Source organism: Desmodus rotundus, chromosome 7 (assembly GCF_022682495.2).
Source record: "Desmodus rotundus isolate HL8 chromosome 7, HLdesRot8A.1, whole genome shotgun sequence".
Classification (NCBI taxonomy): Eukaryota; Metazoa; Chordata; class Mammalia; order Chiroptera; family Phyllostomidae; genus Desmodus; species Desmodus rotundus.
Window position 1 is genome coordinate 11298637 of NC_071393.1, and position 140122 is coordinate 11438758.

General features: G+C 55.7%; 2 protein-coding genes and 2 long non-coding RNA genes across 6 annotated transcripts; 3 read left to right on the forward strand and 1 right to left on the reverse strand.

Moving 5' to 3' along the window:
- The first annotated feature begins 561 nt into the window (after nucleotides 1–561).
- Nucleotides 562–34441, forward strand: TRPV4 (transient receptor potential cation channel subfamily V member 4). The gene is made up of 16 exons (XM_024566782.3): nucleotides 562–630; nucleotides 14575–14988; nucleotides 16586–16758; nucleotides 20814–20966; nucleotides 21682–21822; nucleotides 22388–22686; nucleotides 24042–24221; nucleotides 25538–25696; nucleotides 25867–25959; nucleotides 26264–26337; nucleotides 27054–27219; nucleotides 27468–27534; nucleotides 30060–30376; nucleotides 31719–31846; nucleotides 33176–33297; nucleotides 33750–34441. The coding sequence occupies exons 2-16, from the start codon at nucleotides 14606–14608 to the stop codon at nucleotides 33905–33907; spliced, it is 2613 nt and encodes an 870-aa protein (XP_024422550.1). The 5' UTR covers nucleotides 562–630; nucleotides 14575–14605; the 3' UTR covers nucleotides 33908–34441.
- A 9273-nt stretch (nucleotides 34442–43714) lies between these two features.
- FAM222A (family with sequence similarity 222 member A) lies at nucleotides 43715–91102 on the reverse strand. Its single transcript, XM_053928780.2, has 3 exons — nucleotides 90073–91102; nucleotides 61273–61400; nucleotides 43715–46178 (listed from the first exon to the last, which is right to left on the reverse strand). The coding sequence occupies exons 2-3, from the start codon at nucleotides 61352–61354 to the stop codon at nucleotides 44905–44907; spliced, it is 1356 nt and encodes a 451-aa protein (XP_053784755.1). The 5' UTR covers nucleotides 61355–61400; nucleotides 90073–91102; the 3' UTR covers nucleotides 43715–44904.
- LOC123480413 (uncharacterized) lies at nucleotides 53026–62877 on the forward strand. Of its 3 annotated transcripts, none has more exons than XR_008427383.1 (4): nucleotides 53026–53099; nucleotides 54037–54127; nucleotides 54684–58141; nucleotides 61769–62877. It is a non-coding gene; the product is annotated as an uncharacterized lncRNA (long non-coding RNA). The 3 variants fall into 3 exon arrangements; XR_008427384.1 differs by lacking the exon at nucleotides 61769–62877 and having other exon boundaries at nucleotides 54684–54895; nucleotides 57965–60890; XR_008427382.1 differs by lacking the exon at nucleotides 61769–62877 and having other exon boundaries at nucleotides 54684–60890.
- Nucleotides 86266–88799, forward strand: LOC128781404 (uncharacterized). The gene is made up of 3 exons (XR_008427381.1): nucleotides 86266–86372; nucleotides 87916–88110; nucleotides 88527–88799. It is a non-coding gene; the product is annotated as an uncharacterized lncRNA (long non-coding RNA).
- Nucleotides 91103–140122: the final 49020 nt, after the last annotated feature.

A 140122-nucleotide genomic window follows, 5' to 3' on the forward strand; every position in this document is an offset into this window, starting at 1 on the left:
TGGGGGGAGTGAGCTGCCAGATCTAGGGAGGTAATCGAGTGGCGGGGGGAGAAGGTGAGTGCGTGGCGGGCTCACCTTCACCATGCGATAAAAACGCACGCACTGAGCTCCTACAGGCTCCGTGCTACGCGCTTGTAAAGAGGTGAAGGAAAGGAGCTCCCGTTTATTGAGCCCCAGACCAATCCACGCAGACCTGTGTCTGAATTGTCTGCTGAGTAAATGAATGAACGAACGGATTCGGGGGTCGGTCCATTCACAGAAGAGCGAGCAGTGCCAAGGCGGCCGAGAGAGCAGCCCGAAACCTCGGGATTCCAGCCAGAGCCCTCTCCAACAAGCGCCTGCCCCTCCTCCCAGGGATCCGGAGGCCCGTTTTCTGGGTGAGGAAATTGAGGCTCCCGGTCCGACCCTTCCCCGCCCCAGAGGCGGCGGATCGGACAGCGGGCGGGTGGGTGCAGGGGCCGCTGCGTGGGCCCGGGAGCCGCGGGTGGGCGGGGTGCAGGCCCGGGGGTGGCGCGCGGCCGGTAACCTGAGCCGGGGGAGGAGAGACGCTGCTGCGGGCGGGCGCGGGGAGGGCCGCGGGGACTCAGGAAGCACCGCGCTCCCGGCCGCCGGCGCCGCGCGGTCCCGGAGGTGAGTGTCGCCTGAGCCCTCGGGGCCGGGACAGTCAAGGTCGTCTCCTGCTCCTGGGGACGTCTCGGAGGCGCCAAAGGCTCTCCGGGGGCGCGGGAAGCGTGGGGCTCCGTTGGGTTCCCTTGGGCCGGGCTTCCCGGGGTTCAGTTTTATCACCTGTGAAATGGGGCGCTGCCATGGGCCCTGGAGGTTCCAGGTCTGGGAGAGGCAGGGCCGGGTCCTCAAGGAAGCCCCGACGCCCACCTGGGCGGGCATCGCCGTTTGGGGGGCTGGGAAGAGGGGGTGGGTGGGGGTGCGCTCAGTCGGCCCTCTGAGCGAGCTGGAGGGAACTTCAGCGGGCACTTTCGGTTGCTGAGTCCCAGAGAGATGGCTCTTCCCCGGGGAGGCAGGAAAACCTTTAACCTCCAGCTGTGCGGCGGAGACTGCGGGGAGGTCCAGGGGTCCAGGTTGGGAGGACTGGGGGGAGACCTCCCGGCCCCCACTTGCCTGAATACCAACCGCGGACAGTTGGTTGAGCTACTCCCACCACCCATGTAGATGAGGAAACTGGGGTCAGGTCAGGGTGTAGCCAAGTGGCATTTAGATCCAGGGCTGCCCAGCTCCAGAGCCCTCCCACCTGGCACCCAGAGGTGCCCTGGAAGGGGTGGGGATGGGGGTGGGCCCATGGCTACTCTGGCTCAGCTTCTAAAACCAGAGCCTTGGGTCGGTATGGGGGTGGGGGCACTAACCCCTGAAATCCTAAGTAGATGGGCTTTGTCCTGGGATGCTAAGAACCACTGAGCTCTGGGGCACGGACGGGGAGTCTAACTCAGTGACTGCTTCCGGAGGAAGGTGAGGAGGTGGCCTTAGAGAGGTCAGGTGGAGCGGGCAGGTGGAGCGGGCAGGCCCCGTCATCTGCGAGGTTAAAAGTGGTGCCTGCGTAGAACCCGTGTGGACCAGCTCTCCTCTCTGCCACCCACTTCTGTGGCTTCAAGCTAGGCCCTTAGCTGTCTTCTGTAAAATGGGGGTAGCACGGGGTGAGCCCCATACCCCGGGCTGTCACGAGGACCAGTGACCTAAGAGGAGCCCCGCGCAGTGCCTGGCACCCACTCAGCACTGGCCGTCGTTGTTTGTGCCGGTGGTTGCTGCCCAAACACCTTCTCAACAGAAAGGGGCGAAAGAAGGTGATGGACCACGTCTACATTTCTCCGCTTCATTCTGTTTGAATCACAGTGGGGACCAGGAAGGCCAGGGATCCCTCTTTTCCACCTTTTTTAGCAAATCAGGGGTGGGGGGCTTCCCAAACAGGTGGCAAATGGCACTCGTGGGCCGGTCGGATTCAGGTTTGTAAAACCACGTGGGGTCGTTTGGAAATGGAATAAGCAGGCGAGTAAACCTTGGGCTTGCAGAGCCGAAAAATCGTTCCGTGTGTCTGGAGCGCGATGTGAACAGGGAGGGAAGGGCTCAGACAGGCAGGGGCGAGGTCGGGCCCAGAAGCCCTAAGAGTCCAGGCTGGGAGGACACGCCACATGTGTGGTGTGGAAAGGTCCCCCCGGCTACCGAGTGCGGGCCAGGCAGGGAGGCTGGTCCCTAGGCTGGGGAAGATGTTCAGGTGGAGAGATGTGAGGCCACGGGTGGGGACTGGAGAGGGGCCACTGGAAGGAGATGTAAGAGGGATAGAGATGCACAAGGTTGACCTCACTGTGCCTGGCACATAGTAGGTGCTCAGTAAACCCTTATGGCCCAGCTAAGTGACTGAACACATCTTTGTGAGAGAGGGGGGTCCGTTGAGCTCTTTTGTGTGTTCCTGGAGAGGGGGGTCCCACATGGAATGGGCATCTCTTCCCCTCACAGGCCCCTGACCTGCTGCCTGCCTCAGTTTCCCCCGTGTGACTCTGGGAAAGGCACTCCAGGTTCTTCTCCAAGTCCTAGGGACCCAGGGAACAGTGCTGTGTCCTGCCACACACACAGGGTCAGGGGAGCCAGGAGAACGCTTCATGCCGGCTGGCCCTCTGGAATGCGCTGCATTGCTAATTTGGAGAGGAATTCACCTGTTAAAGATTAATTCAGATGTCTTGAGATACCTATGGTCCTGCGCCCCATAGTTGCCGCTCTGAACTCTGGGTACAAGGTTCTGCCTGGCTTTCACCAAGTGGGGCTGCATTAGTGGTCATGACGACGGCAGCAAGCATTTATTTACTGGGGACTTACTATGTGCCAGACACTGAGCCAAACACCCTTAGCATGTTTGGATACAAAACTATGATCGTACCCATTTTTGAGAGGGAGGAACTGAGGTCTGAGCAGTGAAGTCGCTTGCCCAGGGTCTCTTAGCTGGGACCGGAGCTCCCTTTCAAAATCCATGCCCTTTGCGTCCGAGGTGACCTGTCCCCGTTTGTCTTGGTCCACAGTCAAGTGGAAGATGCTCTGTGGTACAGAGATAAGAACCTGAGCTGTTCAGACATGGGCTCAACCCCTCGGCCCACTCTGCCCTCACCAGGGGAGCTCAGGCAAGTCACCCGGCCTCTCGGAGCCTCGGTTTTCTCAATCTGTCGCACGGGCTCTCAGTTCCTGCTTTGCAAGGACAGCCAAGGCACATGGATGGGGCTCCAGAGCACCCTCTTCTTCCTCATCCCGTCCACTGACCTGTTGCAGGGTGTGCCTTCCTCCAGCTCATCCCTAGGGTGTCCCCTGAGAGCCCCTCCATGGCAGGCAGGTGTGCAGAAGGTAGCGGGGGAAAAGCTGGGCTTGTGTTCGGAAAAAGGCCGATGCCTTTTCAGCCATCAGCGTTTCCTACTTTCCTGATTTAATGCTGAAGAACTAAAGCTGGGGCCTGGCTCCCCACCAATTCCCTCTGTCCCGGGACCTCGGTTTCCTCATCTGCAAAACCGGGACGATGATGGTGCCTGCCTCGTGGGGTGGTTGCAGAGTGTCTTCAGCACACTTGACTATTTGAATTATAACCAATGCCCAGTGCCGATGTTCACTTCGATGGGGCTGTAGTCACATCTCCCCTGGAGGTGGGCAGCAGCAGGAAGGTGGACTCCCGTTTACATCTGAGAAAACAGACTCAGAGAGAAGCAGCTTGCCCAGGCATGCTTATGGCAGAGCTGGACTGGAAGCCAGATCCGAGTGGCTCTGGCCCCCTCGGGTCCCTGAAAAGCCCAGTGAATGGCTTAGCATCCTTCCTGGAAAGCCACCTTGGACACATACCTCTTAGAATCTGTCCCACCTCAGTTCACATCTCAGTTCTGCCATTCACTGCTGTGTGACCTCAGGAAGTGGTTTAACCTCTCTGTTTCTGTGACTGCCACCCAGGGTTTGCTGGAAGTCGGAGCTTTGCCAGAGTGAGGGGGATTCAGGGTATTCCAGCTGCCACTCCTGCCCTGGCCGGGGTACCCCTTGCCTTGAGTACCCTCGGGTCCCACGAGCTGACACCCTGCCTGGCAGGAATGGCGAAGGGAGGCCAGGCCCTTACTTTCATTGTGACTTCGGCTTCCTTCCTGCCCAGTGTAGCCCTTTCCTGACTGACCATTGGCTTCTCCTTTCTGCCCCAAGCCTGGGTCACTGCGGGCCATGTGATCCCAAGGAGCAGATTTCCTTATCGGTGAGGATGGGTCACAAAGACCATGCCAGGGGCATAGGAGGCCCCCCCATAAATGCTCCTACGGCTGCTCCAGATGAGGTCAGCAGATAGGAAAGGCCACAGAAGGAGGTGGGGCAGGAGGGCGGTGATGACAGGCGGGCCGTCGACCAAATGGGAACACTCTCCTTTTTCTTCGGGGGTGAGTAACGGCTGCCCTGCCCACCCCCCACCCTGCCAGCCCCCACACAAAGGGCTGCTCAGTCTCACCAGGCGTCTGCTTTTCCTGAGGGTGGAGTGGCCTGGGTTACACCCGGCTGACCAGGAGGACTGGCCACCTTCTGGGAAGCTCCTCGTGTGCATGTGTGTGCGTGGAGGGGGAACTTCCAGCGTACATGCCAGATGGGGCCCACGGACTCAGAGGAGACCCCAGCGGGCGAGGGGCCAACTGACCTCAGGCAGGACCTGTTGGCCTAGCTTATGTGTCTTCCCTTGGCATGGAGGAGAGGCTGGGAAACACATAGACACGGTGGAGGAAGGGAGGGAGGGAGGGAGGGAGGGAGGGAGGGAGGAAGAAGGGAGGGAGGGAGGGAGGAAGGAAGGGAGGGAGGGAGGGAAGGGATGGTTGAACAGACAGATCACCAGGCAGGGGTATCAGAAAGACGCCTGCTCGTATTCAGGCCCTGGTTCCAAGACAATGAACTTGGGCAAGTGTCCTGACTTCTCTGAGCCTCAGTTTTCTCATCTGCAAAAATGGACTCATGATAGCTGTTGTTCTCTCTGCGGGGCATGGGGGCGGGGTGTTGGCTTTCATAGTAGGTGCCCGATAAATCACCTGGGAGAGGGTGGGAGAGGGTGGGAGTTAGCCAGTTAGTTGGGTAGAGATTGGGCTTTGGAGGTCTGTCTGCCCTGGTGACAGTGACTAAGCTTGTCTTTGATTCGCTTCATTTGTATCCAGGAGTTCCTTTGCTCATTCATCCAGTCACTGATTTGGTCATTCGGCAAGTATGTCTTGAGTAGCGACTATGTGCCAGGCCCTGTTCTAGGTACTGGGGACTCGGGTGACTAGAGGAGCTCCCATCCAGGTTCCTGTCATTCCGCACACAGTCCTCTGGGGCTGACACCCATAGCGACCAAGCAACCCAGAGGTGGGTACTTCAGTTCACTCCCTTTGAGAAACAAGGAAACAGCCTCAGAGAGGTGAAGCGATCTTCCTGGGGTCGCACAGCTACTAAGTGACAAAGCTAAGATTCGAACTCCAAGCCTGTCTGCCTGTGGCATCTCAGCCCCTCCCCACGGTGCCAGCTGTCCTGTGAGCTCCGAGGGGTGTGGCATTTAGCAGGGTGGCCCCAGAGAGAGAGGGCTTCATTAGTCCCCGAAGGGATGAACTCAAATGGGTTTAAAAGCAGGGGATTGGAATCCTGGCCGCTCTCCTTTCCTGCTGAGGTGTGACCTCAGCTGAGTCTCTTGGTCCCTTTGAGCCTCAGTTTGCTCATCCGTGAATTGGGGTAACAGTAACGCCTACCTCAGGTGGGAGGTGAATGTGAAATTACTCGCAGCATGGTAGGTGTTGGGTAAATGTCAGCCCCAACCTCCCCTCCTCTGGGACTTGGTTCATTCATCTGGGAATGAAACAGTACTAACCTCTGGAGTCATTATTGGATTAAAACAGGTAGAAGGTGTGGGGCTAGCCGGCTCTGCTGGTGGTGGGATTTTAGGCACTGGCCCCAGCCCTGTTGGAGGCAGTTAACCAGCCTGCTGTTGGCACAGGCTGGCGGTGAGGTGCTGGGGCAGAGGGAGGACCTCACACCGCCTTTCTGTTGCCTCAGGCTCCCTTCCCCGGCTCGAGCCCAACCCATTCATTCCGCCTGTCTGCTCTTTCCTCTGGGGTTTTTTCAGATGTGAATGAGGTGGAGGGGTGTGTATATGGACAGGTGGGTGTCCTATCCCCCCTGGACTCAGTCTCCCAGGTGGGAAACGGGCCAGTGCCAGTCCTGATTGCTTCCTAGAGGTGGTGAGAAACAGAAGTGAGAATTGGAGAAAACCCCTTCTCCCAGCCGAGTCACAAGCCGGCCCTGGAGCCAGAAAGTCTGGGTCCCAGCACCCGCTCTGCCCTCCCCTCTCTGGGCCTCATCTCCCCAGCTGTAAATTGAGGGAATGTTAACAACATAAAAAAGCAGCTGCCATTTGTCGAGCGCTTACTACATACTAGGCACTGTCCTAAACTCTTGATTTATCACGTTGAATCCTCACAGCATCCTTTCGGGGTAGGTCTGAGCTATGGTTTTATTGTTTAATTTAAAGCACGTCTGTGCAGTCCAACAAGCAGTTACAAAGCAAACACTGCTTAGCCCTCCTGGGTGGCAGGATTCCCCCACTTTACAGATAAGGAAACCGAGGCCCAGACTTGCTCGAGGCCACCCAGCCTGTGAGTGGCAGGTGGGGAACAGAACAGGTTGTCACGCGGTTCCCAGGGCTAACAGCCCTCTCTGGGGGGTCTCTGTGACTGTGGCTGTCCTCCAGGAGAGGGGCCGGGCCAGGGAGAAGGGGCTCCGAAGGGCCGGAGACCGCCCTCAGTCTGGGCTGGAGTTGATAGCATCGTGCAATGAGTGGGACCGAGCCTGAGAGGGCAGGCTCCTGGGGCTGCGTGCTGACCACAGGGGGCCAAGGCGGGGAGGGGGTGGGCCCCTACTGAGGAAGGGACAGCATATCCTTAAGCCCCTGCTGTGTGCCAGGCCCCCCGTGTGTCCCTGAGGAAACTGAGGCTCAGGGAGGGGAAGCCACTTGTCCAGGAGTCTGGGCCGAGAAGGGTTATTGGGGTGTAATTCACATGCATACAACTCATTCTTTGGAAGTGTACAATTCACTGGTTTTTTAACGGATTGAGAGTTGTGTAGACATCCCCACTATTAGTTCTAGAACTTTTCATCGCCCCCGAAAGGAACCCTGTACCCATTAGCAGTGACTGTCCCCTGCCCCGCCCAGCCCCTGGCAACCATAACTCTGCTTTCTGTCTCTATGGATTTGCCTCTGCTGGACATTCCATGTAAATGGAGCCCTATCATATATGGACTGGGTGTCCCATGGTACATGTCCTTGAAATGGAGCCACACTGCCTCCCAGCGGCCCCCACCCCAGGCTGGGGACCCTTGGATGTGCATGGGTGTCCATGAGAGCTGGGGGGAGGGGTGGTATTTGTGCACACTGTTGGAATCCCCCCAGCCAGGGGTCTGCAGAATGACCAAGTCTTTGCCGTGGCCACACTGACCTTGCCCTCTGTGGGTCCAATGAGTCACCCCAGCCCTGCCCTGCCTGGGTGGTGTGAGCCTGAGGGGGGCACCCTCCTGGGTGGGGGGGGGGCTGCCAGGACACTGGGGCTCTGTCTACCCTGGACAGGCGGCCACTGTGCAGCAAACAGGAAGCGGGCTGGGCCCCGCTAGGTAAATACAGGCGGGCTGGGGAAGGTGCCCAGCGTGGCGTGATGCCCCCTGCCGCTGCTACTGGCCAGGGAGCCTGGCAGGCAGGAGGTTTCATTTGGCCCGGGGGCAAGGTCCCAGTGGCGGCTGCTGTGAGGTGGCTGCTGGATCCCGGGCTCTGGGCCCAACCACTCTGCCCTGCCTGGCAGTCACACGTTCCCGGTCCTCAGTCGGATTGTCCATCCGCCCTCTAATAATATTTATTATAGTGACCCCGATGGTACCAACAGCCCATCCTTTACCGAGTGTGTGTGCCCTGCCAGGCACTGGGCTCAGTGTTTTACACACTTGCATGTAAGCCTCCCAGCAGCCCACTGGGTTGGGTACTGGGATCACCACCATTTATGGGTGACGAAACCAAGGCACAGGAAGGCCAGGTGACCTGCCCAGGGTCACACAGCTGGTGAGTCAGCAGGCAGCCTGCCTCCCGGCTGTGGTCCCCACCACCCACCCTGCACCACTTCCTCTGCCCCCTCCTTCCACTCACGCTTCCCTTCTCCAGTCCCCTGTCCTTGTAAAGTATCCATGGAAGGCACAGGTCCTGGGGCCGCATCGGTTTTAATCCTGCTTACCCCACTCAGGAGCTGGGCCACCGCAGACGAGTGACTGCACCTCTCTGAGCCTCTGTTTCTTTACCTGGAAGTTGGGGTTTGGACCAGGCTGGTGTCTCCTCCCTGGCACCAGCCAACCTTAGGGTCCTGTCCTCCTAGTCCCTTCCCCATTCTCACCTCTCTCCAAGATGATCCAGAGTGACAGGCACTCCCAGTGCTGTTTGTGCCGGGGTACTGCAGAAGGTGGGGGCCCCAGAGGTTGGGCAGGAGCCCCAGGCTGGGGCAGGAGGAAGTGCCCTGGGTCTGTCTAGGAGCCCCACACCTTCCCCTGGTGTGCCTGCTTCCTACCCACCCACCCACTCAGCTTCCTTCTGACGTTTCACCTCTCAGTGCCCCAGGCTGCACCATTCCTCCACCCTTGACCTTGCTGTCTCCTCCGCCCTTTTGTTCCTCTCACTTCCACCCTGTCAAGCCCCAGTCCAAAGACCCCTCCTCCTCGCAGCCTCTCCCTGTCCCCATCACCCTCTTCCCCTGCCTGTACCCACCCCGAAAATCAGGGGCCCCTTGTCTTATAAGAAAGCAAACGTTTATGAATGTCTCAACCTGCCTGGGGCGGGGGAGGGCAGCAGAGACAAAATAGTCCCTACCTTGCGGAAGGAAAGCTAGAGGAGAAGACAGGAGGTGAATAAAAGGATAATATATGTGCACGTAAAAGTTTAATCATGAGAAGTGCTATAAAGGGAGTGTATGACGCTCGAGAGCAAGGCTTTGCAGAGACCTGGAGAGAGGGAGGCAGCCAGCCAGCCAGCCCGGGAGCCGCTGGGCACAGGGAGCAGCCTGGCAGAGGCCTGCAGCCAGGAGCGCCACCCGCCTTCCCTCCGAGGTTCTTTTATGAGGTTCCACTCTTAGGTGCTTCCCCCACCAGGTGCCCTGCAAGCGGTGGCACTTAAAATATGCCTTTTGGACTGAACTGATCCCAGAGGGCGGGAACCAGGAAGAACCGGCTCCCTGAATCCCCCTCACCCCCTGGAGCCACCCCACATGCCCAAACTTGCCTCCAGATTTAATCAGCTTTCCTTGATCACGTAATCAGAAGGATGGGATTTGACAAATATTTGCCAGGGTTTCCATGAGGTCAGGCAAAGCCATGGGGGATGGGTGAGGTGAGGATGGCCCCCCTCCTCCACCCTCTGCATGTTCAGGGTGAGGGGAAGGGGGTGATGGAGCAGGAGACCTCTCCAAGCCCCATGTTGAACCCAGGACCCTCAGAGAGGGCAGTTAGCTCTCTATTGAGGGCTTTCTCTGGGCCAGGGGCTGGACTCCATTCCTGTAATTCTCAAAGGGACCCAGTGAAGACCCCATGGGCAGGTGAGGACAGTGAGGCTCAGGGAGGCCCAGGGACTTGCTCAGCTCGCCCAGCTGACGAGAGGTGCCTGTGAGCCAACCCCCATCTGTCTGACGTCAGAATGCATGCTCTTCCCAGGCCCCAGGGCTCCCACTGGGTGAGGGGTGGGTTTGGTTTCCCCAAGTGAGTCCTCAGGGGCCATCAGAGCAGAGAGGACAGTGTGGGGACCCTGGCTCAGCGTCCTCGCCCTGCCCAGGACCCCTGCACCCCTCTGAACTTGGCCAGGCCCGAGCTCTCCTGGTCTACACAGTGCTTGGCACCACCAGGCATGACTCTGCTTTCTGCTTTGTCCGGCCGATTCCCGTTTCCCTCAGGAGGTTGTCAGCCAAGAGGGCAGGGATTTCTCTTGGTCTTGCTCAGGTCTGTGTCCCCAGGACCTGGCACACAGTAGGTGCTCATTAAATATTTGTTGACTGACCCTGGCCAGGTGTCTCAGTTGGTTGGAGCGTCGTCCCATACACCAAAAAGTTGCGGGTTCAGTTCCTGGTCAGGGCATGTACAAGAGGCAACTGATTGATGTCTCTCTCTCCCTCTCTCCCTTCCTCTCTCTGTAAAATCAACTAAACACATCCTCAGGGAAGGATAAAAAAATAAAATACACATTTGTTGAATGGATGAATAGGTAAATGGCTTCTAACCCTGTTCCGTGGGCCCTGAGCTTCCGACCCCACCCCATCCATCCTGGTATGACTGTCATCCGTGTGTTGACAACAGTCCAGTGTCTATATACAAACAAAGCACTTGGGTGTTTGAAACGGAAACATTTGAAATCTGCGGCTTTCCGTGAACGCGGTGGGAACCTGTGTGGGGATGTCCGCGCTCCTGCGCCAGGGTCCTCGGCGGAGCCGCTGACGCTCACCTGGTGCCAAGAGTAAGCACACAGGCCGCTCACACGCACACGCGGACTCGCAGCCTCTGCCCGCCGCCTGCGCCCCTCCTCCCCTCCTAAGTCTGGAACGGGGCTGGAATGTGTAATTACAGCCCACGGGGGCAAATTAGAACAGGGAGTGAACTCCTTCCCGGCCGCAGAGAACCGGGGAGTGTTTGGGGAGGGAACTGCCACAGAGCAGCAGAGCGGCCGTGTGCCTGTGTGTGCCTGTGTGTGTATACGTGTGCACTGGTGTGCACACGGGCCTGGGCGGTGTGATGTGGAAGGAATCCAGGGTTAGGATCCAGAGGCATCCACGCCCTGGGTGTCCTCCCAGGGCCTCAGCTTCCTCAGCTCTGAAATGGGAGTAGTAGCCCAGCTTTGCTTGCCAGGCTCTGGGGGCCTGACCCAGGGTGCGGCCCGGAGGGTCTTGGTGGATTTTCACAAGAGCTGTGAGTGCCACTCTGCACCTGTGTGTGCCTGGGACGGCGTGAGGACAGGTCAGCTGGGACTGTAGCGCAGTGGTGATGATGATGGTGATTAAAGCGTTTTCCAGATGCTTCGTAGGTGCCCGAGAGACACCCGACCTCCCTGCTGTCACAGCAGCCCTATGGGATAGACACTGTTATTGTTTGTTTTATTTTATCCTCCCCCAAGGACATGTTTATTGATCTTGGAGAGAGAGGGAGGGAGGAAGAAAGAGAGGGAGAGAAACATCGATCAGTTGCCTCTCCTACACGCCATGATCAGGGACCGAACCTGCTACCCAGGCACGTACCCTGACCGAGAATCGAACCTGCGACCTCTCGGTTTATGGGACGCCCCAACCAACTGGGCCACGCTGGCCCGGGTGGATAGAGGGTGGATAGATGCCGTGACTGCAATTCTCAGTGGACAGGTGGGGAACTGAGGCCCAGAGAGATTAGTCTCAGCTGGTAGCAACAGTCCCTCCCTCCCAGGGCTACTCCGCAGCTTGAAAAGGTACAGTAAGGCTCAGTGTGGCGCCCGGCTCCCACGCTGGGCCGTCAGCTGAGGGCTCAGGGCAGCCCAGGCGCTGCAGCCACCGCCCAGCTTGGAATCCTGACTCTGTTGCCTGTGGCTCTGGGGCCTCGGGCAGTCAAGCTCTCCGAGCCTCAGTTTCCCCTCAGTAAAATGGGGATTTCAGCAGTGCCTGCCTGCTGGGCATGCTTCTGCAGCTGTAGTGCTCGTGGCGGGGACTGTCCTTGCTTGGTAAGACGTTTACCAATGTCCCTGGCCTTGACCCACTAGGTGCCCGTAGCCCCTCTCCTCCCTGCACATTTTGACAGTCCCCAGGCTTTGCCATGTGTCGTTGGGGGGGCAGCACGGCCCCCACCAGGAGTCGCTGATCTGGGAGTGAATGAGGGTCTGGTGAGTGTGCACGTAGGCCGCTGCCTGGCGCAGAGGGAAAGCCACAGCATCCCGACAATGATGGAGGTTTATCTCACGATTACGATTTCATCATAATTAAAATGCTAATAATGATCACTGTGTGCTCTGCCCAAGGCTACGAGCAGCCAGTGAGTGGCTGGGAGGGGATTTGAACTCGGGACTGGCCAACTTCAGGCCTGCAGTTGTGCAGCCCCCAGAAACTCTGGATACTGTCTGGGTTGTGGTTACTTAGGGGACAGGGTGCAGGTGTGATGGGGGTCTGGAGGGACCCTCCTGGCCTCCTCTGGCGTTGGAGCTCCCTGAGGCGGGGGCATCTGTGAGGCCCTGCCCCAGTGGGGGAAGGGGTGCCTTGGGAAGGGGGAGGGTGTTGACAGCGAAGGCATGTGCCCAATGCCTCAACCCCCCTGACCTTGGGGTCCCCAGCAAGGCGGATGGGGCTGTTACTGGGGAAGTCTATTTCCCCCTCGATGCCCTTACCCCCAACTGATACCCTTTCCTGCCTCAACATGCCCCTGCATTCCTGCAGGACAAAGCCCAGAGTTACGGGGCTGCTGTTAGGGGACAAGGATCCAGGTCTCCATCTCCCACCTGGCTGGTGGACAGGAACTGCTGTCTCCTGAGGTCCTACTAGGTGCCAGCACTGAGTGGGTGCTTCAAATCCCTGAGGTCGCTAGCATCTCCCAGGAACTCTAGGAGGAGGCATGGTTGCCAGTTTTATAGGTGGGGAAAACCGAGGCCTAGAGAGAGGAAGTGGTTTGCCCAAGATCACCCCGCTGCTCATTAGCAGGGCCAGGACCTGTGCTCCTATCTCTTTCTTCTTCCTTTGATTATAATCATCGACAGCCCCCAGTTTAATCCCAGGGTAGGTGCTGGGTGTGCGTGGTGTCATTTCATTCTTCCTGAAAACCTATGAAAAGCAACTGCCGTCCTGTCCTGAATGACTCCAAAACCTGGGCTGTCCTTCCACACTGCTGCCCAAGGGGGCTGGTCCCCAACAGGAGCTCTGACATCTGTGTGCCCCCCTGCGTCCTCCAGGAGGGAGAGGCCTCTTGCACTCCCCCCACCTCTCCAGCCCAGGCCTTCCCTCCTTGCAGCCGCAGAGCAAACAAAGTGGGAACCCGGCTTTATGCGCTCCTCTGCTAATGTGATGGGCAGGAGGGGAGACAGAAAGAGGACTTTTCACACATCCCCCTGCTGCCTGGGTGGGATGGTGAGGGTTCCAGGAAACTAGCCCTGCCTGCCGGCAGGCTGCAGAGGGCATGCTGCAGCAGGCAGGGGCTGCCAGCCCGCAGGGCCTGGAGCCAGAGAGACCTGGGTTCAAGTCCAGCTCATCTCCTCCAAGCTGTGACTGCCTCTCTTTTATTTATTTATTTAGTTATTCATTTATTTATTTTTATTTTTCAAATAATTTTAGTTACAGTTGACGGACGATATATTGGTTTCGGGTGTAGAACCCAGGGATCAGACATTTACAGCACTGGCCAGGTGACCACCCCGACAGAACCAGAGCCCGTGGACGCGGAGTTGTGAACATCCAGTCATTTGTGTTGTGTTGTCATGTGACCACGGCACCGTAGGGAAGGCCGACTGTGCTCCCTGGGCCGCACCTCACACCCGTGACTGTTCTCTAAGCACCAACTCCGCTTCCCCATCCCTTTACTTTTCCACCCACCCCCAACCCCCCAGCCTCTGGCGTCCCTGAATGCTGTGTCTGTGAGTGTGACTGCCCCTCTTGAAGCGCCACTTCCCTCCTCTGAGAAATGGGAACGGGTAATGCCTTTGTCAGTCACCAGGTCATTTGTCCGTGTGGCACTCTCCTAGATGTCAGGGATGCAGGAGTGAGCCAGACAGGTGCAGCCTGGGAATTCACTGGTCCCATAAACAAATGGTCAGGGAGGGCTTCCCAGAGGAAGGGACAGTTGAACTGGAAACACAGACGGGTGGGAGGTAACCAGGCAAAGAGGGCAGTGTGGGGGACAGCCTTGGGCACTGGGGGTGGTGTTTGTGGGGGGGACGGGAATGTGGGGGGAGTCAACTACAGCCTTGGAAACTTGCTTTCCTGTGCTGGAAAATGGGGCTCAGAGTGATGGTGCTGGGTGGGGAAACTGAGGACTCCTGGGTCACTGCTGAGGGCACAGTGGGTTTACACGTGTTTCCCGAGCATCTACTGTGCCCGAGCTTGGGGCTGTGCGTTGTAGGTGCTGCCGTGTGTCAGGCACGGTGCTTGAACCCCTGTTTACAGGTGGAAAGGCCAAGGTTGCGTGCGAAACGTTGACTTGCCCACTGTCACACTGCTGCTAACCATGGGGCCCGGCTCTGCGCCCTGTGCTGTGGGGCTCCGAAGCTGGTTGGGCTGGTCAGGAGTCAGCTTCAGCTCCAGCTGTGGGGTCTGAGGCTGACTCCGACCCTTCCTCCTCCAGCTCACGCCCAGAGTAGCTGGACCCGAGGCCGACCGGCATTTCCAGGCCCCTGAAAGAGGCTCCTGTTGCCGCTCCTGCCCAGGGCTGGCGCCAACCACATCTGGGAGTGGCCACCCTGCTCCCCTGTCATTACAACGGTGGCTTTGAAGCAGCTGGCAGCAGGGCTGTTTGCCCACGTGGGAGGGGGCTTCCTGGAGCACCCCCCCCCCCACCAGCCTGGCTCCGCCTGACTCTCCTCCTGTTCCCTTGCAGGCCCAGCAGTGCAGACAGGTCTGGGGTCAGCATGGCGGAGCCCAGCGAGAGCCCCCGAGCGGGACCTGCAGAGGTGGCTGAGCCCCCCGGGGATGAGAGTGGCACCTCTGGTGGGGAGGCCTTCCCCCTCTCTTCACTGGCCAACCTGTTCGAGGGGGAGGATGGCTCCCCTGTGCCCTCGCTGGATGCTGGCCGCCCCACTGGTGCGAGTGACGGGCGTCCGAACCTGCGCATGAAGTTCCAGGGTGCCTTCCGCAAGGGGGTGCCCAACCCCATCGACCTGCTGGAGTCCACCCTGTATGAGTCCTCCGTGGTGCCCGGGCCCAAGAAGGCACCCATGGACTCTCTCTTTGACTATGGCACCTATCGTCACCACCCCAGCGACAACAAGCGGTGGAGGCGGAAGGTCATGGAGTGAGTACTGCTGGGCACCCGGTCAGTGGTTTCCTCCTCTCTACTGAGTCCATCTGCCCATCCGTCCACCCGCCCACCCTCCCACCTGTCCATTCATCCGTCTGTCCATTCACTTATTCATCCATCCATCTGCCCACCTGCCCACCTGTCCATTCATCCGTCTGTCCATTCACTTATTCATCCATCCATCCACCCACCGACCTGCCCATCCTTCTGTATACTTGTCTGTTCATCCATCAATCCATCCATTCATCCATGTACTCATCCATTCATCCAGCTACCTGTCTTTCTACCTGTCCATCCACTTGTCCAGTCCATCTGTCTGTCTGTCACCATTCGAATACCTATTTACTTATCTATTTATCTGTCATCTATTTACTCATCCAGCCCTTCCGTTTCCCCACCACCCATTCACCCACCCTTCTGTCCTCTCATCTGCTCACTGTTCCTGTTCCTCCAACCAGTCACTTATCTGTCAAACTATTCATCCTCCATTCATTCATTCATTCATTCATTCATTCATTTCTAATATTTTTCTAATTTCTCTCTCTCTCCCTCTCCCTCTTCCCTCCCTCCTTCCTTTTTTCTTTCCCTTTCTCTCCTTCCTTCCTTCCTTCCACCCATTCATTCACCCAGCTATTTGTCCATCCATTTGTTCATTCACTCATTCACTTGCTCAATCACTGACTCACTCATATTTTCATTAATTTCCATCCACCCATCCATCTATCCGTCCGCCTTCTCCTGCTGGCACACACCCCAGCAGGTAGCTGGGGACGAGGGTGTTCTTTCCATTTCATACTTTGGCTCAAAGGTCAAAGGTCAGGAGCAGATAAGATGGGGCTGCTCAGGTGCCTTGAGGGGCCACACCAGTCTCTGTCCCCATCGTCAGGACAGCGCCTCTTTTCCCTTCCCGGGACCCCGCCACTGGAGGGGGATCTCTGGTGAGGGCTCTTCTGCCCCTATGACCTCTCCCTCTGCCCCCCAGTCTGCCCTGACCTCAGTCTCCCCCTCCACTTATCCCCCCCATCTTCCTCCTCTCTCTGCTCCCCTCCCCTCTTTTCTTCTCCCTCCAAGTCTGCCTGTCATTCTTACTGCCCCTCTGTCTGCACCAGGCACAGAGTAGGCGCCAGATAGTGCTGTCAGCTAACATTTACTGTGGGGGGGCCTCGAACAAGACACCTGTGTGCATGGCCCCATTTTTGTCAAGTGCTTGTTGAATGAATAAGTTAGTGAGTAAATGAATGGTTGAATAAACGAGCAAGCTGCTCTACCTTTCAGTCTGGTGTTCCCCTTTATTTTCCCAGTGTCTTTGTCTCCTTCAGTCTCTCTCTGCCTTAGCAAGTGTTCAACAAATGACAAACGGAAGGGCGGATGGATGGATGGATGGATAGGTAGGCTTGTATGTTTCTGTCTGTCTGTCTCCACCCAAAACACGTCCGTACTAGGTAGAGTGTGTTGGATAAAACATCCTTTTGTGTCTCTCTTCTCAGTCTGTCCCTAAGGCTCTGGCTTCACCACCCCATCCCCTGGCTCCAAGGGATGGTGGGGTGGGCAGGGGACAAGCCCTCCCATCACCTTGCCCTCCCCACTCCAGGAAGCAGCCGCAGAGCCCCAAAGCTCCTGCGCCCCAGCCACCCCCCATCCTCAAAGTCTTCAACCGGCCCATCCTCTTCGACATCGTGTCCCGGGGCTCCACCGCCGACCTGGATGGGCTGCTCCCCTACTTGCTAACCCACAAGAAGCGCCTGACTGATGAGGAGTTCCGGGGTGAGCCACCCAGGTGGGGAGAGAGGACAGGGCAGCCGGTGATGAGAGGGGGCCTCATATCGGGGGACCTCTTTTCCCTTAGCATCTTCCCCTGGGTCAGTGGGCTGCACTGGCCAGAAAGAGCACTGGACAGGGAGTCTGGTCCTGTGTGTCTTCACTATATTACTTAACCTCTCTGGGCCTTTGCTGTCTTTATTCATTTATTTATTCGGCCTTTATTTAAGAACATGTCAGTGTAGTAGGTAAGCAGAGTTCACCCACTGGGGTTCATATCCACCACTTAAGGGGTGTGTGGCTTCTCCGAGCCTCAGTTTCCTCATCTGTAACCTGGGGAATGATAATAGCACAGTTGCACCTCCAAGCAGGGGGAATTCCATAGTGCTGAACACAAGGCAGCTGGGGTTCTGGGGAGCCCCTGCTCCCTCTCAGGGGAGCTCGGGGTAGGGTGGGCCATCTGGCCCAATTCCGCTTCTGTTCCCAGGCTCAGCCCCATCCCCACCCAGCTTTCTGGCTTCCCTCCCTGGGCTGAAGGCTTAGTTACCACTACCCAGGACCCCCTATCCCAGAGTGCCCACCCTCCGGCCTTGCCCAGGGTGCAGACACCTCAGGGCGCCAGCTTCCTCCACCGCCCAGGCCTTCCCTGTAAATCCCAGAAGGTGGCCTGTGAGCTCCTCCACCCGTCAGCCACCTGCTCTGGGCCTGACACCAGGTGAGCCCTAACGCCCTGGCCAGGGGATCCCACAAATCATCATAAAATGCCAGGAGTTGTGTTACCTGCTACAGAGGAGCATCTGTCCCAGGAAGGCGGGCCCGGGCCTACAGCGTGGGGCCATCGAAGCGTCAGGGAGGTCAGCAGAGGCCGTTTTGAGACTTCAGGTGCTTTAAGTAGACTAAGTGCCGAAGCGGGGCGGCCAATCTGTGGCCTATTGTTTTCCTTTATCACCCCGATTCTCTGAACACCAAACCAATCAGTGCAGTGTCCTTGTGGTGGTCAGAAATGGAAACATTTAAGATTTGTAAGTTACCATATCTATAAGAAACTCATTCCCGGTGCAGGCCAGGTGGTGTTGCCTCGTTTGGGGCACACACTCAGCGCTGTGGGAGAATGGGGGTCTCGTCTGCCCTCGGAGGGTCTCATCGACAGAGTGCAAATCATCTCACTGGAGGTGACCCACACAGAAGCTCTGGCCAAATGGCCCCCTGCCTTCCCAAGTTCGTTAGGCAGAAGCGAGGAGCCTTGGGGCACAGCGAACCCCTATGACACGGGCACCGAGGGGCCGATGCCTTTAGCAGCACCACGGAGAGCTTACCAAGGCTTCTTGCTGGCTTCTCCTGAGTGGGGGGCCCTTAGCCCAGGCTGGGAACCCCTAGGCCAGGGTGTCTGTGCTTGAGCATGGGTGGGGGACTCTAAGGAGGCTGGGGGGCACCTGAAGTTGTAGAGGATAGTGTGTGTATAGAGGGGACTGACTGTGAGAATTGTTAATGAAGCCGCAGGGCCCCTCCCTTGCTCTGGACCCTTCCAAGGCTCTGTACCGAATTTTGAGCTCTTGCTTGGGTGTTTGTTTTCATAAACAAGACCTCCACGTTGTGTAAGTCTCGGGCCCCACAACACCTGGATCTGCCCCTGCATGTATTTCCAGCCAGAGGCTCCTGAGCTCATCTTTGCGCTGCCCCCCTCCCCATGGTTGTTTGACAACCTCCTCCAACATCGGGCCCTGCTCCAGCAGCCCCACCCTTCCCTGTGGGCAGAGCCACTTCGCCACCTGGTGGTCACGTCCTGGAACTGCATGTCCCCATTTCTGGGAAGGCACTGTGTTTGGCATCTCATCCCAGGCTCCTGGCTGGCAGCCCCCAAACCCCACTATAGCTTAGGTCTGGGGGTGTGGAAGCCCAAACCCAGGGTCTAGTTCTGTGCCCTGTACTCTGGGCTACCTGTGGTTTGGAATTACCTGTGATGCCCAGCTCACCTGTCATTGAATGTGTGTTAACTTATTGGTCTCCTACCGTGTGTTAAGTGCTGTGTTCAGCATAGGGTAAACAATGGTGAGTGAAGCAGACGTGACCTTGTCCTCAAGTTGTACACAGTCTTGCTAAGTGAGACCAGCATTGATGAAGCAAATAAATGCACAGAAATACATGCACAGTTACAAACAGTAACGTGTGTCAACAAGAGACTGTATTAGAGGATTTGACCTAGTTGGGAAAATCTAGGAGAGCTTCCTGGAGGAGGGGATGCTCGAGCTGAGTATGAACAAGTTGCAGTTAACCAGGTGAAAACAGAAAGGACTAGGTGGGGGTTGAAGGGATAGCATGTGCAAAGGCCCTGTGGCCCACTGTGATCAAAATTATCCTTGGCACGACCACTCCCCCTGCTAGGTGGACCGTGGGCTGAAGGACGTCAGAGGGTCTTGTAGAGACCAGGCAGGTGCCTTGGGTAGCGAGAAAGATGGTGCTTGGGCCTGGGTGGCGGCAGCAGAGATGGAGAGCGCTGGAGGGACTAGAGACACAGGTAAAGTCAGGAAGACATCCTGGGAGTGGATGTAGGGGAGAAGGGAGGACAAGGACAAGAGAGATGCAAAGGTTTTTGACTGGCTGGGGACACCGTCCTCTGAGGAGGGGTCGCATGCAGCCTGGGAGTCTGAGAGGGGCTTTGGGGAGGGCGAGGTGATGAGGTCAGCCTGGAGAGTCCTGAACTGCCAGACAAAGAGGACACAAGTAGAGAACACACGGTGGCCTCCTGGAGGTTAGAACGAGTGTGGGTGTGTCTGGACAGAGTTCCCAGGGGCCTCGCCTACACTGGGGCAGCCCCCTTCCCGCTTAGGCAGACAGGGAACTGGAGTCCCTTACTCATTCAAGACACTGTCACCTGGGGTTGACTCTGGGCTGGGTGCCAGGGTACAGCAGGAGGCTCCAGGAGACTCTCCCTGGGTCAGTGGGCTCCAATAGCCTCACTCCTGGGGTCACTGGAACTGCACCGAGGCCTCTGCGAGTCATCCACACTCTGCCCACCGATCCCGGCATCCCGGGTGTGGCTCCTGAGGCGCCTCCGTGGAATGGTAACTGCAACAGCAGTATTTATGGAGGACTTCTACCTGCCTGGTGCTGGGCTCACCCACAGACCTCTGTAGCTCATCGATCTCCCTGTGTGGCCTCAATTGAGCTAGGAAGGAAACTGAGGGAGCAAAGCCAGGTGTGAACCCCAAGGCGCCTGGCTCCACACCTGCACCTCCCATCCCCGAACCCATTCCTGTGTGCGCTGGTCCCAAGCCCAGGCTGTGTTGCCACGTGCCTGATCCACCGGGGAGTTCTCTTCTCCTTGGCTCATTCTTCTAAGGTATAAATCAACTCATAACCATAAAAGTTAATACAGGGGAAAGAAAATTGCAAAGGGACATTAGCAAGTGTTAGTGGCGGGTGTTACGGACCCATTAGTACCAGAGACTGACTTCATGAGAGAGATTGGACAGCGGGATGAGACGTTGCTTACGGCGTTATTACTGCTGCATCTGCGGAACCCCCAGAGTCCCCTCCCTTCCCTCCTAAGTGTCCGCCATGGCAAGCAGTCCTTGCTTTGGGGAACCCTGCACCTCCTCTTCTCCCCTCTAGGGGCGCTGGTGTAAATGCTTCATGTAAACGAAGAGGGTCTATATTCACAGAGGTGGGCCAAGGCCCTGCAGTGTCTGGCCTTTAGAGGTTCACCGCCCTCATTGGCGTATTAAAGGCTGGGAGAAGCCCCTGTGGGGAAGAAAAATGGTTGGCTTCGTTTCATCCAGCATTTCCCCCATCTACTTGAGTTTTAAAGTCCCCTCCGAATCTGCTTTGGTACATACCAACCTCTCTACAGGCAGCAGCTTCCCACGTTTTAAAGAGCTTCAGCCCCTGAGTTTATTTGACCCCCTCAGCTCCATGCGGGGCAGATAGGGGACAGTTTCAGAGCGGAGGCATGACAGAGTCAGGACTCTGGTCCCCTGGCAAGTGCCCTGCCCCCTGCTGCCCAGGAGTTCCGGGCCACAGGCCCAGCACCCCTCATCCTGCACGTCTGTCTGTCTCCCCAGAGCCGTCCACGGGGAAGACCTGCCTGCCCAAGGCCCTGCTGAACTTGAGCAATGGGCGGAACGACACCATCCCGTTGCTCCTGGATATCGCGGAGCGCACCGGCAACACCCGCGAGTTCATCAACTTGCCCTTTCGGGACATCTACTACCGAGGTGGGGCCCTGGGCGGGGTGGCAGGGATGCGAGGGTGGCGGGGGGCGGGGCGCACCATCCTCACTTGTCTGACCTCTGAGCTTCAGACTGGGCCCCAAATGCCAGCATGTACCTAGAAACCGATTGTTGAATGAATGAATGAATGAACGAACTCTGATATTCTGCACTCAGAATCAAAAGTGCCAAGATTCTGAGATGCACTGAGTCTAGTGGTCCTTGAACTTGGAATTCCGGACCTAAGATGCTCTGGGTCCGGACGCACTAGGGCCCTGTGATTATAGTTCTGTGGGCCAACGGGGCTAAGAAGCAAAGGTATCATGAGTCCCAGCTCCTGGGTCTAAATTCTGAGATTTTGTGGATCAGGCCTGACCTTTCAGAATCCCGGATGTGAAGATTCAAATTCCATGAATTTTATAAACCAAGCCCACAGTCCTGTGAGACCACAAGACTGTTGTTTTCTCTAAAGCCTCTCATGAGTCTGAAAGTTTCCCCCATCTGGGATCCCACAAGCCGGAGCCCCTCTGAGCCTGAACTGCTGCTCGCATGCTCTAGGGGGTTTAGAGCCTTGTGTGGCGGAGAAGCCGCATCCGGGACTGTCTGAAAGTCCTTTGCTGTCCTTGGATGCAGCCAGCGAAGGCTCTGGCCTGTGGCCCCCACCCCTCAAGACAGGCCTGGGCACTGGGAGCCTGGGTGACTGTCCCCACCCCCTCTCCAGGTCAGACCGCCCTGCACATCGCCATCGAGCGCCGCTGCAAACACTACGTGGAGCTCCTGGTGGCCCAGGGAGCCGACGTCCACGCTCAGGCCCGGGGCCGCTTCTTCCAGCCCAAGGACGAGGGGGGCTACTTCTACTTTGGTGAGGAGGCCTGGTGGGGGCTGGGAGGTACATGGTGGTCTCCGTAGCCCTGACCCCTCCCCAGATATCCAGGGCTCAGAGGGCACCTTGTACACAGGCCACGTGTTGGTCTTGGTCATTGAGGTCTTGCCTTTGAGAGGTAGAGCGCCACCTCACTTTGCTGGGCCTCAGCTTCCCCGTCTGTACAATGGGGTCATCGGGGGGTGTCAGCACCCTGCTCCTTTTTCACGTGCATCCTTTAGTCCAGTGCATGCTGGGACCAAGGGTCAGAGAGCAGGGCCCGAACGTCATCAGCACCATGTCCCAGTGGACCAAGGAAAGATTCTGAATGTCACCCCTGCTTAAAGGCATGTGTTATGTGGGGTTCAGGGACAAAGTCTCTCACAGCCTCCATGCCCCCCAAACTGCCACACCCCGTCTTCCCAGCATCACCCACAGAAATGCGAGGTTGCCACGGGACACGGTCCCATTGACCGCTGGTGTCTGTCCCCTGAAAATCTGCAGGCAAAGTTCCACCCTGGGCCCCCTTCACTGACCGCGCCCCCTCACCCTCCTCGGTCCGCAGGTGAGCTGCCCCTGTCTCTGGCCGCCTGCACCAACCAGCCGCACATCGTCAACTACCTGACGGAGAACCCGCACAAGAAGGCGGACATGCGGCGGCAGGACTCCCGCGGCAACACCGTGCTGCACGCGCTGGTGGCCATCGCGGACAACACCCGCGAGAACACCAAGTTCGTCACCAAGATGTATGACCTGCTGCTGCTCAAGTGCGCCCGCCTCTTCCCCGACAGCAACCTGGAGGCCGTGCTCAACAACGACGGCCTCTCGCCCCTCATGATGGCTGCCAAGGCAGGCAAGATCGGGGTGAGTGAGGGGCGGGGGGCGCAGCTGGCCCGCTCACTCGTGTTGCTCACGCAGACATACTCACACAGAGGAGGGGGTGCTGCCGGCATGCGTTGCTATGAAGATGTGCAGCCCCTGTCATCAGGCCAGCCCCAGTGTGCAGGTGTTCCGGCTCCAGAGCCTGCTCCCTATTGTTCGGCCAAACTACTCAACTCCATCCCAGAGCCCCTCTCCTTATCCCACCCCGCTGGAGGCTCGCTGCCCCACTCCCACCTGCTGGGACGAGCCACTGGTAGAAACCTGAGTCCCAGGCCTGCAGGGCCCCACGGCTGGGCCACTGGGTGGCCAGTTCCTTCCCCTCTCTGGGCCTCACAGCACAGAGCCCCGAGCAGGGGGTCTCAGCCTCGGCACTACTGACCTCTGGGGCTGTCTGGGGAGTGTTGTGGGATGTTGAGCAGCATCCCTGGCCTCACTAGATGCCAGTAGCAGCCCCTCCACCACTGTGACAACCAGAAATATCTCTGGAGGTTGCCAAACTGCGCTGGGGGCCATGATTGCCCTGGCCGAGGACCAAACCTGGAGTGCGGTAGTCAGGAGTCCCCGGGTTCAAGGCTTCCCAGCCTGCGACCTCAGGCATCTCACCTCTCTCTGTGCCTTGGTTTCCTCATCTGTAAAATGGGGCACTAACAGAGCCTTGAGGTGTAGTGTTGTTCTGTGCACTAGATGAGGTGTCTGGCTTATAGCTCTTAGTGCAGAGCCCGGGATGAGTAGTAAGTGCTCAATAAAAGGTAGGGGTCCATATCATTCTATTAAAAACGTAGCAAAAGTTACTACTATTGAGATGTATACCCGTCTTGAGGCGGTGGAGAAGGCCAGGTTTAAATTCTGGCTCTGTCCTACCAAACCGCATGGCCTGGGCACCCCCACCCCTCCCTGTTCCTCAGCGTCCCTGTGTGTAGGCCCACGAGAGTAGGAATGGTGGCAGGCAGGGCTGGTGTGGGGGTTGCTGTTGGAATTAGTGTCGTAGCAAGTGTGATTGATTGCAGTTTCAGTTACATAAAGACGAAACGCATTACAAGTCACATTTGTAAGGCTGGCCTGGGTTCAGTCTGGCCTCGGCTGTGCGTGTGTGGCCCCAGGGGACACCCTTCTTTTCTCTGAGCCTTCGTTCGCTCGTAAAGCCAGACAGTGAGGGTGAGCATCAACCAAGATGATGTGAGGAAGGGGTCTGGCCCACAGCACACGCTCAGTAAATATTTTCCTTCCCCTTCTGCTGCTCTCTGGGGATGTAGCGTTTGATGGGCCTTGTCCAGCCCCCTGGGTCTTCCCCATAATGCCCCTCCCCAGGACCCCCGCCTCTCCTTCCCCCTGTGCAGGTCTTTCAGCACATCATCCGTCGGGAGGTGACGGATGAGGACACCAGGCACCTGTCCCGCAAGTTCAAGGACTGGGCCTACGGCCCCGTGTATTCCTCCCTCTATGACCTGTCCTCCCTGGACACGTGTGGGGAAGAGGCCTCTGTGCTGGAAATCCTGGTCTACAACAGCAAGATCGAGGTGGGCGCCAGGGCAGGGCCCCGGGCCCAGGGCAGGGGGGTGTGGCTGAGGGCAGGGGAGGTGACCCTGGGACCCTATCTGTGGGTCTGTGGGCTGAGTGCGAAAGAGGATGCCAACAGAATGCTCGGAGAGACGTGAGGCCTTGGGCAGGAAATGAGAGGAATCCAGGGCGGGTCTTCAGGGTCGGGTGGACTGGGGCAGAGTTCTGGCTCTGCAGCTCGCATGCTGTGTGACTCAGGGCAAGTGGCTCAGCCTCTCTGAGGTTGAGGGTCAGGGTAGTACATGTCCCACAGAGCTGCTGGGAGGACCAAATGAGTTAACTTTGGAACAGCCCGGCAGAGTAAATGCTGGGTGTCAGCTGTTATCATTCGTAGTTGTTACATGAAGTTTCGAAAGCGCTTTTTCTTTTCCCACTGAGCAGTGTTTTGTGAACGACGTTCCACACTATTAAATATTCTGGACTCTCCTTGCTGTGTGCACATGCACCACATTCTAACGAACCGCTCCTCTCTCCTTGGTCGTTTGGGTTGTTTCTGCCTCAAACCGTCAGGAATAATATGCGACCCGTCTTTGTGGCTGTGTGGTTGCACAGCTGCATGGTTGTGAAGAAACTCAAGTCATTGGCGGGACAAGGTGCTGCACGATTGGGCAGGGAGTGCGGGGCCTGGGTGCAGACGGTGCCCCCCAGCCCTGGCTCTGCCTGGCTCGGACAGAAGCCTCTTCTTGTTGGAGCTCCTTCCCTCACTGGGAAGTCAGTGACGGACTTGACATCCAGCAAGGGTGGTGGGAGGGTGAGTGTTTCCAGTGCAAGCAGACCGATTGGCAGTTTCTGCCCAGGGCACTGTGTAGAGAACTATTGTGCAGGACTCAATTGTTGATGTCTGCCCTGGTTCGCAAGTGGAAAATTGTGGTTAGTTAAGTATTTCTCATCCTTGGGCTACATTTCCCAGTCTTGCTTCCTGAGTTGGACTCTCTGAGGTTGAAGCCCAGGGATTTTTACCCTTGGCAAGCTCCATGGGTGGTTTTGCTGCCAGCAGCTTGGTACCGCCCCCAGATTGGAGTTTGGGGGCCATGAGAATACGTCCCAGCTCTGGGGTCTATGGATCTAGAACAGGCTGGAAAGGTAGGTTGGGGCAGAACTGGGCAGAGCCTCGATTGCCGAGCCCAGGAGGTGGGGGCTGATTCTGGTGCCCTCTCCATCCCCCCGGGAATCCTTGAGTACGGCAGAAGAGTGGGTTAGGAGGAGGAAATGTTCTCGAGGCAGAGGCTGCAGTCAGCCTGTGGAGGTTGGCCCCTGACCGCCCTGGCCCCCCTAGAACCGCCACGAGATGCTGGCCGTGGAGCCCATCAACGAACTGCTGCGTGACAAGTGGCGTAAGTTCGGGGCTGTCTCCTTCTACATCAACGTGGTCTCCTACCTGTGTGCCATGGTCATCTTTACCCTGACCGCCTACCACCAGCCACTGGAGGGCGCTGTGAGTGACTGTGAGCCCCCCAGGGGCTGGGGCACCCAGTGGGGAGAGAAGGAGGGAGGAGGCTCCTGGGACCCAGAAATGGGGGATGTGGGGGATGTTGGGGGAACATCTGGATCTGGGGCCAGAAGTTTGAGGCGCTGGGTGAGGACCTGCGTGTTCCCGCCCCCTAGCCGCCCTACCCTTACCACACCACAGTGGACTACCTGAGGCTGGCCGGGGAGATCATCACACTCTTCACCGGGGTCCTGTTCTTTTTCACCAACGTGAGTGTTTGGCCCCCAAACCGACCTGCACATCTCCTCCCCTTCCTCTATGTCTCCTAGCTCTGCTCTCCTCCTCTCTCTTCCTTCTCCTCCCCTTCCTCCTTTCATTTCCCCTTCTCTTCTTTTGCCTCCTTCTCCAACCCTATACACTCCTCTGCTCTTTCCTCCTCTCCCAACAGAAAGGAGTCCATCGGCTTTTCTCTGTACCACAGTCCGCCTCGCTACTCTCTCCCTTCTTCCCCACCCCAACCCCCCTGCACTCCTGTGGCTCCACCCCGTTCACCTGCCACCTCCCCGCCTCCAGATCAAAGACTTGTTCATGAAGAAATGCCCTGGAGTGAACTCTCTCTTCATCGATGGCTCCTTCCAGCTACTCTAGTGAGTAGAGGCCACGGGCTGGCAGCTCCGGGTGAGAGGAAGATGGGGTTGGGCTGGGACATCATCCAGATGGGGGTGTGGGGGTGTGACCCTATTAGGAGTGAGTTTACACAGCTGGACATCTGGAGCCCAAAGTCAGGACGAGGCCAATCAATGTTAAACAAGAGGGTCTTCTGATTAAAGCAAGATTCTGGTTGCTAGAGAGTTACCACATACACTGGATAGAAATTACTTAACCTCTGATGGTGGTGGTTGATTGCTAATGTCTGCCTGGAGTGCCACGTTGAGAAGAATCTTGAGGCCAAGCCTGTGCTTAGTGGGGAAGAGTGCCGTGGTTGATGAATGATGCCTGCCCAGGGCCCAGGAGCAGTTATCACATATGCGCTAGTCTTTTCCCTTTCCCTTAGAGTTAGGGAGCAGTGCAGTTCCCTTAGCCACCAAAGCTGCCCTGAGCACCACTGAATCTTTCTCTGGCAGCTCCAAAGGGCATCACTGCGGGATCTGGCGGGGCCTCGGGGTCATTGCACACAGCCATTGTCAAGTAATCTGGTTAACAGAATGCTGGGGAGCCCAGGGAACCCACTCTGTCTGTCTTCTGGGTTTCTGGAGGGAATCGGGATGTCTTGGTACCCGAGGGCTCTGGGCATGTCTCCCCCTTCAGGGCCTCATTGTCCCTTCTCTCCTCTGGCCCTTCTTGCGGCCTCTGCTGCCTGTAGCTTCATCTACTCCGTGCTGGTGATTGTCGCGGCCGCCCTCTACCTGGCCGGGGTGGAGGCTTACCTGGCCGTCATGGTCTTTGCCTTGGTCCTGGGCTGGATGAATGCACTTTACTTCACACGTGGGCTGAAGCTAACAGGGACTTACAGCATCATGATCCAGAAGGTAGGGAGTGGGAGCCTGGCAGACTGTGGGCCTGGGAGGGGGCCGCACACGCCTCGCACACGTCTCACGGGTGCAGACCGCGCTGTGGGCCCGAGGACGTGGGGCATCTGAGGGCAGCAGGCAGGGCCTGGGCATCGGGGGTGGGGGAGACCAGGGTGCAGTTGGAAAGAGGGTTTGGAGGGGAAGCACTGGGAAAGGGAGAGGCCACCTGTCCCATCTTTGCCTCCATCACCCTGCTGGGTCTTTAGATCCTCTTCAAGGACCTGTTCCGCTTCCTGCTGGTCTACTTGCTCTTCATGATCGGCTATGCCTCCGGTGAGCTCTGGGTGCCTGGGGAGGGGGTGGGCTGGTGGGGGCAGGGCAAGGACTAGAACCGAAGCCACGCTGTGTGGAGGGAAATCCCCAGTGTTTGCTGAGCTCTCACTGCGTGCCGGGCACTGAACGAAGTCCTTTCCCATCCCCAACGCATTTAATTTTCCCAATGAGTCTGTAAGGTGAGTGCCTTTATTATGTCCTTTCACAGGTAGGGAAACTGAGGCTTAACTATCTAACCCAAGTTCAAGAGCTAGGAAATGCTAGAACTGCCATTATTAGCTATTGTTGCAAAAGAAGCCACCTGAACCTAGTGGATTAAAACAACCACCGTTCATTTACTGCTCACAAGTCCACGGTCATTGGGTGGTGTGCTGTCCCGGAGCAGGTCTGGCCGACCTTGGCAGGTGCCCATGTCTGTGTTCGGGGGGGTGGGTTGGCTGCCAGCTTACTGGCCTTGGTAGGATGGCCGCAGCTGGGAGGACTTCTCACTCTTCCCCGTGGTCCCTTGTCCTCCAGCCGGCTAGTTCAGGCTTGGTCACATGGTGGTCTGAGGGGTCTGAGAATGTGAATGGAGGTGTTCGAGGTCACTTCCTGGCATGACATCACTTCTGCATCACTCTACTGGCCAGAGCAAGTCTCAAGGCCAGCCTTGTTCAGAGGGTGGGGAAGTAGACTAGACATTTAAAAATTTATTTATTTATTTTATTTTTAAAGAGGGGAAGGGAGGGAGAAAGGGAGAGAGACATCAATGTGTGGTTGCCTCTTGCGCACCCCCTACTTGGGAACATGGCCCTCAGCTCAGGGATGTGTCCTGATTGGGAATCAAACAGGCGACCCTTTGGTTCACAGGCTGGCACTCAATCCACTGAGCCACGCCAGCCAGGGCTAGACTAGACTTCTTGATAGAAGGAGCTGCAAAGGCACATTGAAGGGGTGCAGATACAGGGGAGGGTGCGTTTTAATAATTCATGTATCAGCCCAGGTCTTTTTTAAAAGCTGGATACTGGCTCCCTCCAATATGCTTTCTCTGTGGTGTCACGCGGACCTCAGTGTCACAGGCTATGGGGAAGGACCAGGGATGGGGAAACTGCCCAAGCCATTGGGCTGGTCCCTGGAGGGTGGGTGATCTGCCATTCAGTACCCAGCATCCAAAAGGGAGTGGCCAACTCGGGCTCCCCTGGCCACATTCGCATCTGAGGAGGTCAGTCTGGGGACCAGCGCTGAAGCAGGGGTCTGTTGGGAGCGAGATTTTAGCCCAGATGGGGCCGAGCTCTGCCTGGGTTATTCTGGGGAACCAGAACTGTCGCCTTAGCTGGGGCAGAGAGGGATAGGGCACAGCTGCCCCCTCCCAGTGACAGGACTTGGAAAACCTAGACAGCATGTCAGGGGCGCCACATGGTGTGGGATTCAGGTCCAGTCCAGCCCTGCTGCAGTCCTGGTTCCAGAAACTGAGGCAGAGGCTTGGGGGCTAAAGCAGCACCTTCGCGGGCAGCTTGGTCCCAGGCCTTCTCCTGCTGTGGGACACTAGGTCCCTAGTCTGAGACTGACCTAACACAAACACGACTCGCACTCTGATTCTACATGTTTTGTGCCCATGGCAGACATCGCTAATGGATCACAGAACTGTCCTTCTGATGAGTCCAGACAAGGTCTCAGAATCCTTTTCAAGACACATTTCAGCAGCCACTGCACAACTGAGTAGCGTTAGCATATGAGTAGAAACCTAATTGCTGCAACCCCAGGTTGAAGGCGCTCTGGCCTTCTGTGCCACACTGACCGAAGGGGCTGGGTCTCCTCTTGCTCTCTGCCCTGGATGGTGTAGGGGCAGGTGCTGCCCCTAAACTGTGTTGAAAAGGACTCCAAAGCTCCATCTGGGGTCAGTGGGGAGGGACGAGCACCACAATCAGTGGAGATGTCTGGAGGGGGTAAGGGCCTGAGTGCGCACGGTCTCTTGCCAGTCGGGACTGGGCCCTGGTTTCCACTCTTCCTCTGTTTGCTGCTGTGGGCCAGGAAGCAGCACCTTGAGAGGGAGTCCGCCCCAGGAAGTCTGGAGTTCCAGGCTCCCAAGACCTCCAGGAACGATAGCGAGCTCAGGGCTTCTCAGCCTCGGCACTGTGCACGGGGTGGGGGTGGGGGGGCTGCCCTGTGTGTGGTGGGATATGCAGCAGCATCAGCCAGTAGCTGCCAGTAGAGCCCCCTCCAGCTGTGACAACCAAACGTGTCTCACGACATTGCCAGATGTCCCCCGGGGGATAAAGTGGCCCAGACTGAGAACCACCTGACTAGCTCCTGGGAAGCTTTTCCTTCTTAGCAAAGGTTTGTGGGGAGAGCAATGCCTTGGATTCAGAAAGACCCAGGTTCGACCTTTGGCTTGGCTTACGTGCTGGGTAACCTGGGGCCGGTGCGGTGCTCTCCTGGCCCCGAGCCTCAGCTCCCCCCTCCTGAATCAAATGGGGATGATTCTCCCCACCTCTCAGCCTGCATCTCACACTCAGCGAATGCCCCCCTGCCCCCCACCCCCACAGCCCTGGTGTCCCTACTGAACCCGTGCGCCAACATGAAGGTGTGCAGTGAGGACCACACCAACTGCACGGTGCCCACGTACCCCTCCTGCCGCGACAGCGACACCTTCAGCACCTTCCTGCTGGACCTCTTCAAGCTGACCATCGGCATGGGCGACCTGGAGATGCTGAGCAGCACCAAGTACCCCGTGGTGTTCATCATCCTGCTGGTCACCTACATCATCCTCACCTTTGTGCTGCTCCTCAACATGCTCATCGCCCTGATGGGGGAGACGGTGGGCCAGGTCTCCAAGGAGAGCAAGCACATCTGGAAGCTGCAGGTGAGGCCCGGGACACCCATCCTCACCCCGCCAGCCACTCTGCTCCGTCCACGACAGGGAGCTCTGACCCACCACACCTCCTCAGCCTTCTGCCCTGCGTGAGCCACACCATCTCCTGCCTCCACTTCCCTGCCCGTAAAATGGGCATCCAAGGCGGCTGCCTGCTTCCCGGAGCCACCTACTGCGTTTCCAGTGGCTTCTTGCCTGCCCACCAGCAGTGGTCTCAGATCTGCCTGTGGCCCAGTTTGGAGGACATAGTTGGCCTCCTCCGGCACCACGGAGTGACCTCTGTCGTCACAGGGAATGCGCAGAGGGTGTCAGTGTGCCAGCAGGGGTCCATGCTGAGCCCCGGGTGCGCCGGGTCATACAAAAGGCAACGTGGATGCAGCCACATTGGCATGGGAGTTGGGGGTTAGGGGGCGCTGCTGCTCAGCTGCCCAGAGGTTTCTGTGCAATCCTAGGGAGCAGAGGCCCTGGTGGGCCTCGCACAGTTCAGGAAGCTGGGTTTCCACCATAAAGAGGGACTTTCCAAGGCCCAGGTATGCGGCGCCCACTTTTACCTCGAGTTGGTGCGTTTCAAGGAAATGGCGTAGCGAGAGAAAGAAACCCCAAGGCCACCCTCCCCAATCTGGCCTCTGGGAAGCATGCAGACCTGCTCCGGAACCCCGTCCATTCCGCTCACTTCCCGGCCTCAGCTCCCCCGCAGCGTGTGACTCCTAAGGTGTGCAGGGCATCTGCGGGCTGGATTTGACTCGCAGAGATTTCTGTTTTTCCTATTTGACCAGCAAAGAGTTATTTTTTTTCCCCGTATCACTGTATTTTTAAAAATTTAATGCAACATTTTAAAATTAAGCGAGTTCCTATAAAAATCCAGGTTTCTGGCCTTTCTTGAAAAGTTGGATGGTGGGGGGGGGGATGGAAAAAAAGAAAAAAGAGAGAAAAACAAAAAAGAAAAGTTGGAAGCCTGGTGAGGTGGGCCCACACTCCGGCCTGGCCCCGCTCAGTGGGTGGGTGGCAGTGGCTGCCTCCTGCACAGGGGCGGTGCTCCCTGGTTGGCCCCAGTCCCCGCCCCTCCCTGGTGTCGGACACTGAGCGTGGCTGCTGTGCAGAGTCATGGGGCTTGGGCTCGGGCTGAGGCCTTTAACACTGATCCTGCTGCACTTGCTTATCCTGTGGGGCCCCTGGGTGGGTATTGGCGTTTGTAACTGTTTCCTGGGTAGGAGCTAGGAAGCCTATTTCTCTGCCCGTCCTGGCCTGTCGCGTCCTTTCTGCCACTAGGGCAGCAAGCGCGGGCGGGGAGGTGGCTCACCCTAGGCTTGCCCCTCTCCCCACCCCCCTGCAGTGGGCCACCACCATCCTGGACATCGAGCGCTCCTTCCCTGTGTTCCTGAGGAAGGCCTTCCGCTCTGGCGAAATGGTGACCGTGGGCAAGAGCTCCGACGGCACCCCGGACCGCAGGTGGTGCTTCAGGTGAGGGGGGCGGGCGGGGCGGAACATTCCTGCCAGATGGGGCCTCCTTACGTTTTCTGCCCATGGCAGCTTCTCTAGTCGCTGGGGCCCTAGGGTCCTGACCGAGGCTTAGTCGTGCAGGTTGTCCGCTTCTCAGCCTCAGCTTCTTCCCTGTGAGAGGGGGCCGTGATCCCATGCCCCCCGGATCGCACCCCCAGGCCCGCTGTGTGGATTGGGTGGGCTAGGGCTTGAGACAGCACCCAGTGCACGTCAGCGGGACACGCACACGGTGGCGGGTGTGACCGCTCCTCTGTCCCTTGCTGCAGAAGCAGGGACTGGGAGGCAGGTTCATCTCAGGGCATCACGCTCTACTGATAAAACAATGGGGCCGGCTGCTTGCACAGTTGAACCCGGGCCAGTCTTTTCTTGCAAGCCAAACCGTTCTTTGCAAAGTGTTGGCCAGCACAGCGCTCAGTGGTGCCTGGAGTCAGGCAAACGCAGTTCCCTCACCTGCGAAGTGGGGGCGATAGTAGCACGCAGCTCACAGGCTGGCTGGTTAATCCTGGTCACCTGGAACCCTCAATTTAAATCCCGGCTAACTGACCAGCTCTGGGACCTTGGGCAGTTTAACAAGCCTCCATTCCCTCACCTGTCAGCTGGGAACAGCGAAGGTGTCTTCCTCACTGAGTCCAGACACGTAGCAATTGCTCGAGAAAGGGAGGCTGAATGAAAATAGCAAACATCATTTTAAAAAGGAAAAATGACATTGAGCCAGTTTGGGCTTAAGGGGCTGTAACCTGACTTTCTGAGGGTGTCCCAAAAATAAGAGGTAAGAGGGTGCAGATGAGTGGGTAAGCCTACACCGGGATACCCGTACAACGGGATGTTGCTCAGCCGTGGAAAGGAAGGACGTTTGGCACTCGCTGCGACATGGATCGACCTCAGAGTCATCTGCTAAGTGAACGCAGCCAGCCCCGAACGGCCACACACTCTGTGATCCGCTTATGTGAAATGTCCAGAACAGGGGACTTCATAGAGACGAAAGTAGGATAGAGGTAACCGGGGGCTGGCAGAGGGCGCAGCTGGCTACATAATTTCCGTTTGGGGTGATAAAGAAGTTTTAGAGTTAGAGAGCGGTGATGGTTGCACAACCTTGGGAATCTATTTAAGGCACTGGATCGCACACTTGAAAATGGTTAAAATGGCAACTGTTATGCATATTTGGCCAGAATGAAAATAAGGATGTGGGTGTGCTGAGGAGGAGGGTGTGCAGGGAGGCTGCCTGGGGCTGCGGCAGGGGCGCTGCCTTGGCAGGGTCCCCTGAACTTCCTCTGCTGTGGCCCCTGCCAGGGTGGATGAGGTGAACTGGTCTCACTGGAACCAGAACTTGGGCATCATCAATGAGGACCCGGGCAAGAACGAGAGCTACCAGTATTACGGCTTCTCGCACACCATGGGCCGCCTCCGCAGGGGTGAGTGAAAGGACAGGGGGCGTTAGGGGGCGGACTCAAGGGCACAGAGCGGGACCCCTGGGCCCTTCTCATTTCAGATTGGCTCTGAGCGGCCCTGTGCCCTGCCTGAGACTCAGTGTTCCCATCTGTGGAATGGGGGGTCAGATGAACTGCCCGCTGAGTGTCCCTTGTGAATGCCAGGGCACCTCACTTCCACTGCACTGAGGGCCGGAGATGTGGCAGGCAGGACACTCGGGCACTGGGACCTGGTTCGACTTCTGATCGTCCCATTTACTCCTGTGTGCTCCGGGGCAAGCACCTTGACCTCTCCGAGCCCCAGTTTCCACCTCCATAAAATGGGGATGATAAGACCTCCCCCCTTAGGTCACTGTGGAGCGCCTGGTACACAGGAGGCGCCTCCCATACGCACGTGCCCTCTCTGCCACCCCTCACTTCGGCCATGCTCTGTACAGATCGCTGGTCCTCCGTGGTGCCACGCGTGGTGGAACTGAACAAAACCTCGAACCCAGATGAGGTGGTGGTGCCTCTGGACAACATGGGGAACCCCAGCTGTGACGGCCGCAAGCAGAGCTACCCCCCCAAATGGAGGACTGATGACGCCCCCCTCTAGGGGCTGCAGGCAGGGGCACAGTCTCCTGCCTGCAGCCCAGCCCCCTCCCCTCCCCCCACCCATTTCTGGTCCACCTGCATTTCAGCCTCACCGTCCGGTCCGCTCCGTGGACCCCCAGAGGTGAGGGCCAGGAGGAGATGCCGGGCTGGCCCTAGGACCCTCTGGTTGCCAGGCTCCCGCCCCCAGCTCTGCCTCCCCACCTGGCACGGGGCTCCTGGCCGCCTGTCTCACTCCCATGGAGTCACAGAAGCCAAAGCCAGGGACTTTCTGCCCACAGGGGCTCCCGCTGCCTCTCCATTATTTATTTGCTCTGCTCAGGAAAGCAACATGGCCCCTGCCCCCGGCTGGAACCCGGCAGTGGGCTCAGGACCCTGGTCCAGGTGCAGCGCCAGCCAAGCCCCCAGCCCCAGCCTGTGCCCAGCACCATGTGCTGCCGCTGGGTGGCCTTGTGAGGGCCAGGACCTCGGGGTGGGCTGCCCCTTTTGTGCATTCTGTAGAGGGTCTGGGGTTTGTTGGTGCTCAATAAATGTTCATTCACTGATGGTGGCGACGGTGCGGATGGTGGTGGGGGGAGTGGTACCAGGCACAGGATGACAGCAGGGAGGGGGAAGAGCTCAGAAATGCCTATGAGGGGGATGAGGGAGGTTGTAGTGACCCAGGTGGTGGTTAAGGGGGTGGCTGGGGGCTGCACAGGAGGTGGTGGTGGCCTGAGAGATGGGGGTGACTGGAGTGGTGATGGGAGAGGTGGAGGTGCAGGGAACTGGAGGAGAGTCATGCCGGAGGAGGGGAGTTAGGTTGATGGGGGTAATAATGCTGCTTGGGAAGTAATAATTACTGAGTAATGCTGGGGGGGAGCAACACTGGGGGGAGAGCAATGCTGGTGGAGATAGCCGTGATGCTCGCTGAGGGATAAGGATGCTGGTGGGGGGAGCGTGATGCTCACTGGGGTACCGTGATGCTGGCTGGGGGGTAAGACAGCTGCTGGTAGGGGCAGAGCAGGGGCAGAGGTGACAGCTGTGGAGATGGGTGAGCCAGCCATCAGGTGTCAGCAGCGGGGTGATGGCGAGGACCTAGTGGCTATAGGACGGTGCCGGCTCCTGGAGAGGTGAAAGTGCTTGGGGCGTCTGGGGTAGGGATGCCGCCCCCGCTTCTCTGGGCCTCTGTGTCCCCATCCATCAGAAGGAGGAGAATCAATGACAGGAGGGACATGAGTCTCTTTGAGAAGAAAGGGGGGCTAACTGTGTCACCACCAAGAGTGGTGAGGGGACTCCTGCTTTCCAAGCGCCCATTCTCTCTGTCTCCCTCTGCGTTGCCTCCCAGCGGCTGATGGGTTCTTCTCGCGGTCCATGGATGGCCCCACTTTTCACGAGCCTGCATGCTTCCTCATTCCAGTCCAACACACGGAGAGGGGTCCTCATCCAGCATTCTCAAGGGGGTGGGGGTTGTCCTAACAGCCTTTCCCATTTGATGGACTTGGGCCACATCCTGTGCAAACCAATCCCATGGCCAGGGAATGGGATGCCCTTCCTGGCTGGGCCACGCCTTCCGGGGAGCTGTGGGTAGGTCATAAACTGTGAGCCTCTGTTTCCTCCTCTGTAAAACAGGCACAGCCTTTGTGAAAATCTAGTGATTCCCCGCACTTTTCAAAGAAGAGAGGATTGTGGTGTGGTTTGTATACAGTTACATGTTTGGGGAAGCAAGTAACAGAAAATTTACACTGGCTTCAAGGGAAAGGAGTGTTTATTGTCTCAGCAGGAAGTCTCGAGCAAGGGAGGGTATTCAGTCTCTGGGACCCAGGACGGGTTATGCTTCTCATTTACTCCATCAGTCAGGCACTGTGGTAGGCCCCACCCACCCAGGTGTGCTGATGGTTTCTCCCTTCAAGGATGCAGGATGTCACCGCTGTTCCAGGCATCAGACCCAGATTCAGCCACTTCAGAGGAAGGAAGAAGGACATATGATTCTGTGTCTCTCTTTGTGAGGGTGGAAACTTTTCCCCAGTCCCCCAGCTGGCCCCCCTATTGTGACATTAGCCAGGTCTGGGTCATGTGTCCCACGCTCCAATCAGCAGGCAGGGTGGCCTAAAGAAGCAGAGGGCACTATGGGGGAAGGTGGTTTCCCAGCCAGGCCTGGGGTTCTGTGGGGAAGGAGAATGGAGGGGTCACTTATCATCTGGGCAACCAGTAGCATCTGCTACAGTTGCCCCTCCCCCCATGCCATCTTCTCAGTGGGGAGTGGACACTATGGTCACCGAGAATGGCTGTGGTTCATTCTGGGGCCATGACAAGGTCACTTCTCTAGGGGGTTATGGGATGGGCCTGCCGGCAAAATCAAGGCACCCTCTTAACTCAAAGGGACTCCATAACTTACCAAGGTATATACTTCATTCACACATTTTTAAAAAGTAATTAAATAATTGTTGGCTACGAATTTTCCTGAGTACATTTTTACCTAAGCATGTAGTAACTTTTTCCGCTGTGCTTTGTAAATATTTGGTGGTTTGGGTTTTGATTCTTTATCACTCAAAAGCTGATTGGGGGGCCACTGGCAGTGTTTTCACGTCGCTGAGATTTCCTGTTTGGTCCAGGAAGGTCTTAACGATGACATTTCCCAGTGTCCTTGGGAGCATGGGACACACACTGGTGGCGTGCTGCGGCATTTTCAGGGGGCACATTGGGTAGAGACACTTAGAGGGAAACATACTCCCTTTTCAGTTCTGTCCCCTCCTGGTTCTGACGAAGTCTCAGTTGGATGCTTCTGTGTTGTTAATGCCGTCCCCACACCTGATACTCTCTCTCTGTAATAGAGGAGAGCCCGAGGCTCAGCACCCCTGAAAGGCAGAGTTAGAGCCAGGGATGGTGTTAGCTTCCTGGAGACCCCAGGGTCTGGGGGCGGGGAGAGTCGGCATGTTGGTACCTGGGCCAGAGGCCCCTGTTCCTGACTCTTCCCTTCGTCCATGCCTCTGCCGCATCACTTGGTGGTGTCCTCCCACTGTGGGCAAAGCAGAATTGCCCATCCCTAGGCTTGGCCGTATGACTTTTTTTTTTTAAAGATTTTATTTTTTTTGTAGAGAGGGGAAGGGAAGGAGAAAGAGAAGGAAAGAAACATCACTGTGTGGTTGCCTCTCACGTGCCCCCTACTGGACATTTGGCCCACAACCCAGGTATGTGCCCTGACTGGGAATCAAACCAATGACCCTTTGGTCTGCAGCCTGCACTCAGTCCACAGAACTACACCAGCCAGGGCCATACGACTTATTTTTAACCAATGGGATGTTAGCAGACATGCCTAGCCCCGCCCCACAAAGGAGGATGTGAGACTCTTGGAGCAGAGCTCTGTCTCCCGGGCAGGCCTAGCTGAGATCAGAGGCAGCCCACAGATGCATGAGAAAGAACTGGTTTAGTATGCCACTGAGTTTCTGTGATTTTTTAAAATAAGTGCAGGCATCAATTTTGTGGCAATAATGGATACATGCTCTAGAAGAAACAGTAAATAGAACTTGGGCAGGCCAAAAATAGAATGTCCGCTGTACTCCATTTTGGGGACCAAGAGACTGAGGCTCAGAGAAGCGGAATTTCTTAACTCTGGACACCTGGCTGATAAGTGGTGGAGGTGGGATTTGAACCCAGGCATTCTGTCCTCAGAGTCCATCCTGGAAAGAGAACTCTGACTCCTGAGGGGTGAGAAGGGATGAGGCCAGGTCACTTGTGCGATACGGACCTGGGCTGCCGCCGGCCACTTTTGCTAAGCCTGAGACTGTGAGCCCCCATTTCAAACCTGCTCCATTTGGGACATGCCCCTAACTTGATTCCAGCAAGCATTTCTTGTTATGTGAGTACATGTGTGCTTCATAGTGATAAAGCACTTGTATGTCATATTTGACAAGAGGACTTTTTTCATCCCAAGTTTAAAGCACTACCGGGAAATAATTAGCACGACTGGCGTCAAAAACAATGGGGCCCCATCAGAAAAGACAGCCTTAGAAGCTCTCGGATCTTAATTGAACAATTACCTCGCATGCCTGTGAATAGTTCATTATTACATGCCCTGTTGTTATTGTTTTCGATGAATGCTGGGGATTTTTTAAAATCAAGAGCCATTTTCCTACCACACTGTTCACCTCCCCCAGATGCACGCTTCTGACCTTTCCCAGATGTCGTAGTGGGCGGTGGGTCCCCGCACCTCGCCCAGGGTATGCTGGTTACTGCAGTTGTCTGGACGGGGCGGTTACCTATTCCAGGCCTCCGTTCGTAGTTACTAATCGTTGACTCCTCGGTAAAAACATTTGATGAGATTCAAGTACCCCCTCCCTTTTATTTTTTAGGGTTCCAAAGTCTTTGGGGACAACAGGGAGATCTTTGTTGGTCCCAAGCGTGGAGACCAAACCAAAAGGGGCTGGTGGTGACAGAAGCAGAGGACAGGAGAGAGGGGGCTCTGGGCAGTGGAGACCCAAGCCCCCCCCCGGGAAGGGGGCTCAGGCAGCTGGGTCAGGAGAGGCCAGGCTGGGAGTCTTGTGTGCTTGGAGGAACCACAAAAAGGAGGAAGCAGACGAACGTGGATAAGGCACCTACCAGGTGTCAGGCATTCCTATCTCAGGGGCCATGTGCAGAGCTTATGGGCTGGTGCTGATGCCTCCCCAGAAATCAAGTCCCCTCTTCCTGATTCGCAGCACCTGGTTTTATGTAGCGTTCTCCACTCTGGCGCCCACTGGGACTATTGCCTTTACTGGGTACTGGTAGAGCAATAACCATGTGAACCAGTTCTGACCAGTGAGACAAGGGGGGAAGGAGGAAGGAGGGGGAAGTCTGGCGGGACCTGTGGGAAGATGCCGTCTTCTCCTTTGGTGGGCACTCTCAGGCCTGGATGTGACAGCCGGAACTGCAGTAGCCATTTTGTGCCCAGGAGGGGGCTTGGAGGAACAGGAAAGTGAAGAGGGCATGGGTCCTGGATGACACCATCGAGCAGCTGAACTAACCAACCTTGGTCTTCTTATGATTGTTTCAGATAATTTTTCTTTTTTAAAGGTCAGGGTTTCCTCTTACTCTGCTCAATTCATGCAGAACAAGAACCAATTTTTATCCCCACTTTACAGATAAAGAAAGTGAGGCCCAGTGAGGTAAACACACTTGCCTAAGGACACACAGGCGGGACACGGTGGAGCCAGGATTTGAACACTCCGTCTTAGGAGGAAAGACTTTCTGGAGGGTGGTAGAAATTTTTTTAAAATGAGTCCTTTCCAAAGCATACACAGCAACAGGGTGTAGCGGCTTCTAACAGGTGAGGACAGGAGAGTTTGGTGGAGATGGGACTCAGACCCAGCTCCCCCAATCCCGGCTCAGGGTCTTCTCAGCTCCTCAACATACTCAGTGACATCAGAGAGTCCCACTTGCTCTCGGTCACCCCACCTTTGGGATGCACCTGCTGGATCCTACAGATTTGCCTTTGGCCTCAGCAGGGTGGGGCAGCTGATCCTGAGGTTGGCCACCAGGGGTCGCTGTAGTCACACCCAGGGCCTCTTTGGAGGAGGCCTGAGGGAAGCTTGAAACTGGAGAACGTGGTGGGGAAGAGCCCCCCTAGCTGGGGTCCCCTTTATGTGTGCCCTGGGGCTGTAAGACTCGGGAAATGCCCCCCATCCCGGTCAACAAGGAGAGAAGCTGCTTAGATCTGCCTCTGGAGGGTCTAGGACCTATTGCTGTGGGGCAGTAGGCCACTTGCCTCCCCTCTCTGAACCTCACTTTTCTTTTTCCAAATAGGGGTTCTCGCCCCCACTTCACCAGTGAGGGCTCCCTCTCTCTCCGCGGGGCTGTTTCCCTTCATTTGGGTCTAGTCTGACGGTGGATAAAGACCACTGAGGACGTGGTGGCCCCAGAACTGAGGCCCAGCTCCAGGCCGGGGTTGGATTCCACCCCTGGCTCTGCTGCCAGCTCATTAAGAGTCTTTTCATTGCAGCTGGCAGAACCGGGGAGGCCCAAACAGGAGAGGGGACTTACTCGACCCGCAGGACTCAGGAGTCCCTGAAGTCCGGTTTGTTCCTCGGGAAGTTGACAGACACAAAAGCTTAGGTGACGGAAGAGTTGGAAGGGTATCCCTGCTGCGGGACTTCTCAGAGCCTTTAATAGGCTATGGCGATTTGTGCTACTCCAGGAGGGAGGGAGGGAGAGAGGGAGGATCCGAGTCTGTTTCTCAAGCTCATTTGACCCGGAAACCCACTTTCCAAGGTAAAAATCAGCTGAGCCGAGTGATGACAGAAATAACACACCTGACTTTAGGGGCATCTTTGACGGGACAGGCCCGTGCTGCCCGGGGATGGGACCGCCCATCTCCTGGGCTCCACCCACGTCAGCTTGGCCTCGCCTTACCGTTGAGAAGCAGGCAGCTCACAGAGGGCGCTCGCGTGCCAAAGGCTCTGAGCCAGTGAGGGTCAGTAATGACTGGGACCAGTAGGTCCCCTGCCCTGAGGGAGGTGGCCCCTCTGTCTCAGGACTCATTTGCCTGGTCATCCTGATTACATATCCCCCGGTGCCATTCCCTTTTCCAGTGCCACCACCCCCTTTGCAAGTCAAGAATTGAGGCTCAGTGAGGCCACCCAAACTGCCCAGGGTTACAGGGGACTCTATGGGATAGGAGGCTACTTTTTTGTGGGTTTTTTGTTGTTGTTTGTTTTTTCCTCATCTCTCCCTCCTGCCACTGACAGGCCAAACCGGTGATGCTGGTGATTTAAACAGAAAACTTTTTGTGTGCTGGGTTTGCCCACTGCACCGGCCAGGTTCCACCTTCTGGCAGCCAGGGCAGGGGGCTGGGGGACCCCTGGGCCCTTTAAGAGAGCCGGGGTGCGCAGGTGCCGTGCAGCGCAGTGGAACCTAGGCGCCCGTGAAGACGGCGTGGGTGCAGGTACGCCTGAATCCTGGCCGCAGCTGGGAGCTGAGCGGCTCTAGGCTCTAGTTTGAAGTCACTGCTGGCAAGTCGGGGGTCCAGCTTGTCTCCGCCTCCCCTTCCCAGAAACAGGGGAGTGCTCTCAGGCTGGGACGTGAGTCAAGAAAACCAGGAGCCACCCTGGAAAGGTGAGTCTCCCTGTATTGGTCCTCTGATACATTCGCCAAATGTACCTGCAAGCCCTTCCCCCACCCCAACCCCCCACCCCCAGGGCAGCTCTGATGGCTCCCTAAGACACTGCGACCTTCCCATAGCTGTTGCCACAGTGAGAGGAAGTAACAGTTGACGTTGTGCACCAGCCACGAGTGGCTGCCCTATTGGACAGCTGGGCTCTAAGAGATGTGAGCCCCAGACAGCTGCATAAATGGAGAGGAGGGGGGGTCTTCTGGTGGCCCAGGAGACATAGAGATGGAAGAAGGAGTGCTGCTGGGGGTGGGGGCTGGGTGGGATGGCAGGTTCCCCCTCTGCTCCTTCACCCAGGACTGTGGGACCCAAGGCTGGACCAAGGCCTACAGCCAAATGGGCCATACTTGGGGGGTGGTGGTGGTTTTACGTGCTGGGCACAGCGCAGCGGTTAAGAGCTCAGACTGCGCAGGAGGACCGTGTTCTTTCCCAGTTGCTGCTCTGTTCTCAGCTCAGCTGTGTGGTTTTGAGCAAATGCTGCCCTTCTCTGGGCCTCTCTCGCCTCATCTGTGACTTGGGAGAGTGCACCTGCATCGCGTGCACCTGGAAAGGTGTGAGAACTCGGTGCAGAGGGCCCTCACATAAGGTCGTCTGTCCCACGGTGTTTCGCTGTAACGTGATGAGGTGCAGCAGGAGCTTTGCTCTGGTTTCTATCAAAGAGCCTGTTGGTCCAATTGGCTCCGTCACACCCCGCTCTGCGTGAAGTCGCAGAATCTGTGCTGGGCCCAGTGTGCCTGCAGCAGCTGTGGGCTGTTGGTGATTGCAGCGGTGGTGGTAACATTCCTGCTGTCACCGCGCTGCTCCTCTAATGCTGTAACCACAGGTGATCGATGGCATTGAGGCTGTGATGCTGGAGGACCATGTGAGATCAGCTAGCTCAGCTCCCAGGGAGGGGAACCCCAGTGGGGCCAGACTGGCTATGCCATGTGCCCCCACTTGCCCTGCTTGCTGACCCACCTGGCAGAGGATGAAAAGGTTTCCCAGGAGAGGAGGTAGATCCTCAGCCCTGACCTGCAAACGTGAGGGACCTGGCCTGGAGGGTGGTTCCGGTCTCACCTCCTTCCCTGGGTGGGTGGGCTCAGGACATTGTGTTGGGGTGAGACTTGGGCGACCCCAACACAGTGCCGGTGCTGATGTGGCCCCCGCGGTGACCCCGGGACCAGCTGAGCCACAGGCCCACGCCCAGCCCTGAACCTGGTGCAGAACCCGCTGCCCTGCCCCCTCCCAAGTACCCACGTTGTGCTTCTGTCTCCTTGAATTTCATCTCTGATCTGGTTGGGGATAGACTGGTTCAGGGTCAGTCGGAGTAGCAATGGCAGAATTCGAACCCACGTCTCACTCACTCTGGAAGCTGGCAGGGTTGGGCTGCCCCGAGCTGTGACGCCCCCAGGTGGGCTTCAGCTGTGCTTGAGGGTGGAGACAGCCTAATGCTGGGCAGGGGGTTGAGGCCAGAGCCCGGCTCCTTCCTCCCATCCTTGTGGCCCTTTCTCACCTCCTCCTGTCCTTCCTCACCTGTGAAATGGGATGGTTTTATTGCACACCTGGGAGGGTGTTGTAAACCGTGTGAGGTCAGAAGGGCGCTCTGCCACCTGCTGTCTACACACCACCTGTGATTAATCCCGGGGACTTGCACGCATCGCTGGCTTTCCCAGCTGGCCCTCTGCAGGACCCGCCTGCCCCCAGGGCCTGGGGCGACACACTTGGCTCACTGACCCCACTCGGAAGGGCCTAGGCCCCTCTCTAAACATGGCCCCTTCCTCCTGGAGCCTCCCTCTCCCCTCCGTGTGCTGCCAGGCTCTGGGGCCTGAGCTTAGGGAGGTGGATGCCCCCCGGCAGGGTCACAGCCAGGGTGTCTCCTCTGTCCCCACCTCTGTCAGGACCTCACTGTGCCGGGCACCCAGGCACCACCCCTGTATGGGAGGGGAGGCCCACATCTGGGGACTCGCCAGTGCCCCCTGCCCCGGTGTTGGGCTGGCAGGTCCCGGGGAAGGCAGGGACAGGACTCGAGGAGGAGTCCATGCTGTGGGTTCAAACACCAGCTTTCTACAGACTTGCTGTGTGACCTCAGGCAGGTCACTTCACATCTCTGAGCCTCAGTTTCTTCCTCTAGAACCCCTGCTGCCTTGTAAGGGGTGGTGGGACCCCTATGAGATACCCCATGTGAGTGTACATGAAAATTCCCAGCACAGGAAGTGCCTGAAAAATGCTGACCTCCTTGGGGTGAGAGTGGTTGCCCACAAACTCCCAGGCACCATTGCGTGGGGTGGGGATGTGCTGCGCTGCCCGGGGTGTGGTGGCTGAGACCCAGCCACATTGGCCTGCCCGCATGGGAGCTGGGAACATGTGAGGCACAGAGGGAGAACTGGGAAGGAACTGAGGGATGTAGGGGGGATGCCACTCCCAGGCCACCTCCACAACACTCAGGGGAGGAGCCAAGGGGCCCTGTCTCGGCTGGTCTAGGGATGGATCTCTGGCCTGACCAAGTGGCGGACACGTGACAAGGCAAATGACAGCGTCCACGTCGGGAGAGCGGGAAGGGTAGGTGGAAGGCAGATTGCACAGGGGCCTGGCGCCGCGGGTGCCAGGAGGCCGCTCCCTGTTTCCGGGGTTGGGGGGCGGTGTGCAAGCCCCGCCTGCAGAGGACTCTGCGCGTTTTACTCCTACCAGGAGGAAGAAAGCACAGACAAGCTACAGAACAATTCCACAGCCGAGACACCATCTGTGTTTTCCTTTCTTTTCTTTTAGTTTTTAAAACAATATAGTGCAGACTGCACTTCTCACAGTAGAATATAATGGTCAATTTTAGTATAAAAAAAAAACATTCTCAGAGATTTATAAATGCACTTAGTGCTAGAACAGGCCTTGGAGAGAGAGATACAGTACCGCTTCCGGGGCGCCAGAGGGGCCGGGACTGGGAAGTGGGGCCTTGGGGACTTAGGGGGCACCCCTGCTTGCCTCCCCGCGCCCCCTGATGGTGTGGGGCAGGCCTTGGAGGGCAGCTGGCGGGACAAGAGTTGCATGGAGTCACGCAGTTAAAACGGGCGGGTTACCCCTCACTGGTTCCCAGGGAAGAACCCTGGAGAAGGCAAGGCTCTAAGACGGCAGGCCCATTGTTAGCCCCTGTGGTGCCTTTGTGCGAACAGGGAGATGGCACCCCTTCCTCAAGACTCGGAAAACTGCCGCAATAAATATACAAGTCTAGGGTGTGGGTGGGGTGCCCTGCATGAGGTGCCCTGCAAGATGTACAGCAGAGGAGGGGCCGGGGGCAGTCCAGGGTTTGGAGAAGGGGGTGGGGTGCAATGTCTCGGTGTTGGGAAGGGATGGGGCAGAGGAAGGAGAGGGAGAGTCTAGAGGAGGAAGAGCAGGGGGCGGGGTAGTCTCTGGAGCCTCTATTAAAGTGGTCCTCACCTGGATTGGCCAGTGGGGGACACTGTGGGACCAGTGACCACGCCCTGCTCCTTTTCCAGGTGACTGGGCAGCTTGTGGGGGGAGCTATCGGACTCCTGGAGGCTACTTTGACCCCCACCCTGATTCCAAACTGTCACATTTCTTCCTGTACCCCCCTGGCCTGAGCTCTGCCCTGCCCTGCGTGAGCAGAAAGAAGCACTCCTGGTTTTAAGTGGTTTCTCTCTCCCCACCTCTGCCTGCCCGGATGGAGGAAGGTGTGGGCATCAGGAGCTGCTCAGGGGCCCTCCCGTGTCCCGGGACAGCTGATGGGTGGGCAGGGGCCTTTCTGAGCAAGGTCACCCTGCCAAGCCTGCACAGACATGGCTGCGGCTTCCCTGTGGGCGTCAACGGGCCCCTGTGTGCCGGCCACTGCTCTTCGGCCTGCCTCCCTCCGCGGGCCCTGTCCCTCTGTCCATGCACCCACAAGGCAGGCCTTATCTGTAGACGGGGAGGCGGATGTGGGCGTGCTGGTGGTCGAGCAGCCGGGGCACAGCCACCGTCTCGTAGCCCTTGCCCAGCATCTGCTCCTTGATGCAGGGTGGCCGGATGTCGTTGATGAGATACTCCAGCGACTGCAGGCTGCTGCTCAGCGCCGCCGTGTTGCACGCGCTCTTGCTGGGCAGGCCTGAGAGGGCCTCTGCCGGGGGGCCCAGCAGCTCCCGGGCCCCCCCGGGCCCCAGCTCAGAGACCGCCACTGCTGCGGAGTTGTAGCAGTCGCTGGTGGGAGTCACCAGCACGCTGTTCCAGGGGGCAGCGAAGTACTGACCCACAGTGAAGCTGGCAGGCAGCCCCACGCTGCAGTTCAGGGGTGAGCCACTGGCCCGCTCGTATGCCCGTCCCCCACAAGCCTCCGGGGACTTGCTGGCCACTGTGCCCCCGCTGTAGGCCCGCAGTGGCTGGGGCGGCGGTGGGGGCGGCTTCTGTGGCCACAGCAGGTAATCCAGACCGCTGTCCATGTACCCTGCAGGCTTGGTGGCTGCAGCCAACGTCAAGGCCGCTGTACTTCCCTGGCCCAGCTCAGCGCCTTTTCGGCAGTCGGGCAGGCCGGCAGCAGCTGAGTAGGCCATGCTGGGGAAGCTGGGCACAGGGCCGTGCTTGGCTGGGCTGGGGTGGGGCACGGCCACACCCTGGCAGGCAGCAGGTGCCACGCCTGGGGCCTGGCACTGCTGGTTGAGCTGGTAGAGGATGCTGTGGATGGAGGGCAGGTTGGAAGGTGGCAGGGCCAGGCTGCGGCCAGGCAAAGGGATGATGGAGGCAGCAGTGGCGGCAGCCACGGGCAGGCCCGGAGGCGGGGCGGGTGCCTCAGGTGGCTTGGCGTAGGCCAGGGGCCCCAGAGTGCTGGGCGCCGGGTAGGGCGCGACGCCCACCTGCACGGTGGCTGGTGACAGCTTGGTCCGCTTGCCCTCGGCGCTCTTGAGCACGCTTTTGGCGGGCCCGGTGGGCGCAGCCACGCTGGAGGAGACGGCGGCCTTGACGACGGCCAGCAGGCCCTGGTAGCCGGCGGTGTGCTGTGGGTAGGGGCTGTAGCGCTGGCCACAGGTGTCGTAGCCATTGACGGTGCGGCTGAGGTGCTTGTGCTGGGGCACGCGGATGGTGGTGGGGAAGATCTTGATGGACAGCGGACTGTTGGCCACCTTCTCCGCATAGGCATCCAGCTCGGCCGGGCTCGGGTAGCGGGAAGAATGCATGGAGCTGGCCACTGTCTCACCTGTGGGGACCAGTGAGGAGAGAGGAAAGCACAGGTGAGCACTGACCTGGTGACATGGGAGGCCTGGAGCCACACCCCCACCGCCCCTCAGAAGGAGCTACTGGGCTACTCTTCCCTCTTCCTATCTCCATTCATTTACTCGCTTTGCTCCTTCTCAGTTGTTAAGCTTGGGATCAGTGTAAATAAAGGAATCAGCCTATGTTGTCAATTGGCTGAACTTTCACCAATGGGACACTCTCTTATGACACTTGGGTCCAGGGACAGGACATGAGCAGCCCCCCAAGGGCCCCCCGCATCTCCTCCCAGTCTCTAACCATACCCAGGGGAGCGGCCCTCCTGTCTTCTAATTACACGGACTAGTTGTGCCTGGCCTGTGTCCATGTGAGGTGGATCGTTCCATGCACACGCATCTGTGTAAGCCTCTGTCACTTTAGGCCATGTTTGCGAGGCCCATCGGGTGGCATGTGAGGCGGTGGCTTGTTTTTCCCATCGGTGTGTGGTGTCCGTGTGTGACTACATCACAGTGTACTCGTCCTTCCTGTTGATGGTGTGGGGGTCGGTTCCAGTTTGGGGCTGATCCAGATGCCCCCTGGTCGCGGGATGCGTATTCTGCGAGTTCTGTTGGGAATGTGCCCAGGAGCAGAACCCCCGGGACGCAGGGGCGGCGAAGGCTCCGCTTTAGGAGACAGTGCCCCAGTGGCTCGCCAGAGCAACGGTGCCAGGGCAGGTGCCCACTGGCAGGGCTTGGGAGTGCCCAGGGCTTCTGCGCACGGCGGTGTCTTTCATATTAACACTGCTCTGGTGGGCGTTCATGCCTTCTACCCCTGCACTTCTCGGTGCCTGCCCTCCCTCACCTGTCACGTGGGTGGTTCAGTGTGTGGCTCTGTGGACAGAGCCCAGCACGGGGCCTGGTGCGAGGGGCGGGGGTGCCAGTGGGCGCTGCTGCCGCGGACTTTCATCTGGCGCTCACATTTCCTGTTTGGCAAGTAGGCAGGTGCGGAGGGGCTTCACTCCCGCAGCCACCCAGCCCCTTCCTGAGTCTGCCTGTCGCCTGCAAAGCCACTGCCTTGTTTGTGCCCCGCACTGTGTGTGTCTGGGGGCACAACCGGCTCCTGCCACTGGGGAGGCAGGTCACAGGTGGGGTGACCTTCTCCTCCCACCCAAGGCCCCACTTGGTCCCTCCCCACTGCCCAGGACCCTCTTGGAGCCGGGGGCCATCATGAGGCCAGTGGGAAGGCCCTGCCTGGGCTTTAGAACTGGCTGGCCTGGTCGTAGGGCTGTTTGGCCCTGTGTATGTTGCTTGCCCAGCTGAGCCTCAGTTTCCCCAATGGAATGGGGTAATGACCATGTCAGGTCTGCAGGGTGACCCAGAGGAGCAATTGTAGCAGGGGTGAAGTGCACCAGAGGTGCTGGGAGACGGTGGCTGGTCTGGGTCCGCGGGTGAAGAGGGCCTTCCAGTGACCCCGGGGACTCTGCTCTGAGCCTCAGTTTCCAGGTCTGTGAAATGGGGGTGCCGCTGCTAACACGACCCCCCCGGTGGTTGTGTGGGTGTAACAAGTGGCCCAGTGTGGTGTGTCAGCAGAAGCAGGCGCTCTCTGAGTGTGAGTTTGTGCTCTGCCCTGTGCCTGGGGCCAGGCCTTCTGGGACGGGGAGGGGCGGGGCCTGGCGCAGTGACGGGGTCAGTGCAGACACCACGTGCTGTCCTTCCAGAGCCTCGCCCACGACCCCCTCATGGGCTCGCAGCCAACCTGGGCTTTGATGGGAAGGGCAGGCGGTGTGGGGCCCCTGGGGAGCCAGCCCAGCCAGGGCTTCGGAGGTGGCCTTTTGGGAGAGCGAGCACCCCGGTTAAGGCGATGGAGGAAGGAGGGAGGGACCTATCTCAGGCAGAAGCAAGAGCTTGGGCCGAGGTCCAGAGGCGACAAAGTGTGTCCGGGTGGGAACTATAAACAATTCAGGGAGCGAGCAGAAGCCGGGACAGCGAGCGTGTGGAGAAGACCCAGAGAGGGTCTTCTGTGCCAGGCAGGGCGTGTGGGGGGCCAGAACGGAAGGGGGGCACTCCCCACTGCAGGGCAGCGGTCCTGTCCCCCTGGGCACCAGCAGCCGGGGCAGGCTGTAAGCAGGGGAGCACAGGGGCAGGCACGTGTGTCAGAAAGGTCATTCTGTGCTGCCCCGGGGTGCAGGGGTGTGGTCTGACCTGGGACGGGCAGGTAGAGCTGGCCAGGGACCCCCGCCCTGACCCTGCTGGGGCCAGCCCCACCAAAGTGGCCGAAAATAAGCTCAGTGTGGAGAATGGAAATGTCACTTTGGCCAACGGGGGAATCTTTCTCTGAGATTGGATTTAAACTACATTATACAAGCAATTTCATGGGCACTTAGCAGCACTCGGAGAGTCCCGCAAAAAACGGACCGGCTCTTCATTTACCAGTCATAAATCAGCAGTTGCTATAATGAGCACAAAAATGTCACTTTTATGCAATTTTACAGATGAACAAAACTGGTGAAATTAACTGTGGTAACCTACTATAGTCAGCAAAAGCAGCTGCCGGGGAAAAAATTATATCTGTATGTATTTTTGTTCCTTTTAAACTCTCTTCCCAAGCAAGTTCCTGCCACTGTGGTGTGAAAACTCGTTTGTCCTCTCCATTATACTTGCATTTGGAGTTTATCTTGAGTATCCAATGAGCCACCAACTGTGAAAATGATTAAATCTACAAAATCTATCTAATGGATGGAATAAATTAGGTGTTTAAAACCTTAAGGAGAAGGGGGCTGGGGGAGGCAGGGCCTGTTAGTAGTTCCCACTCGTTGAAAGAGGGGGCCCATCTGGCCCCTGACTGCTCAGTGGGGCTCCTTGGCAGTGGGGCGGGAGGTCCCTCTGGCCTTTGTCAGAGCCAGTGGTGGTGGCGTAATGCACAGGCTGCCCTTGGGTGAGTGCTCAGTACCCGCTAGGTGCTGAGCCCACAGCCTTTCTTGGTGGCCCTCGTTTGGAGCACTTGCCAACTCTGAGAGGTGGGGGCGGTCCCCGCTGTACAGACGAGGAAGCAGACGAGTCACAGCATTTGGCCTCTCAGACCGTCCACGCTGCCCCCCCAATTATTCTCACATCCCTGTATTCATGTCCTTTGTGGTCCCCCTCCCACTCTGAGCGGGGCCAACCTGGGCAACCTGTGAGGTGCTGTGCAGGTGAAGGAGTGTGACCTCCAGGGCGAGGCCATAAAAGGCACTACAGCTTCCGGCTCGCTCATGCTCTCTTGGGTCACTTGTCTGGGGGAGGCGGCTGCCCCTGGGGGTGGGGGGCAGCCTGTGGGCGGAGCCCATGTGGGGATGAGCTGAGGCCCCCCGCAGAAGCATATGGGCCTTCTTGGAAGTGGGTCTCCCAGCCCCAGTCAAGTTTTCAGATGACGACTCAGCCTCAGGAGTGACAAGGAGCAGAACTGCCCATTGTAGCCGCTCCTGAGGTCCCGATGCACGGAAGCCACGAGCGCCACTACATGATTACTGATGGCTTCAGCCCTAAGTTTTGGGGCCACTTGCTACACAGCAATAGGTAACCAACACAGGCCCCCATTTCACACAGGCCCCCATTTCTCAGAGCTTCCCAGGCCCACACGACCGGCAAGGGCCCGGTCTGCTCCCCAAGTCATCTTCCCCATCTCCCACCCCTCCCTCTGCACCCCAAGGCAGGCCCCCAGCAGAAGCCAGGAACCTGGTGCTGCTCTCCCTCTTCCACAGAACGAGGGGGAGGAACTACAGAGCTGGCCTGTCGTTCCTCCTGTAGAGGCTCAGAGAGGCAGGAGGCGACCCATCAGAGCACGCACGGGCCGGCAGCTCGGTGCCTTGGCTTCTGAGCCAGTTGCGCCTGGACACGTGCTTGGGTGGGTCTGTTCTTTGGTGTTTTGGGTGTGAGAGACTTCAGGTGAACCTGCAGGTTCCTGTCACGAGTCCCTGTCTCAAGCTGGACCTGCTTGAGGTGCTGCTGTGGCCCCTGCTTCACACCTTGCTCCTGAAGCGCCCTGGGTGCCTCAGACACAGCCTTTTCCACCAGCAGTTCGTGACTGTGACGTAGGGTCCCTGAGCCCAGCGTGGTCGAAGGCTCCACACCTTCCCTGGGCAGTGGGCCCAGACACCAGTGTTCAGTACCATTGTGCAGCCTTGTTTGATAACAAGGTAACAACACAGAACAAGGCCTCACGTGAAGGAGCCAGTGGAGCCCCCCAGCCCCGCATCCACCTGAGCTTCTAGAGCCCCTCCTGTGTGCAAGCGGTGCTGCCCTGGGCCTTGGAGATGCAGGGCAATCAAAGCAAACCCAAGTCCCTGTCCTCACAGGGCTGGCAGCCTAGTGGGGGGGATGATACTGTAGACAGACTCCGCCACCTCGGAGCTCCCAGGGGCCTCTCTGTGAAACGCTGCAATGAGCTCACGGCTCCAGCCTCCCGGCTCAGCCCTCCCCCCACCCCTCGGACCTGGCCATGGCCCCGCACCTGCTCTTACAGGCTTGGGGCTGCCTCTAGCCAGGCCCGGTGCCCAGTGCTCAGGGCATCCTTGGGAGGCGGGCCTCGGGTCTTAGAAGAAGAGGCTGGACATCCAAGGAACAGGGTACCAAGCAGGGGTTGCAAACGCAAATTTCCACATTTTTGCTGACCTCTGGAGGACAGACAGGCCAGGAATGAGCCAGAAGGCCCCCTCAGGGCAGGGACTGAGGTGGGCAGGGAGGGAGTACTCCACCCAGAGATGCTGACCTTTGAAATGATGTGCAAACACCGAGCAGGGCAGATCACACACCTGGTGGGCAGGACGGATGCAGGAAGGTGCAGGGTCCAGCGAATTCCCTATTCTGAAGCCCCTGAGAGGCCGCAGGGCAGCTGCCAGACAGAACCGGGGCTCCCGTGTGCCGAAACAAAGGCGCGCACCCTGTGAACTGGGCCTCTCCTGCCCCGTATCTGCCCACGTGGCCCCCGTCAAACCCTGTTGGGAAATTTAAAAGGCTGGCTGGCAGTGCGGGCCGGGCATCACTGCCATTAAGTTAATGTTATGAGCCTTTTACAGGTGCGTTAGGTAGGCGCAGTTATTAACGAGTGTATTAAGCCAATTAAAAGCAGCCCTTTGAGTGAGATTTTATGTTGCTACAGGGAGACTGGATAGCAGACCTCAGAGGCACCCTGCCTCGTGGAAGCTGCGGGGGAGGGGAGGCGGTGGCTCTGCTGTTGAGACCACAGAGACCAGAAGCTCGGACTCAGGCTGGAGTCAGGTCTCTGCGGTTCGACGTCCCGCGTTACCACTTGCTGTGGGGGACCTTGGGCAGCCCCCAACGTGCCCCCCAGTCTGTCATCTGTAAGGGGATGAAGGGCAGGCATGTCTTGGCTGCGGCAGTCCGTGTGATACTCTGCACAGGAAGGCCTGTGGTGCCTGCTCCTCCAGGAGGTGAGGGTGGTGGGCGGGACAGGGCGCAGCACGAGCCCAGAATTCCTGGTCCCACACTCCGGGGTTCCCTGTGGGCCCCAGGTGCCTGCTGTGGCTATCTGCCAACCCTAAGTCACCACGCAGCCGAACGCGGGCGCCTACTGACCCACTGGGCAAACCCGTGGGGAGGCGGTTCACCAGTGGGCCCCAGTCATGGGGCTGACTGTAGCTCTCCCACAGGAGGGGGGAGAGTTCAGAGTATGCCAGGCTCATGGTAGGATTTAGCAAGTGCCATCTCTACCACGCTGTCCTAGGTTTTACCTCCTGCCCCTCCCTTCAGGCTCAGGAAGTCACGGTGGGTGTTGTCTGTGTGGAGATGGGGGAAGAGGTGTCCAGGGCTGCTCCAGGACCGAGGGGCCCCTGGGTGCAGGGTCTGGCCCCCCAGCCCACATCTGCATTCCCCTTGGCAGCCCAAACTCTGCCCTTGGAGGTGGCAGCCTCTTGAATGCTCAATTAACATGACACTAATTAGCTGGTGGCACCGGCAGAATCACTAATGAGGCCACTCCGGATGGGGTGGAGGGGCAGGGCAAGGTGCTAGGCCAGGGCAGGTGTAGCTGTTGGCAAGGGGCAGGATGGCTGCCGACCACCCTGATGGGCCCCCAGCCCCAGCCCACTGACCCAGGTCTTTGATTTCCACTTTAGGTGTGAATCTAGGTACCCCAGTTACCAGCTGGGGACCTCAGGGAAGTGACCGCAGCTTCCTGGCCTGGGCTTCCCCTCAGGGAATAGAGGGAAGATTAAATGAGAGGATGCACTTTGGAAGGCTTGGTATATAGTAGGCGCATAGGAAAGGCTGGCTGCCTGCCTTCTAGCTCTTTCTGGGCCAGACTGGGCAGTGCGGGGTGGTGGTTACTTCTGTGCACAGCACAGAACATCCTCCCTCTCATCCTTTGTGTGTGCGCACACGTGCTAGGAAATGGAGTCCAGTGATCAAAAATATTGGCTCTTTGCAGAAAAAGTTTGCCAACTTCTGTTGCAGAGGAAGATGTTTGCCTGCGTACGTGGGCCTTGTGTTTGCCATCTTGCTGAGTTCTCAGTCTCCTGGGGTTTCTCCGCGGGGAGTCCTGCTTCTCTCTACGCCTTGTGACTTGTTGTGGACGTTCCCAGTCTCCCTGAGCTGGCCAGGACCTCTGTGCGGCGTGGACGCGGGTCTCCGTCGTCCCTTGATTTTATTGGTCCTCAGCTTGGCTTGTTGGGGACTGTGGTTGGCTATGCTGTAGTGGATGAAGGGAGTTACCTGCCTTCCTAGTTTGCTAAGAGCTTATTTGTATTTGTTAAATCGTGAAGGGGGGCTAACGCCCCCCCCCCCGGCCCCCTGCCCTCTCCCTGCCCTTCGTGGCCGAGCCTCTGTCCGCTCCCGGCTCAGCTCCCACAGCAGGGGCGGAGCTGGCCTTCCTTCCGTCCCCCAGGGCTGCGCTCGGCAACAGCTACATAATTGGATCTGCTGCGCGGCCAGAGGTTTGTTTTTAATTTTATTGGAATTTGAAATTGCTTTGTTTCTTCCGTGTTTCATTAGTGTCCGTGGAAGCGGCCGCACCTGCAGGAATGCTGGTGGGGCAGTGGACCTGGCCTTTTGGGGTTGGGGTGGGGTGGGGGGTGGGAGCTGGGGAGAAGAGTGGCTCTCTGATCTTGGGTTAGCCAGCCCTTCGGGGCTTCTCAGGAGAGACGGGTTGGGGACCTCTTGCCCCCTCGTGGGTGTGGGGAGGGGTGTTCCCACCATCTGGAAGGGTCGGGGGCAGATAAAGTGCTTGAGTCCACTGGGCCTTGGGGATTCTCTTCTGTTCCTTCTTATTTCCACATGACAGCAGGGGAAACTGAGGCCCAAAGAGGGCCAGTCCCTCACTCGCCCAAGACCATGCCCGTGGCCCATGCAGGGCTCAGCCAGGATTTGACCCCCAGGCCATCTTGACCCCAGGCCTGTGCCCTGGGGGCTCATGGGGGCGGAGGGCAGAGTGGGCATGCTGCCCTTGCCGACAGAGGGGCAGCCTGGCGGGGAGAGGCCGCACTGCTCACACGAGGTGCCAGAGCACAGGGCAGGCCCAGGTCGGGGTCCTGCCATAGCTGCCTCAGCTCCGCCCTCCTTGGATGACAGGTCCCTGCCTGCCACCCAGCCCTGCCCCCAGGGCCCCTCTGGGGCTCTCTGCACAGCCTGAACTTTCAGCAGTGCGTGACTCACAGCTGTGTACCAACACCGTGAGGAGGAAGTCAAACGTTTATCAGCGGGTCCTGAGCAGCTGAGAAAAACAGGTGTCTGTCCCAGGGGTGGGCAGGTCCTGTTTGGAGCCTGGGGACTGGCTGGGTGGGAGTAGTCCAAGACCTTAGGCCTGAGGCAGGGGAGGGACAGAACGGATTCTCTCTCCCCCACATCATTCATTCCTCCTTCCTTTCTTCCCAGGCACCTGCAGCAGGCTACACCTGCCAGCCACCCAAGCTCCTCTGCCAGCCACCCAAGCTCCTCCGCCTGCCTGACCTCACATCCTGGACAGGTGAGCTGCAGCCATTGCTGGTCAAGTTCAGGGTGTCTGTGGTGGCCAGTCCTCATGCAGCCCTGTGCGGTCTGGCTGCTCTGACCTGTTTTATAGGAGGAGGAGGGAGGGGTCTTCAGACTGGTCACATCTTCCCCTCACTGGACTTTTGACATGGTCCTCACAGATGGTCAGAGCTTCCGGCTTCTGAGGTCCATCCGATCTGCCCCTTGGCTTTACAGGAGGAGGGACACAGGCCCTCAGTAAGAGGCTGACCGACTCGTCCAAGGTCACACTGCACATGGCCCAGTCCAGACCTTTCTCCTTTGGGGAGAAACAGCACAGCTCAAGGTCTGGTCGTAGGACTTGGGGCCAGATCTTCCTGTCCCAGTTCTGCCTGGGGAGCCGCAGGGACGGGAGGGTGGGCCTAAGGCCTGATTGCCCAAGATCCTGCTCAGGCGGGAAGGGCAGGAACCTCTGCTGCCGATTGTCCAGGCCTTGACTGGCGGCGGGGCACCCAATTCAATTTGCTTATCTCCCTTCCTGCCTCTCTCTTTCCTGTGCTCTTCAATTACAGGCAGAGCCCGTGTCTTTTCCAATAAGTGCACAGATGCCACAGGGTCTGAGTGGGCGGGGAAGCAGGACGTCCTCGGGGGCCTCCACACTCCCTGGTCCCAGCCTTGGATCAGGACGGATCAGCTCAGGTCATCATGCCAGGCCCTGCCCCCAGCCAGCCGGCAGCAGAGGGCCAGGCAGGGGGCCCGGGCAGCTGGACAGCAGCAACCAAAGGTAAAACTGCACAGATCTTGCGAGCACAGATCTTATCCATTCTGGAATGGACGGGTATACACAGATGTACGCAGATGTTCATTACAGCAAGAGACTAGAAACAACCTCAAGTCCATCAACAGGAAGGTAACAATGTTAGCATCCTTGGCTGTGCAATGGAAACAATGAATGAGGCCCCTTCCCCTCAGGGGCATCATCTCTAAGGCAGGCAGGGTGGGGAAAGGCGAGCAGCTGAGGAGAGCACAGGGGAATGAGTGTTTCCGCGGAAGTATTTCCTGCCCCTCCACAGGCACGTGCTTCCCAGGAGGGCATGTAAGGAACTGCTCACACACTGGTTCCCTCTGGGAAAGGGAGTTGTTTCTTACTGTGAATTCTGCGCTTTCTGAGGTGGGTGCCAGGGACAGTGAAGTCCATAATTTTATAGAAAAGGCTATAATGAGCTGGTGGCCCTGGAGGTCACATCCAGGAGCGAAGGGGCACTTTTTCTTGAAACCGACAGCCCTCCCAGATGACCAGGTATCGTTCTGTTTTTGACGAGGCAGAGGTCAAATTTCTCTAAACCCTTGTCCCTGAAAGAACACCAACAGAAGACCACGCCCCCAGCCCCGCTTCCGGGAAACATCCTGAAAGCAACATGGAATAAAAACACCAGTTCCATTTTTGCAAAACTAGGAGATGGCTAACTCCCTGGACAAACACACACACAGGACAGGCAGTGACGTCCAAAGCAGCTGAGGCCCGGGGGGCGGAGGGAGGAAGCAAAGGGAAGGTGCCGCCCTGGTGGGTTTCAGAAAGGGCCAGTGGAGCACACTTTCCAAACATGAGGGACATGCCCCGAGGTGTAAAATCCACACCCCGTCTTTGTGGCCCTGAAACCAGAGGTGCAGCGGCTGCCGACAGAGCTTCCCTACTTGGTTCTGAAGAGCAGAGGAGATAGAGCTAAACAAGAAATCACACACACACGGCATATTTGTAGGGACCTGCTTGTCTCTGAGGCAGTTCTAGAGGGAAATGGCTGGGCTGGGAAAAACTCACCCCCCTCCAGAGACAAATAATCAAAATTGAGCCAGCCTAGGACCTAATCAAAATACATAAGGAAAGCGGGGAAAGGCAAAGCATAAGGAAAGTGATGATTAGCAAAAAAAACCCCAAACACACACATATTTCCCATCAGAAAAATCTGGCCACGGAAGAGGTGAAGATTATGGCTACATATTTCACTGTGAAGGAAAAAAAAATGTAGTAACAATTGTTTCTATGAAGCAAAAACACAAAGCAAAGATATGAGTTGGGGAAAAATCTTACTGTATAAGCAAAAGGGGGAAAGGAGTGAGTGCAAGGGGACAAGCATGAGCAAAACGAGAAGACACTCAGAAAGGCTTCATCAGAAGAGGATCCATAGGGAAGGTGGGCCCAAGCCAGTCTGTGCTTGACTGGGGCCCCCAAAAGGTAGAAAATGAAACAATGCAAGCCCCGGGAAAAACGGACTTGAGTGGTCAGCCCCAGGATACACATGAGTAAAGTAAGGGCATGAAAGACCCGGAGAGACCAACGCGAAACAGAAAGGAGGGAAAACCCGGCTTCGGTTGCTCCACGGCGACGTTCCACACGAGAACAGAACGAGGTCGACGAAAACCCTCAAGAAAGCAAAGTGGCCCAGGGATAGTTTTTTACTCTCTCAAGTAGAAAGGCAACGACAGCCCCGAGCGTGTGGAACGCCAGGGGCGCTGTTCGCGGGAGGGTTTCCATCGTAGGCCAGAGGGACTGGGTTCCCACGATGGGAAGGGAGGCGAGAGAGCTGGTAGTGAGAACTGACCCTGTTTACCGGGAGGCCGAGATTCAAACAACAGGGGAGGGGGTGCTGTAGCCAGATGCAAACATTACGAGCCCCGGGAATGGAGTAATGGCATCCCTGATAACAGAAGGGATGGGAAAAGGGGACAGGTGTGTAAGAACATAGATGTCCTCGTCTTTAACAGCTGGGATCAAAGGACATCCCTGAAGCCAATGTCAGGTAACAGAGGTTTAAAGGGGCAACGTGAACTCCAAGGACATGCTGTAGAAAGAAAAAGAAAGCTGACCCCTAAACAACGCGGGGGTTAGGGGTGCCGACCCCCCCACAGTCAAAAATCCACACAAAACTTTTGACTCCCCCAAACTGAACTACCCAGTTGCCCGCTGCAGACTGGAAGCCTTACCGACAATATGAACAGTTGATTAACATCTTTGTATGGTATACTGTGTTCTCACAATAAAGCCAGCCAGAGAAAAGGAAGTGTTACCGAGAAAATCCTAAGGAAGAGAAAATACATTCGTGGTACTGAATGTATTTCTTTTTAAAAATCCACACATAGGTGGAACCACACGGTTCAAACCCGTGCTGTTCCGGCGTCAACTGGACGCTAATTTCATTGTTTCGTTCACCTTGGGGAAAGTAATAGATAGTATCCAAAAGAAAGGGGAAATTCGGGTATCATTTAAAGTTACGCCACTAGAACAAAAACACCAGCCTTTCTCATGATTAGTAGATGCACCAAACAAAGCAGAGAACACAGATCACAGAGCGAAAGACTTTTAAAAGCAATCACAGCAAAGCACAAAATGAGCTAAGATGAGACATCTGTCATATCAATTAATGTAAATGGGCTAAGCTCTCCAAAAAATGTTAAAAGGCATTCAGGTTGAATCGCAAAGCTTAATACAGCTCTATAACTGTATGAGTCACATCTAAACAAAGTCATTCAGAAAGGCTGAAATAAAAAGATTGGCCAAGGTTTCAAGAAAACCGTGAATTAAAAGAGCAGAGGCCACTATCTTTTTTGTTTTTTGAAGATTGTATTTGTTTATTTTTAGAGAGAAGGGAAGGGAAGGAGAAAGTGAGGGAGAGAAACCTCAATGTGTGGTTGCCTCTCACATGGCCCCCACTGCAGACCTGGACCATAACCCAGGCATGTGCCCTGACTGGGAAACGAGCTGACGACCCTTTGGTTCACAGCCTGCGCTCAACTCACTGCCAGCCAGGGCCAGAGGTTACTATCTTAACAGATAAAATTGAATCTGCCCCCACAGTGTCACGTATAGTAAAGAAAGCTGCAAGTCACGATGAAGATTTACGGTGTTAACAGCTATATGGTGAGTAATACCACTGCACCGCCACTCGTAAGGGCAAAGCTGTGACAGCACAAGAAGAACCAGCCTGGAACCCATCAGCAGCGGGCATCCAATTCACTGCTCTTTCCACAACAGGTAAGTGCGGCTCTAGAAGACCTAACTAGCATTAATTAATGAGGTGGATATAATTGGTATACACCAAACTCCGAATCCTAAAAACAGAGCCCCAACTTCTTTTCAAGTCCCTGTAAAAAAGTCTCAAAACTCACAAAAACACGGGCCCTGGCCGGGTAGCTCAGGTGTTAGAGCATTTTTCCGGAGCACCAAGGTTGAGTGTTTGATCCTCGGTCAGGGTACCCGTGAGAATCAACCAGAGAATGCATAAGTGAAGTGGGACAACAGATCTTCTCTCTCTCTCCCTTCCTCTTTCTTAAATAAATAAATCAAAATTTCAAAACCTCACAAAATATGACCACAAAGAAAATGTCGATAAAATCCAAAAATGTAGAAGTCATAGACGAGCTTTTGACCACATGCAATAGAGCGAGGAGAAAAACAAAACACGAAAGCACCTACGACCTGGGTGCAGCGGCGGAATCAAATGAGCCTTGGGTCAAAGAAGAAATCAAAGTTGAAGTTACAAAATATCTAGGAAAAATGATAATAAAAATGCTACATATTAGAACCTATAGGATATAGCTAAAGCAGTGGTCAGAGAATTCATAGCCTTAATTTTCCCTTGTTTCTTCTTTATCAATATAAAGACTTAAGCCTCTAACTCAAGAAATTGAAAAAAAAACCCACAAGGAAAGTAGGAAGATTTTAATAAAGATAAAGGCATAAATGAATGAATTAGAAACCAAAAATGGGCAATTACTAATAAATCCTAAATATGGATCTTTGGGACAAGGGAATGGATTACCTCATCAGCTAACTAACAATCAGGAAAAATGGGGGGGGAAACTATAGAATACACAATCTAAGAAATAAGGGTGAATTAATCATTAAAAGAATTGTAAATTGTTTTGTTCAGCCTCATGCAAATAAATTTCAAGACCTGGATGAAATGAATACTTTTCTAGAGAAATATAATTTATCAAACTCATCCAAGAAGCAGAACAATTAAAACAAATAAAGTATTACAGAAGAAAGATATTACCGAAGAGCTCCCCCCCACCAAATAAATGCACTAGTCCAGACAGTTTGATGGAGGATCAACCAATCTTTAAAGAACAGATAATCCATTCCTAGTTAAACTGATACAAAGCATAGAGAAAGAAGGAAATTCTCTGTTTTCTTCATGAAATAAGCATAATACATATAGCAAAACTCAATAAAACATTGTTCCAAAAAAAAGAAAACTAAAGACTACTCTATTGACAAAACCGAGGCAAAATTCCTAAGTAAAAGAGCCATCCCAATCCCTCAGTCGTATGTGATAAAGAAATAGTCACCCTGAACAAGTCGGCTTCAACAGGAATGCAAGGCCGGTTCAACATTCAGAAATCTGTATTCTTCTTCTTCACATTAATAGATTAAAGGAAAAACCCATCTTCACAGACTCTGAAAAGTCATTTGGTAAACTTCAACTTCCTTGATTTTTAAAATTCTTAATAAAGTAAGAATAGATGGACATGTATTTATGATAAAATATTTGCCCCCAATCCAGCATTTTGCTAATGGGGAAATCTCAGAAGCTTCTCGTTCAAAGTCAGGGACAAAGCAAGAATGTCTGTTATGACTATTATTATTTTTCATTGTTCCAGGGATAGTAGCCAACAATATTAAACAAGACAAAGAAATTAAGGTATAAAACTTCCCAAGTAGGAAGTAAAATTATCGTTTGCAAATGATAGAATAGTAAACTGGAAACCCTAAGAGACTGAATTAAAAAACCATTTCAAACACAAGAGTTCGGTGAGATAGCAGGAGTTAATAGCCTTTATATAAATAAACTCCATTTATGAAAGAAAAGACTTGCCAAAAAAGGTTAACTGTTCGGAAGTAAACTCGAAAACTGTGTAAGATCTAAATGATGCAAGTATTAAAGCATTCCCAAGGGATGCGTGAGAACGTCGGAACGCACGGAAAGGTGTACATCGCATTCCTGGATGGAAAGACATCATCATAAAAATGCCATTTCTTCCTATATTAATTTATAAACTTAATGCGGTCCTAGTAAAAACACAAATAGGACTTTTGCTCTTACCTAGATAAATTGATTCCACAGTCCAGACAGAAAAATGGAGAAAAAAGCCAAGGAAATTCTGCCTGGGGGGATGGTGAATAATAATAAGGGACAACATGCAGCAGCAAATGTTAAAATGTGTTACACGCGTGCCACGACACGGATGAATCTTGAAAACATCGTGCCGAGTGAAAGAAGCCAGTCGCAGAAGGCCCTGTGTTGCTTGATTCCCTCCTTGGGAAAGCCCAGGACCGGGGAACTGCAGAGGCAGAAGGGGGCAGGCGGGGCAGGGAGCAACTGCTAGTGGTTCAGAAGGGGTTTCTTCTCGGAGTGGTGACGTGCGCTAAAACTCACTGTGCTGACGCGTGCGAAACTCTGAACACACTAAAAACACACCGAGTTGTACACGGCAAGTGGGTGGACCATTTGGTACATGAGTCACATCTCAATGAAGCTGTTAAATTTTTTTTTAAATGTATTATAATGCTGCAATAATTAAAATGCCTAGAAGTACCAAGCCTAGCTCCCTCATTTGACACACTGAAAAAGCAAGGCCCAGAGAGGGAAAGGACACGCCCGAGGTCATGCAGCAAACCAGGCCCAGAGCTGGGGGTCCTGTTCGGGACCATTCGCTTCCACGTAATCCCACTCTCTGCTAAGGCAGGAAAACGGTGGTGAGCGAGCCAGACATGGCCCCTGGTGGGGTCACAAGGGGGGCTGGGGTTGGGGCCGTGGTGCTGGCCGTGGTCAGACATGGCAGCTAGGAGGGTTGTCACACCTGGTGGGAGTTGGCTAAAGGGACTGGTGCTGTTGTAGGGGCGGGACTTGAGGGAGGCAGCACGACACGGGCAAAGGCCTAGAGGCACTCAGTTTGAGACAGGGTCAGGCGGGTGGACATGCTGGGTGTGGATGGCATCCCCTGCCCGGGCCTGCCCTGCAGAGGCCTGAGATGGGAAAGGCTTGGTGTGCCCCAAATCAGAAAGCAAGCCCTGTGGACTCAGAGTAGGAGAGAAGGGATGAGGCGGAGGGGACTGGGAGGGCACGGAGGGTGTCGTGCAGGGTGAGGGTGCCCACTCACACTTGCGCAGCTCCAGGCTCTTGCTCGGGCAGGCCAGGTGTTGGCCCGGTGGGTTCTGGGTCCTCTGCAGACAGGCCAGCATGGCTAAGCTGGGGGCCCGAGGCGCAGCACGCTGGGCAGCAGGGTCCCTGTGGGGAGGGAGATGAGTATTCGTCACATGAGCTGTTCCGTGCCCGCCTCCCACCTCTCTCTGCTGGGCATCAGTGCCGGCAGCCTCCCAGTACCCAAAGAACATCAGAGACTTTCAAAGCAGATACTCTTCCTCCCTCATCAGACAGACCAACAACTCAGGTCTGGGGGCATCAAGGCTGTGGCCTCAGGGCAGGAAAAGATTCTGGGTCTCCTGGGTGATGGGCTTCCACCGTGATGGGGCCAGAACTGACTGCTCAGACACGCCCAGCCCTGCTCAGAGTGCGGGTCGTCCCATCCAAGGGGCCACCCCGATGCCCTCAGGCCTCTCAGATCCTCCCAATTCCCCTGCTCCATGTTCCTGCAGGCTACCCTTCCAGCTCCTTTGCAACCACCTGGGACCGGATCTGCATACACACCCGCTTCAGCCCTGAGCCCATCCAGGACCAAGACCTCACCCAGTCACCTTTGGAACCCGCAGGGAGGGGTGCCCTGGGACTGCCAGTGGCTACTCGGTGCTGTAGTTTATTGAAGTTGGTCTGCCCCCCGTCTGGGGGATTCTCACAGAGCCCCTGGAGGGAAGATGTCCAGGGTGGCTCCAACCCTGACCCATGCTGAGCCTGGCTTGATCTCAGACTGAGCCCTGAGCCAAGGCCCTCAGGGCCACCACGGCTTCCTGCCTGAGCTCCCTCCCCCAAACAGAAAGGACAGGGCTGCCCAGGCCAGGCAGAGGTCTCCTCAGGTGGCAGTTCAGATGTGACTCCAGACAGGACCGCATCTGCTGGCTCACTCCGAGTCAGATGCCCAGTGTTCACCAAATCCCCTTTCCTGGGAACCCTAAGTCCCTGAGGGGCGGGGTGACACACGTGGGACTGGCCTGGAGGCCATGGGGAGAGGGTGGGGACTTCTCTGCCAGGCCCCTCCCTTCCTCTATCCCCAGGAAGGAGATGGCAGGCCCAGGTGAGAGCTGAACCCCAGACACCCCCAATGTCCATCCCTCCCCAGTGCCCTGTCCCCACCACCTCCTAACCCCACCCCACTCCCACGACCTGAGTCCTCAGCAGCCCAGCTGGGCCAGCTCAGTCCTCATGCTGGTTTTAAAAACGAAAGAGAAGAAAGAGTGAGTGTGTGTGTGTGTGTGTGTGTGTGTTTGGGGGGGTGTTTAAGGGGAAGAAAAGGAAGTTATTTAATACTAAACAGGTGTCTGGAGCCCTAAATTCTGCTGCTTTCTTCTAATAATGAAGTATTCATGAGGAAAGGCCTTTTTTCACTACTTTCTTAAGATACTAATTTCACAACAAGCTCCTTGTTACGGCGCAATTATTCCAGTCTTGTATTTCCCGGAGACGGTTGCAGCCTCCTGTCTGCCCCGGCCCCTCGGTAAATGAAAGACAATCACGTAGCTACCTTTCATTACGCTCTATTTTACTTTCAGCAAAGGTACCCTGAAAGAAATGATTTACACTGAAAGGGACTTTTATTCAGTTTCAAAACCAATTTTCTCCTATTACTGTCTCAAAAAAAAAAAAAAAGAGAGAGAAAGTAGGGGATGGGTTGGGGGAGGGTAGGTGGTTCTCATCCTCCCCCGCCCCCCAATCGCCAGCCTTAACGCAGCAACGCAATAAAAGCTGCAGTATCCACTTCCCGGCTTTGATTTCTGGTAATTTTAAAATATGCCATTACAATCAGGCAGAAATTATGCAGTTTAAAAAGGGAGTGAAGTGGGCTTATTGCAGAGATGAAAGCCCTTGACTGCAGCTCCTGGGGGACTGGGATGGGAGCGGGCGGCGGGAGCGGGCCTCCTTGGGGCCCTTTGGGACACACCTGTCCCCACACGTATGCACGCCCTGCCCCGCTTGGACACCCGGGGCCGTTCAGACCTGGTCCACACGCAGCTGTGCTCACACAGTGAGTGTGTCTTCCTGCAGAAGGGCACACTGCTGTCGAACCCTCACCCACAGCACGTGACACGCCCCTCCATGCCCTCTGCCCCCTCACGCATGTGTAGTCCACAAACACACACAACTGTGCACACACCTGGAAGGTGAGAGGCCGGTGGCCACCCCGCATGCAGCCTGGCCTCTCCCGCACTCCAGCCCAGAGTAGTGCCCACCTCTTGCCGCTCTGATGAAGGGTTTGGGGGACAGAGGGGAGGCCTGGAGAAGGCCAGCTGGCTGCAGGGCCCAAGCTTCTCCCTCCACAGATGGGGAAGCCCGAGCCAGAAAGAAGCAGCACCCTGCCCAGGGCCACCCAGCAAGCGGAGGCTGGGTGAGCCTGCCCTCTCACCCCTGGGCTACTCTGTGGCCCACAGCCAGGGCAGCACTGGGCCAGAGAAGAGGGAGGCCATGACCTTGTGAGCTGAGGAAACCTCCCACAGCCAGTGCCCATGGTGTGACCCCAGGGAAGCTACGGCCCCTCTCTTATAAACTGGCTCCGTGACCCCACCCAGGGCATTCTCCTCCAGGTCCCTGCCCATGCCCAGCTCCATCTCTGGAGCTCTGCCTCAACTCTGGGATTTTATAGGGTGCCGGGGGCCCAGAAGCCCAGCCCCTTTCCAGCCTCCACCTCACAAGGCCCCAGGGGCCACGTATCCCAGCACGCTTTGCAGTGGAAAGGGGCAGGCTGGGGACTACCATTGCTAGCTGGGGAGGGCAGGCTGCCTATCCTGGGGTCTCTCCAGATACCCTCGTCCGCCCTCCCCATGGGCTCCAGATTTCAGAGTGCCGTGATGGTGGTGCCCGGGAAGTCCTGGGAGCCGAGAGGTCACCTGCCCCACCTTGGGACCACAGCGGATTCCCTGGAGGCCCTGGCCTAGCTGTCCGAGGCAGCTGCCTGGATGCATCCCTAGCTTCTGGAGCCTCAGCAGGCAGTGCCCTGTGACCTGAGAGGCTGTGGTCACTGGAGACGGGGGATTTCCTTCTGCATCCCTCCCCCTCCCCCCATTCCCCTAACTCACTGCCCATTCTCCCAGGAACCGTTTGCCCTCTGGCTGGGGCAGGTGGGGTGCAGTGCAGAGGGGGGCAGGGGCCAGCCATGCATGGAGGAGTGGACCACTGCCCCAGCTTCCACATCATCCCCATCATCTACAACCAAGACTAAGGTCCGTCTCCCTGGTCTTAACACTTTCTTCTGGCCTCAGAGTAGAGCCTGCCCCTCACTGCCTGGCCCACAAGGCCCTGTGACCCACCTCCCTTATCTCTCCTAAACCCGCCTCCCCCGCAGCCTGGCTGCGTCACACCTCCAGACCCCCGCCTGTGCTGCACCTCTGCCTACAGCGCTGCCACCCCAATCCACTTTAACTTGTCTGGCGCTCCTGCTCTGGGTCTCCCCCCTCACAGCCCTAATCACACTGAGGTATCACTGCCAATTTGCCCTGGCTGGTGTGGCTCAGTGGACGGAGCGCCAGCCTGCGAACCAAAGGGTCGCCAGTTCGATCCCCAGTCTAGGGCACATGCCTGGGTTGCAGGCTGGGTCCCCAGTGAGGGTGCAAGAGAGGGAACCACACATTGATGTTTCTCTCTCTCTTTCTCCCTCCCTTCCCCTCTCTAAAAATAAATAAAACCTTTAAAAAAATTAACTTCCAATTTTCATGTCTGTCTCTCTCCACGAGACTCTGAGTTTCTCAGGGGCAAGGACCATGTCTTATTTCTTTCTCCCCAGTGCCTGGCAAAGAGTAACCATTTAATAAGCAGGTGTTGAATGAATGGCTGAACCAAAGAATTGGTTATTGTCAGATGAAGGAATGAGGCCCAGAGAAGCCAAGCACCCTGCACAAGCTCACACAGCAAGCTGGGGACAGGACTGGGCCAGGTGCCTAAAACACGCACTATCTTCCCATCTGCAGAAAGCCAGCCCCCCCAGAGCCCCCACCCGTACTCACTATCCCCCAAGCCACGGACCATCCCGGGAGCACTGCTCATTTTGAAACCTGATCTGCAAATCGGGCTGCTTATAAGCCCAAGGTCTTTTGTGACTTTAATAATAAAAAAAGGGTGGGGGGAGGGGAAAATGTCGCAAGCCTCAATGATTAGACTGCTTTGGCACCAGCCCTGACGTGGGGGCTGATAAGAGGCCTTATCTCCGAGGCACCCCTAGGAAAAGGTCGCCTGCACCAGATAACGCCCCCAGGTGTCGATATGCCCTTTCATAGCTAAGGATTTAGATAAAGGAGATGTGACAGGGGAGGGGAGAGAATGGAAGGAACTTTCCAAGTCCAAAGAGGTATTAAGTCTACGCTGCTTGCCTTGGCAGAACAATGCATAGGAGGAGGATGTCTAAAGGCGGCCTTTATTTTCATTAAAAGAACGGGGAATTGGGGGCCTTGGCCCTGCCTGCCTTTTGTCATCTCTTCCTGCCTGCCTGGCTGCAGGGGGGCTTCAGGGACCACCCCCCGGCCAGTGGGAGGGGGGAACCCGAAATAACAGCACCGGCATGAGCACTAATAATAGCAGTGCACGTTTCCTGGACGGTCCCTGCGCCGCACCCCACGTGCATCCTGTCTGTTAGCCCTCACCGCAGCTTCCTAGCAGCCTCTGCAGTGGCTTCTGTTTTTAGCCCCATTTTACAGATTAGGAAATGGTCCCAAAGAGGGGAAGTAATCTGCACAAGCTCACACAGCTTTGAGGTGGCAGAGACGAGGGTGTCACCGCCATCAGAGCCTGCACCTTTGGCCCCACATCCCTGTGCAGCCCCTACCCCTGGCTCCACGATGGTGAGGGGCTTGTCAGCCCCCAGCTCCTGGCCAGCTGGGCAGGAAGGAGCAGGAGCAAAGGCCTGCTGCTTCCCAATGCCCAAATCTACTTTGATTCTACTCTCGGAGGGGCTGGAATCACAGAGAGGGAGGAGGTGAGAGGAGGGCCAGGAGGGCCGCTTACACCATAAGCAGAGGACATTCCCAGAGGGCAACGTGCTGGGCAGAACAGTACTTGAGATGGAGAAAGCCTAGGCTCTGCCTCTTTAAGTGGCTGTCATTCATTCATTCATTCATTCATTCATTCATTCTTCACTCAGGCAGGCAGCAAACATTCCCTGAGCATCTTTTGGGGACCAGCCCTGTGCCATGCACACAAAGGGGGTTTTAGATGCAATCCATCCTTGAGAGATTTAGAATCTTGAATGAGGATGAGACAGGAAGCTGGGAGAAGGAAAATCAATGAGTATCCTGCCAAAAGGGAACATCCAACCAGAACTGGCTTCCTACTCCCAAATCTAGACCATTAAAAACGGACTTGCTGCCCTGACCAGTGTGGCTCAGTTGGTTGGGCATCGTTCTGCAAGGTGAAAGGCCGCCGGTTTGCTTCCTGGTCAGGGCACACGCCTGGGTTGCAGGTTTAGTCCCTGGTCAGGGCACATGCGAGAGGCAACCGATTCATGTTTCTCTCCCTCTCTCCCTCCCTCCCTTCTCCTCTCTCTAAAAAATAAATACATAAGATCTTTAAAAAATGGACTTCCCTGGCCTCTCCCTCACCCGCCAATATTTCCTGGAAGTGGCAGGTGTGCAGCTCTTTCCCTGGTGCACCCGAGAGATCAGCAGCCTGCCCCTTGCCAGGCTGGGCTGGCCCTGTAGCAGGGTGAGGCTGTGATCCCAGGAAGGCCAAGGACCGTTACACTTCCAATCCCCATCCTTCCTCCCTCCCCGGTATTGCTCACTGGGGCCTCCGTGGTTCCACTCAAGGCCGAAGACTGGCTGTGGCTTGGAGAGGAAGGCCATGCCAGGCCCTTCCCAGCATCCAATGAGACTAGAAATTCAGAGAGATAGGCTGGCCCCAGAGGCCTCAGGGTGACACCTGCCAGTCAGTGGCCAGCGCTGGGGTTCTGAATGGCTGAGCGACCTTGAGACCTGTCTCTCACGGCGCCTCAGTCTCCAGTTCCCTCACGGAATCTTAATGGGGAGCAGGTCTGCCGATGATACGAGGAACTTCCATGCTGGAGGAGGGGATGTTACAAATTGGTTTTCACACACAATCCCGTGTAAGACATGCAAGACACAATCACTCAAGACACAGAGCTAGGTCTCCGGCCCATTGGCACACCAAGGGGGTTCTAGATGCAGTCCGTTCTTGGGGTGTTTAGAATCTTGAGTGGGGATGAGGCAGGAAGCTGCAAAAACCCAGCAGTTATGTAAAGTGATGAGTAGTCCGTTCGGACTCTGAGTTCCCTGAAAGTCTGCAAATGAGATGCCTGCTCTTCCCTGGGCCTACAGCCTTCATGGGAGGGGGCAGGAGCCCTCCCCCAGCTCTCGCCTCCAGCCCTCTTGCTGTCCTTGAAGCCTCATTTCCCTTCACCCTGGCCTGGCCACAGAGCCTGCCCCCACATGCAGGGAAGGATTTGAAGTGGCGGCAGGAGGCCCAGGGCCCAGGGAGGGGAATAAGCACTGGGAGCCTGGGAGAGCTGGGGTCAGAGCCTGGCTCTGTAGCCCTGAGAGGGTTGCTTTTCTGGGTTGATCCCTACGACCGTGAGCCAGGCCAGCACGTAACCTCCGAAAGCATTGAGAGGCAGGATTTGCCTGCCCTTGGCCAGCACAGAAGGGCGGAGGGACCTTTGCCTGGGAGGCCATGGAGAATCTGGGTACACAGTCCCTCCCCCACAACCAGAGGTTGAACTGTCTGTCTCTTTCTTCCTCCCCTGCCTCTACCCCTGTCTCTTACTCCATCTGCCTCCCTGTCCTCTCCTTCTTTCCTGCTGTCTTCTTTCTTGCTCCCTTCCTGACCCCACTCTCCCCTCCTCCTTCTCCCCCCAATTCTGTCTCTCTGTGAGGCAGCTGGAGGAGAAGCCCTCCCCCATCCCTGTTCCAAGCCCGAGGCCTTCCAGGGGACCCTGTTAATAATTAAATGTTAATCTAAAAAGCAATTTGAGCTGCAGCTAGGCAGATCTGGTTAGAGATTACATTAGCATGGAGGAGGCGAGGGTAATTTTCTTTAACCCCTCTCCTGATCTCTCAAGCCCCGGAATCTTCAAGTCGCACTGGCACCGCTGATTAAACTGGTGCGGGGCCTGGCTGCGGATAAGGAGCCTGTGAAAAGTGATTATTTCCCACTGCTGTTTGGGCCGCAGCACCAGAAGGGGATTTTCACTCTCTTTTTTCAGGTTGGGGGTGGGGGACATTGCCCTCTTCGACTGGAGGCCTCGCCTACCCTAGATTACTGCTGCGTCCATCCTCAGAAAGTACAAAAGGACAAAAAGTGAACCAACAACCCTGAGTTCTGGATGGCAGGCAGTGGGGTCCGCAGGTGGGCTTCCCTCCGGACACACCACTCACCACCACACTTGCCGGTCTTTGCCCGCTCAGTCCCTTCTGCCTGCGAGTCCTTTCCACGTCTCTGCCCCTTCCGTCTACTTTCAACTGAAGCCCAGGTTCCTCAAGGGCTTCTCAGAGACATACAAAGTGTTTGATAGACAGTTGATGGATAATCAAATGGATGGGGTTCCCTGTGTGACCCCACCTCCCTGGGCTCCCCGTGCTCTGACCACTGCCTGTGCATAGTAGGCCCTCGGAAACCATCTCCTGAAGGAAGGGTGGGTGGCCCGGAGAGTCAGGACAAGGCGGGGCTCAGGAAGTGTCCCATCAGCGCCCAGGGCTGCGATCCGGGAGGGGCTCCTCTTGGGGCCCTTCAGCACCACGGCCAGCTCCCAGCGCTAGAGCCCCGGGAGGAAGGAGGGGACTATCCTGGGAGCGTAGTGACGTCAGTCAGTCTCCATGGGAACTAACCGTATCTGCCCTGGGCAGCACACCTACCTCTGGAAGGGAAGGAGGTGACAACTTAAGCACCTACTGTGCGCCAGGGCCTGTGGTAGATGCTGAGGCAGTGACAGATCTTGACAGGCAGAGGGGGGTGGGGTCAGAGGGACAATTACAAGGCAGGATACCAAGCAATAACGGGGCCACCCTTCCTATCCTAGGGATGTCGAGATGAAAACACAGCCGGGCTGCCTTGTAAGGGCGCCAGTATTGTGTCCCGGCCTTTGGGGCTAGATGCCTGAGCTTTATCTCCTTCCTAAATCCTAGCTTTACCCCTTAGTTCTGTGGCCTTGGGCAAATACCTCTGCCTCTCTGAGTCTCAATTTCCTCATCTAAGAAGGAGTTAATTCCTTACCATGAATTAGTACAATTAAAGTGCCAGGGTCATAGTCATAACTCCCTAAGTGGTAGACATCATTAGTGTGGTCGGTGATTATCACCTACAGATAGGTAGGTAGGAAGTGCTACAGAAGAAGGTCGGGGTGGGGAGTCCCAAGCACAGGCAATGCGCAGACAAGTATAAGGAGACTTGAAAGAAACTGGTGTACGTGGAGAACCTGCGGCAGCTCCCAAGTGCTGGGGAAGATGGCTTGTTGGTGAGTAACTGACGGGAGCCCCTGTGTGCGAGGCCAGGCAGCGTCACCAGCACAGAGAGGACAGGGGCAAAGGGCCCCAACCTCCAGGTGCAGTGAACCTCTTACTGTGGACAAGTGCTGGTTCGGGGCAACGAAAGGCTAAGAGACGGTGCTGAGTGGATGTGAATGGGTGGGTGTGGGGAGTTGGGGGGCTCATATGAAGGGTCAAAGCAGCCCCCATCGGGGGATGGGGTGAGGGGGCAGTTGTTGCCACTGGCAACGGACCTGGCTGGCCCAATCCCAGAGCCAGAGCCCCCTGAAAGGCAGCACCTAGGGAGTGAATGGGGGGCTCACTGTCATGCAAATGAGCCTTCAGGAAGCCCTAGTTGGGGGAACAAAGCCCCCAAATCTCAGACCCCTCCCCAGCCTCCACCTCCAAGGCTGGAAGTTTGGGAGTCGTTCGAGGCCTCCCCTCTCCTAGTTCAGGCCTCGGTTCTTTACTCACAGTGCTGCCAAGTCTCACTGTCATCTTCCACCAGAGGTATGGGAGTGAAGCTGGGAGCCCCACCAATGCCATCAGTGCTAGATGCTCTGACAGGGGCTGGGGAAGCTCCATGGAAAGGCCTCAACTGAGTGTTTTCGGAGGAGGTCACGGAACCTCCCTGGAGGGGCAACACGTAAGTGGAGATGAAGGGACAGAGAGAGTTACTAGTGACTCAGGACAACAGGATAAAGGGCAAAAGTAGTACCCATCGTGGAGCTGGGGGGGGCTGGGTGCTCCCAGCCACCCTCTCTCCTATTCCGCCTTCCCTCCTTCCTCCAGGCTCCTGCACCACCAGTCAGGGTTAAGTCAGCAACAGGGAAGGAGAAAAATCTAATAATAAGAGCAATAATAGGAGCTAGTCTTTATTTCTAGTGTTCCCCATGGGCTCAGCACTTCACAGACACCACCTGATTTTACCCGCCCCACCCCCAGGGGGAAGAGAATTATTGTGGTCACTGTACCCACGGGGACACAGAAGCCTGAGGGGAGAAGGGGCTGTCCAGGCCCGCAAGCCAGCGGGGGAAGGGGCCGAAGGGCCCAGTAGAAGACGCAGGTCTGAGGATTAGACCTCAAGGGGAAAGGAGGAAGGGAGGAAGACTGCACCCCAGCAGGAACGGCCTGGAGTGCAGAGGGGTGTGGCTGGGGAGGTGGGGGGAGCGGTGGGTAAAAGTGCCTAGTGAACACCTGTCTGGACTTCTGGCCTGAAGCTAAGTTCAACAGATGTTTGGGGGCTGGTGAAGAAACCAGCAGAGCCTCGGGGCAGGGAACACAGAATGCTCCAGCCCAACAACAGCACCAAAACTACGTGTGCTTGGGGTCTCCAACTTCTGCCCTTTGCCAGGAGCTACGCTCAGGGGGTGCAGTGCCTCTAACCCCATTGGTGGTGAAGGAGCTCCGACAGGGTCATCTGGCGACAAGGCATCCTGATTTTGGTCCTCAGGCATGGGGACCAGACCACCAGGGGCCAACCCCAGCTCTGCCACAGCCTTGCTGTGTGACTTTATCTCTGGGGAGTCTGGTTTTTCTTCTTTGTGCTTCTCTGTGTTTCTAATTTCTCTATGGTGAACAAGCATCACTTGTTTGTTTGTTTGTTAACTTTTTAAGAGGGATTTAGCCACTGACCATGCAGAGAAGAGGGTGCTGAGATGTGTGGTAAATTCACTGACACGACAGGGGGCGACAGGGAGCGACAGTGGGTGGCTGCTCCAGGAAGAAGTGGTCTCAGCCAGGGAAGGTGGAGATGGGAAGGCAGGAGGACAGGAAGGCCTGAGGCTGTGAAATCCTTTGTGTTTGGGGGCAGAGCCAGTCCAGCCAGCCGTCCAGCAGGTCCTGCCAGGGACTCTTCCACCACAGATCCCTGTGGCAACCATATGCCCAGTCACCTCCCAGCTTCCATGGCCCCTACACACCTTACCTTCCTGCAGGGGCCAGGCTGAGCTTCTCCAGGGGGAGCTGACTGCCTTCTCCACCCAGTGACTTCCACAGCGCTTCAACAACGTTCTCCGAGGTCCTGCGTGAACCTCTGCCCCCTCCCTCCCCACACTGTCCCGCAATGTCCCTCTCCGCTTGGTCACCCTGCCCAGCTGCACAGGCTTTTCTTTGCTCCTCTGACTGGCCAACTTTGCTCTTACCCCAGGGCCTTTGCATTTGCAGTTTTACCTCTGCCCAACTATTCTACCACAACGCTCTCCAATCAAAACAGAATAAAGTTTCTAGTACCCACCAGAGAAATGGTGTTTAATAATGTTATTTAATCTCATATAGCCAAAACAGTATCACTTCAACATGCAATCAATACTCAAAATGTACTAATAGATTTTACATTCCTTTTTTTTCATACTAAGTCTTTGAAATCTGGGGTGGATTTTACACTGACAGGACATCTTAGTTCAGACTGGGTAACGCTAAAACTCTCTGTGCCAACTCCATCTCCTCATTCATGCCTCAACACAAACATCACCTCCTCCATGAGGCCCTCCTTGATCACTCCATTTAAGTCGGCAACCCTCCGGCCTGGCCACTATTCCATTACTATTGTAGTTCCTTCACGGTCATTACCACTCTGAAATTATCTTAATGATGAATGATTTAGCATCCATCTTCTCTACTGCATACATTCTGCTGTGTCTGAATACCGGGGCCATAGTAGGTGCTCAGGGTGTGCAGGTGGTAGAGGATAGGGATCGGGACGGCAGCCCAGGGCCCCTGCCCACCTACCACATTCCAAATTCTCCTCTCAGGGATGAGAGGCAGAGACTAATGTGTCTGTGCACGCATGGATGTGTGTGTGGGACGGACACGCGTAAAGACCCCACCCCTCCCCCATTTATAAAAAGCAGGCCCAGAAGAGGGGCCTCTTTTCAAAATCAGCCCAGCGCAGAAAAACGGCTGTGACAGCACAAAGCCGAGATTGAATCAGCGACGGGCCTGACTGGCTGGTGACGGTTACAAATGATCTGATGTGGAGGAGACAGGATCAGATGTGTGCAGAGCGGCGGCTACGTGGCGCCCCCCCGCATGCCAGACAATGGGCTGCCGGGCGGGCAGGTGGCGCCCAGAAGCCCAGTCCAGAACATGCCGATGGGTGCAGGGCCCAGGACGGGCTTAGCATGGAGCAGGCCGTTCCCCGGGGCCGGGTCCTGGGCTTGGCCATGTCCGTGCAGCAAGTCACTCCTGGGAGCCCTGCCTGACCAGGATGGTCATTCACGCAAGGCGAAGTGAGACACTTCCCGAGTGCCTGACACCTGGGAAGAATGTCCCCACCATGAAACCAAGTGCTCAGCTTGGGGTAGTTGGGTGATGGCTGAATTTTTCTGTAACAGACTTGCCATTTCCAAATACTAAAAAATGAATATTACTCATAATGGGAGAGGGAAAAGAACCTTCTCCCTCCTTCTTGCAGGCCACCAACCCTTAGCTTTTGCTCTCTGAGCCTCAGAAGGGTAGGCAGGAAGAAGCCACGCCCCTGCCATTCACACTCGGCCACTGGAACTGGCTCTGACCCTGCCCCCAAGGGGGGGTGGACAGAGTTGATCTGAGTGTGCAGGTCCCAGGCCCTCAACCAACTACTGCTGAATGCCTTCTGGCTGCAGCCCTCTCCACAGCCTGTTCGAGGAGGCGGGTCCAGAGACACCTTGTAGCTGGACCCGGGTTGCACAGCAGTGAGGCAGCTGACCTGGGCCTCACAGGTGCCTCCCTCATCTTTTTCTGCTCCAAGGCCAGGTGCACAGAACCCGCTCCATCAATCCACACTGAACAGAAGGATGCACCGGGGCCTCCCTTTCTCACCCGCTCCTTGCATGGTCCGGGCTCATGGTGTCCCCTCCTCTCTGGTCACCTGCCTTGGGGTCTCTTCCTCATTTCACTGTACACTTTCACCTTCGCCCAACAACCCCCTCCACACACCTGCAACACCTGGACGCCAGCGGGGCATGGTCTGGGAGGCGAGGCAAGCCCCGCCCCTAGCCACGTCCTAGAAGCTCAAGGGCTGGGAAGCTTCTGGAGGAGACAAAGAGCCTTAGGAGGTCTGGGCAGGGGCTGCTTCCTCTAGCAGCGGCCACACGCGGGACGCCACACCTCAGCCTTGGGCGCATCCTGAGAGGTGCGGGCTAATCCTCAGCTCCCATTCTGCAGGAGGGAGCAGAGGCTCAGAGAGAGCATGGCTTCGTCCAAGGCCACGTGGTGGGGTCTAGCTGTGGCGCTGGGTCTGTGGGACTCTCCAGCCTGTGGCAGGGCCATGCCGAGGGAAGGCTGGGACGCCCAGTGGGCAACCTGTCCTCAAAGACTGGCCACTCCTAGGGTGGGCGCTGCGCCAACTCCCCTAGGTGCCGGCCTGGTCCTGAGTGGTCTGTACGACTGTAGGCCAAGAGGCTGATGCCAAAAGGGACACCGAGGTCACTGAAGTCAGCCCTCGACCACCCCCACCGGGACCTCATCCTATGACCGGCCCTCACTCTCTGATCCTCGAGCCACTGGCTGCTGCACCTGCCTCAGCCTTTTCAGGAGCGTCCAGAAGGGGCCAAACAGCACCGTGGCTAAAGCACGAACCCAGCACTGCTGTGTTGCGTGCTACCCCGGCTCTGCTACGTAACAGCAGGACTCTCTTAAGTAACTCCCTTGGGGCCTCAGCTTCTCTGTTTGAAAAACAGAGCTAGGAACTGCACCTTTGTCCCCTGGCCGTGACGAGGCCTAAGCCAGACGAGGTGCACGCTGGCTGCAGTCACTCGCTCAGTGGCAAGAGGTCCTCTCACTGTTGCCCCCTTAGCTCCTTCAAACCCACTGCCCACTGGGTGCCCGCTGTGCCAGCAATGCCCACCCCCAGCTTTCACCATTATGGGCCAGAGATGACAGCAAGGGGCTTAGAGCGGTGAAAAGATTTGTCAGGGGTCCCGCAGAGTAGGGGGAAGGGGCCAGGGAGGCGTCTGCAGCCCCGGCCTGAGGACCCTTGAGTTTCAAGAACTAAAACCCAACTCCTTCTAGCCCAGGGACAAGCCCCGGACGTGCCCAGGTGAGAGTGGGGAAAGGGGTGGCTCCATTCGCCAAAGCGTGCCTGAACACCTGCTGCGCATCAGGCTGTGGGACCAGAGACGACTCAGACACAGCAGAGACCATTAGGCACACACGCAGCGACCCTGACCTCGGGTCAGACGGAGGTTTGAAGAAGCCCAGAGAAGAGAGGTCATTCCCAGGAGCAGCAGCTTCCCAGAAGAGAGAGTATCCGAACCCCTTGGCTGCATGCTCCTGGGGGCAAGGGCAGTGCCCAATCTTTCAGGAGGGGAAACTGAGGCACAGAGGAGCAGCCACTTGCCCGAGGCCATCCAGCAAGAGACTGGGATGGCAGGCATTTGAACACATATCCATCTGGCTCTGTGATCGTGCCGCCTACCCACAGCCCCTCAGCGTGAGCGCATGTGCAGGGCAGGGTGGGGGTGTGCTGGAGAAGAATGGGCACAGGCTGGAGGAGCTGGGGTTCGGGAGGGGCCTTGAAGGCCAGGCTGAGGTCTGGGCATGTCATCCACAGACAGGAGGGAGTCACAGAGAGGCCTCTGGAGCTGGCCCATCCGGGTTCAAACCCTAGCTCTTCCACTCACCGGCTGTGCAGCCTTGGGCAGGTCAATTAACCTCTCTCTCTGTGCTTCAGTTTCCCATCTGACGAAAGGGGTTCAGATCAATGAGGTTGAATTTTGGCACATAATGGATTTGATGTGTTTATTAAATTTAAAAAACCCCCTGAAAGCTGGTAGACTGGGACAAGACCCAGTCAGGTTGGGGGCCATCTAGTTGTTGGGCCTAGTGCACATTTTGGCCCTCAGCGGTGGGCACAGCCCGGCACACCTCGCCTGGCATTGCTGGGTGGGTGCCAGGCCTGGGGAGGGTGGCAACGGAGTCTTGAGCTTCTCCGGGGCACGCGCCAGCGTGTGCGTGCGTGCGGCTGTGTGTTGCTGCAGCAGCTTCTATGCAAACATGTTAATTTGTTTTCATTTTGTGTTTTTTTTCCCTCACAGGATAATTGGGTGAGTTTGAAGTCTTGGCGAGGCTGCTGATTATAGCTATTTGGGTGGTGCCCTCGTGGGGCTCGGGCCCTGCTTCCTGCCTCTGGCGGTGAAAGCGGTGTCTGGGGGTGTCTTGAGGGGTGTGTGTGGGTGTCTTGAGGGGTGTGTGGAGCTGCCTCTGGGTTCTGGGGGCTCTTGCTGGCCGAGGATGGGGAGAGTGAGACATCCCAGGACTCCAAGCATGCCCTCCACTCAGACAGTCCTACATGCTTGAAGGGTGCAAATCTCCCCCACAAACATCTTTTCTTCCCATTTGCTGTGGTAAAAAATAATAATAATAAAAATAAACATAAAAAATTCTGATGTGGTTGCCAACACTACAAAGAAAAGAAAAGCAACAACAAAAATTCCACCTAAAATTCTCATTGTCTGATTTCTCTTGAAAGCAAACCAAAACTGGCTGCTCTGGAACCACTGAGTCCACATTCCCACGAAGCTAAGTGGCAGCTGCTTTGTTCACTGTGCCACCTGGTTGGCCACGTGGGCACCGGAGTTTCCTGTGACCAAGGCTCCGCCCTCAGAAGCCGTGGGGCCTCAGCGCCTACCTGCCTCCCTGAGCCTCCTGTCCCATCTGTAAACCCGCTTTGTCTTGGGACGGTTAAAACGAGATGGCCAAGTTTCCAGGAGCATTTTAGGGGCTCAGAAGTGTTCATTCCCTTCTGTAGAGTAGGGAGGGCCAGGGTGGGAACTTCCTGCTCCTTGGGTGTCCTGCGCTTGACCCCGTTCCCAGAAATGCAGCCTTGCCAATTCTGTCTATATGTTTGTCCTGCTAGGCGGGGACTAGGTCCCTGAAGGGCAGGGCTGTGTCTGTTTCAGACTTCACTGAAGACCTACTATGCACCACACCGAAGAGCTGGGAGAGAGATGAAAAGGCCTAGGGCTCTGGTGGCATGAGCAGGGAACAAAGCCCAGGGAGGGGACTCCAAGCCTCAACTAGACAGGGGACATTTAGGGAAGAGGCAAGTCGGAGCTACCCCTGCAGAGAGAGAGAGTGTGTGTGCGCGCGTGTGTGCGTACACACAAGTGAGCTGGGGATGGGGCCAGTGGAGGCGCCCCTGGGGAAAGCCCTGGTGTGAGCAAGGGCCCAGAGGAGGGAAGGGCCTGGTGAGTGGGAGCTGGGCCCGGGCAGCTGGAAAATGCTGTGAAAAGCCCAGCAGCCTTTGGGGGCTTCCTGAGCTGCCTCACAAAGGGACTTGGGCAGCGTCTGCAGTGGGCAGCCGCTGTGCGAGCTAGGTGGGGGTTAGGAAGAGATTAAGGGCGGGGCTCCAGGAAGCTACTTTTCCTTGTTCCTGGCTCCTTGGGGCCCTGGGGCCCTTGACCAATCAGGTCAGTTAACCTGAGGTTCGGTCTGCTGACCTGTACAGTGGGGCTGTGGCAGGGACCAGCGAGACAACCCTTGCCATTTGCTTACGCTCCTGAGTTACCCCAACATCCCTGTCACCCAGCCACTGCCTCAGCTTGTCCTCCCACCTCTCCCAGGATATAGCAGGGATGCTGCAAACGCAAGCCACGTTTGTGCAGCCTGAATGTATGGAGCAGACACGGAACTCAGTGCTCTACCTGTCTCCCCAGCACATCCCCCATGCCGGATTCTATTTCACTCCCACTTTGAAGCCAAGGAATTGAGGTTCAGAGAGGGCTTCTTGGATCGGGTCCCCACTAGAGCTACAGCGGCCGCTAGTCCAGAGCCTGCGCAAGACATAGGGATGGGATGGACATGGGCCCCCATCCAGGGGGGCAGACACAGCCAGCAGCCTTCTTGAGACCATCCAGGCAATGAGGTGGGCACCTCAAGTTGCAGCCCTGGGCCCGGAGACCCCCAGACCAGCAGGGCACAGACCCTGGCCCCGGGGCCAGCTGTGGGAGTATGGCGAGTCTTTTGTCCTCTCTGAGCCTCAGTGTCTTCGTGTGTCACATGGGATTCCTGCCCTTTATCTGCAGGGTGGTGGAGTGTCTGGCCCAGTGGTGGCACACAGTAGGCCCACAGCAAACCCGGTGAATGGCTTCCAGGGGCTCCATAGGAGCAAGAGGCCCCCAGGAAATGAGAGGAAGGCAAATAATGGTGGAAGGAGCCCGCTGGGGAGATGACAGGCTCCTGGCCAGTCCCCTGGGGGTGGCGGCAGACCTCTGTGGAGGGCTCAGACCTCCCCGGTCACACAGGGTAGCAGCTGGCAGCACCCCCTCCCCCAGTGAGCGCCACACAAAGGGGCCTTTATTCGTGGCTCTGAGTATTTATCCCTGGCCTGCGTGGCTGCACCGCCCTCTCCCCACCCCAAGGGCCGCCCCGCCTGGCCCAAGCCTACACAAAGGCTGGTGTGTCCCTGCAGAGCCGGCCTGGCCTCCAGAAGACCCGTCCACAGTGAGCCAGAGAGCTCAAAAGGGCCTTGGGGAGGGTTCACAGTGAGTGGCAGGGCCACATCCAGGCTGTGACGGGGAGGGGCTGGGAAGCCATGAAAAAGACCTTGGAATAGATGAACCTGGACATGAATCTGACTCCAGCTTCCCCCTGACCCCAGCTGTGTAACCTGAGGTCAGTTTGGACCTCAGTTTTCTCATCTGTACAATGGAAACTATGATAGTAACATGCCCAGCTTTCTGGGATGTTGAAGGCTCAGTTAGGTGGTGTGGGGCCTGGTGTACAGTCAGCACCCAGCACCTCAGAACCAGATTAGAGGCACTGGGGGAAAGGGTGGCAGGCAGGAGTGTCTCAGGGTTTGGCCAGGCATGCTCTCAGCGTCTTCCCCCTTAGCCCTTCCCTGGGGAGGGAGGGGGAATGGCACCCCTTGTAGACCCCTCCACCCTCCACTCTCCACCCAGCAAGGTCCCCGTGTGTTGGTGCTGACCCTCAGGCCAGGGCCTGAGCCCCCTACTGACCCTGGCCTGTCTGCTGGCCTCTTCATGAAACACCTACTGTGGGCTGGGACTTTTAGCTCCCTCGTCTCCTTTCAACCCTATGGCTACCCTGCCTAGGAGGGAGGGCACAGCAGGGCGGCACCATGGTTATGGCCTCAGGAGTCCAGCAACCCAGGCCCAAATCCCAGTTCTACCACTTCCGGAAGTGGGACTCCAGGCCTCATCTTCCCCGTGGATCCTTACAGAGTCTGTGCAACGGCCACATGAGAAAAAGCCTGCTGATGCCCTTAGCCCAGAGCCCGGGCCCGGCCAGCTTAACTCCTGACCACGGGGCTCTTACTCCCAATGCGCAGATGGCGAAACTGAGGCCCAGCAGGCAAGGGGTGCCGTGTCTGCTGTGTAGGAGGTGGGATCATTCTAGGCAACGGACTAGGCATTTGAAGTCAAGTCTAGTGGCTCTGGTCCCCTTTCTCCTTGAGGACTTTGCAAACATTTTAGCACTTCATTCTCGTTTCACAAACATCCTCAGCTCCGTGGGCCAGGGCGGGTGAGGCAGGGGACCCAGGCCTGGAGCCAGACCCATCCCCCTGGCTGACCCCCAGGAGAACCGTGCCCTGCCACACACAGGCTGCCTCTCTCCCTCCCCATCCGCTCAGGGCGGCCAAGTGAACAGCAGAACACCAAGTAATTAAGTCGGCGCGCACCATCCGGGCGCCCGGGAACACTGTGGAGTTTCCCTTTTATGTTTATAGCAATTGTATGAAAATGTGCAACATGAAGCGGCACCAGCTGACAAACGAGACGAAACAGACAGGATTCCAGGCCGGCTTTTTTCCGGGCCTGATTGGCATTAATTGTGAGCGTTTACAAAGCACAGCTCGACGCCTGACATTTGCTTCAAGCGAACGTTTCCTTCTAATAGTTTTAATGATTACAACGGGAGCTGGTGATCACTGCCGGGAGGGGAACGGGCTGCCTGGTGCCTGGCCTGGGCTTCTGCCAGGGACCTGGCCAGCCCGTGCCTGTCCAGGTTGCTGGGGTCCCACTTCCCCCTGCTACCTGTTGTGGGAGGGCTGCACCGAGTACCAGGCCTTGGGGTCTTGGGCACAGGGACCCCCAGCATGGGGCCTGGCCGCTGGCACACACGGAGCTGCTGGCTTGGGAAGCTGATGGGGAAGCCCACAGGCGCAGTGATCCCAGCCACAGGCTTAGGGAAGGGGGGCGGGGGGAGGGAAGAGCAGCAGACTCGGCTGGCCTGGCTCTGAGGCCGGAGGGCCTGTTTCCTCATCTTATAATGGGGGTAGGAAGGACCCCACACATGCTGGCTGCTGCTATTCCCTTGCTAGGTGACAGTGGCCAAGTCCCTTCCCTACTCTGAACCTAACCTTCTTCACCTATAATGTGAGGGACAGGGACTTGGCCAGCTGGAGTCACAGGATCCGGGTTCCAGTCCCAGCTCTGGCCTCTTTCCAGCTGCGTGACCTTGGGAGAGTCCCTTGACCTTTCTGAGCCTCAGTTTCCCTCATCAGGAGAACACAGTTCACAAGCCTGACAGGTTGCCCAGTGGTTTCTAGACTTCAGTAAAAAGGGTGTAAAAACCCTGAATTTCTGGCAAGCCAAAGGCCTACGTCTCATTCCCTCCCTGGAGTCCTTCAAATACTTCACTCACTCACTCCCTCCCTTCACGGAGCATCACACGTCCTGATTAGGACGCTAGGAAGACATCGGTGAACAAAGCAAAGACCCTCCCATGGGAAAGAGAAATGACAGGCCTTCACACAGTGTCCCATCAACTTATCCCCATTTCACAGATAAAGAAACTGAGGCACAGAGGGGAAGAAATGATGGTCTGAAGTTCCTGGGGTAAGGTGGCATGGTGATCGAACCCTGGCAGGCTGCCGCAGAGAGGAGGCCTTTCAGAACCCCAAGACCAGCCCACTTGGAGCCCAGTTGGAAGCCCTTGCTGAGAAGGCCTGACCCTCGGGTGGGGCCCATCTTCGGAGGCTGGCACCATGGCCAAAAGGGCCACTGGGAATAGGGAGTCTGCGAGCCTGGACAGTCCCAAGGGGTCTGTCACTGAATATCTCAAACCCCTCCTGGGGTCCGTTTCCTGGGCTAGAAATGGGAGAGGAGGTGGCCCGTCTGTGGGCCCCCAAACACACTCATTCTCACATTGCCACCAACGCTGCCTGATGCCCACTGCATGCCAAGCGCTACTCTAGAGGCCACGCAAAGCAGCAGCGAGGTGGCTGGGAAAGGATGCTGAGTACTGGAATAGTTGCACGGCCTGTGCCAAGGCCCGGAGCCCAGAGAGAACCTGGTGGGCCCAGGAACGGCTGGCAGTTGGCTGAGGCCATCGCCCCCTCTCGGCAGGCGGGCTCCAGGGGCACCTCTCAGCCCTGCCCCACCTGGACCCCCGGCCTGCTAGGCCCACCCCACAGGAAGCCCCGCAGGACAAGTCCCAGCACAGCCAGAGAAACCTTGGCAACTGTTTCTTCTGGAGTCAGTTTGGGGGGTGGGGCAGGGAGATATTTTTTTAAATGGTTTTTTTTTTCCTTTTGCATATGGTGGCACAGATGGGCCCATGATCCATAAAAACTGTTTGCAATTAAACTCCCACTTTGCATGGCTGGGTTTGTCGGTTGTCTGAACCACGAGCGCGGGGCTCCACACTGACAGGGAGAGGGAGCTCGGGGCAGGGTGGGGCCAGATGCTCCAGGATGGGCAGAGGCCCAGGAACCTGCTCACAGTGTGGGGCCTGGCTGATGGGGTATCACGACAGCCATGCCAGCCACCACTCTGGGCATCCCCTAGCCCTCGCCAGGGGTCGGAGTGTGGCCAGGTGGCTGGGGTGGGGCTTGGCAGGGCTTCTCTGTCCAGCGGAGACTTGGCCGGTGCTGGGCGCCCTGGCTCAGAGGGCAATGAGGGTGGACAGACGGGACCTAATCGCTACCCAGGCCCTGCCAGAGACTGGGTCTGGGATCCAGGACAGGCATGAGGGTGGTTGGGCAGTGTGAGCCATAACGGGGGTCCAGCAGGCAGAATGCAATGGCAGGTTCAAGGCTGAGGAACCCGAATCTCTGGCCCACTTGGCAGAAAAGACCTAAGACGGTGCCAAGAAGAGCTGCCATGGGCCAGAACTGGCTCCTTCATCATCCCCGGGGGGAGCTGGCCCCTCTGCTTCCTGGAAGCAGGAAGGGAAATCAAGGCAGTTACAGAGCACATCGCAAGGGCTCTCTGCGTTTGGGAGCCTTTCCAGAGGGCTTCTGAAATGGGGCCGAGGGGTGTGCACCCCTTCCACTAGTCCTGGACTCAACATGCCAGCCTGCCACCCCCAGGATACTTGCTTGTTTGGGTTCACAAATGCATCATTTGCCTGTGGGAAATCCTGAGATTGCTAATAATTGTTCCCTGATGAAAAGAAAGAAGGCCCTGATACCCCCCCCCCCCCTGCCCCCTCCAAGCTGGGAAAGAAAAGTCATAAAAATAGCTTGTTATCTCACCTATTGAGCCTCCGACTGGATGTTACTGCTAATTGGGTATAACATCCTTGTCTTGTTCTCTCAGAAGCTAAATCAAGAAAGCGCCACTGCTGCGAACTAATTATATCTCCGGCCTGCAGCCTGCAGCTTGTCTCTCCCTTTATTGAGTTAAAAAATGGTCACGAACCTTCATCTTTTATTCCCCCAAGTGCTGGGTCGAGGCTGCCGGCCAGGAGTGGCAGGGAGGCGGGGACATCCCTTAGAAAGTCTAGGATGGATCTTGGGGACAGGCGGCAGGGACCACGGTGCTGGGAGGGAAACCCCTGCCTAGGTACCCTCCCAAGCTCCAACCCCCCACCCGAAGTTCAGCTTCTCCTAGAAAGGGGGAACGCTGGCCTCTCCTCCTTGCTGCTGGACCCACGGGAGGTAGGGAGCATTTCAGCCCAGCAAGCATTCATTTATTCTTTCAACAAACATTTCTTGGATGCCTACCTACTGTGTACCAGGCACTGTTCTAGGCTAAAGCTTCCAGGAGACCAGAGGTAGTCCCAAGCGCCAGCTGACCTCACCCTAGGTTCACGGAGATGTTGAATAACCGTGCTGCTGGGTTGTTCATCTACTCCAAGAGCTGCCACAGTTCCCTGCCACAGCAGGGCAAAGTCCAAGTGCCAAGATCAGCCCATGCTCCCTCCACGGTCCCTTTCTCTCCACATTCCAGCCACACCCAGCCACGCACTAGTCCCTCAACCTAAACCCTCTCATGTATCAGCCTCTGAGCTGCTTCTCAGCTGTCCCTCCCCCTAGAAGGTCCATCTCCACCTGTCAGAGGTCAGCCATTCTTGAGTGAAACCTCCTCCACACCCTGACCAGCGCTGCTCTAGGCCTCGGGCTTCGAGACCTGGGTGTGAATGTCACCCAGCCAGCCACCCAGCAATGCATGACCTTACTCTTCTTCATCACCCTGAGCCTCATTTTCTTCATCTCGAAAATGGGCAAAGAATTCCTCCCCGGGGGGCTGAGAGGCATGCTGCGGGTCTTCTGCAGAATGATGGGTGAGAGGGCAGCCACAAAGGCCCTAGCTCTCAGGAAGAGCTCAGTAAACGCTGCCATTATCATCCAGGGTGAAAGCATCCCGAGTCTGCCCAGAGCAATCATGCTGAGCATGGGCTGGGCTGCAGGGGTGTGGACACGGGTCTCTCTGGGAGATGAAGGAAGGTAACAGACTCTCACTCCTCCACAGCTCTTGTGGCTGAAGAACAACCTACCTCCTTAGAGGAGATACTCCAGTCTCCCTCACTCTGGTGCCCTGGTTCTCTGAACCACGTGGAGAAGGGCCAGAGGGACTCCTGAGCTCTTCCGGACCAGGCAGGCAAGCAGGCTTCAGCTCATAGATTGGTGCTGCCTGCCCAGAGCCCTGGAAAGAACCCTGCTGATTGATTCGTGCTGCCTGCCCAGAGCCCTGGAAAGAACCCAAGGTCAGGGGAAGAACTCAGCAGGGGAAGAGGGCAGCAATTGATTGGCGATGTCTGCCAAGGGCACAGCAGTATAAAGCAAGACAGGCCTGCGATGGATTTGCCATCCTTGACATTTTCTAGAGGACGCAGCTGAGGCCCAGCTGGCGTTGGGGGGTGACCTGCTCAAGGTCGTGTAGCTTATTAAGGCAACAGCTGGCTTAGAACTGGATCCTCTCAGCTACTGCCCAAGGATTCTCACGTGACAGCCTCACCCAGCCCCGTGCCCTTGCAGACAGGGGACGGGCAAAAGCTTGCGTGGATAAGGAAGGGGACTGCGCTGGCCCGCCACATGGCCCCAGGATGTTGCCTCACTTCACTGAGCCTCAGTTTCTTCACTGACAGCCCAGAACCATATAAGGATTGAGTGAGAGAACAAAATGCCAAAGCCAGAAGCTCAGCTTGGCACAGAGCAGATGCCACCAGTGTCCTGTGATTCCCATAACAGGCAAAGGTGTGTAGACAGAAGCCCCCACCTCCAGGGAGCCATCCCTGGCTATCGGCTGGAAGCAATAATTCCCACCTCTGATTTACTCGCATGCTCTGAGAGACTGGGGACCCCAGTCTGGCTTGTGCTCTGCTGTCCCCCGGCTCCTGGCTCAGTGCCTGCAGACTGTGAATTCCTGTATTGTGGCGACTAACCCACTGCACTGTGCTGTGTTTGTTGGAGGCCTTGCCACCTTTCAAGGCAACTGGGCTTGTTCATCTTCGCGTCCCCGGCACCTGGCAGGGAGCCTGGCAGGGAGCACTGAATCTCTTTGAATGATCGGATGAATAAAGAGCGAAAATAGCAGTTCCTGTTTACTGCCCACTTGCTATCCGTTACTGCCAAGCTTCACAGCTGCCCTCCAAAGTGCATCCCTGGCTCATCTGACAGATGATGAGACTGAGGTTATTCAGATGCTACTAGGGGCAGGGCCAAGCCCCAAAATCAGGCCTGGGGACTGAATTTGGCCAGGAGACCCTGCCACCTCTGCCTCCCCAGGGCCAAGCTCAGACCTGGACCCCGTGGGGCAGCTGACCCTGCTGGGCCAGCAGATCTGAGGAGCGGACAGCTGGTGGCTGTGCCGCCCTCCTCCTCCTCCAAAGGAGGCCCCTTCCCCACAGACTCCAGGACATTAAGTTTCATGTCATTACGTCCCCATCCCCAGGCGCCTGTGCACCGCCTGCCTCGGCCTTACCCCCTGACCTCTCAGGCCTTTGTCCCCTGTGCCCTCTGCACAATGGCAGGGGCTCCCAGGGCCCCAAACAGCTGCTGTGGGGCCAGGATGGCTGGCTGGGGCCTGAGCCCTGCCCACCCAGTTCTAAAGGGCTCAGCCAAGCTCACCCGAGCACTCCACATGCTCGGGCTCACTTCACCCACAAGTCCGTGAGAAAACTGCTATGACTCCCTTGAACAGATGAGGAAAACGGAGCCCAGGGAGGTACAATGACTTGTTGGAAGACACACAGCCAGTGAGAGCACACGAGCTGGGGTTCCTCCCCAGTCACACTCCAGCCCCGGCACACCCTGCTCGTTTATCCCCCTTTTACCTCCACCCTCTTACAAGCTTCCCCTGCTCTTGCTGGCCATGCCCCTTGGTACTCAAACTCCCTCTGCCAGTCACATCCCCATTCATTGCATGCTGGGCAGATCTACCCAGGATCCAGGGCCCAGAGCAAAAGCCCCCTCTGTCAGGAAGCCCTCCATGGCCAGCTATAGTTTCCCCTCCTTGCTGTCTCTCCTCCAGCCCTGCGCTGGCTCTGTCCAGAAATCGAGTTGCAGACTCCTCTTACTCTGCATGGAAGCTGTGGGACGTCTGGTTTCTTAGAGCGTTGCCACCCAGAGAGTGGCCAGCAGGGTGCCTGGCCCAGGCTGATACCAGGTGTTTACCGAATAGAAACACAAGGGGGTGGAGGACTGGGGAGCTGGAATCCCACTTCCGGCCACCAACAGACCTCATACTTCTGCCACTCTCTGGCTGTGCGACTTTGGGTGGTGACATAATTTCCCTGTGCCCTGTTTCCTCCCTGACAAAATGGGTAGCACCTGCATTTTTGGGGGTCATAACACAAGCCCAGGGAGGTTACCAGACAGGTGACCCCCACCCAGGAATGATTCCATTATTTTTGTCTATACCCTGCTCCAATGCTGACACAGGACTTTGGGAGACTCAGCTTCCAGTCACTTACTGGGCGTGTGATTCTGGGCAGGTGGCTCATTCGCCACCGCCTCTCTTTCCCCATCTCTGAAATGGCACCAACTCCGCCCACAGGAAGGCAGCACCCCCATCTCCGCACCATCTTTTGTTCGAGGCACGCAGTAGGCACTCAGATATTCCTCAACTAACGAATCAAAGGTCCTGGGGGAAGGAATCCAACCACCTTCCAGCCTCCTCCCTCCCCCACTCCCCTAGCCTCCAGAATCCCCCCTCCCCACCCAGTGCAGACTAAAATAGTCATTAGGCAGATTTCAAAAGATGTCAGTAGCTTATAATTATAGTCGACATCCTTCTGAGATAAAAGTGATTACCTTGGATGCAAATCACTTAGCAACCAATCAGGGCGGTGGGCGGCGCCCACGGAGGTGACCGGCCAGCGCGAAGCCCTCCTCCCGCAGCCTGCTCAGCACTGGCAGAGAAAGCGCACAATAGCTCTTGACACGCAAATGGGTTAACACAATAAAGGAGGCTCCGGCCGCCGCCAGGGGAGAGCCGCAATTCCCGGCCCGCGGGAGGTAATAAAGCGGCCCTTTTGTGCGCGTCCCCTCGTTCTCACCCCCGCCCCACGCCCAGAGGAATCGCTGCCTGATTGAATTACGGTTCATGAATATGAGCTGCTCTGCTTGCTTCCTCCGGTTTGTGAGGGATTGGGAGGCGGAGGGGGCAGGAGGGGGACAGGGGAGGGGCACCCTGGCCCGGCCCTGGCACCCACCCCAGGACCTCAGATGGGAGCCACATACGTGGGGTGCCTGGGGTTGGTAGGTGGGAGAACCAGCAGTGGCAGAGGCCACTGGAATGGTGGGATGCCCAGACCTGCCCTGGGGTCTTCAGGTCCAAGAGGGACTGGGAAAACCTTTCAAGGCCTCATTCTGAGGTTGAAGCTGACAGTGGCCAGGAGAATGTGCATTTATGGCGTGCTTACTGTATGCTACCACCTGTGCTAAACCCTCACTGAATCCTTACCAGACCTGGGAAGTGGGTGCTATTATCAGCTCCTTCTCACAGATCTGGAAACTGAGGCTCAAATCGGCAAAGCTATTCACTCAAGGTCACACAGCCAGCAGGGGACAGACCGGCTCCACAGCTGGGCTCTGTACCATAGGGACTTTAAGTCACCCAGCCCAGGTGCAGAGCAACTGTGAGGCTCAGAAGGGACAGGGGATGGGTGAGCTTACACAGAGTGATAAGGATTACTGAAGGTTGGGGGTGGACAGCTAACCTTGACACAGAGAACTGCCTGGAGAGCTGAGAAGGCCCTCCAGGATGTCCAGGGTCACCCTGTCTGACAAGGGAGCCTCTCTCCTGCTTAAACCTCCCCCACCCACCTAAGCCTCCAGGACACAGCCACCCCAGGGCCATGCGGCCCCTCATTCAGCACACCTCAGCAATCACAGGCCCCCTCCGTGGCCACTCCCACTGCCCAGAACACTCTTTCCACCTGCCTGCCGGGCGGATCCCTATTTGCCCTTTCTGAGAGTCGAAGGGCACTCCTCCTCTAGGGCTCTCCCCCACCATCAGGCTGGGTCAGGAGGTCACATCTACCAAAGATGCCCTTGCCCCATCTATATTCCTGACTTCTGCACCAGTGGGTTGCCTTCAAGAGGGACCCTGGGATGGCTGGGGCAGCTTCACAGCCCACCCAGGTAAGCCCACAGAGGCAGACGACAAGGAGCCTAGGGCCGGCCCTCCTGATAGGCAGGTTTCATGTGATCCCTTCCTCCCCCCCCCAGTGCTGGAGAAAGAGGGGCCAGGGGAGAGGGAAGCAGGCTGCCCACAAGGCCAAGGCAGAAGTGCTTCCTCTGCTCAATCTGTCCTGTAGGTGATGGGAAGCAGGATCCCTACCTGGGTTTCAGAGTGGTAAGACACCCTGGTGAGGCCAGACTTCCTCTACAGCCCCTGACTCTCGCAGGGACTATGTCCAACAAGGGGCGGGGGCAGTGCCTCCCCCACATGGATGAGGGTGGGAAGATCTGGGAACTCTGAAGCCAGCACAATTGAGAGCCAAGCCTCTGCAGTGTCCTGGCTGAGCACTGCATCTCATCACTTCCTCTGTTTTAGCCTCGGTTTCCTCATCTGTATAATGGGCTACAGCACGAGAGTCACGGCAAAGAGTAACTGAGATCCTATAAAATGCTGGCACGCTGGCTAAGCTGGCGTTCCCTCCTGTGCGTCACCTGGTGCTGTTGCCAAGCCCAGGGAAGGGAACAGAAGGAATCGCCCAATTCTGACAGCCTTTCTCTCCGCCTTGGCTTTGTAAGTGTAAATACTCCATGGAGGACCTCCAACTGCCTGTGTTTGTGGATCTCCGGCGCACTCAGAGTTTGTTTCTAAACTGGGAAGCTTGGAGAGGCAGCGCAAACAGCCTTTCTGCCCACCTCTCCCACTTCCCTACCCATCTGCTATTGCTCCTCTGTCCTTGGAAGCCTGTGTGTTTAACGACACCATTTCAGCTAGAAATATCATCTCCCCGCAAAGCCCCCAAAAGCAGCTCCACTGATATTTATTGACCTGTTCATCTAGCTAGATAGCCGAGTAAAACAGGAAAAAAAAATGCTTGCTGCATAGAGACGGGGCCTGGCCTCTCTCAATGACCTCACATCCACTCCCTTCTGCTCTCACCCCACCCCGCCCCACTGAGGCAATGACACAGTTGTCTAACCTTTTCCTAGAAACGTGATCACAGCACCTCCGACACTGGCGGCAATTGCTGGGAGGAACTTAGAAGAGGAATCGAAGAGCCAGCAGCGGGATGCTGCCTGGGGGTGCTCTGGGCCTTCACGGGGAATGGGGTCAGTGCTGGCCCCCTGCCCTGACTGGGGTGGCTCAGTGGGTGTGGTGTCATCCTCCAAACCGGTACCATTCCGGGTCAGGACACATGTCTGGGTTGCCTGCCAGGTCCCCAGTTGGGGGCGTTGATGGCTCTCTCCCCGTCTTTCTCCCTCCCTTCCCCTCTCTCTAAAAATAAATAAATAAAATCTTTAAAAAGAAAAAATAAAGAAAACTGGCTTCTCGGCAGAGACACGCTTCATTCAGACCTTGGCACTGAGGGGCCTGACTTGCCCTCCATTCACTTAATGAACACCACATGGAGCTTGTCAGAATCATCTTCAACACCAAAAGGAGTGGGGCAGTCGGGAGTTTAGGCTTGGCCAAGGCCCCTCATCTTGGCAGGGAACAGCAGGGGACCCCCTGGACTTGAAGGGCAGCAGATCCTTTGCGCTTTCCCTGGCTGGGGGTGAGGCACCCAGGTTTTCCTGACCAGAAGTAGCCCCTTTTAAGGCAAGAGACCCACAGCTCTCTGGGGACCCAGGGAACTTCAGCCTGCTGGTCGGGTGTGTTTCAGCAGGTGGTCTCTGTTGCACCTCTTTTGAAAGCAGAAAGTTGCTGTCAGGGAGTCCTAAGCCCCCAGGCTATATGACCAAAGCTGAGCACCTGTCCTTGAGGGGAGGAGCATGCGGGAGAGTTGGTGCTGCCTCCCTCCCCGACCTCATCAGGGCACTGGGATTTAGGTCAGGGGACTGCATTTGGGGGGGGGTGTCTGCCTTCACCTCTCCACTACCCAGAGGCATCCAGCCCCGCCCTTGGGTGCAATGACCCTCACGCTGTCTTTGGGTTAACACAAGTTGTGTCTCCACTGCAACCCCAGTGACATCAGAGGCCGGGTAGTGATGTCATGCCCAGTGTCATGCACTGGGCACCTGCCATACCTGCCAGTTTTTTGTAGGAACACAGGCTGTAAGAGAACCCTGCTACAGTCTAGCCTCAGAGAAACAATCCTCAAAAGCAGCCACCTGCATGTGACCGGGTCCCCACGTACCCCTCTGAGCCAATGTCCCCTGAAGGTCTCATGGGAACCCCAAGCTATCCCATGCTGGGTACCCCCACCCCTTCCCAAACACTCCAAGGAGCAGGAATTCCCAGCGGATTTTCAGAAGACAGAGCACTACTCCTGTTACTTTTATCTGCTGGCTTTAGGGATGGGGTGACATATACCCGGCCCAGGGCCCAGCAGAGTACACGCAACGGTCCCTAACCTTCACTCCGGCCGGCCCGCGAGTCCAGGCAAGTTGTGTGTGGGAAGGAAAGGGGGGGTCAAGAAGCACCTGTGCTTCAGAATCCCCAACAGTCCAGGGTCCCTTTATTTCCCATCCGGGCTGCCCCGACGCCAGGGGGTGCCCCCAGCTCCAACCCGCAACCCCGCCCCGCGGAACTCACCGGATCAACCAGGTCTCAGCAGCGACTCTCCGCTGGCAGGGTTGCAGCCATGCAGAGGTGACAGAGGCTGCCTGAGAGGGCCCCTCTTGGGAGCCAATATCTCTCTCCGGGTGGAAAGGGATGCTGTCGGTGAGGCCAATACAGGCGCCGGCCTGCGCCGTCCCAAGTCCGGGGTGGAGGGTCTCCGCTCAGCAGGGGTCGCGCCCGCCCAGAACCTGGGCCGCGCGGGCGCTCAAGCAGCTCATCCTGGCCAAGGCTTGTGCTCACCGCGTCCCGCGGGCGGCGCTGCGCCTCCCCTTTGGGTCCCGCTCAGGGCTGCAGCTCAGCTCTCGCCGCTCCCCGGGGCTCCCTCTCCGCCCGCGCCGGGAGCCGGCAGCCGCGGCCCCTCTTGCCGGCCCCAGCTGCAGCCTGTCTTTGTTGCTTCCTTTCGCTCGACCGCCCGCCGGAGGCTTGCAGCCCTGGGATTCGCCCGGGGGTGGGAGGGTTTTCTCCTTTAGAATTGCACGCACCTGCAGCGGTCCGGGCGCTTCTCCCGGCACGCACCGACCTCCGCAGGTTGCAAAGAGCAGCAGCGAGAATGCACCGGCCCCTCCTCCTCCTCCGGGCCCCGGGTGTGGGGGGAGGGGAAGGCGGAGAGCAGCGGCAGCCGAGGCGGTGACAGCGGGCGGCGGAGGCTCGGATACAGCCCCGGGGGCTTCCGCGCCGAGAAATAACCTGTCCGGGTACAGCAGGGAGGACGTGGGGACGGTCCGGAGGACGGTGCACCGGGAGTGCGAGCTCGCGAGGTGCAGAAGGGGCGGCGCGCACCGGGCTCTCACGCGCCTGTGGCCCGGGGTGGCGTGCGGGAGGCTCCCGGGACCTCAGCCTCGCGCCGCCTAGCGCGCGCCGGCGCCTCGCCTCGCTTCAGATCCGGGTGCCGCACGGCTCGCCTCGCAGGTGGTGGGCCCGGCTCTTCGCCTTCCCCGGCTGGGGCACGCAGCCTCTTCGCGGCGCCTCCAGCCGGGCTGTCCTGCCCGCTGCTCCGCTCCGGCCCGACTGACAGCAGCAGGCGCCCGCAACTGCCGCGGTGTCTCGCCCCCCGCCCTCCCTCTGAGGTCGGACCCAATCAGCGACGGCTAGGAGGCGGTTACCAGGGTGACGCGGCGCCGCGTCCTATGGGGGGCGTGGCCGAGGGGCCGCCACGCGCGCTTTTCGCGGCAAAATTCAAAGACCGGCAGGGCGGCTCTCCAACCTCCTCCCCCAAGTTGGGGCAAGGCGGGGCCAGCCACGAAAGGACTGCAACTCCCCGTATGCAGCACGCAGGCACCGGGCGGAGGGTCCCCAAATGGTGGTGCAGGGCATGCTGGTACTTGCAGTCCGTTTGTCGGGAAGCAGGGTGGGAAAAGCAGTATCATCATTGAGCACCTATTTGGTAGCTAAGTGTTAAAAATAATAAAAACAATAAAAGAAGCTAACACATAACGAAGTACTTTAAATCTTCACACACGACGGGTTAAGTATTGTTATCACTCCCATTTCACAGACGAGAAACTGTTATGGTAGGTACTGTTATACTCCCATCTTGTAGAGGAAACCGAGGTTAAAAGATGTGATGTGACACTGTCTGCAGTGATTGGCCCGAAGGCCTATGTTTGGCAGTGATGGGTTTTTGGTATCACCGTGGAGATGTCTGAAGCACTAACTGTATAACCAGGCACCATACTGAGCTCTTCATAAACTCTACCCTACTTCATGGAATCCTCACCACATACATGGGAGGCAGGCGCTGGTATTCTCCCCCACTTCACAGATGGGGAAACTGAGGCACAGTTTCACCTGGGTTCCAGATTTTGAATCCATCAAATTATACTGCATCTTGCCTTTTCCTTTCTAAGCAGCTTCATAGGTCGTCATTTGGTCAGCCTGAGAGCCCATTAATGGCCCAGTTAGCAGTCCCATTCCACAGCTGGCAAAACTGAGTCCTGGGAGGAACCGTTCCTTAGGCTGCCATGTGTCTATCACACAGCAAGTTGGGGAGCCAGCTTTCCAGGAAAGACCTCAGGATCCCTATGGAAATGCAAAGTAGCAGCCAGAACTCCTCCCAGCACCCTCAGACTGTGTCCATGGGACCCCGCAGAGTCTCGCTGAACCTGGGAGGGGTTCCAGCCCTGTCCTTGCTAGCTGTTGGCCTTGAACATTTATCTTCATAACTCTGTGCCTCAGTTTCTTGTCTGTGTGTCATAATTCCTACCTGACGGGTTGAGTGAGGGCAAAGTGAGTTATTGTGTGGAAAGGACTCAGAACACAGTAAGTGCTCAATAAATGCCAGCTGTGGGTGTCAAGAGGGGGAGGGCTTTGGAGACCCTAGTGAATGTTCTCTGTGGGATGAGCTGATTATAGTCAGCCCTGGCCTACTTCCGGGAGCCAACCCACCCCTACCCAGAACCTGGGAGAGGTGCCCGTGGGGGAGCTCCCAGGCTGGCCCAAGTAGGCCACCTACTGCCTTATCTAGGGCAGGAGCTGGCCCTGTTTTAGGCTGCTGAGCAGCTGTCACACACAGTTCCCAGCAGCTCACTCGCCTGGCCCCTGTCTTAGTACTTTAGTTCTCCCCTCAGCCCCACCCAACCCAACTCCCCTGGGAGTTGGGGTAGGGGTGGGGATTTACCTGGGAATGTGATCCCAGGGCCAGCTGCTTCCACTTTGGGGCCAGCCGCCTGCACTGACAGCGACGTCAGGACACGTTGCCTGGGCAACGTGCTGGGTAGACTGGGGCGTGGACAGATGGGGAGAAGAGCGGGCGCACCCAAGCCAGGTGCAGGGCGAGGGACCACAACAACCAAAACCCTGGGAAGAATGAAAGCAGGAAGGAGAGAAGCACGCTGCTGGCCACGCCACTGCCTTTCCAAAGTTTGGGATTTTTTGCCCTGGGTTACCACAACTTGACACCACCTAGGGGCCAGGTGGTGCTCAGTGTTATTTATATCACCTGTTTCCACCTCCTTCACCTTCACGGTGACCCCGTGTAGTCTCTGTGATTATTATCCACATCTTACAGCTGAGGAAGGCCACATGACTTAAACAAGGTCACACAGTGACAGAACCGGATCCCAAACACCAGCCAGCGCCCCTGACCTTGATTTACTGCACCCAGTGCCAGTCACTAACTGACTGGGTATGACCTTAAGGGCAAGTTTCTTCTCTCTGGACCTCAGTTTCCCCTGCTATAAAGTGGGGGGTGGGGCTCATAACCCAACCTACCAATCAGACTCTGGAGCTGGCACCCCCTCCCCACCTCAGCAGTCTCCGAAGGCCCCCGTGTTATTCCAGTGTACAACCAGGCCCCACCACCTCTGAAGTCTGTGAATCCATGATGTGCTAATAGTGGGATTTCAGGCAACAGCAGGTTCCAAGGTGGTTATGTAGGTGGAGGGGTGGTGTCTTATGGGTGTCTCTGACACCCCTCCAGGTAGGTGAACACCCCCCAAAGATGCTCAGTCTTGGGCCTTCACTTGTGTCCGACCCCATGCACTCACCCCCCCCCCCACATACCCAGCCCCTTCCCCTACTCCTACCCTCGATCCAGCCTTCCCTTGCTCTTGGTTGTGTCCAATAACTCTGCATTATGTGAATAGAGACAGTGTTGAGATGGATTTGCCACTGTCCACAGAACGACCGAGTGGGCAGGCTCCTGAACATTGGCTCCGGCCAGAGGGCCGAGAGGCCCTGAGGAGGAAAGGGACATAGGGCACCTGGTTCCTCACTGCCCCCTGCACGCTCCCTATACATTAGCCTTGCCGAAGTACCTGCACACCCTCTCAGGTGTCTCTTGAACTTACAGGCCCATGCTGTCCCTCTCCACCCAGAATGTCTTCCCTCTAGGTAGTTGATTCTTGCTCCTCCCTCAGATTTCAGCTGGGGTGCCACCTCCTCTGGGAAGCCTTCCCTGACTGCCAGTCTCCAGGCTAGAGTGCTTCCCCATTTAAAGATACACTCAGTCTGTGTTATAATGGCCCACTTATTTGTCAGTCTTCCCCACCAACCTAGGGGCTCTGTGAGGGGAGGGGCTGCACTCAAACTGTTTTATCCCTAGCACAGGCCTGGCATACAGTTGGTGCCCACTAAAGGTTTGTTGCATTAATCTCTGAATCAATGAATGAACATGCCCCTTCATTTAGTTTTTGGTTTGTTTTCTCATAGCTAGGGAGAGCAGGGAGAGGATGAGGGGGAGAACGAGACTGACTGGTTTGAACCCTGACTCTTCAGCTTATTAGCCATGTGCCTCATGTGCTCCATGCCTCAGTTTCCCCCAGCTGTGAAATGGGGTTAAACACCACATAGGCACTGCTCAAGGGGCCTGGAGCCTGGAACTTTGCTTCCATTTACGTAAGGTCAGTCATGCCCTCACTCCCTGAGGCCTGCCCATTCATTCATTCATTCATTCATCATGGCCCAGGGAAGGTCCTAAGGTCCTTCTCTGTGCCAGCCACTGGGGACTCAGCAGTGACCTAGACACAGTCTCTGGCTTCATGGAACCCAAGTTTCATAGGGTACAGAGAAAGCAACTGGCAGTTGTCATCCAGGGTAACAGGGAAGGGAAAAGCCCAGAGCAGGCCCCTGACCCAGCAGTGGGGCAAGTGAGGGTGAAAAGGCTGATCAGACGCCCTGTGAAGCATGAGTAGGAAGTTACTAGAGGGGAAAGGTAACGAAGAGCATCTCAGCAGAGAAGGCTGCTATTGCAAAGGCCTAGTGTTCCAAGTGAGGGAGCTGGGAATGTCCCAAGAGTAGAGGTAGGTCAGAGGCTGAGCTGGGGCTGGGGAGGGAGGCAGGGAGGCAGACACTGAGCCTTTATCCTGGTGGGGGGAGCAGGCCTGCCCCAGCCTCCCTCCCCAGCCCCTAATTGCCTGCCTTACCTGCCCTCATTGCTGTAATCTAGGCCAGAGCCTAAAGGGAGCCGAGCCCCCATTGGTGCACACCACGTAGATAATTTTTCAGAGATAATTTAATCAGAGCTATTAATAAGCAGAAAAGAAAGAGCTCTTTATGTTCCTCCTGGAGAAAAGGGAAAAGAAGAAGCACGTGTAACCTTGTTATTCACCCAGCCTCCCCCCAACCCCGCCAGTACCTGGAGCCTCTCTCTGGGTCAGGCCGAGGGGGATGGGGCAAGGAGGCCAAAAGAGGGGGGCTGAGGAGGCTCAGGCAGCCTCAGGGACTGACCCCTGCCAAGCTCTCTGACCACAGTCCAGCCTCACACCCCCTCTAGACATTTTGGCCTCTTGGTTACTTGAAGGTGCCAAACTGTTTCCTACCTTGAGGACTTTGCACACGCTGTTTCCTCTGCCCAGAACACTCTTCTTTCTGCTCTTTGCGTGACTGGCTCAATATCATACTTTAGGTCTCAGCAGAAATGTCACCTCCTCAGAGAAGCCCTCCCTGACAACCCCACCTGAAGTTATTCTTTCCAGGGCACCATCATTTTGCTTTTCATTTCTCAGCACTTACTACTGTTGGCAACTCCCTGAGCACTAGTGGGTTGACTTATTTTCTGCCTCCCTGTCTAAACTGTCAGCTCTGGGAGGGAAGGGACTCTTTGTCACCTCTGCTGTGTCCCCAGCACCTTGCATAATCCCTGACGTAGAGTAGATTTTATGTCAATATTTGTTGATAGAGTTGGGAGGGGTTCAAGGGTCCTTGGTTGTTGGGACAGGAACCAGGAAGTGGTGGGGGTTCCTTCTACCTGGGAGAACCCTCAGAGAATCGGAACCATTAAATGCCCCTCCTTGTTTCGCTCCTGGGGATCAGAGGTCCAGAGAGGGGAAGGCACTTGCCCAAAGTCACGTGGCAAGTTCGTGCCAGAGCCCGGACTTGAACCCAGAGCCCTTTCGGGAGTGCACAGTTCCATACGAGTCTCATCTCAAACACCAGCTCTGTGCTGTGAAGGAAAAGAGGGCTGCTTTGTCATGGGTTAGTGATGTCCGCCACTAGCTGGGTTGCGGACTAACCACATGGCTACTCCTGTGCATGGAGTTAGAGAGAGCACTGGGCTGGGAGCCAGAAGGCTTGCTTCTTTCCATCAGTGCCATCACCTTGTCGTGTGAACCCCTAGACAAGTCAGCCCACTTCCCTGGGCCTCAGTTTCCTCATCTGAAACTTGGGACCGTCTGCCCTAGGCCTGCCTATCTCAAGGACTATGGTGAGAAAATAATAGAATGTTTCCCAAAGCCTGACATACGGGCTCTGCACATACGGCCCATGATTATTATGGGAAACTACAGCAACAAGAACAACAATAACATCCACCAAGTGAGGGCCCACCATGGACCAGGCACTTCTCATACGGGACCTGTGAACCTTGCCATCAGCCCATGAAGAGGGACCAGGTGTGGACCTTGAGGCTGGGGTTCAAGCTGGCACAGAGTTCCTGAGTGGGGCGAAGAGTTGAACCCTGGTGGAGTCTCTTTGCCATAAAGGGTTTCTGACTTAGCCGTCAGCCTTAACCAATAGGAAACAGTGACTGGAGGTGGGGGTGGTCCCCACGACCCCCCAAGGTCATCTTCCAGCCAGCTGGGCCTGGTTCTCCCAGGCTCTGAGCGGCAGGGAGATTTCCAGGGGATTAAACACAGCCTGCACTGCCTACCCTCTGGCCTGGAAAGGCCAGCAGGCCCTTCCAAGCCCGCCTGGCAGATCTCCTTTTGTACGAAAAGTTATTGACTTATCAAGGTTAAAATACATTCGGCGCAGGCCAATAAAACAGGGATCCCGCCGCATCCCCGCTGTCATGTGCAGCCTGGTTTTCATGGCAACAGCCTCTTCTGCACATGAAACGGTTCAGTTGTGCAAAGTTCAGGCGTTACATAAACAGAGAGTTAACAACAGCAGCAGAAATCAATGTCTGGCCAGGCATGGCCTGGGGAGATAGCATTGATTGGGCCCTCGTCATCGATAGGCCAGGTCCCTGCTTCCTACCCCGTTGCCTGGGGCTCCCTCCTGCCACCCTTGCCCTTGGCTCAGACCCAGAGAGCTCCAGGAAGGTGCCTTTGCCTTTGCCCCAGAGCCCCTTTCTGGCTGGGAGCCAGCAGGGATTGGGACTACTCAGCTGCCTGCAGCCGTTTTTGTAAACCATTATTGCTCAGAGACACCATTCGGTGCCTTAAAATATGTTCATGCCATTGTTAGTGGAGAAAGCATCCCTTTGCCTCTTGCACTATTCTTGTGATGAGGAACAATCCCACTGCCTCTATGTTTAGCCATAAAAGCCACCCATACACTAAGATGTGCCCCCATGAGGCCAAGTAGACCAGGATATGAAACCAAGCTGGCTGTGCGACCTTGGGTAAGTCACTTCACCTGTCTGAGACTCGGCTTCTTGTTTTCTCAAATGGCAAGAATAATCGCCCCAACTCCATGGGTGCAGGGAGGAAGAAATGAGGGGATACACGTGAAGCTCCCAGCTTAGGGCCTGTGTCGGGAAGGGGAGCTCACCGTCTGTGTCTCTCTTCTACTACAGATTCCAACGGACACCCTCACGGGACAGGAAGGAGCGGGGAACGAGGAAGTGCTGTTTGGGTGCAAATCCCTATCTGTGTACTTTCAAAAATTTTCTAGGAACCTGGGAGTTTTGGGAAGATGCGTCAGGCACTACCAGCTGCGGTGCGGGCGGGCGGAGGAAGCTGGAAAAGAGCGAGCTCTGGGTCCACACTCTACCTTCCACCTCGCCCACGTCAACGTTCAATTTCATCTCTTTTTCATATTTGAGTTTAGCGTGTGACTTAATTTGAGAAAGGGCTTCCACTGTTCCAACAACAGAGGTTTGAAAACGATGGAGCTCAACTCTCTCATGTTGCAGACGGGGAGACTGAGGTTCCAAGAGGAGAAGGGACTTGTTCAGTCTCAGAGCCAGTGGCTGGGCGGGGCTTCAAACCCAGGTCTCCTGGCCCCCAGGGCAGAGTTTGCCTCTGTGGTTTTCTAAAGCTTCTCTGGGGGTCTTTGTGCTGGGGGCTGCTGCAAGGCCAGGAGGGTGGGTCAGGCACCAGGCAGGACCCCCTCCCACCCTGCACCTTCCAGCCAGAACCTTCTGCCTTTGGCTGTCTTATAGGTTGGATTCCAAAGTGATCGGCCAAAGAGTTCTGCAGGTAGGGAATGGCCTGCAGAATTTGGGAGGTGATGTGGTGGGGAGTCACTGGAGAGGACTTCAGTGGGGCCGAGAGTTTCCTGGAGCGGGACCCCCTCCATCACAACACCACCCCTTTGTCTGGCTCTGGTGGAAGATGGATGGAAGGAGGCAGGGCTGGGACAGAGCAGTCAGAAATGATGGATTCGGGCCCCGACAAGAAGGCTTCAGAGTCATCTGGGGTTGTGAGCAGAGGTGAGAGGTCACCTAGCTGGGGCCGGTGGGTCAGTGAGGCACACAGAGTTAGTTTGGGGGGTGCAGGGCTGATGATGGAAAGGGTGGTGTGTGCGTGAGCCTGGCTCCCCTCTAGTACCAGCTGGCTCATTCATTCATTCACTCACTCATTCATTCATTCCACGGCTCCAGTGTGCCAGGACCTGGGCTGGGCCCTGACGAGGTCAGAACAAACGGGCACCATTCCCGCAGGTGAGGAGGAGGTGGAGAGTGCACAGTGCCACCTCACCCCACTCAGCCGACAGCCAGCCCTGTGACCTCGGGCAGGTCCCATCACCCCGCTGGGCTAGGGTTTCCCTGTCTGGAAATGAGGACACCCGCAGCTCCAGACGGATAACGTGTGTGACGCACGCACGTGGCCCACAGCCTGGCGTGGAGAAACGGTGGCTCTCTTCCCCAGACTTCCCATTAAAAGCCAAGAGAAGGGTCACGTTGTCCCAGGTGGACTGCCGGGGTTCAGGTAAGACCAGGGTATGCGTTCAAGTCTTGACCCCAGTTATAGCAGTGTGACCTTGGGCCAAATCACTTCCCCTCTCTGGGCTTTGGTTTTCTCCTCGGCAGAATGAGCCTAATAATAATGGTAACGGCTGTATCTGATGGTTATGAGGTTTTAATGAGTTGATATGTATGGAAGCATTTAGAACAGTGCGTGGCCCACAGCTAGCACTCCAGCGAACGTTAACCTTGGCTGTAAGTGCTCTGTTGGACTCTGAGCCTATCGTAGTAGTAATAGCTCGGTGAATAGTGACGATGTGCTAGAGGAGCACTGGCAGAGCATCGAAAGCCAGTCTGGTGCCCCTCTGTGCCAACTCTAACCTATCTGGAGGGGCCTAGAGCTCTGGCTTTGATTGGTTTTGCTGTCCCATCTGGGCTCATGAGTACAGTGCTGCAATCGATTAGCAATGCCTGCATGGGCAAGGGGGCTGAGCGTTACAGGAGGCATGCCATCTATTAGCCATTCTTGAGGCTGGCCTAAGCTCTCCCCTTGTACAGATGGGGAGACACAGGCTCAGAAAAGGACACAAGACTTGGTTAAGGCCACACAGGCAGTCACAGACAGGGCCCCTGTGCCAGCCTCCCTGATTCCTCACTGGGGCCTGGTCTATGTCATTCAATCCTGTGGAGAAACGTCACTATTTTGCCATCACATTTCCCAGCCCGTTTTCTGGAAGGGAGTTAATTGATTTAAACTGTTCCAGGATGATTCTCCCTCCTCCTCCTCTCCCCTGGGCCTCCTGGAAATGAGTAGGTGGCATCTGTGAGGACAGGCATGGACGTCACCAGGCAGGGCCTTTGAGCTGGTGGAGAGATTGCAGGCCTTTCCCCAGGGCTGGGCCCCCTGGGGACCTCCCCGTTCAACGACAATGACTTCCAGGGCTCAAGCACGTGGTGTTCTTAGTCCTTGTAGCAGCTACCTCTTGGACTATGTGCTAGGCAGAGCTCAAAGCGTTCATTGGCTCTTCACATCTACCCAAAATACAGAAGGGGAAACTGAGGCACAGGGATGGATCTGGAGCTGAGATTTGAACCCAAGATGGCCTGGACCCGAATTCTCTGTTCTTTACTCTTCACAGTCAAAACCCAGTTACCCCAAATGTCCTTTCAGATTCTGACCCCAGAGCTGTGAGCGTGGCTGAGGGGTGGGCATCGACACCCCATCTGATGGAGGATGAAACTGAGGCCAAAAGGTGGGGAGTGACTGATCCTGGGCCACCCAGCAAGTGGGGCCAACGCTCTGTCCTTTGCCCCCACGGGGAAGAACGACAAGACGGGCTCAGAGTAGAGCTGGCCACAATAGTCCTCCTGGCCTATTCATCTTCCAAGCTGAAATATTTATTTACGCACCCCATTTAATCAGGATATGCCATAATTAGCGGCAGCTTTGTGCCTCCTGCCCATGGTATTATTTATTTCGGGTTCCGGGCAGCCACTTCCCAGGGCTGAGTGTGCACTGGGCCTGGATTCCAATCAGATGGGGCCACAGCAGAGCTATCCCAGGGGACCTCACAGAGGCAATGCCCCCCTCGGAATGATAAATGAGCCCGCAGACAGCAGACATGCCGCCCAGATGCTCTGGGGGGTCGGCGTGCATGGCGTGGAGAAGGGGGTGTTCTCACCAATCCCAGGATCCTGTCACGGAGGAACACCCCCTCCCCCAGTGCCAGACAACAGCCTGGCATTCCCCGAGCCCAGGAGGAAACGTGCAGGAGAGATGGCACTGTGAAGGCCTCACCTGCAGTCCCGCTTCTAGAACCCTAACGCGATGAGGAACTTGGAAGGGCCGTCTGTCCCTATTGCTGTCTCAGGACAGGTATTTATCTCAGCATCTCTCAGCCTTGGCCGTGGGAAATATATATGCTCTTCTGCTTACAGTCCCCAGGGCTGGGAAGTTCCCTCTGCAGTCTAACTTTACTCAAGGTCCAAGCATTCGCAACTCTGCCCTCCAGCTGAGTCCACAAACGGTACCCTCTGACCCTCTGTCGCTGTCTGGGAGGAGGCGGGACACACGGGAAGGGCAGGGAGTGTGGGTCAGGGTTCTTTGGACACTGGAAGGAGCAGAACAGAAATAAATGCCAACTTTTATGGAGGCCTCCCGTGCCAAGGCCTTTATCTGTGTTTGGGTGAGTTTCTTCACCTCTTGGTGCCTCTGTTTGCTCAACTGTAAAATGGGGGTAGTAGCCAGCATTACTTCTTGAGGTTGATATGAGGATTAAAAGACTTATTACACACAGAGCCCCCCAAAAGTACCTGACACACAGTAGGTGCTCAATAACCGTGCACTTATTATTTGGTGGTTAATTCTTACACTTACCTGCTAAGTCAGATCCACACCATTTTACAGATGAGGAGACTGAGGCCTTCCTTGCCCACAATATGGGCCTTATCACCCCATTTTCTAGATGAGGGAACCAGGGCCTGGGGTACCACCGCAAGGCAAGGGCTCTGGGGGTGGTTCCCCCTGCCACCCCAGCTCCTCCTTTGGAAAGTGGGGACCTAAGTACTGACCTCACCAGGTGCTTTGGGAATCCAGCGAGGGCATCCAGCATGGGCCAGGCAGGAAGCCACGCTCCTCCAGCCACAGAGGAGCTGGGCCTGGGACTGTCCCTAAGGGCCTCCTTAGAGTGTTTCATGGGTCAAGAACTGATCAGAGCAAAGCTGGCACAGCTCCCAGGGGTCCGCTGCCAATTAGGCCAGGTGCCCACAGGGCGATCCCATTGTCCCTGGCCTAGTTGGGACAGGGTTTGTGGCTGAGCCTTCCTTGGGGACTGCTGCTTCCAGGCCAACTTCCCTAATGGGGCCAGTGAGAGATGTGACCTTTAACAGGTGGGGCGGGGGTGGGGGCTTCACCTGGGTCTCACTTTGCAGATGAGGAAACTGAGACTCAGCAGGGAGAGATAACTCGCTGAGGGTGCAAGCTGCACACCGTGGAGGCTCCGGGAGGGCACCTGATAAATAGTTCCCCAATGCCCACATCCACCAAGCTGATCCAGATCCAAAGTGCTTTTGCTGTGTGGTCTTGGGCGAGTTACTCAACCTCTCTGGGCCTCCCTTGCCTTAGGTGTCATAACGGGAATAATGGGATGGGATTGAAGGACATAGTGGATCTGAAGATCTTGGGGTGCTGGACACATCTGCCACTCAGAGGGTTCTGACCCTGAAATAGGACAAGGGAGCGTTGCGGGGGAGGCCCCTTGCACGTCTACAGCTGTGCCTTCTCACTTTCCCCAGCTGTCCCCTCTGCCACAATGCCCTTTCAGGACCCCTTTCCCAGGCTGGCTCGTCCTCATTGTTTGGGTCCCGGCTCTTGCTGACCGTCCTCCACGTATGGGTTCAGTTCCACCTCTGCGCTCCCAGCCTTGCCCCGGTCACACTGAACTGTGTCACCTGCTTCCTCTGTGTCAGCTCTGCAGGGCAGGGACCCTGATGATCTGGTCTGCACTTCAGCCTTGGTGACCAGCATGGGGCCTGGCATGTGATAAGGGCCAGTAAAGAACTGTTCGGTCACAGACTCCCCTGCCGAACGGGTGAATGATGAGACCGATGGATGGAATTCACCAGCGTGCTGCCGTGGTCTGAATGTCTGTGCCCTCCCCACGTGTTGAGACCCTAACACCCAAAGCGATGGTATTTGGAGGTGAGGTCCTGTCACGAATGGGGTTAGTGCCCTTATAAAAGAGGCCCCACGAGCTCCCTAGCCCCCGAGCCACGTGAGGACACGGAGAGGAGTCTGCAGCCCGGAAGAGGGCCCTCACCCAACCACACTGGCACCCTGATTTCGGACTCAGCGCCTCCAAAATGGTGAACAATAAATTCCCATTGTTTATAAGGCACCCGGTCTCTGGTCTTTTGTTAGCAGCCCGGACACACCAAGTAAGACACATGCCGCCTCTTCCGCCTCCCCACCCCTCGCTCCTCTTCACAGAGAACCAGGAAGCTGGGGTGGCGGCAGCTAAATTTGAATCCCCTGTAACAGGAGCCGAACGGATGGAAAACCAGGTTCTCAGCTCTGGGACCTTGTCTGATTTCTCTGGAATGGCTGGTCAGGTAGATGCTGCTGGGGAGAAGGCCGCAGCGAGAAAGGCTGATCTGGAAGCAGCCAGGCCTGGGTTTGAATTCCAGCCTTGACACAATCTGGCTAGGCAGCCACAGGCAAACGACTTCCCTGCCCTGGGCCACAGTTTTCTCATCTATGAAATGGGCTCGCCACCGTCCTGAAGCTGCTGTGCCCACTTAGGGAGGCCTTTGATGGGGCAGGTGTAGCTTGTCTCACATCCTGACCTCCTCCATCCAAAGGATAGCCCAGGCCCCAGCTCCCAGGGTACTGGGTTTGAGGGACCCTCATCATCTGCCAGTCCTATTCTTTCCTTTCCTTCTGTACTAATGCTGTGTGGTCCCTTTGGAAATTTCCACCACGAGGAGAGCCAAAAGTATCCACGGTTATTTACCGAGCGCCAACTATGTGCCAGGCGTAGGATATTCCTACCCTCACTGGCTCCTCCCCAGTGCCCCCATTTTATAGATGAGAAAACTGAGGCTCAGAGAGGGAGAACTGGGTGCGTAGTGGGAAGTGCTGGGCATGGATTTGTGCTCACACCCCTCCCCATTCCCCCAATCCCCTGGCTCTGGAAACAGCCTTTCCTTGGGTGCCCGCTCTCAGCCTCAATGACTTCACAGAACATGTAAACAAAAACCGATTCCCAGTTGGGGCCCCCGCAGACAGAAGGACAGAAGGGGAAGTCATCTGGGGGGAGTGGGAGCCAGCCAAAGAAAAGAAGGCCTCGGAAGAGACCCCTGATTGTGATTTTTGCTGATTAATAGTACTGATGAGCTACGCTTGTGCCTTGACCGCATGCCATGCCCAGTGAGGCCTGGCGACGACTCCCTTAGGGTAGGTGCAAAATGTACCCCCATTATACAGACGAGAAAACTGAGTCTCAGAGACGTGAGGGGATTTTCCGGGTATCACCCAGCTGGCAGGTGGCAGGGCTGTGATTTGAATACACGGGGTGCCCAGGCCTGGGCCCCCTGGCCAGGGGCCTCGCACATTAGGATGACTGCCTGAGCTACCGAAAGAATGAATGAAAGGCCAGCTCTAGGGTGCCTTCTGGGGGCTGAGGGGGCCAGGGAAAACCTTCAGAAGCAAGCCAGGCCATCCAGGCCTGCCCCCTGACCTCCCATGGGGCGGGCCTTCAGTCTTTTGCCTCTTTGGTGGGGAGGGAGGGCGGCCATCTGGTGGGCAGAGCAGGGGCAGGAGCCAGACTCGCCTGCCTGTCTCTGGCCCCTCAATGCTCACACTCTTTGTGACTTATTGTTTAACTTTACAAGCCCCTTGGCTTTTATGAGGGTTATTTATAAAGCTCTGGGCTTTGATCCGCAGCATAAAAAGCAAACTCCTGTGTCTGAAAATGTCACCAGGGATTAGGGGAGCCTTTGAAGTCCCCTCCTCGCAGGCAGCACCCGCCCAGTTTCCCCCTCCAAAGAACCTCCAAGCCTGGGAGCCCTGGCCAGGGTCTAGGGGCCCTCCTTTGGGGCAAAGTGGCCCCTGTCCACTGAGTGACGGGTAGGGGTTCCCTCCCCCTGCCACACTTTTCCCAGCTGGGCACTCTTCCCAGTTCCAGGCAGTGCTGGGCCGCCCTGGCCTCCAGATGTTGGCAACATCTGCCTCTCATGTTTATGCACAGCCACAGGCTGCTACATTGTGTCCCTGGGCCCAAGAGTGGGGACTGTGGGCTTTTGAAAATGGATTACTAGTACTGGCTTATTGGGAAGGAGGCGGGCAGGGAATGTTAACAGGCAGGTAGAGTAGAGAGAACAGCTCTTAAGGAGGTAGGGGGCCATCCCTTGCTACCTAACCCCCGGGGTCTAATCTGCCATCCTGCCAGGTAGGGAGGGGCCCCTCGTTTGTTCCTCCCCCTCTGTTCAATCAGGTGATAGCTGCAGGGGTCCAGGCGAGCTCACAGGGGCAGTGGAGGGACCCAAGTGGACAGTGCTGGGGAAGCAGCAGGGGCCCCCGCTCCTGGCCTGCTTCCCCAGCAGCGGGAGGCCAGAGGGATGGGCAGGCTGACCTTGTTCGCCTCTGTTCAGACAAGCACAGTGGCCCGAGGACGTTTTCTCTCTCACTCTCTCCGCATCTTATGGGACCTCTATGCATCTCAGGTGCCCATAGCAGGTGAGGAGGTGAAGTCGCCCCTTGTCCCCCTCCGAGTTGTATGATCTTGGCAAGCCCTTGACCTCTCTGAGCTTCCCCTCTCCTATTTCCAGAACAGCAAGCTCGTGCGGAGGATTAAATAGGTCATTCCCGGGAGCACGCGGGATGCTTGGTTGCCGTGGAAGGAGCCAGTGGGCCCACCTGCCTCCTTCCACGGACCCAGCTTCCTTTCTCAAGGCCCAGAGGAGGTGAGGCTAAGAGCTCAGGAGAGAGAGGCCTCAGCCAAGGTCCCCTGTCTGCCCAGCTTTCCTCCAGACCTGGCCTCAGCTAGTGGAGGGGACAGTCACTAGCTGGCCTCATGCCATCACCTTCACTTACACCTTTTAAAGGTCACCGAGGAGGGTTAGGGTTGTTCCCTTTATGGGGGAAAGGCAAGAAGGTGGCAGTGGGTGAGTGCAGGGCAGGCAGCTGTGTATGAGGGTGAGGGAGTGGCGAGCAGGACCTCAGGGAGACTAGGGTGGGTGGAGGCGGAGCCCTGTGAGCAGGAAAGTGGACAGGCATGCAAGGACAGCGGACTGCTGAACGAATCAACAAATTTCGATCCCCCTTCCCATGGACTACTACTCAGCAACAGGAGGGAATGGACCCCAGATATAAGCAGCAACAGGCGTAGATCTGAAAAAAAATCATATATTTGCACCTGCTTTGCCATCTGCCTGCGAAACTTCCTCCCTCTCTGTATATGAAATTCTAGAAAAGGCAAAAGTATATGATGGAAAGCAGGTCGGCGGTGGCCTGGAGGCCGTGTGGGGGATGGGACTTGCCCATAAAAAGGCATGCGGAAAATTCGGGGGTGATGAAAATGTTCTTTATCTTTTTTTTTTTTTACCTTACATGAAATTTATTTAATAAACTTAGTCACTAAAAGAAGACAGTAAGACAGGAACAAGAAAGAATGTGAGATGCTTTTTACAGGAGATGCAACAAAAGCTTCTGTGTCTTGATTGTGGTGGTGTTTACACAGTCGCATACATTTGGATACAAGTGGCACGCATTTGCCTACATTTGGATACACACAGAGAAGGGCTTATTCATAGGGTAAATTCCTGTGGGTTAAAGAATCTTGACATTTCAAAATGTATAAGATTCAAAATGTAAGTCTCTGAGTTGGCCCTCTGCTTGACATTTAAGTGCGTCTCCACTCCTCCCAGGAAATGGAACCAAATCCCCACCCGCACCCACCAGCCCTGTGGCCCCGCCCCTGTCCACTCCTCCAGCTTCGTCCTACTGGGGGCTCGAACCACAATGCCCTCTCTGCAAAGCTTCCTCCCTCCCCGACCCCTCTCACCTGATCAAACTCCCCCTTATTTTTCAGAGTTCACCCAAGAGGAAGCACTACTTCCTCCAGGGGGCCCTCCCTATTGCTCTGATGGGCAGCTCAGTTAGGGCTCCCAGACGCCCCACTCCTGGCCCTGCTGACTTCCTGCAGAGCCCTGCTCTCCATTCATATAGTCATTTGCTTCTCTAGGATCTTGTGAACCAGGCCTTTCTCCCCATTAGACTGTGAGCTCCACGGGGCAGAGATGGGGTCTTGGGTTGGTCCCTGGGACAAGGACTGATGCATGAGGGACTGTGGAAGGGAGTGACCCCGCAGGAGATGAGTAAGGGAGAGGGGAAGCAGGGCGAGGAAGGGGAGGAAGCCAAACAGGGTGCAATTTCAGGCAAAGCCCCACGGAGGGCGGCGTCAGCCTGATCCCACACGGGAGCTCAGGAGCGGTCCTGCCCTGGGGCAAGGGAGCTGCATTTCACCCCAACTGTCAGCCGTTGGCTAAGAGCTGCCCCGGCAGGCGGGTGGGGGTTAAAATGAGCTCCCTGTCTCTGTCTCTGCTGTGCCAGCAAAGCAGCCCGAGGAGAGCTCTCTGAAGGAGTCACAAATGTGGCCACTTGAAAGAAAAGCACCCGGAATCTGGCGGAGGGACACACAGAAATGGTCAAAGGGGCAGAGGCACACTGAGTGGGGACGGATTCCACCCGCTCCGATGAGGTCTGCTTTCTTCGCTGTCCCAAACAACTACCATAGGGCTTGGCACAGAGCAGGAACTCAAGGAAGACTTGGTGAATAACTAAGTGGATAAAGAAATAAACAGGATGGCTGACACGGCTCATTGGGTGGAGTGTTACCCTATAACCAAAGGGTCGCCAGTGTGATTCCCAGTCAGGGCACACGCCCAGGGCACACACCCAGGCTGCGGGCTCCAGCCCCCGTTGCAGCCCATGCAGGAGGCAGCAGATCCGTCTCTCTCTCTCAAACGTGGACAAAATAAACCTTGAACAAACAAACAAACAAACAAACGCAAGTGCAGGGCGGGCATTTCGGCAGAGGGATTGGCATAAGCAAAGGCTCAGAAGGGGAACGAGGTGTAGGCATTTCTGCCAGTCCAGTGACAGCCAACGGTTAAATGTGGGCCTGCTGTGAAACACAGCCCAGTAAGTCTTCACTTAACATCATCAGTAGGTTCTTGGAACTGCGGAGAGGCGACGGATAACAAAACCAATCTTACCATAGGTTACTTGATATAAATGAGAGGTAAGTTCCTACGGCATCGCATCAGCGCTGGAACAAAACATCGTTGAAGGAAATGATGCCATTCCAGGACCTGCTAAACCCTGACCCCGACCGGTGCACTGCAGTGCAGTTCAGTTCCACCGATCGGCCGCCAGGGGCAGCCTCGAGCTCCGTAGGTGAAAGGGCAAAGACCCCACCCAATAAGCCTGCCCTCGCTTCGGATGATGGCTGCAAGTTCAAGTTCAGTTGTCCCTACACCTAGGACCAATTGGCTATAAATTCAGGGGTTCCCCTCCTCTCCTCAGGTTTGACAATTTACTAGAACAGATCATAGGACCCAGGAAAGCAGTATATTTGTGCTTATAATTTTATTATAAAGGATAAGATCAGGACCAGCCAAATGAAGAGAGACATAAGGGGAGGTCTGGGAGGGCCCAGAACTCAGCGCTTCCCTGGCTCGCTCCCCGTGGAGTCAGGGAACATCACCCTCCCGGCAGACCAGCGTGTTTGCCAACCAAAAAGCTGTACCAAGCTTCAGCGACCAGTTTTGCTGGCTCGGCTGATTGGATCATTGGCCACGTGACTGAACTGACTCTCTGGCCTCACCCCTGCTTGGTCGGGGGAGGGGGGGGTGGGGGGGGAGGCGATGCGTGCTCTCAAAGTCCCGACCTTTTAGTCACCTTTCTGGTAAACAGCACCCCCTCACCGTCCTGAATCACCTCATCTCTTAGCACTAACTGAGGTGTGAATCAAGGGACAAAGAGAACCCTTGAAACCCCAGAAACCCCAAGTATTTAGAGGCTCCCTCCCAGGAACCAGGGACAAACGCCAGGCACATTCTTTTTCTACAGCACACAGTGATGACTGAAATTTAAATTATAGCAACGTACAGCCAAACAAATCACAGTATAACAGTAATAAATACTCCAAACTCATCATTTCTTAATGTTTTACTGTGTTTTGCTATTATCTATGCTCTTAGGTTATTTCCATCCTCTGTATCTATAGAATAGAACTACCACACGATGCTCTCTCTGTGTACCTCTCCCCAGCTCCGCCTTCCCCGAAAAGGTGGTAAGTTTCGATTCAGAGCATCAACACCACAGAAACTGGCAAGTGCCGCGAGTCCGGGCTGAATTTATTGTGTTGTTGAGTATCGAAACTTAGAAACTTAGGCATGGGGACAATGTTAATAACACAGATTAAACTTCAAAGTGTGTTGTGTTCATAGCCATTACCAGCGATTCGCACAAAAAAGTGAGGAAACACTCTTCTGATATTCAAAAACCGTTTGGCAATTCAGGAAGCAGTTGCTCACCTAACTGGCGAATGAGCGACATTCCGACCCGTCTTCCTCGCTTCACCTGCAGCTTCCGCAGTAGCGCTTCGATGGAAATATCAACCCACACTCACGCCTGAACTAAACCTGTTCATCAGTTCCAACTGTAAGTTGGCTATTGATACCAGAGTTTGGCAACAATCAATAAAGGCATTTTATGAGAATCAAATCGTCTCTATGGAATTTACTTGCTATCAAGACTACTGTCTGTTTTACTATTATTTTTAAATCGTGGGCCACACGTCAATATCCATACTCTCTCTATATGGATCAGTAGAGGTTCTAACCATGCACACACGTGTGCATGTGCTGTATACACTGTTCTCCCCAGAGAGCTGGGACTCAGCCACAGTGAGAGGCCAAGCTGGAAGGAGTAGAAGGGACAGGGCGCCCGCGGAGCTGCGATTGCAGACAAGGCCCAGTTCAGGTAGTGCAGGGCCCAGATGTCAGGCTCAGAGAGGGAGACAACCTGCTGTAAGTCACACAGCCAGGAAGTGGCAGAGCTGTTCATCAGAGGGCTGTGGTAGGGCCTTCCCTTCCGTCCTTTGTCCCCGGCACACTCCCCCAAGGCCCCAGCTCACTTATTGTAGGTAGGGGGTGGGAGGGAGTGCGGGAAAGGAACCCATCGCATCCCAGGATGGGTTAGTTCATTTGTCAGGTCTTGAAGTGCCAGTTATGGGGCATGAGCCTGATTAGTCACTGTGACGTAGCAGACACGGGGGAATTAATCAGGCTGAGGTGGCGGCAGGGAGGGGGAGGAGCCTAAGTGGGGGGAGGGGAGCATGGTAGCTGACTGCCGGAGGCCCTGGGTGGCCAGTCCTTACAAGTGGCCCTCAGACCTGCCTGGGAATGAGCTGCCACTGCTCCTGGGAGATGCCAGTGAGGGGGTGGGGGTGGGGGGAGAGGTGGGCCTGTCCACCTTCCTTAGAAACACAGTATGAGCTTTTAGATCGATGTGGTTCATAAAAGACCATCAATGGGACCCTTGCCTCTCGTGCTTGGGCTTCAGAGGTTAGAGGCGGTGGGAGATCGGGGGCTCAGTGGGGTAGGAGAGGGAGGTGCCCCAGGGCAGCCGAGTAGAGTGGACGGGGTCCCAATGCCCCTCCTCCTTGGCCCTGGCTCGCCTGGGAAATGTCAAGGAACGGTCTCCCATCTGCTGGGGCAGGGCCGGCTGCTCGGGCACGCGGGCCCAGGGGGCCCCACCTGGAAAGTGTCATCCTAGAAGCTGGGCAGAGTTTCTTGGCTCATGCCAACGAGCTGCTTTTTCCACCAGGACTGCAGGGGGGCCATCTGCAGGCTTTGTTGGGATTAGGAAAAGGCATCCCCTCTGGGCAGACCAATTAGGAAAAGGCCCCCCTCCAGGAGCAATCATTGCCCAAGGCTCCGCTTTCTTCCGGCCACTGAAGGCTCTTGGCACAAACCTCAGCTAGTGGATGTCGAGCTGAATTTCAGATGTATTTCAGCCCTAATTGCACCCCGTCAAGCAGGCGCCCCTGGGCAGGGTACAACCTGAACAGTTAGCTCTTGCAGTCCTCTTCCCATTTTTGGACCCCCAAGGGCTCCCCGGGGGCCCTGTGACACTGTAGAAAGGACAGGGGCTGCAGAATCAGCTGGCCGGGGTCCAGTTCCAGCTCGGCCCCTCGCTCTGTGTATGCCCTCCCATGCCCTCTCTGGGCCTCAGTTTCCTCATCTTTTGAGTAGGGATGATAAACTGCTCTTTCATCCCCAGAGCTCAAGACTGACAAAGATGACCTGTGCAGCCACGTGGGGCCCCTCCTACATGCTCAGGACACTTTGGGCCTTTGTTCCCTCGCCCCAGCCCAGGTCCCAGGCCACACCCTCCTGAGAACCAGGTCTGCCCATTTCTCTCCCTGTGGTGGAGGAAGAACCTGGGCTGTGGTCCAATGACTAAGGAGACTGGCAGATGACCTGACGACTGTGCCCGCAGTCCGGGGACTGGGTGGGCACATGACAGGAAGCCAGACCCAGCCCTCAAAGCAGTGGTCCTTGGCTTTTGGGGGTCATAGACCCCTTGGGCATTTGATAGAGGCCATTGGCTCTCTACCCAGAAAAATGCATCTGCACACAGGTTTTGCATATTATTCGGGGGTTCGTGAACACAGTAAAGCCTATCCGCGGACCCCAAAGAACTCCCACCCTAGAAGCAGCAGGCTGTTCTCCCTGTCCCCGCAGGGGGGCCATCAGAGCCCTGGATTCTTCCACAGGGCAAGGAGAGAAGAGGGAAGGAAGTAAACTGGCGTCTACTGAGCTGACTGTATGTGTATTGCCTCACCTAAAGCCCTGGGCTCTCAGCAACCCAGGGGGCGGCGACTATTCCCATATTACACCGATAAGGATTCTGAGACTCAGAGAGGCTAAGAGGCTTGTCCAAGATCACACAGCTAGTGGCGGAGCGAGGACTTGAGTCTTGGTTATCTGATTTCAAAGCTGTTCTACTAGACCGGACTGAGGCCTTTTCCTGGTGGGTAGATGCCCAGGTTGTGCCTTTGCCGGGAGAAAGGGGGGAGTCAGAGGCTTGGTTTTGCTAGTCTGACCCTGACTGCTGGAGAATGTCAACTGCTCTGTGCCCGAGTCCTCACACACCCTCTCGTTGCTCCCATGGAGGCCAGAGTCCTATTTGCTGCTGTTGCCAGAAGACATTCATCCTTTGTCCTCCAGATTATCCAGGCTTTGTCCCTGGGTCAGCTCACATCAAATCACCCTTTTCCCAGGGGAACCGCCCATCAGAGCCACAAAGCGATGGTGCCCTCAACAGTTCACGGTTTATGTGAGAAATGATCTCATGAACGTCTCTGTGCAAAACTGGTATCAAGAAAATGGTCTGTAATGTTGCCCATGGTCATTCTATGTAAGACGGGTTCTAGAACGGCCCAGGGGGACACAGCCTTCTCAGGATTCAGCCCCCCAAAAAAGTCTCTTTCTGCACAACCCGCAGTTTTACTTCCCTTAAACTTTGCTTTTGGTAGATAATGAGAACTCAGAAAACTAACTTGTTTGCCCTTTTGCCATGGCTGCTAGGAAGCTCAGAACCAGGTTTAGATTTCAATTGCCATCGTTTACCTTACCTAAGTTTGTCTGGTGTAATTTGTTTCCTCACATACTGTCAGGGGGAATAGCGTCTTTTAAATAATTTCTAAGGGAATATGTTGACCTAGTAATTGTCTTGCGAGACTGTGGAAAACAGAGAGAGGGTAGGCAGAGAATGAAGCGCTTTGTTGTACATACCTCCCTGCACCCCCTTCAACAGCACAGGCCTCCCACCTGCTGACTGTCTCTGATACCAGAACCTGGCTTCCTCTCTGTTCCTGACCCTTTGTACCTGGTTCTGATATTTATTTCCAGTTTCAACAAGATACTTTTAACTAGGGGTGTTTTACACGTCAACTATCTGAAATCATTTTTTGGAAGCAACACAGTTAGCTGTACAAGACACTACCTGTTTTTAAATGCACAGACACACACATACACAGAGACACACGTACACACATCGGGTCTGAAGGCCTCCCTCCCTCTGCTTCCTGGGACTCTGGTTTGTCTACGCTCTGCCCTCCCTCCCCTGCAGCATCCTGGAACCTGGTGCTAGATTGGAAGATAAATCCCACAGTGTCGCTTTTCTCTTCCCCTGGCCCCTGAAGGCCTCCCTTATTTTCCCACTGGCCTGGTGTGGCCCAGCAAAGGGAATCAGAGCTGATCACAGGCCTGTAGACTCAGGGGCACTCAGGGAGTAAAGACGCTTAGGTCTCAGCTCCAGTTCCAGCTCCACCACTTTTTACTGCTAGGAGATTTTGTCCAAGTTTCTTGACCTTTCTGATCCTCTGTTTCTCTCTTTGAATAGTGAGAAATAACAACACAGGCTCTTCTGAGGCTGAGAGAGGACGTAGGACGGCTGGCACACAGTTGGGACATATAAACGGTCACTATCTACACTGTCCTCTGTCCACAGAGGGCAGTGACCTCAAGCCCTGAGTCTGGAATCTTGTGGGTGACTGAGATGTGAGGAAATAGTCTTAGTCCTAACCAAGGGAGCTACCAAAATCAAAAGTCAACAGCTACCAGTCCATTCAGGCACAAGTCTGTCTGTCCATCCATCCATCCAGCCAGCCAGCCAGCTGGCCAGCCAGCCACCCATCCACCTCCCAATCAACCCATTCATCAGTGCATGTACCAACCCCAAATCCTTGTGTCTTTATCCATCCGGGTAGCCGTCTGGCCCACCCATCCATCCATCCATCCATCCACCTGGCCTTCCTTTCAGCATCCACTCTTCCACCTATCCAACTTCTTTCCCTTAGCTCCTTCTCCGTGCTAATTTCTGGCGATAGAATAAAGCGTAATCCTCACTCTAAGAGCTTCTGGTCTCCAGGCAAAGATGAGATATGCAGATTACACTCTCCTATGTGTCTTCCCCGCCCCACCCCAGAGCGCTGGGAAAGAACGTGGGAAATGTTGCCTCTCTGATCCCCCCCCTTCCATTATTAGCTCATTAACGGATCTGACAGGTCCTGCAGTGAAGACCTATTTTTAGTCCTTTCCAACCACTATTACCCCGGATGACATGCCTCCAGAAACTGAAGATTGCCTGTTAACAAATCCCACGGAATGAGATTGTCTCAGAAGAGATTTTGGGAAATGCTGGTAAACCAAGGAAGAAAGAACCAAGTGTCGCTTAAAAAGCACAGAATAGTGTTGGATTATCACCCAAAGCACAAAATAAATATCCATGAGTTCACACTGATACAAATAAATGACCAAATAAACAAGCAAAAGGGAGAATATGCAAATCTCCTGTGCAGAAGAGTTCCAAATAATTTGTGTAGAGACTCCGCCCCCAAGGAGGGTGAGCATCCCTCCCCACTCCTGAAGTGCGAGCTGTGTGTAGTGTCTTCTTTCTAAAGAGGTCAGCATGGAAAGGGGAGAAAAAGCCACTTTGGTTCACAGCCCACACTCAATCCACTGAGCTACACCAGCCAGGGCAGAAAAAGCACCTTCACAGGGGAGAAGCCTGACAGATGCTCCCCCAGCCTCGTGATCAAGGTTAAGGTCAACAGTGACGGGTCAGACATAGTATATAGCCTTCATGGGATGCGATGCAATGAGAATGGCACTTTACCTCTGTGGTGTTCTCCCCCAAAACACATACCCTCCGTTTAATGAGAAAAATGTCAGACAAAGGGACATTCGCCACACCCCTGACCAGTCCTCCTCAAAATTGCCAAGGTCATCAAAGACTGGAAAAGTCTGAGGAACTGTCCCAGACAAGAGGAACCCAAGAAGAAGTGACAATGAAGTGTAATTTAGGATCCTGGAACAGAAGAGACAATTAGGTTAGAAAAGTCTGAATAAAGAGTAGACTTAAGTTAATAATAATGTGTCAATATGAGTTCATTAATTGTGGCAAATATGTCACAGAAATGTAAGGTGTTAATAACGGGGAAACGGTGTGGGACATAGAGGAACTCTCCGTACTACCTATGAATTTTCTCTGTAAGTCTAAAGTTGTTCTGAGATTACCAATTATTTAAAAGTAAGTAAATAGATAAAAGAGTAAATAAAACAAAGTAAAGTATATGGCTTGGGGGACAGCTCGGGGGATGCAGTATGTCCTGGTTAGGAAGGGATTTCGGAAATCAGAGAAGCTTGTGTGGCCTTCAGAAAAATACTTAATCTTTCTGGGCTTCAGTTTCTTCATCTGTAAAATGGGGATTTTACAATGCCCAACTATTAGTTGATTTAGAATAAGTGAGGCAATGCATATAAAGAATTATTCACCAATAAACATTCTGGGACTTCATTATTTTTGGCTGGATAAGTGGGAGATCTCGGAAGGCTTCAGGGAATCGAGCTACTGGGACCAAGCCTTGGAGAGCTGGTAGCAGATGAATGGGGTTGGGCGTGGAAAGTCAGCCCCCTCCAAGGCAAAGAGGTTCCTCCTTCAATCCTTCCATCCTTCCCTTTGGTTCCAGGGCTAAGGGGCCTGGGAGGAGATAGAGACCTCCCAGGTAGGCTCCTGGCTTCCCACCCCAGCCGAGGCCCTGGCGGACTCTCCGTCTGCCAGGGTCTCTGGGCTAAGTAATCGCTAATCCCTCCCTGCTGAAGCACCTGTATCAGTAAGCAAATGAGCTGGCAGGTGGTGGCCTGGATAAAATATGACCTGCTCAGCAGGGGATTTGCTTACCAGTCGGGAGGCAGCCCATCCTGCTGCCTGCAGCCTGGAGGCCTCCCAGATACAGCATAAATCACCCGTGCCCACAGGGGGGGTGGGATGGCAGGAGGCACCCAGAAGAGTGAAGAGTGGATGCCCCCTGCTCAGCCCCCCACTGCAGGCCTATGGACACTTTCTCAATGGCTTGTGGGAAAGAACCAGGACTGGGAATCAGGAGGCAGAGGAGTTCATTCTGTCTCCACTACACACTTGCTGGGGAACCTTGGGCAAGTGGCGTTCCCTCTCTGGGCCTAGTTCTCAACTTCTGAAACATAATTAATTGTTCCTCTTGCCCTCATGGGTTTGCTCTAAAAATCATAGGAGAAACTGTAAGGAAATCCATACTGTTTCTTATAATCTTGATCATTACTATGTTGGTACTATGTTGGAAGTCCCAGTAAGCAAAGCTCAGGGGCTAGCAACCTTCTGGCGGGCTGGTAGCTTTAGGGAATTGCCTTCGAGGTTAGAGCATCTATTAGCAGAACACTGATCAGAGACTTGCCCGAGATGGCAACATGATAGATGGCAATGCACAGAACTTAGTTCGAATCCCACAACTGCCTCCTGTTAGTTGGAGGGACGTGGGCAAGTCACCTTTCCGCTCTGAGCCTCAGTTAGCTCATCTATAAGGCAGAGTGAAGAATATAATTTTGGGGGTTGTGATTATGAAGTTTAAACGAAAATACCCGGCACATAAGAAGCTGCCTGAGGAAGGTTAATTCTTTGAGGCTGAACCAAGCTTACCAATCAGATTTCCTAACTTTCTACTCAGCCCTTTGCTGCGACCTCAGAAAGCCTAGGGGGACTCTCCAGGCCTCCATGAGCTGAACTACTGCCCACCCCCATCCCCTGCCAGGAGACTTCTGCAACCTGGACCTGGAAGAAGACCCCTTGGGAAGTGCTCCAGCCCAGGGGCTGCGGGGGACTGCGTGATGAAGACAGAGACGTCTGCTAATGCCATGTGGCTGCTGTGACAGTCTGTTAATGCCATTTACAACGTGCCACAATTACGTCTCACACATGCTGGCGGCCCAGCCAGCAGGAACGTTCCCTGGGAGGGGCCTCGGAAAGATTCCTTTAGCAGGGTGGGGGGTTGGGCTTTCTTGGGAGGCTAGGCCCTAGGGGGTTGGAAGCCACTGTGAAGCAGGTAGGATCCCTCCCCTTTCACAGCCCTTCGTGGCTGCCCTGGGCCCGTGAGAAAGCTCACTTCTGCTTGGACAAGTGGAGCCCATCCTGAATTGCAGTGGAACTCTGGACAAGTCATAGCTCTTCTCTGGGCCTCAGCATCCCCTTCTGTAAAATAAGGATATGGGCCCTGGCCGGGTAGCTCAGTTGGTTAGAGGGTTGTCCCCGATACACCAAGGTGGCGGGTCCAATCCCTAGTCAGGGCACATACAAGAAGCAACCAACAAATGCATGAATGAGTGGAACAGCCAATCGATGTTTCTCTTTCTCTCTCCCTTCCTCCCTCTCTCTGAAATCAATTTTAAAAAAATTAAAATAAGAATATGGAGAAAGAGGAGAGAAAACTGTATTAAAACATTTTCTGGGGCACCACCCCAGAAAAATGCACATACTCACATCCAATCATAACGGAGCCTACTTTTCAGGGGGCCCATGGGTCACTGAATTCCATCGTAAAGCTCCAAGACGTCCAGGTCAAGCATGTCAGTCCAGATTACTTCATGGACCTACCACCGCTGTCTCCACCCGGGTTCTGAGGCTGTTGCCGGCTGGCTGTTGCTGCCGTGTTGTCCGGGACGTAGGTGTTCCTGACAGTTAGCTGCTCCCTCTGGATTGCGCTCCGCATCATGAAGAGCCCGGGCCAGTCTCCTGAGGCTTTTTGCCCTGAACTTGATGGGCCAGCTAATTTCTACGATGCTGCCCAAACTCTGACATTCTAGGATCCTTGAGAGTTGGTGATGCTCATTATCCTTGAGGTCTGGCTTTTAAAAAGCTCAGCTTTGGAGCCGGACAAGTCTGAGTTAGAATCTCGCCCTACTTCTTTGCTGGCAGACCTCGGCTTCCCTGAGCCTCAGTCGCCCCTCCCAGGAAGCGGGTTTTCACGAGGGTTAAACGCATCAAAGCCCCTCAGGTGCCTAGCACAGAGGAAGCACCCCATATGTGCCACTTTTCTGTCCCCATCACCACCCTCCCCAGCCACCACACTGAGAGTCCCCCCTTTCACAGCCCTTCCTGGAGGAAGCTGAGGAGTCTTGGGGAGAAGCTCTCGGGAACGGAGAAGCCTATTTCCAAGTCATTAGTCCCCCAGCGTCGGGCCGCAGGATGGATTTTGATCACGAGTGGGGTGACATTTGGCAAAAGTTGCTGATGAGGGATTGAATGATTAATTGTCATGACAACCGGGCTGGAGTAATGACAGGGATGCGATGGCGCCCGAGTTAAACACAAAGCGGCCCCGTGAGCCGGGGCGGTAAATTACTAGGCATGTCACCGCTGCGCTTTTGGAGAAAGCGGCCGTGCGTTCCTAATGAGAGGTTAACTGTGTCCCCAAAGTAATTACAGCCGATTGAAGAGGTGGCTGGTAATTAGAGGATTAGCAGTGATGAGGCTCACCTGCATGGTTGCCATGGTGACAGAGGGTGGGTGGGGTAGGGAATGGAGGAGGGTCCAGACTCCTCCTCAAGGCAGGTGCCAGAGGCCTCTCTAGAGGTGCTAGCTATGGTGTCCACCACCAATGGGACAGGCCTCGGGGACCCGGTGGGCAAGTCCCAAGCTTCTGCCTCTAATGGCCGGGCCTCAGTCTTCCCATCTGTGAAAGGAGGGCTTGAACCCATTCAAGAACATGGACTAGGGAAGCTGAAATTCTGGAAGGTGCTGGCTGAGTCGAGTGACCGCTCCTTCAGAATCCAAATAGTCTCAACTTGCCACCTTGCCCAAACCTAGCATTGCTGGGACCCAGGGAATCACCCACAATTCCACTTCTTGACTGAGTGACCCTGGTCAAGGATCTGAGCAAGAGTCTCAGTCTCCTCACCTCTAAAGTGGGGAGAAGAACAACGGCTCCTACCGCCAAGGGCTGCCTGGAGAACACAGTGAGATCACGACTGCAGGGCACCTAGGACAAGGCTGCCTACGGCGAGAGCTCTGTGCATGCCAGAGAGGTGTCACTGGGATTGGCCAGACCAGGGCCATCGTAATCGTTGTCAGTGGGGTCCGCGCACCCCAGGGTCTCGCTCGAGAAGCTGGGAGTGTAGAGGGCGACAGCCAGGACCCCTGACTGGTCCCTGGCTCAGCGGCAGGCGACGCCTGGTGTCTGGGTGCGGGCCTCGGTGAAGCGCCGAGCGCGGGGCTTAATTATTCCATCCATAAAGGATGAGCCCGCTCATTTCCAGGCCTTCATGACAAATTTATGACCTTATTTAATGTGCTCGCTGCCCGACCTGCCGCAGGATCGCAGGGAAACCAGGCGCCTTCTGGCGGGCGCAGCAGGTGATTCTGGCCACCACGGGCAGCCACTGGACCACACGTCCCCTCCGAGCACTCCCAGGAGCAGTCGAGGCCTTTGCCCTCAGCTCTGCTGGCCATGCTGCCATTCGCAAACCCATTTTTCTCTACTTTGTTCCTTCGGGGCTTAAGAAAGAGCAGGGCCTCTGGCATCAGCAAAGCCGTGGGTTCAGGTCCCAACTTTGCTACTTCTGAGTGGCATAACCTTAAGCCTGCTTCTCTGCGTCAGCTTCCTGGTTAATACGATGAAATGAGATAAAGCAGATGCTTGGTGTGTAATAAATACTCGGTGTAGGCTAGTGGTTATCACTGCTACAGTTTTATTATTTGGGGAAGCCCAGGCTCCTGAGCTCCAGCGCCCGTCTCACCCCCAACTCTGGGCTGGCCTTGTCACCCTTCCCCCTCAGTTTCCTCATTTGTGACAGGCCTGCCAACAGAGTGCTCACAGTTGCCACAGGCCAGAGATGCTGGGAAAATCGAGCAATGGCAGAATTACTGTTTGGGGGGCCAATTTCTGGAACTTATGCAAAGCCTCCTGCCTGGGTGGTGACAGGCTCTGAGTGGGGGGTGGGTGCACCCCATGGAACCACAGGGCCTTGGAGCTGTCAGGGAGCTCCAAGAGCACCTCCTCCGGCCTCACACTTCACGGATGAGGATGCCTGCACATGGCTGCCGTATATTAAATGCTTACTGTATACCAGGCCCATGGTCTTAGCTTGTTACCTATTGTCCCATCCAGTCCTCACCACAACCAAGTATGGGCCAGGTCTGGCTACCCCCGTTTTACAAGAAGGAAAGCAGAGGCCCAGAGAGGTATGGAGACTCGAGCAAGAGCACCCAGCACTGCCCACCTCCGGGTCCAGGCCCCTCCACATAGCTACACCTTGCGTGTTTGCACACTGTGCATATGAACACACTCCCGTGTATGTGCATATCTGTGTGGAGGTGGGTGTTCACACACATGCAAGCATGTACATGCTGTTCCTGTGCATGTCATCCACGGAGCCCATCTCCCAAGTCCTTGTCCACGGCCTTTCAGCAAAAAGAGCTGGCTGGAGACTGGAGCCTTTCCCCAGTCCTAGTGAACCAATTTAATTTGCATACTAATTTGCATAACCCTGCAGCCACACCCTCAGCAGGGCCCAGCCTGGCCCAGGAATATGCCCTGTTGACTCCACCATCAGCCACCCATTGGAGGGTCAGTTTCTGTGAGGTCATTTCTATCATTATCTCCATTGGTGGGCCAGGGCCAGGCTGCCAGCAGGTCGCCCAGCCCAGGTCTGAGTCTTGGTTTGAGGACACCAAATCCAGTGCTCTTTCCCTAAGCCCATCCTGCCTGTGGCCTTGAGGGAGACAGCCAGGGAGGACTGGGCGGTCGGGAAAGACTTCAGGGAGAAGAGGCACGGAAGGAACAGTGGAAGGCTGAGGAAGCAGGGGTGGGGGAGGGCAGGAGGGACTCTGTGCGTGCGTGTTTGTGTTATTTGTATTATGAGCACAAGGGGGGGAAGGGTGTGTTTAATCATCTTTCAACAAAGTGACTCAGAGCCTATTATGTCTCAGGCACATAAACGATGGTAATAACGCCCGCAAATCTGTATTTAGTGCTTAGGGTGCATTGGGCAGGCGAGTCCCGTGGACTCATTAAATCCTCGCAATGACCTTATGAGATGGTGATGTTATCACCCCCATTTTACTTTGGGGACAGAGAAGCAGGGAGAGGTGTAGTAACCTGCTCAAGGTCACACAGCCGGTAAGTGGCAGAGCCTGGATTCAAACCCAGGCCACCTGGGCCCATGGTTCATGGACCCACCATATCGCTTTCAAGTTGGGAGACCTTGGCGAGTGGCTGTGCTGCTCCCAGCACAGCGTGACACGCAGTGGTGTGTGTGTCCTAGTCAGCTGGGGCTGCCCTAAAAATACCATGAACTGGGCACCTACAACAACAGAAACTTGTGCTCTTGGTTTAGAGGCCGGGAAGCCCAGTTCAAAGGACTAGCCAGTTCAGCTTCCGGCAGGAGCTGTCTTCTTGGCTTATAGACAGTCACCTTTTTGCTGTGTGCTCACACTGTCTTTCCTCAGTTCATGGGCACAGAGAGGGATCTCTCTCTGGTGTCTCCTAATAAGGGCACTAATCCCAGCAGGAGGGCCCCACCCTCATGACCCCGCTGACCCCTAATTACTTCCCAGAGGCACATCTCCAAATACCACCACACTGAGGGCTAGAGCTGCAACATATGAAATTTTCTGCAGGGGGACACGAACAGTCAGTTTATGACCGCATGTATGCCACACACATGTACACGTACATGCATGAGTGTGCATGCATGCACAAGTGTGTCTGCATGTTCACACATGCATTTCGTATATGTGTTTGTGTGAAGGTACCTCTGGGCACATAAGGGTATGGATGTATGCACACGTGTGGGTGTATGTGCATGTAGGCTGTGCCTGTGCACATGTGCCTCTAGCATGTGTTCACACATCTATAAGAGGTTGGGAAACCTCATCCCAGGTCAGCCAATTGGTCCAAGAGCCCTGTGAAAGCCAGGGGCACACAGAGCTGGGTAGGGTGGGGCTTTGGGTGGCTAGGGCCCAAGAGCTGGCGTTTCCTGGGTTGGGGGGAGGGGACACCCAGCTGCTCATGCCTGTCACATGGGCCTCCAGGAAACATTAATAATAGATCAGCAAATTCCAAATGTAAATAGGGCAATCAGGCCCGAAAACACAGACATTCATCACCCAGATACAAATTGCGCTGCTGGCCCTGATGTAATTACTGGAGTTCAGCTCAATGCATCGCACCTCCCCCGCCCGGCACCCCTGCTCATGGTTCTGTGCTGGTGTTCTTCCCTGAGGAGCCCCCCTGGGGTCCCCCAGGGTCTTTCTGGCCACAGCCAAGTTCTCCGGCTGTCTTAAGCAGCTCTGAAGAGAGAAGACCCATGAGGTCCTTGTGTCCTGGTGGCGGAGCTCCAAAGGTCATGGGGCAAATATGCCAGACCACGGATCGCTCCAGCCCTGGCTCCAGGTTTGAAATGACTTGCTTTGTGCCCCTGGGCACATCACTCACCCTTTCCGAGTCTCAGCTTCCTCCTCTGTCCAAAGGAGCTGACAATACAGTATGTTGTTAGGGCTTTGGGCTTTGTAATCAGGGGGACCTGGGTTTATAATCCCAGCCTTAATATTCTGGAGTCGAGAGACCTTGGATGAGTTTCTTCCCCACACTGAGCCTCAACTCCTTCATCTGCAAACTGGGTACAAGCATGCCTGTCTCATAGGAGCCTGTGAGTAAAGAATAAAATAATATTTTTTCTTTTAATTGGTGAATTTAACTCATTCACATTTATTGTGATCATACTATAATATACATAAAACATTATATGTATATATAATATACATATCATTGCTATAACCAAAAAATTATATCCATGTATGTAGAGATGATATAATTATGTGATTACATGGCTGGACTCTTCCTTGCCACACTTGTTAATGTTTTCTATTCATCGAGCTTTCTTATGTTTCTTTCTTTCCCAGGGCTGTTTATTATGCCAAAACTTACTGGCTGTCCACAATAGCCAGAGTCTCTCACGGTTTCTGTGGGTCAGGAGCCTGGGAGGGGCTTAGCTGGGTGGCTCTGGCTCAGTGTCTCCCAGGAGGGTGCGGCCGTGATGTTGACCAGGGCCACAGTCTCATCTGAAGGCCTGAGCGGACTGGAGGTTCCACTCCCCGAGGTGGATCCTCAGTCCCTCCCCATGTGGATCTCCCCACAGGGCTGCTGGGGTGCTCTCATCATATGGCAGCTGGCTTCCCTTCCAGCAAGCGACTTGAGAGAGCAAGGCAGAGGCTGCCACGTCTTTAACGAGCTCCGGAAGTCATAGACCGTCACTTCTGCGGTGTCCGTCACACAGGTCGGTCTCTTCCTGTGGGAGAGGACTATGCCACAGGAGAACAGCAGGAGGCAGGGGGCCACCTTGGAGCCTGGCGATCACACCTGTCTTGCACTGGACTCTGTGGTAATGTAGGTAAAGCTCTTATCCCAGTTGCCAGGAGAAATTCATTAACCCCTGTGGCCCCACTGCCCAGCACGGTGCCTGGCACCGAGTAGGCATCAGCAATAATGGCATGGCTGTAGCAGAATCTGGTCTCCTTTCCCCAAAGCCATTTCCTAGAGGCCAGCAGCCCAGTAGCTACTTGCAAGGCCACATCCTCCTTCCTCGCCACGGCCCAGGCCAAGGCTCAGGACAGGCTGCGCCTGGAGGACCAGGAGCTCCCTCCTTCACTGAGGCGGAGCGGAGAGTCTAGACCAAAAGCTGTTTCCAGGCCTGTCTCGTCCCGACTTTACATTGATCAGTAATTAAACGCAGCCTCCAATTACTATAACGTTTGGCGAGGCACCAAGCTCGTGTGAAACCTTGCAATAAACATCTGCTTTATAAATTGCCTCTCAGTGCAACGCACCAGCGGGGTTCTTGCGGGCTGGGGGGAGAGAGATTGGAGGGCTGGGGAAGACAGGAGAGGTTGGGGAGGGAGAGAGACAAAAGGAGAGGTGAGAAGGAGTGGAGAGGAAGTCAAGGAGAGAGGGGAGAGGCTGTCCTTCCCAGATGAGGTGGGATGGGGGACGGGAAGGGCCTGATCCCCCTCTGTGAGCCCTCAGCACCCTCTAAGGTGGAGGCCCCGAATCTAACCTAGAGCCTGGGAATCCTTGTCTGTTGAGATTTTGTCAAGCGCCACACACATATTTAATGCAAATCACTTTTCTGTTGCTTTTTATTTTTCCAAAACCTATAACATCCTACTCGCCTGCCATTTACATTTAGAGGGAGAAACATATAGATTTATTTGCTATGTCAGCAGCCCTGTCAGGGGTGAGATTTTCCTGCAGGCTGCAGAGAAGGGGGGCGGTTGACGAGTCCCCACTAGAGGCCTGGAACCCTCCCCGCCCCCAGCACTGTCCCCTGAGCCAGAAATGCGCTCACACACCCCACTGTCTGTTTCAGGTCATGCTCAGACAGCCCCCAAGGAGATGGGAACCCCAAAAACTGGAGGTCAGATGACACTGGGTCACAGTATGGCTCAGCTCCTATGACACTTTGGGCAAGTGACTTTGCCTCTCGGGGCCTCTGTTTCCATGGAATGGGCATAAAATGACCCTTGGGGGTTTGGGGAGGATTCTGGGAGCTGTGGAAGCAGGGTGGCGGGGTGGGCAGGGAAGGAACTCTGAAGCCAGATGGGCCTGCTCCTTGGGTGAGACATTTTGCCTCTAGAGCCTCAGGTTTCTCATCTGCAAATGGGAAGATGAGAGCATCACCTCACAGAGGTGCCAGGAAGAGCAAGCTGGGTGCGCCACACAGGAGCCACCTCGTACATGCTGGCTATCGTCCTCGCTGCTATTACTAGGCACACAGAGAATGTTCATGGATAACGGTTTTACTCTGTTCCAGGGAGCGTGGACTCTCCAGGGACTAGACTCTTGTCCCCCTGCCTTCACTCCACCCCTTGCCTGATGCACAAGATGACGACGCGATTGATCTGCCATCCCTGCCACTGGTGCCACCGTCTGCTCTCCAGCCTGCCTGCTTGTCCACCCAGTGCTGGAGGAGCTCATGATCTTCTAGGGGGTGGGGCTGGGGACAGAGGGGAGGACTGTCTGAGCCCAAACTGCCACCTGGGGGACCCCCACAACTGTCTGGGGCAGCCAAGGGGAGATGAGCTATCACATGTCACATGCTTAGCCGGTCACATTATGACCTGAACACCCCTGTCCCCGGGAGGTGGTGGGGCATGTCCCTCTCCCTTGGTCTGTCCACTCCGGTCAGGTAAGGTGTGAGGCCCGGTGAATGGGGCCGCCTGCCATCGCCATGCCCGGTAAGCTGCCCGAGTGCCCTGGAGTCCACCGTCAGAAGCCCGTTCCTTAGCATTAGCACTGACACTTGATCCTCTGTAAAAATGAAAACAGCCCCCCAAATTGGCGGAAGGTATCCCTCCTACTTTAGCAAGAAATCATCTACAGAATGACCTTACTGGAGAGCCAGCGGGGATTTTCGGCCGAGCTCCTGGCTGATGGTAAATATCTGATGAGTGAGTGAGAGAGTGAGGACTGTCTTCAGTCTGCAGCTGGCATTCCTGTCGCGGTGCTCGCCGCCCGCTGCCCGCTCTCGCTGCCAACCTTCTCCCGACGCAGGAAGCTTGTCGCCTAGAGGGCAGCCTGGTCCGTTTCCAGACAGCGCCATGCGCTGGCACATGCTCCAAACACTGAGCTGCGACTCGCTTCCCTAAGACTTCTCTAGGGACCCCCTCAGCCCCACAGCAGGGCTCCACCCGCGGTCACTGTCCAGAAGACCCTAGGTCACAGATGCACTGTTGCCAGTAAGTTCTGCAAACGCTTGCCTTGTTATCTCAGCATGTCTGTCAGTGAAACCGACAGAACAGGCGAAGTTTTATTCTCCTGAAGCTGTGGGCCCAAGGCAGCGCACAGGTGTTCCAGGAGCGGGAACGTGGCAGAATAACAAGAGTGCGCCCATGCCAGGTGTTAGGCACCATCTGAATGCTTCCACATGCAGCGACTCCTCTACTGCTCCCAACCCTCCCCTGAGGGCGGTACTAGGGACCCGAGAGATGCAGCAGGTACGGGATCGCCCAGTTCCCACAGCGGCTGAGTATCAGACCAGGGATCCTGACTCCGACGGTCTTGCTCCAGAGTCTGGGCAGCTAAGCCTTACGGTAAGTGGCTACGACACTTGCCTGTGAGTCGGGGTTTTTTTGATACTGGGCAACCAAAACCAAATGCGGAAATAAACCGGATGCAGAACAGATACAGGCAGCGGCTGTGATCCCTAATCCCCGATTTCAAATGTTTGCGTCTGTCGAAGCAGCTCTGTTGTTCTTCCTAACTGGCTTTATGAATAAATACATTCTGTCATTTAGCACTCCTTTGGTTGCAAGTGACAGAAACCCCAACTAGTGGAGAATAACGGCTCCTGCAACAAAGCCCTCCAGGGCTGCGCGGGCTTCAGGCATCATATGCGTCAGGGGCTCTTGGGATCATTCAGGCTCAAGTTTTTTGCCATCTCCCAGCTCTGACTTTCACAGTGTTAGCTCCATCAGTATAACACTCCAAGGTGAACTCTGGCAGCTCCAGGCTTGTCCCAGCCCCGTCCCAGGCTCAGATGCAGGAGAAAAAGGAAGCTTCCCTCCCTCTACAGTCTGCATGGAAGTCAGGAGCTGGAGTGGCCCACATGGGTCACGATCTGGTCCCTGCACCTTTCCCTGTGGCCAGGGGATGTCTCCAGTATTGGGTCTATGCCTGCCTCTGATGTGGGGGGAGGGTTTGACAGGGACTTGGAATGGGGTAAAGGACAAGTCTCCTGAAAGAAGGTCGGGGCGCTGTCACCAAAAGAAGAAAGGATGCAGGATGGCCAGGAGCTGCAAATGTCCCCTGGGTATACATCTCACACTCTGAATGCTACTAAAACGTTTTCGTTCCTGTCTGACGCACACTGAGCTTCCACCGAAGATTCCATGTGAAAATGAATTACGTTCCGAAAAACTGTTTGAGGCTGTCTGGCCTACCACGTTTTGAATAGCTGCAGAGGGTCTGCTGGAGGGATGGCTGTTCATTCACCAGCTGGGAGGGCATGGGAGGGTTTGCCAGCTCTCGATGGGATAATACTAATTATTGTGGTAAAGCGACCATTCACTGCCTGCCTGCTGTATCTGTACTCGTCACAGCCCATACCGCTGGAGGAAATGGATTCGCACAGGGGTGAACTGCCTGCCTCACGTCTCTCAGCTCATAACGGGAAGGCTGAGAACGAGAACCAAGTCTCCTTGACACCAAAGCCAGTATTTTGTTGTCTGAAAAACTTGTGTTATAGTTCATATTTACAGATATAATAGTTGTTGGAAAAAAAAACCCTCAATCAATAGAGGATATAAAGGAAAAAATCAAAACACCCCTCTTAAGCGGAACATTTTAAAAGATTTTAAAATTTTTTAAATTATAAAAGTCACACTGCACACAGTAAAAAGCCAATTAAAGTAGCACAAAAGGGAATAAAAGGAAAACCAAAAGCGGGGCACCATCCCCAGTTCTTCGGTCTAACTTCCCAGAGAACCACTGTGAATAGGTGTTCGTGTAACTCTCTCCACACGTTTAATGCACATCAAGCACATGTGTGCTTTCTTTACATAAGCGGCGGCACACTCTATGTTGTCCTACCATGTGCTTTCCCAGTCAGTACCACCTCACGTCTACTCTTCTCTATTGGTCCACAGGGAACTGCCTCGTTCTTTTTCCTAGCTGCATAGTACTCCACCTAAGTGGTCATGTTATCATTTACGCTTACTCAGTCCCCTGTTCATGGACACTTAGGTTGTTTACAGTTTTACACTTTTTTAAGATTGCCACAAACATCCCTGTGCTTTTCTCTTTGCCCATTTGGATGCACAGAATCGGCTTCTGTGCCGTAACCACCGGCTATGCTGCCCTCGGGTGCTTGGCCACCCTCCCCTCAGTCAAGTGTGGGTCTTCCACTGCACTCAGCATTGGGAAGGCCCTGGCCCAGCTCCGCACCCTTGGGGGGAGGTGTGAAGGAGCCGCCCCTCCTCATGTTCCAGCCAGTCCCTGCTCTGTGTCCTCTGAAGGTCTAGCTCAGAGCTCTCGGCATCTCTCCATGATGACATAATTTACATTTTCTGTTATTTTTCTTTTTCAGCAAAAAAGGGGGCACTTAAAGTGAAATATCTCTTGCCGCACCGTTAGCAAGGATTCATAAGAGTGAACCGCTCACCTTGTCTGCCGGCGGCGGTGATGGAAAACCAGTGGCACACAAAAGGACCCTGTCCCTCCCGTCTGGCCTTGTCTGTCTCGTGGTGTGGACGGCGGGGAGCAGCCTGGAACGCGCCACTGGAAGCCAGGTGGCAGCCCAGGTCAGGCCAATGCAAACCACCTGTCACGTGGGGCGGAAAAAGCTGCCCGGCCCTGCACCTTAACTGCTTTCTTCCCTCCGCCACCAGGAGGGCATGGCTGGAACGTCACATCTTCTAGGAAACCGCTCGAGAGGGATGGGCTCACTCATTCACTCAGCAAACACACACGGGGGCCCCTGCCCTGTGGTCAGTCTGCACTGGGCACCCAGAGGTGGTTCTGTATGGTCCCTGTTTTCTACAGCAGCGAGGACAGACAGGTAAAAGGGACTCACTAGAGAGACAAAGTGGGGTGTGCTTTAGCAGGGGATACTTAGGGGCTACTGGGGCCTGGAGAGGGGCCCTGGCCCAGCCTAAGGGGTGCGGTACTCAGAGGAGGCTCCTTAGAGGGGCCTGCCGTATTTTTTGGACTATAAGATGCACTTCTCCCCTTAATTTGAAGGGAAATGGGGGGTGCGTCTTATAGTCCAAATGTAGCTTACCTGGCTCCCAGGGGCGGGGTGGCGGTGGAGCAGGTTTTTTCCCCCCTATTTTCCTCCTCTAAAACCTAGGTGCATCTTATGGTCTGATGCGTCTTATAGTCCGAAAAACACGGTACATCTGTGCTCAGAGCCCAGGGAGCCGGGGGGCCAACCAGGCAGAGTACAGGAGGAGGGCCGTGCTGAGCAGGGGGGACAGCACGTGCAGAGGCCCAGAGCAAGTGCAGGAAGCGCGAGCAGGTCCAGCGGTGTTGGAGGTGTGGTCTGACTGCAGGGCACAGTCAGAGAGAGGTGGGATGGGCAGATGGGCAGCAGCTGGCCGTGGAGACCCCACTGAGCAACGGGGACCTAATGGGGACTGATACCTCCGAATGGTGGTGTTTGAGGGTGGGCTTTAATTTGTCTTTGAAATTATCTCTAATTTCTTAATTTTTCTATAATGACCATGTATTACCTTTTAAATGCTAATAAGAATCATTGCAGAAGGAGAAAAGGAGAAGGCAGAGAAGTAGTAACAGTGGTAATCGTGTTAGTAGTGATGGTAATAGCAGCAACAGTGGTAGTAACAGCAGTAAGAGAAATGGTGGTAGTGGTAATAGCAGCAATAGTGGCAGCGATAGAGGCAGCAGTAATAGCGGTGGTAATAATAATAATAAGAGTAGTTAAAGTAACAGTGGTAGCAACAGTGGTGACCGTGACAGTAGCAGTAGCATTAGTAGTAGTATTAGCAATAGTGGTAATAGTACTACTAGTATCACAGTAGTACCAATGGTAGTAATAGTAGCGGCAGTTCGGACTCCACCTTGTAGGCAGAAGAAGCTGCTGAAGGGAAGGGAAGGATGAGAATCTGAGGTCCTGGAAGACCCAGAAGGTGACCAGTGTGGAGGCAGTGTTGAGAGGAGCCCTGTACCAGCTCTGGGAAGTGGGGGGCCCTAGTTGCTGGCCATCCCTCTTAGATGACTGACCAGAGGCAAGTGGTCTGGTTTCAGAACATCCCAGCACCCCACTGGCGGCTGGGCTCTGCAGCCAACCAGACTCAGCCACGGCTGCTGGAAGGAGGACGAGGGTCCGGGCTGACAGGGCTCACACCACCCCTTCTGCAACATCCCAAGCCTTGCTTGTCTCTCTCTTCAAAACTTACAGTCCTCATCAGTTAGAATTAGGTTCTTTTTGTTTTCTTCATCTACCCGCCCACCCCCCAGCTACCCACCCACCCATCCATCCACCCACCCATCGTCCATCCATCTGTCCATCATCCATCCATCATCCATCCATCATCCACCCGTCCATACATCCTTCTATCTTTATTTTTTGGTGTAGCAAAATTCCTTGATTAAGGTCCACCAAATGTTAATTTCTAGAGTCGAATTTTGCGTGTTTTTCTCTAATCTCTGCACTTTTCCTTATTGTTTGACTTTTGACACCACACACTCTTCATTTGCATTTGTATAAAAACAAGGTATTCACAAAACCAAACAAACCTACCAACATTAAACACACACACACACACACACACACACAAGACTTCGAATTGCCTACTCTGATGGAGGTCGGCAGCCACGTGTGCAGCTGACCGCTCTGAGACGGCCATGCTGTGAGGAAGCCCACGCCGGCTAAGCGGGGAGGCGCGTGGCGGGGCGGGGAGAGAGCCCGCCAGCGCCAGCTGTCTCAGCCAGCGAGCCCAGGCCTCGGGCATGAGAGTGCAAGAGCCATCTTGGACATTCCAGCCCCAGCACATGCAACTTGGAGAAGAACCAAGGGACTCACTTGACAGCCAGAACGGAGACCCCTAGACGTATTTCTAGCTATTCCAGCCCCCCCAAATTAGGGCCCAGTCATTGGTGGGCACACACAAGCTGTCCCCATCATGCCCTGAATAGGTGCACGTACCAAATAAGCACACACATGCACAGACCTGGCCTGATTAGAGTCAAAAGGGCGAGTAAGAGCCAGATTATACAGGTTGATTATGCAAACTTGCACTCCTGTTCTCATAAATAAGACATGAGCCCTACTTTCTACCTCTCAACACACACACACACACACACACACAGGCTTCTTGGGGGTGAAATTTATTTTGTGCAAATCAGAAACTGAACTGGGAAGAGCAGTCACCGCCCGCTTATCAGATGGCCTGTGGACCGGGTAGAACATAATAACCCGTGGCAATGGCACCACGTCCATCTGAAAGGCGGTGACGAAGGTCCATGTCTGGATTTACCGTACTCCAGACAAGTCAAGGGCTGCACCCTCTGCCTGGTCAGGTCAGCCAGGACCCCTCTGCTCATCCCAGTGGCATTTTCCTCTAACTGGGGGGAGGACAGCTCAGGGATCTGAGGAGCAGTTGCCTGCTGCCTGCCTGAATTGGCAGCTGTTTGCAGGAAAGACGATGGGCGGCAGGCAGGCCTGGTTCAAATGCAGGGTCTGTTGCTCCTGGCTGTGTGACCTTGAACGTGCTGCTGCACTGCTCTGGGCCTCTGTTTCTTCATCTGGGAAATGAAAATAATGTTAATTCCAGTCTCGGCGGATGCAGGGAGCATGAGAAGATGCAGGCCTGTCTAGAGCAGGGCACTGGGGGCCCCCAGAGACCCTTCTCTCTGCCATCTCTGCCTCCTAAGCATTGCCGGAATGTGCACACTACCTGGCACCTGTAAGCGGCTGTGTCATTGTTCAGTCATCGCTGAGGGCTCACCATCTCTCGCAGACCGATCACCTCGCAGGCTTCTCTCCATCTTCTCTCTTCTCTAATCTGTTCCTCACCCTCCAGAGCAGAGGGAGGACTCTTCCTAATGTCAAAATCCCATCATCGCCTTGTTCCCCTGCTCACAAACCTGCTGTGGCTCCTCAGTGCCCTTGAGACCAGACCTCCACACTCCTCCCTGCATCCCGGGCGTACCCCTGGTCTGCGTGCAGCCAACCTCAGCTGCCTCCTGGCTGCCTCCTGCACTGTGCTCCAGCCTCTGGGATCTTCTTCAGGTCCTTCAACGTGCCAAGCTGGTCCCTGCCCAGGGCCTTTGCCCTTGTGTACCCTTCGTCTGCGACCTTCTGCCCTGGGCTCCTTTTCCATGAAGCCACTTAAATGTCACCTCCCCAGGAACACGGCTCCATCTAAATTAGGTCCCCTGCCGGCTATTCATCCTCTCTGGGAACCTTGTCAGTTTCCTTCATGACACTGATCACAATCTGTCATGATGTTATTTACTTGTGTTTACTGGAGTGGGGCTGTCTCTCCAGCAGTCTGCTTTGCTCACCACGGTGGCCCCGTGAACTGGTGGACAGGTCACTGATTCATGGGTGCCCTTTGGAGGGTCAACTGGCAGGGGGACAGCCAGGGCTGAGGGGTGCTCTGGGCTGGAGGCTGTGTGCCCTGGAAGAGAGGGGGCTGGACAGCTGGCTCCTTGCCAACCCCAGGGCCCCCCGAGGAATGTTTTCCTGCCTTTCCCTAATGGCCTGACATACAGGGTCCCAGTGATAAAGCTCCCTCTGATAAAAGATGCAAAACTAACATCTGGCGGTTAATTAATAAAGAGCAGCGGTGTCTGGCTGGGGCATGCAGCTTGCTGACGCTGGCGTTTTCTTCACCTGCCCCAAGAGATGCTGACGCAGGGTACGAAAACGGGGGAAAAGATCGATTTGGAGTGGGCCCTTGCTGACAAGGCTCCCGAGGGGCAGGGCACCCCTTTGTCCCTTCTTCAGGGGGCTGGCTCTCACGTCCTCTGCCGAAGGAGTCTCATTTATTGAGTACCTATTATATGCCAGGCCCCGCATCTCATTCATTCCTCCCAGAAGCCCTGAGAGGTGAATGTCGGTTCCCATTTGCATGTACGGAAAGCGAGTCTCCGCCGCCCGCCCCAGGACCTAGACTCCTGACTTCTCTAGGAATCAGGGGTGCCAGGCAGTGTCAGCTGGGGTGTCACTTGGAGCACCTGTCACACATGCAGACTTCAGGGTCCCAGCACCTGGGCAGGGCCCAGAAGTCTGTATTTGTAACCAGTATCCCATATGATTCTGGAGCAGGTAGAATGGGGATCTTGCCTTGGAAAGTAATGGCCTTGTGAATGTCATCAAACAGTTATGGAGCACCTGCTGTGTGCCAGGCCCCTGGCTAATCTCAGTAACACCGTGAGGTGAGAAGGACGATGTCTCCAATATACAGACGAGGCCCAGACAGCGGCAGAGACTTGATTAAAGACACATAGCAACGCAGGCAGGCTCCAACCCAGACCCACCGAAGGCTCCTGGCCTCAGGGCTTCCCAGCTGGCTCCACCGGGCTCCCTGGGAAGAGAGAGGACCAGGACCTGCAGAGGCAGGAGTTGCCTGTCAGCACTGGGCCACTGAGAAATTACTAGAGCTGATGCTTCAATTACCATTTGGGGCAGCTCAGCAGGGCTGGCCCCCAACCTCAGCTGAGGGTGGCCTTAAACAAGCAGGGGGTGGGGGCTCACCTAGGAGCCTGTGGCTGGTTCCCCAGGCTTCTTGGGCCAGGCTAATGGCTGTTGAGTTCTGTTTGAGGAGATCAGGTAAGTGGCATCTGAGCAGCTCTCTGAGGTGACCAGAAGGCCACGAAGGTGGGGCAGGGCCAAGGGTGGTCAGCAAGTGGGCTAGAGCGTGGGAGCGTCTGATGCTCCAGAGAAGGGCAGGCAGAGGGATGCGTGAGACTGAGACTAGAACCACTTCCGCCTGAACCCCAGCTCCTTCTCCAGCTCCTTCCCCAGCTCTCTGTGGGTCCATGAGGGGTCGCACCTGCAGCCAGGACCCCTAAGAGACCTCCCAGAGTTGTTCTGGAGAGAAAGCAAGGTGCTGGCTGCAGACTGAGGCTTGAATGTGGTGTGGAGTTTCTGTGAGGGGCTTGGGTTGCAGGCAGACAGGTTCAAACCCCAGCCTCACAGCTGTTGGGCTACATGCTCTGGGCCTCTGTTTCCCCCTTGGCCCTGATCACGGGGTTCTTAGGACAGTTAAATGACACAAAATGCTCAGCACAGGGCCTGGTACAGAATAAAAGCCAGAAGACACTCTTGTGCTGACAAATCACCACTGTCTTATAACTACTATTCTGTTATATTGAGAGCTCACGAGGACACCGTACTTACGTGTTTGGGGTTTCCTGTCCCAGCCCGGTCCAGCCAGCGCTCCTGTGGCCCTCCTGCTCCAGGACACACGCTCGTTTGTGTCTGAGGGGCGGTGTGGCCATCTGCCATGGGAGGGGCGCCAGCTAGACCAGAATCCCTCCGCATAATCGAATTGTTACTGACTTGCCCTTGTGACTCTGGTCCACAGACACGATAACGCTCGCATGGGGCTGAGCGGCTTCCCCTCACAGACCTCCTGGCACCCCGGAGGGCGACCAGCTCAGTCTGGGAGTTGGGAGCCACGGGGATTATAGGACCTGTGTGTACTTGGGGCCCCTGGCTCTGCCACTGACTTGCTATGTCATCTTGGTCAAGTCCCTTATCCTGCCTGTGACTCGGTCGCCACCTCGTACGTCAGCTCCTATGGCTGTGACAGGGGCGTGGGAGAGGAAAGAGGCCCAATGTGGGGCTCGTGGAGGTTTTTCTCATACCTCTCCCAGCCATAGATGCTTTCCTTCCCTGGCCTGTTCTTAGTCTTGCTTCCTAGAACCCTTCCCTAATCACAGCAGCTAACATCCACTGCCTAAAAGGAGACCTTGGCATTAACCCCATTTCTCACGTGGGCAAACTGCAGCTCAGAGAATAATAAGGTGACATGCTCAAGGCCCATGGCCAGGAAGCACCAGATCCTGGACTTGAACCCAAGTCTGTCTGACTTTTGAGCACGAGTTCCTCCTTTCCCTACTGTCCTGCCCTCCTTTCTACCCATCTCCTCCTTGGCTTGAACCAGAAGTTGGGCAGTCCCCCACCCCAACTTCCTGCTTTCCCAGTCACCAGCTTCCTCTCCCACCCCCTCCTGGGTCCTGCCCAGGGCAATCAGCTTCTTCAGCTATGATTTGGGATTCTAACGAACAGAATGATTTGGCATTTAAATAATTACTCACTAACTGTTAGCACTGCTGAGTCGGGAGAAATTTCTGCATTTTATTTATGAATATGGTTTTTCCCCTCATGGGTGGAGATTTTGTAGCCCACCCCCTCCCAACCTCCTCTCTTAAATGCCTTTTCAGCAGGCCTTCCCCGTAGCACCCCCCCCAAGAACCCCTAAATGCCTATTAACAACTTTTCCTTCCGCTATCAGCACCCGTTCATGCCCCTTTTTATCTTTACATTTCAATATCATTACAAATCCTAGTGTTATTCAAATTGCATCAATTATTCAATTTCTCCTCCCCAGTGGAGGCAGCGGCTTCCCCGTGGCTGAGCAGGATAAAGCAAAGGTCTTTCAAGGAGGGTTTGAAATTCACGTGGGATTCAGCCGAGTTCCATTAACCTGGGCTTTCCGCCTCCCACAAACCATGGGATTGATTAAAACACACGCACAGTTTCGGTGGGGTTGGGGAGAAAGCCTGCTGCCGAGAAGCACTGCAGGGACGGTTTGGGGGATAAAATACTTTCGCTACCCTGTGATGTTCATTCACTGAGCATGTATTGAGTTTTGGCTGTAAGAAGAGCGGCCAGCATTTATTGAGCACTTACTGCATGCCAGACATCAGTGCAAGTTCTTTACAGAAGGTACCTCCTCAGTCCTCAGGACAATCTGATGAGGTGGCTACAACTACCCTCCCTTCTTACAGAGGAGGACGCAGAGGCACAGAGAGGGTGGGGCCCTCGCCCAAGTCTGCACAGTGGTGGAGACTAATTTTGTCTTAGGGTTGGGCCTTTTAACCATTACACCACTGGCCATAGTTATGGGGTTTGGCTGACTCCACATAGTAGCTAGAGAAGGGGCTGAGGGAGTAGAAATGAGAAAAAAAAATGAATGTTTCTTCCAATAGGGCCCATTTTTGAAAAATCACATGAGAAATTGCTCACGTCTCATTACTAAGAAAAGCTTTTTTTTTCCCTTAAGAAACTAGGAGTTTCTTGGTTTATGGACACTAGGAGTCACCTGACGGTCACACTTCTGTTTGTTCTGGCTGCAGGGGCTTGGGGCCCAATGAGCAGCCCACCACTCACTACCGCCCAGGACCTCACCCCGCCATCCCATCGGCAGGGCTTCCCTGCTTTGGCATTGCGGTGCCTGTTTGCAAACCTCTTCTAAGCCACTTTGAAATGAGTCCAGATGTAAGTACCTTCTAAAAGACTTTGAAGCATCCATTACGAACCTGGCATTTCACACAAGTTCTCATTTAATCTTGGCCGAGGGTTTATTCCCACTTTATAGATGACGAAACTGAGGCCCAGGAGGCTCAGTGACTCGCTCAAGAGGCAGAACCAGGATGGAAACGCAGTCTGGAGGCCTCCAGCACCATCCCCTGCCCATGGCCCAGCGGACACAGAAGGTCACCTATGTCCCTGCTCTGCATCTCGGCCTGGCAGGAAGGTGTCGTGGAAAGAACATTCAACTGCGAGTCAGTGGGAACATGAGTCCTGTCGCTTTACTGTGTGACCTTCCTCCCTCCAGGCCTCAGTTTCCCCACCGAATACTGTTGGGCTGCCCTCCCAGGCCCCATGCAGCTCTGACCTGTCATCACTCCTTTTCTGCTGGTTGTACCAATGCAGCCACCAGCATCTGACCTGGTGGCACCTCTGAGTCACAGGTGCCCCTCCCTGAGGCAGGTGCAGACCCCAGGGTTTTGTGTTACCTCATTCCCAGGGTTTCCTGATTCCATGGACAGCAGGAGGGAGCAGCATGTCGGTGACAGGGCTGTGACAAGCACCTCCCACACCAGCCACCTGTGTGCTTCATGACCCTGGGTCCCCAGTCGGGTAGAACCTTCCTAGCAAGATGGGACCTCCAAGGATGGGGACAGAGGAGGTGTGAGGATGGCTGGAGGCTCATATCTGGAGAGAGCTCAGCCCCGTCCTGAACTCAAGGGTTCTAGGTCTAGACCTCAAGGAAGGTCTGAACTTGAAGCAGGCAGGTGGCTGCAGAGAGGTAGAGGGGGAAGAGGCTCTGGAGACAGGGCAGAAAGCAACACCCTAGGCAAAAGGGAGCTCGTTTATTGGGCACCTATTAAGTGCATTACCTTCTGCCAGAGTCTGAAAACCGAGAGTCCACAGATCCAATCCAGGCCACCCACACGGCTTCTTTGACCAACCCTGTGGTTTCAAAGGGCTTGAATCAGTTTCTCACACTTACAAACAGGTAAATCCTACATCAAATCAGGATTTAGGGTTCTCTCAAGAAGCTGGATTACCAGGCAGTGCTGAGCCCCCTTTCCCACATAGCATTGCTGAGTGCGGCTGCCCCTTTCAAAGGAGCTCCAGTCGTCCTAGCGCCACAGGTCCCTCCCGGCCCTCTTGTCTCCCTTATGTTGCCTGCCTGGCCCCTGTGGGCACCCGAGCGTCCACTCCCTCTTATCACCATGAACGCCTTCTGGGTAGGTGTTATTACCCCCATTTTACAGATGAGGAAACTGAGTGCATCTACGTTGCATCCATCACACCACATCCCACATCCCACAACGGGTAAGCACTGGAGTCAGGATTTAACCCCACATCTCCGCCCCGCAAACCGCTATTGTTCCCACTCCTGCACACCCTCTCCCACCCGAGGAGGCCAGGGCAGGCAGCCTCAGCAGCTCCCCTTTACTGCGGGTCTCTCTAAAGTCCCCAGTGCTCCTGGGACTTTAATGTGCGTGACTAAAATGAATGACTTCTGAGGTCCTTTTCAGCTTTAATGTGGGGTGTGGCAAATTGAATTTGGCCTCCCTTGGGTTGGAATAGGAATCTAATCAATCATCATGCAAGCTTTAAATATACCATTTCATTCGACTCTCCCAACTTTGCAGGCGGTAGGTTCTACTATTATGCCCATTTATCAGATTAAGAAGCAGAGGCTCTCCCATCACTCTCCACTGTCCAGTGCCTCTGGTTGCCTTTTAGCTCTTTGATGGTGCCCTGCCTCCTTCCCACCTCAGGGCCTTTGCTCTTGCAGTCCCCTCTGCCTGGAATGTTTTACACCCTCCCTCATGCCAGCCTTCATCTTCCTTTCAGTTTTCCCTGGATCTCTGAACAAAGTCTGGCTCCGCTATTGTATCTTAGGGTGCCCCGTACACTTCCTGGTATTAATAATGACAGTAAGGCTAGCTAAGACTTATTGAGCACTTTCTGCAAGCCAGGCACTGTTCCAAGCACCTTAATTACATTAGCTCACTTAATCCTCGCACAACCCTCTGAAGTGGCTGTGGTTACTACCCTCCATTTACAGACCAGGCACTGAGTCACAGAGAGATTAAGTAGCTGCCCAAGGCCGCAGGGCTACTGGCTGGTGTTGAAAGTTTTACTTTAGGTTGTGTGATTATTTGACTGACATCTGCAGGAATCATGTCATGGGGAACCTGTTCTTGATAAGGAAATATCCTTTAAATGAATGAACACACGGGGATCACGACTCCAAATTCCACTTCCATAACCACGAGGGTCTACAATGATCTCCTCCCTCCCCTACCAGGGTGTCTCACCACCGGAGCTGCCCCAGCTCCCATCAGGCGCCCAGGGTCGTGCTGAGTTCATCAGCCTCCCTCACCTCCACCCCCATTGTCCTCAGAGAAAAAGGGGGTGGGGGCTGGTGGGGTTCAGCACCATGGACAGCACCCCACACCTCACAGGGGATGGCCTCTCCCCTCCCACCCAAGTCTGGGGCCCTGGGCTGGCCTTTGAGAAATCCCCAAGGAGACCCCCACCCCTCCTGGGTCCCCTCCTTTCTCACCACCCTCTCCCTCGCTGGTTTACTGCCAATGACATTCAGATAAATGGCTGCTGTCAGCCAGGCCGGTCCCACCGAAAGGCGTGTCGGGTGATGTATGGCACCATCTTCTAGGACCACAGGACTCACTGCTCAGGAGCTCCGAGGGGTGCTCCCCCACCCCCATCAGCTTCCGACCCCGGGCCACGTCTGGGCTGTGGGGTCCCCCTCCTATGCAGCCCTGGGGATAGGTCCCCCATCAGACACAATTACTAGGGTCTTTAATCACATGCTGGTGGCCTGGCCCACCCCTGCTCTCCAGGCTGCTAGGCAACCCCACCCAACGTTGCACGATTCCTGCTGGCTCTGGGTAAGCCCTCCCGGACTATCCCGGGGCACAGGGAGCTGCGTCAGCAGTGGGTCCAGAGAGAGGAGACCTGTCCTCACACTTCAGATGGCACCAAAATGCCCTCTCCAGTCCTTGGGCTCCTGCCACCTGCCAGCCCTGGCACCAGGCTTGCCACCTTAAACAGGGGTCTCACGACAGTAGCAGCTAACACTTACATAGCACCGTGCGAATGCTTCACAGGCAGTCAAACCCCTGCCGTAATGGTTAAAACTGGGGCCGAACTACCCAAATGTGTACAGCCCAGTGGCCTGTGGCGTGCCACAAAGGACTGGGGCCAGCCACCAGGGAGCAGATTCTGTTATGCTCACACTCACCGGGTTTTACGTTTGGTCCTCGCAGCCACCATGTGAGGCAGTTACTGTTATTAGCCCTTGTCACAGACAGGGCAGACCGAGGCCCAGAGGGCTTCACAAACTTGGCTGAAGACACACAACCAGTAAGTTGCAGGGCTGGGCTTTGAATCCAGGAGACGGAACTGCGGAGCCCCTGCTCTAGCCCCCACCCAGGCCACCTCCCAGCGCCTGGGTGACAACTCAGCGGGAACTGGTGGGCGGAGGGGTCTCTTCCTGTTCTCAACACGCAGCAGCATCGCCAGCCCCTCTGAACCCTTGTCGCCAGCAGAACCCTTGTCGCCCTCTGTGGCTGCCCAGCCCATTTCTCCCCCTCCAGCTCCTCTGGTAGAATCGGGTGGCCCTTTGTACTTTCAGGTCCTGAACACTGGGGGATCTGCTTCCTCGCCCCTCAGGCACCCCTCTGGTCACCCCTTCCTAGAAGAGGGGAGAGGGGAAAACGCACCACCACAGCTTTAAACTTTGCCGGCAGAAAAACGAGGAAAGCCCCCCAGGCTTGCAGGCAAATGAAGATAAATACCCCTACAGACCCTGTTCTTCCTTTGTAATGATTTCTTGAGCACTTACTGTGTGCCTGTACTCTGCTGAAGGGAAGGAGGAAACTCAAAGAGCTTTGAAACGCTCTCCAGAGCGTACAGTGTGTCTTCATCAGTCGGGGCTGCCAAAACAAAATACCATAAACTAAGTGGCTTAAACAACAGAAACTGATTTTCTCACTAGTTCTAGAGGCTAGAGGTCCAAGGTCAAGGTGCCAGCAGGGCCAGGTTCTGGTGGGAGGCCTCTTTTTGGCTTGTCAACAGCCCCTTTCTCGCTGTGTCCTCACACGACCGAGAAATAGAGAGAGAGCAAGCTTCAGTGTCTTCTAAGAGCGTTAATCCCACCACGAGGGCTTCATCCTCACACCTCGGCATCACGCCCGCCCGGAGTTAGGACTTCGACAGAGGAATCCGGGCAGTGGGCAACTCAGCCAATAGCAGCAGTGCATGCCTGGGAGGCAAAACTCTCACACGGAGATTGCGGGGTTGGATTCCATTCCTGGACTCATGCTGACTCACCAAAGTTGCGCGGAGGCCCCGATAGGAGTGTGGCACCTCTGGGCGCTGAGGCCCCAGCAGAAAACCAGACAGGCAAGGTTCCTGCCTTCAGTGGGAGGAGATGACCACACACACATACACACACACACACACACACACAGAGGCCAGTGTGGGGCACAGAAGAAGACAACACACTTCCCTGGCTTCCTCTTCGTAAGCCTTCCCAGCAGCTCTGTGTGACAGAGAGTGAAGAAGGGGTCAGGAAGGACCCCTGCCAGGAGAGGACCGGTGCACAGAGACATGAGGGATGAAAAGCCAGCCCCAGGGAGGTCCGGAAGGACAGCACTCCAGGTGGAAGGAACAGCAAAGATCTCGGGGTGCAAAGGACCCAGGGGAGCTTGGAGAACCAAGAGGTGACTGGGGCAGCTGGAGTAAGAGCAGGGGACAAGCACGGCCCATGGTCCC

Coding starts and splice junctions, on each gene's coding strand:
- TRPV4 (XM_024566782.3), top strand. CDS start 14,606: ATGGCGGAGCCCAGCGAGAGCCCCCGAGCGGGACCTGCAGAGGTGGCT. Junction 31,847..33,175: donor GACCGCAGGTGGTGCTTCAG/GTGAGGGGGGCG, acceptor GGCCCCTGCCAG/GGTGGATGAGGTGAACTGGT. Junction 33,298..33,749: donor CATGGGCCGCCTCCGCAGGG/GTGAGTGAAAGG, acceptor TGCTCTGTACAG/ATCGCTGGTCCTCCGTGGTG.
- FAM222A (XM_053928780.2), bottom strand. CDS start 61,354: ATGCTGGCCTGTCTGCAGAGGACCCAGAACCCACCGGGCCAACACCTG. Junction 46,179..61,272: donor GAGCCTGGAGCTGCGCAAGT/GTGAGTGGGCAC, acceptor TGGTCCCCACAG/GTGAGACAGTGGCCAGCTCC.